Source organism: Pipistrellus kuhlii, unplaced genomic scaffold, assembly GCF_014108245.1.
Source record: "Pipistrellus kuhlii isolate mPipKuh1 unplaced genomic scaffold, mPipKuh1.p scaffold_m20_p_1, whole genome shotgun sequence".
Taxonomy (NCBI): Eukaryota; Metazoa; Chordata; class Mammalia; order Chiroptera; family Vespertilionidae; genus Pipistrellus; species Pipistrellus kuhlii.
This window is the reverse complement of record NW_023425404.1, coordinates 128,465,175-128,609,353: the sequence shown is the minus strand read 5'-3', so window position 1 is coordinate 128,609,353 and position 144,179 is coordinate 128,465,175. Positions and strand designations below refer to the sequence as shown.

Sequence of the window (144,179 nt, the reverse complement as noted above, 5' to 3'; positions counted from 1 at the left end):
CTGGGTCCCTCTGTGGCCGGGGACACCAAGAACGGCTTTTTTGTTTCTGTGGGTTCGTACATCTTGTCGCTACAGGCCCTTCCTTGTTCTCCCATGCCTCCCGCTTTGAGTCCAGAAACACTTCATTATTTCTGCTTGGTTGGTTGCTGTGGTTAGGCTGCGCAAACTGCCGTGTCTGCCCCTGCCTGTGTTCCACCTGCCTTTGCTTCCCACTGGGCCCTGCCCTGTCTGCCTGCGCTTCAAGTTAACCCTCACAGTAGTAGGTGTTTAGTACTTAGCAATGAAAGTGGAACATAATGACCCGTTAATGTTAGCCATTGGTATTCTATGGTCCATTGAAACCAACGTTTCATTATAATTAGGTTTAGCTACAAGTAACAGGTAACACTCAGATAATATTAGCTTAGAGTCTAAGGACAAAGGAAAAGTTTAATTCTCATGTGAACGTGCAGTTTTATTATCTGTGCCTAACTGGTAGCTCTTCTCTATGAAGTTGTTCTTCTAATTTTTTCTCTGCTACTTGCCATCACTTAGTTCAACCTCGATTTCTTTATTGCATATCTTTATTTTATTTTATATTTATTTGTTTATTTATTTATTTATTTAAATATTTATTGCTCAGATTATTACAATTGTTTCTCCTTCCCCCCCCCCATAGCTCCCTTCCACCCAGTTCCCGCCCTACCCTCTGCACTTACCTCCCTCTCCTCCCCATTGTCCTCATCCATAGGTATACAAATTTAATCCAATCTTCCTGCACCTCTCAAACCCCTTTCCCCCTGATAATTATCAATCCACTCTCTTTCTTTGCCCCTTATTCTATTATATTCACCAGTTAAATCTGTTCCTCAGATTTTTAATTCACTTGATTTTTAGATTCACTTATTGATATATATGTATTTGTTCATCATAATTTTTACCTTTTTTCTTCTTCTTCCTCTTCTTAAAGAATACCTTTCAGCATTTCATATAATACTGGTTTGGTGGTGATGAACTCCTTTAGCTTTTTCTTATCTGCGAAGCTCTTTATCTGCCCTTCAATTCTGAATGATAACTTTGCTGGATACAGTAATCTTGATTGTAGGTTCTTGCTATTCATCACTTTGAATATTTCTTGCCACTCCCTTCTGGCCTGCATAGTTTCTCTTGAGAAATCAACTGATAGTCGTATGGTGCTCCCTTATAAATAACCAATTGCTTTTCTCTTGCTGCTTGTAAAATTCTCTTTGTCTTTTGCCTTGGGCATTTTAATTATGATGTGTCTTGGTGTGGTCCTCTTTGGATTCCTCTTGTTTGGGGTTCTGTGCACTTCCTGTACTTGTAAGTCTATTTCTTTCACCAGGTGGGGGAAGTTTTCTGACATTATTTCTTCAAATAGGTTTTTAGTGTCTTGCACTCTCTCTTCTTCTGGCACCCCTATAATTCTGATGTTGGTTCACTTGAAGTTGAACTAGAGGCTCCTTACACTCTCTTCAACTTTCTGGATTCTCTCTTTTTTTTTTTTTTTTGCTTCTCTAGAGGAGTGCCCTTTGGCTCTTTGTATTCCAAATCTTTGACTTGATTGTTGTGTTCCTCCAGTCTGCTGTTGGATCTCTGTATAATATTTTTTAGTTTAGTTAGTGTTTGTTTAATTTCTAGTTGGGTCTCATTAAATTTATCGGCCTTTTCTAGGAAATTCTTGAAAAACCTTATAACCGTGTTTTTGAACTCTATATCCAGTCTTTTGTTCTCCTCCATCTCTTTCTTTTGAGGTCTATTTCCTTGTCTTGGCATTTTTGCTGCTTCCCAGAGTTGATAGGATTGCTTTGTGTGTTTGGTGTCCTATTGCTTGATTGCATATGTTAAGTAACTTTAAATATCAAAGTTATTGATATTAGATGACAAAGAACAATGTCCAAGTACATTAGCAAGTCAGATGATGTGCTGAGATGTGGGAGAGATTATAAATATATACATGGCATTCTCAGAATGGAGGTGAGAGGTGAAGGCTCTGAAGTTTGATACCTGAGAGCATCAAGTCTGTCAGGCAGTCTCTAGGCAGAAAAGCATACAGTGGATTCCCGCTTGGAGATACCATTGTTAGGGGGTGAGAGGAGAAAAATGAGGTGAAAAAATGAAGGAATGAAAAGTGAACACTCTTTATATTCCATAAATGAGTGAGATCATGTGATATTTATCTTTCTCTGACTGGCTTATTTTACATAAACTGATGAACAAAAATAGATCCAGAGACAGAGGAACATCAATCAGACCATCAAACCTCAGAGGGAAGGTAGGGGAGGGAAGGGGTCAGAGGGAGAGATCAACCAAAAGACTTGTATGTATGCATATAAGCCTATTCAATGGACACAGACAACAGGGCGCGGGTATGAGGCATGAGTCGGGGAGCTGGTGAGGGTAATGGGGGAATAAGGACACATATACAACACCTTAATCAATAAAGAAAAAAAAAAAAGTAAACACTCTTAACCCAAATGGCTTATTTACACACACACACACACACACACACACACACACACACACACACACATTTTAGGAAAACATGTAGCTATAATAAACCCAAATATTGAGGAAAACAAGAAGGAAAGGTGAAGGCCGGATTCAGCATAATACTTACCTCGGGTTTGGTGAGGTTGGGCAATCAGGGGGAGAGGCCTCTGTGTGTATTTGTAGCAGGTGTTGGACAGGGCCCTAGCTTTTGGTCTGAGTGAGTGGCAGTTTTGAAACCAAAATGCGGTGGTCAGATCTTAGTTCTCTGTTTCGCAAAACCGAAGAATGAATTCACAGACAAAAATGGTTGTCAGAAACCAAGTTTATTGGGTGATAGACAAACTTCTTGCCACAAGAGGGCAGCAGGAAGGGGGCCCACAGCAGTTACCAATTAAACTCTTTGTTTAGGAATATTCACATACCCTGATAGCTTCTGATTGGTCCCTTCAAAGAATTCTGGCAATATCCAGTTATTTCAAAGTTCAAGTTCCTGTCTGCAGGAGGACCTGATTGAGGACTGCCACTTCAGGTCCGAGGTGACATCACTGTTCCTTTGTAGCTGGGTCAGTTCTAGATGCCCTGTTTGTCGCCCTCCAACCCCTCCCACCCATTCCCATCCCATGGTCCCTGTCCCTGACTGACTGCCTGGCTCTCTTTTTCTATATCCTCCATCTTGGATAATTGTCCAGAGCTTGAAAAACAAAAATTATTGCTTTTAAAACCAAACAGGAAGGATTGTTTAAGTTAGCTAGCATTTCCCTATCCCACTCTCTTCACCCTATTATGGTTGACAGAAGTGTGCTAAAGACCAGAAATGGGACAGGAACATCCAAGGACAGGAGAGGACATTATTAGTGAACTCCACAAACCAAAAAGACTGACTAAAGGCATTGTTGGTCACATTCTGAATACAGATCTTCATAGAATCTTAAAAGTGGTTGTTTAGGTCAAATAAAATACGATTTTTTACATAAAATAATTATATAAAAACTGCTAGCTACAGTCCCACCTACTATTGAAAGAAGTTTTTAGGGGTAAAATAGGCAAGTTTAGAGAGTTTTAGGAATTAGGGGTCAATGGGGGAGAACCACAGGGCTGCACAGCTGGGAGCTGCCAGAAGGCATACATTCACAGAATAAGGGGGCTGGGAGATGTCAAGAGATATACAGAATAAAGGGAGAGGAAACCACCCATTCACAGAGCAAAGAGGAAAGCCACAGGGAATAGAAAAACAAAAGAGAGAAAAAGAGGAGAACCCCCAGTGTGGGGTTTGAGCTCTGAAGCTGTTCTAGTGACCAATCAGAGGGGAAACCAGGACACAAAGAACTGCAGCCTTTATAAACCTTAGAAAAGAGGGACTGGGTGGGTCTCTCTCGCACTCCCCATGTGGGAGTCTGTGCTTGTTTCCCAATAAATTCCCACCTTTTCCTATACCACCTTTTGTCTGCGGCTTCATTCTTTGAATCCACCGGGACAAGAAACCTGGAAATCACCTTTGCATCCTGCCCAGAGGAAAAACCACGAGTTCTAGTTTCATTTTCGCATTTCACTATCTAGGTGGGACAGGCAAAGCAAGGTTTCCTAGGAATGTGGCCTTAAATTTCCAAATGAAATAAATGTGTGGAGACCTGTCTGGTTTGTCTCAGTGGATAGAGCATCAGCCTGTGGACTGAAGAGTCTGAGAGAGCAGGGAGGGGTGAGGGGGCAGGGCGGGGTGAGAGGGCAGGGGAGTGAGGGGGTAGGGGGGAGGTGAGAGGGCAGACGAGGTGAGAGGGCAGGGTGGGGTGGGTCCAGCTCCTGGTAACTGGACCCTAGGCCTAACCCAACCAATCAGGTCAGCCAAGGTAGCTGCACCACCCTCCCTATAAAACCCATTGATATGTTAAGTTCTTCCTCTTTCTCACCATGCCCTCCCTGGTGTAAGTGGGACTGAGCGCAGACTAGTCCGAAATAAATACAGGCTTTCTGCAATTGCATCGGATTCGGCTCCCTGGTAGTCTTTGGGGTTTATGACACTTGGGCATTACATATGAAGCCTTGTCCGCGATCTCCAAGACTGAGGGACTCTGAATCTGGAGAGCCTGTCTGGTCGCAGTAGAAGTGTGTGAAGGGATCCCTGTGGGAAGTGCATGAGAGGTCTAGCGGATGCGCTATTGAAGGCTACGGGCCGGGAGATCAAAAGACGTTTTGATCCTCCTTTAGGAGGGACATAGAATTCCCTATCAGGACGAGGTAGTCGGCGTGAGGCCGTCGTTTAGTTTTAGGTGCTGCTTCCACGCAGTTGGAAGGCTGTCCTTGGGGGGGCCCCCCATCTGTTCCTGTGTTCTTTGTTTGTTTGTTTATTTGTATGTTTGTATAAGGGAAAGGTTTCAGTTTGCTCTTGTTTGTAAATTTGCTATAAAAACTTAAATCTGAATGTATTGAATTGTTATAATACTGAAAATGTTGATGTGGGGAGTTCTTCTCCTGGTGGCTGTTGTAATTTTATGTGTAATTTTATGGACTCACTGTATGAATGTTATGGGACAGACTCTGATTACTCCTTTGGGCATTGTGATTAATCATTTTCAGGAAGTAGAGGGAAGAGCTAACGATTTTAGTATGGAGGTCTGGAAGAACGAATGGCAGACTTGTTGTTCAAGTGAGTGGCCAGCTTTCAATGTCAGGAGGGAACTTTCGATCTCCCTACCATTTGCCGGGTTTGGAGTGTCGTCTCTCAACCCAAGACAGGTTACCGCGATCAGCTCCCATACATTATCATATGCAGGACCTTGTGGAGAACCCACCCTTTTGGCTTAAGCCCTTTGTGGCTCCGTGCCCCTGGGAGCCAGAACCTATTTTGCCTTACAGGGAACGGAGAGGACAGAGAAGAAAATCACCCTGCCATCAGCTCCCCCTACTCTGTCTTGCAGGGGGGAACTAAAGAAGAATTAATTTTTCCTCCCCCGTATCAGTTCCCTAGGGTGCCGGAGGAGGAAACTGACCCTCCCCCACTGAGGGAAGCAGATGCCATGAGGAGAGCGGGAAGCCTGCCATATACCAGACAAAGAGCCCAGAGGGAACAATCCGCCTTCGTCGCCAACTCCACTGTTAAGACTTTACCCCTGCGAGCCACTGGTCCCCCAGATGAGAGGGGCGATCAGCCCCATCACTACTGGCCTTTCGCCACTAGCGACCTTTATAATTGGAAAGCTCAAAATCCTGAGTTTTCTGAGAAGCCAGCGGGACTTATTAATCTGTTGGATTCTATCATTTTTACCCATCAGCCAACCTGGGACGACTGCCAGCAGCTCTTGCAGGTCCTGTTCACCACCGAGGAGAGGGAGAGGATCCTTAATGAGGCCCGGAAGCTGGTTCCAGGCGTGGATGGGAATCCTACCACCAACCAGGCTCAGATAGAAACCTCTTTTCCTCTTACTAGGCCTGAATGGGATGTCAGCACAGCAGAAGGTAAGGAGGGGCTCCGGGTCTACCGCCAGGCTCTAATGGGGGGTCTCCGGGCGGCTGCCAGAAAGCCAACTAATCTGGCTAAGGTAGGGAGCATACAGCAGGAGAAAGATGAATCTCCAGCAGCCTTTCTAGAGTGGATCATGGAGGCATTCCGCACCTATACCCCCATGAATCCAGAGGCTCCTGAGAGTAAGGCAGCTGTTATTGTAGCCTTTGTAAACCAGTCTGCTGCAGATATTAGGAGAAAACTGCAAAGAATAGATAGACTGAGAGAGAAGAGTCTGCAGGACTTGTTGGTGGTGGCTGAAAAGATGTACAATAACCGGGAGCCCCTGAAGATAAACAGGCTCACAGGCAGACCTGAGAACTGGCTAGGATCCTGTGGGCCACCACTACGACTCCCCTGAGAAACGGGACCTCCTCCTCTGACAGCTTGCAAATGATCGAAAGAAAGGTAAGGAGACCTCTGGGGAAGGGAAGTGGAAAATGCAAAAGGATCAATGTGCATACTGCAAGAAGATAGGGCATTGGGCTCAAGAATGTCCTAAGAGAGGCAGTGGGAAAGGGAGCAAGACAGACTTAGTAAAGGTCTTAGGACTTGATGAACTAAGTGATTAGGGGAGTCAGGGTTCGGACCCCCTCCCCGAGCCCAGGGTAACTCTTAGAGTGGAGGGGACCCCTGTGGACTTCCTTGTTGACACCGGAGCGCAGCATTCGGTCCTCTGCACTCCACAAGGAAAACTAACTAGCAAAAAATCCTGGGTGCAAGGGGCAACTGGTATGAACCAGTATTCATGGACTACCCGAAGAACAGTGGATTTAAGGATGGGCCAGGTAACCCACTCCTTCATGGTAATACCAGAATGCTCCTACCCACTGTTAGGACGGGACTTACTGACCAAGAGAGGAGCTCAGATAACTTTCAGACAAGGGGGGCCTCAGGTCACCGATGGCGAGGGCCACCCCATCCACGTTCTGACTCTGAGGCTAGAGGATGAGTATCGCCTCCACCAGGAGGCACTCCCAAGGGGGGATAACATGGATAGATGGCTACGAGAATTCCCCACAGCCTGGGCAAAGACAGGAGGGGTAGGACTAGCTGCTCACAGGACCCCAGTCCTAGTGGAGCTAAAGCCAGGAGAAGGTCCGGTAAGGATCAAACAGTACTCCATGTCTCAGGAGGCCCAGGAGGGAATTCAGCTACACATCCAGAGACTGCGGAGTCTAGGGGTGCTGGTTCCCTGCCAATCTGCTTGGAACACCCCCCTACTGCCGGTCAAGAAGCCTCACACAAATGATTACCGACCAGTGCAAGACCTCCGGGAAGTAAATAAAAGAGTCATGGACATACACCCAGTTATCCCCAATCCATACACTCTCTTGAGCTCCCTGGTGCCCACCAGAATCTGGTATACTGTATTAGATTTAAAGGACACCTTCTTCAGTCTGCCGCTAGCACCCAGGAGCCAACCCTTGTTTGCCTTCGAGTGGCATGATCCAGAGGAGGGCTACAGTGGACAACTCACCTGGACACGACTGCCTCAGGGGTTCAAGAATTCGCCCACCATCTTTAATGAGGCACTACACGAAGACCTGGGTGAGTACAGAAGGGAGCAACCCTGGCCTCACCCTCCTACAGTACATAGATGACATCCTGATTGCTGCCGACCCGGCAGAGGATTGTGAACAAGGAACCCAGGATTTGCTGGTCACCCTGGGGGCCTTGGGGTAATGGGCATCCGAGAAGAAGGCACAGATATGCAGAGAGAGGGTAAGTTATCTGGGGTACATCTTGGAGGGCGGACAGTGGCCATTATCAGATGCCAGAAAAGAAACTGTCCTAAAGATCCCCACACCCACCTCTCAAAGAGAAGTGAGAGAATTCTTAGGGTTGGCCGGCTACTGCTGTCTCTGGATTCTGGGTTTTGCTGAGATTGCCAGGCCCCTGTATGAAGCTACCAGAGAGGGGAAGACATTTGAATGGACAGAGAAAGAGGAGGCTGCCTTTAATCAGTTGAAAAAGGCCCTCCTACATGCCCCGGCTCTGGGACTGCCAGACATTACAAAGCCCTTTCACCTCTTTGTAGATGAGCGCAAAGGGGTAGCAAAGGGGATTTTAACTCAAGCCTTGGGCCCCTGGAGCCATCCAGTAGCTTACTTGTCTAAGAAACTAGACCCAGTGGCTGCCGGCTGGCCACCGTGCTTGAGGATTATTGCGGCAACAGCACTCCTAGTGAAGGATGCTGACAAGCTAACTCTAGGGCAAGAAATTTGGATTACAATCCCCCATGCAGTTGAGGGAGTTTTAAAACAGCCACCTGATAGATGGATGAGTAATGCACGCATGACTCACTACCAGTGCCGTCCCCTAAATCCTCCCAGAGTGCGGTTCTGCTCCAGTGCAGCCCTCAACCCTGCAACTCTCCTGCCTGACCCCGACCTAGATGCCCCGCTACATGACTGCGCCGAGATCTTGGAACAGGTGCATGGACTCCGGAAGGACCTGACGGACCAACCCCTCTCAGATGCAGAGGCCACATGGTTCACCGATGGAAGCAGCTTCATGAGAAACAGGCACAGGTACGCGGGCGCGGCAGTAGTAACTGAGACTGACACCTTATGGGCAGAGGCTCTGCCATCTGGAACGTCAGCCCAGCGGGCAGAACTCATCGCTCTGACAAAGGCATTGACACTAGGGGCCGGGAAACGACTCAATGTCTTTACAGATAGCCGATACGCGTTTGCCACAGCTCACATCCATGGGGCAATCTATCAGGAGAGAGGGCTGTTGACTGCAGAAGGAAAGACTATAAAAAATAAACAAGAAATACTCGACTTGCTAGCTGCCTTATGGCTCCCAGCCAAGTTAGCCATCATCCACTGCCCAGGACACCAGAAAGCCAACAATCCTGTAGCCAAAGGCAACCAGAAGGCTGATCAGGTGGCCAAAGAAGTAGCCCTCACTGCAGTCCCTGCACTGGCCCTGCAATTGCCAGAGCCAGGAAACCCAGTTCTGCTGGATCAGCCCGGATACTCCCAGGAACAATGAGAGCGAATCAAAAGCCACCCCACAAACAAGGAAGTCAGAGGCTGGTGGTGTGCTCCAGATGGGAAGCTCCTGCTACCAGACCAGCTTGGGATCCCAATGTTGAAACACATACACCAATCCACTCACCTAGGGTCCCGGAAACTAAAGGATTTGGTCCGGCATGCTAAGATCAAAATTCACCAACTGGACACCAGAATAGATCAAATTATATCAGCCTGTAAAACTTGCCAGCTTACAAATGCAAGGGCCGGGTCAAGTGGAAAAGGAACCCGGCTCAGAGGAACAAAGCCCGGGGTGCACTGGAGATTGACTTCACTGAGGTAAGGCCGGGAAAGTATGGCTATAAATATCTTCTAGTTTTTGTAGATACCTTTTCTGGATGGGTAGAAGCATACCCAACTAAGCATGAAACAGCCCAGATGGTTGCTAAGAAGCTACTGGAAGACATTCTATCCAGGTACGGTTTCCCAGCTGTGATAGGATCGGACAACGGCCCAGCTTTCATCTCACAAGTAACACAGGCAGTAGCCAAGGCTATAGGGGCAAATTGGAAATTACATTGTGCGTATAGGCCCCAGAGCTCAGGACAAGTAGAAAGAATGAATAGAACACTAAAAGAGACCCTTTCTAAACTAACCATGGAGACTGGCGGGGACTGGGTGGCTCTCCTTCCCTATGCTCTTTACCGGGTGAGGAACTCACCCTATACCCTAGGCTTCACTCCCTATGAAATTAGGTTTGGTAGGCCCCCACCTATCATTCCCAATCTTAAGGCAGAACTGCTAACTGAATTTGACAACCAAGAAATATCTTTTTCTTTAAGAAGGCTCCAGAGGGTGCATGAGGACATTTGGCCACGCCTACAAGCCATCTACGAGGCTGGCCCGATCCCAACACCCCACCAGTACCGGCCGGGAGACTGGGTCTTTGTCAAAAGACACTGCCGGGAGACGCTTGAACCACGTTGGAAAGGACCATACATCGTGGTGCTGACGATGCCCACCGCCCTCAAAGTGGACAGCATTGCGACCTGGGTCCACCACACTCATGTTCGGCCAGCTGACTCCTCTGCGATCCGGGAAGACTTCGCCAACCGATGGAGCATCGACCGAGACCAAGACAACCCCCTCAAGCTCAAGTTATGGCATACTCAACCTGCCTGATACTGGAAATTTTGTTTGCGGCCACTCCGGCTGCAGGAGCCCCCACACCCCATACACTGGTTCGGGGGGAAAGACTCACTTCTGCCCTGGACACTCCTGACGCCTCTGTGTAGTCTTGTGTCTCCACTGGACACATCTCGTGGACTCCCCCAAAATGTCAGATCAGGACACCGGGAAGGAGAAACTTTATACACCCTTTAGAAGTGCAAACGGTCCCATGATTGGGCCTGTTAAGTCTCAAGACAAGGGGGGAATGAGAGGGCAGGGCGGGGTGAGAGGGCAGGGCGGGGTGAGAGAGCAGGGTGGGGTGGATCCAGCTCCTGGTAACTGGACCCTAGGCCTAACCCAACCAATCAGGTCAGCCAAGGTAGTGGCACCACCCTCCCTATAAAACCCATTGATATGTTAAGTTCTTCCTCTTTCTCACCATGCCCTCGCTGGTGTAAGTGGACTAGTCCGAAATAAATACAGGCTTTCTGCAATTGCATCGGATTCGGCTCCCTGGTAGTCTTTGGGGTTTATGACACTTGGGCATTACAAGTCCCAGGATCAATTCCAATGAAGGACCTATGTCTGGGTTGTGGGCTCAATCCCTAGTAGGGGGCATTCAGAAGGCAGTCGATCAATAATTCTTTCTCTTCATTGATCTTTCTGTTTCTCTCCCTCTCCCTTCCTCTCTGAAATAAAATAATTAAAAAAAGAAAGAAAGAAAAGAAATGGGTGGAGAACATTGTGACACAAAATCTAAGAAAAAGAGATACCTTCATTTCTAGGCCAATTGAGAGTCAATATCAGAAAAGTTTATCAAAGGTAATAAGGTTGAACTTACTGAGCTGTGGTTCAAAGGCAAACTCCAAGTCGCTCATTCATCCTCTAAATGCCTTTATTGAAGTTTATAGACAACCCTCCAGACCATCTCCTACTTGCAATGCTACAAGCAGAAATTCCCTTTTTATTAAAGAGCCAGCCCTATGTGCACTTAGTGATTATCTCGATGCTGGCCTTGAAAACAATACAGTTCTATCCAATTAAAAAATGCACCTGGCATGGCATTGAGATTATGGGCATATCTAGTCTCTGGCCTACAAGGTCATACAGCTAAGTTTATCTTCATTATTCTTCAAACAGGTATTAACGAAAAAAAACCATTGAACCTGTAAAGAATTTTTTTTAAGAGTTTATTTGAGCCAAAACTGTCGACAAATGCTGGGAAGCAGAACCTCAACGGATTGAGATAATGCTCCGAAGAATGGTGGGTTACATTTCTCTATTTATACACCGAAATCAAAGGAGGGACATAGGTGGGTTACATGAAATTCATTGGTGATGGAGTAAGGAGGCGGGAGAAAGCAAAGTGGTGGGAAAGTCCTGGGATTGGATAAAAAGTAAAATGATGAACGTGTACTCAGGTGAGTGCAGGAACAATTAACATGATAACGAAGGAATTTGAGGCATCTGTCCTGGCGCCCACCACATTTGGTTGTGCCCCAGGGGCTCTGGAAAAAGGGAAGTTACAAGTTACCCAGACATCTCATAGATATGTTATAATATCTTAGAGGCAAAAAGACAAATGGGCTCAGTAAAAAGATCAAAGTTGATCTTTGTCTGGGAAAATATCTGGGACATGACTACCTACTATAACCTGTTAGATATTTAATTTTCAAACCATCTTTTGTGGTTATCTTAGGTCTCTGGGTTTGCAAGACTGCCACGCAGGCCTTCCCTGAGCTTGTCAGGTTAGCATGTGGCTTTTTTCTTTCACACAGGCTAATGCAGACTAGAAAGCAACATTTTAGGATAAGGGACCATTTAAGAGCAGAAAAGTCCAAACAGCAGTTTGTTACAAATACGGTTTTCCTTCTCACACTGATTTCCTGCACTTGGACTTTGTGCCTTGTTCTCCTTCACTTGGGCTGGTTTGTTCCTTAACAACCTCCTGGCTTTGACTTTGACCTTAAGTTTGCTCTCCATTCTCTGTCTCCCAAGTCACTGTGGCCTGGACACTTCACTAAGCACACTCTGCCCTAGAGCCTGAATGGAGGGAAATTAGGTAAGGAGCTAAACCAGCTGTAGGGATGCGGTTCCCACATACTGACCCTCAGGGCTCGTCCTCGACAGTTGCTGTGCAGAAAAACAGCAGAGGCTGGGAACTGGCCAAGGCATGACACTCAGAATGAATAGCTCCAAAGCTACCAGGCTATGCCCCAGGATGAGTCCTTCAACCTGATTTATTGTTTTATTTGCCCTTCTCTGACTTGCCTGTTTTCACGATATCATTCCTGGAGTGTGGCAATCACAAGTTCACATAGTAATTGAGGTGCAAATTAGCCCTGCTTGTGAACAAACTATGATAAAGTTTTGCTGGGAGTTTTCCCACATGCTTATTTAGTCGCAATAAAAGAGTGGAATATCTGAGGAGAGAGAATAGAGTACTTCCTAATTTTTATTTTAAGAAGTCTTATTCTTATGAGATTATCTTATTTGAAAAATCAGTTTATATTCCTCTAAGTTTTTCTTCAGGTTTAAAAGGTTTTAATTTGCATAATACATTTCATTTAAATAATTAAAATAATTTTATTTTGCATAATAACTTGCATTTTAATAAATAAAATAATGGAAACCCCCCTCCCCACAATGGCACTCTGATGAAATTGTATTTGCCAGCCTGCAGGACACCTTGAACCAGCTTGGTTTTCACTCTAGATTCCACTGTCATCCCACCCAGCTTCCTCCTTCACCAACAAGGAAGTTCTTTCCTTCCCTGCCAGCCAGACAGGCCGCTGGACTAGGCAGGGGTGGCCTGCATTGTCAGTGGGTCTCTGATGTGAAAAGGGGCAGCACAGGCATTTAAATAGATCCAACCTCTTTGCATCTTAAAAAAAAAAAAATTAAACCGTTAAAAGATGTAAAATAAGAAGGCAGTGACAGTTCCTGTCAGCGGTACATGCCTCATTATCATTCGCCTGCTTGCTTCTCCTGCTCAACCATTTCTTCTTTTAAAAACTATATTTTTACTGATTTCAGAGAAGAAGGGAGAGGAGAGAGAGATATAAACATCAATGAAGAGAGAGAATCATCGATCAGCTGCCTCCTGCCTGCCCCTCCCTGGGGATTGAGCCGGCAACCCAGGCATGTGCCCTTGATCAGAATTGGACCTGGAGCCCTTCAATCCTCAGGCTGACACTATTCTCTGAGCAAAACCAGCTAGGTGGAGTCCTCTTTTTTTTCACCATTACTATGCCTATCCTAATTTCCCAGGTGAGGGACTGAGAAATCAAGTCTGGCCAGTGCCTGGAAGGAACAGAAAGTGGAATATTTGTGAGTAGCCTCAATAGCAAAGAAACCACTTACTAGTAAGTGCCATCAGGTAAGTCATTTAATCCTTCCAGGACTCATTTTTTTTTCTGAATGTAAAAGTACAATAGTAGTGAAAGGAGTTTTAGGGATAAAATAGGCAGGTTTAGGGAGTTTGGGGAATAAAGAGGATCTATGGGGAGGAATGCATAGGGGAGGGTTTGGAACCTTTAGAGGGCATGCATTCACAGGAGACAGGGAAAAGCCACAGGGTTTGGGGAGAAAGAAAGCAAACTTCCATGGAGGATAGAGAAATGCCAACAAATGGTAGGAAAAGGAAAACAGATTTTCACAAGAGACAGAAACATGTTACAAGATAAGGGGGAGAGAAAAGGAGGGGCGCCGCGTTGGGTTTGGGCTTTGAAGCTGATATTCTGTAAGAAGAGTGACCAATCAGAGGGGAGCATGAAGAGAGAGAGAACTACAGCATTTATAAACCTTAGAAAAAGGGGTGCAGTGGGTTACCGCCTGCATGGAGTCTGTATTTGCTTCCAATAAATTTTTACTCTTTTCATCTCCCACCTTTTGTCTGTAGCTTCATTCTAATCCATCTGGACAAGGACCCAGGAAAGAAATCACCCTTGCATCCTGTTCAGGAAAACAACCCAAATCAATAGCAATATTGAAACATATCACATAAAGTTTTTGTGAAGATTAGATAATGAAAATAATGCACTTAGATAGTACTTGGAAAAGGTTTATATGCTCAATATATGTTAGATATTATTATTATTATTAATTATTACTGTAAATAGGATTAGAAATTTCCTCAGATGGAAGCAATGTAGAGATCTAGTCAACTTTTTTTTTAATTTATTTAATAAATGTGGAAACTGGGGTCCAGAGTGAATAAGTGACTTTCAGATGAAATAGAACGCAAGTGTGAAAATTTGTAACTTTAGCCCATCATTCTCTATACTGTGTTGAGTTTCACAGTCTTTTCTAAGCAAATAGATTATAATGGTAATTTATAGTCTGCCTTGGAGGGGTCTGCTCTTTCCTGCATCTTGCAAAATGCCAAGGAGAGGTGCCAATTCTTCCCTGTTTCTTCCAATTCCTGGAGAACATTAGATTATCATTTAGGAATGCAGTCTATTGAAAGATGTTCTGGCTTTAAAAAAAAAAAAATTAACAATGCTGCAAACCAGAATTTCTGGCCCTGGCTGGTTTGGCTCAGCAGATAGAGTGAAGGCCTGTGGACTGAAAAGTTCTTGGTTCGATTCCAGTTAGGGGCTCATGCCTGGGTTATGGGCTCAATCCCCAGTGGGGGGAGGAGGAGAGTGCAGGAGGCAGCTGATTAATGATTCTCTCTCATCATTGATGTTTCTATCTCTCCCTCTCTCTCCTCTCTGAAATAAATTATATATATAATTTAACAAAACAGAATTTCTGAGAGAGCCAGAATTATGTGGAATCAATTTGTCCCAGGCATATATTTGAGAACACAGAATTTGGAATTTGGCCAAGTAACCTGGATTATAACTCTAACTCCAGTCATTTTAATTATGTGACTTGTATAGGTTAATGTCCATAAACCTCCATTTCCCTGTCAATAAAACAAAGATAATAATTGTATGCACATATCTCCTAGAGTTGCTGTGAAGATTAAATAACACCCATCATCAAGAAATGTTAGCTTCTGCCCAGTCAGAGTAGCTCAGCGGTTGAATGTCAACCTATGAACCAGGAGGTCACAATTCGATTCCCAGCCAGGCTACATGCCAGGTGGGCAGCTCAATCCCCAATGTAAACTGTGTAGGAGGCAGTCAATTAATGATTCTCTTTCATCATTGATGTTTCTCTCTCTCTCTCCCTCACTGAAATAATTAAAAAAACCAAACCCACAACAACCTACGGGTCTAGTAATAATTAATGTCGTTTTTAAACATTTGTTTAAAATCTTGCTTGGCGTTGACTTGAATTGACATAACCTTCAAACACGTGGTATCTACAGAACGTGTGAAGTGCAATTAACAAGTTTTGCTTGAAAAAGTTTGTGTTTGGTTTGGTTTTTGTTGCAAAACTAGGGCTAAGAAGATGGCGGATGAAGAGCATATTCGGCACTGCATGCTTTACGAGTTCCAATTAGGAAGAAAAGCAAGTGAGGCTGCAAAAAACATCTGTAGTGCTCTTGGTCAAGATGCAGTTAGCGCCAGAAAATGCCAGCGTTGGTTTGAGAAATTTCGCGAGGGAAATTTTTCGTTAGATGACAAGAGTGGTCGAGGCCGTGTGTCCAATTTTGATCAAGAAGCTCTTCAAGCTCTTTTGGTGCAAAATCCTCAAATTACCCAACAAGAGCTTGCGACAACTTTAAATTGTTCACAAAAAACAATTTCCAATCAATTGCGTGCACTTGGCAAAGTCCAAAAGTTTGGAAAATGGGTTCCTCATGAGTTGACCAACAACAACCGTAATCAAAGAGTCACAATTTGCAGTTCACTCCTCTCTCGTCAAAACTGTTTGCCGTTTTTGGAGCAAATTGTTACCGGAGATGAAGAATGGGTGCTGTATGTTAATTTGAAAAGGCGGCCTCAATGATTGGACAAAAATGAGGCTCCGCAGCCCACGCCAAAACCTGACTTGCATGCGAAAAAAGTGATGTGTGTTTGGTGGAATTTTAAAGGAATTCTTCATTATGAACTTTTACCATCTAACCAAACCATTACAAGTGCAGTGTATAGTGCCCATTGGAAAGGTTAGCCCAAGCTTTAAGAGAAAAAGAACCCGCGCTGATTAATCAAAAGGGGGTAATTCTTCACCACGATCACGCACGACCGCATACTGCAAGAATCACTGCTGAAAAACTGCGCCAGTTGGAATGGGAAGTTCTCCCTCAACCTGCATATTCTCCTGATACTGCCCCTTCTGATTACCATTTGTTTTGTTCTTTGCAAAACTTTCTTCTTGGAAAAAAATTTAATAATGAAGAATGCCTCAAAAATGCATTGACCGAATTTTTTGCATCAAAATCACAAGAATTTTACAACAGAGGGATTAAAATGCTTCCTGAGCGTTGGGCACAAGTAGTAGAAAACAACGGCAACTATATTGTTGATTAAATTTTGTTGTATTGTTTAAATAAATTCGATTTTAAAAAAAAGTATTAGAAAACGACATTAATTATTACTAGACCTAATATATTTAAAATAAAGAAATGTTAGTTGCAATAATTATCCTCATCATCACACTAACATAGTTTCTTCAGACACAAATCAAACAGTTTCAGAATGAATTTTTAAAATAAAACCTATCTTTCCTTTGTAAATCTGATAGTGAAGATAAAGCTTTTTAGCTTAATTCTCATTTATTTTTTTGTTAATGGAATTAACTTTCAGCATCCTAAATTTATGCTTATATTCCTGAAAATATTGCTTACTGAATTTTCTTGGGTTAAAAATCTGTGCATAAATGTAATAAATTCTCTCAATGTGAAGGGAGCCCAATTTGGTGAAAAGAATACTAAATTTGACCATCAAGAAACTTATATTTTTATGCAAGAACATAGTCAGTCACCAGCTAGATGGCCTTAGACTATTACTTTAACCCTTTGCTTCCTTATTCATCAAATTTATCTAATGAGGTCTTACCGGGTAAGCAAAGAGGATTCACAAGAAATCCAAAGTCTCAATTTGAACAATTGTAAGAATAATCATGCCTCCATAGTCTGTTTGTACATGAACATAAACTTGCTTTTAAACATGTCGAGTTTGAGAACGATGGTGTCTAGACAGCAGTTGGAAATCTATAAGTGGTTTTCAGCAACAATGTTAAGGCAGAAAAATGTCAATGTTAGGAACATTACATAGAATACTTGACGTCATTAAAGTGAATGATAATGTTTATGATAAATATGCAGATATGAAAAGAGCTAGATGGCTAACAAATTATATTTGGGAAAAGCAGTGGGAATTAGAGAAGTCAGTGGGAAATTACAACAGTGTGGTGCCACAGGTATCAATATGCACTTCTTTGTGGTCAGAAGTGATGCGTGAAGGGGTAGGTAAGGACGGTGTGAATTGACTACCCCCCCACTCTCACCACTCCCATGCTGGAAAACACACACACACACACACACACACACACACACACGGTCCTTGAGCTTAATAGTCAATATCAGAACTTCTAACTCCTGACATCAAGAGAAGAGAATGTCAAGAAAAATTCTGAAACAAAATGTCAGTTATAGAAGAAAATCCAAATCATGAAACTGGAGAGTAAAGGTCCATTGAGTTTAACTTTGAGAAATTGTCTATGGCTTTGAACAGTGCTTGTTCCTCAGTGGAGTGGACTGGCGAGAAGACATATTAGTTGCAAATGGACTGAAAAGTGATTGATAAAGAAGTGGAGAGAACTCCCAGTTCAGGAGTGAAAAGGAGACTTGGTGTGAGAGTCAAAAGGAAAAAGGGGTGAGGAAAGAGAAGCATGCTATGTTTGGGGGCAGAGGGAAGAAAGGCCATTTTGAGGAAACTAACAGTTGAGGTGACATCCCAGAGCACCCATGTAACCAAGCAGAGGGAAGCTTTGAAACAATCATCTAACATACTTATAGTTCTTTTTCTTTTTCTTTTTTTTTTTAAAATATATATTTTATTGATTTTACACAGAGAGGAATTGAGAGGGATAGAGAGTTAGAAACGTCGATGAGAGAGAAACATTGACCAGCTGCCTCCTGCACACCCCCCACTGGGGATGTGCCCGCAACCAATGTACATGCCCTTGACTGGAATCGAACCCGGGACCCTTCAGTCCCCAGGCCGACGCTCTTCCACTGAGACAAACTGGCTTCAGCCATACTTATAGTTCTTTAAATATTTACTCATTGAGAACTCTGTTAAAAGCAGCTTCTGTTTCTAGAACTCATCCTTATTTTAAGTAAAGGTATAGACTCTACGTAGACGAATTTACAAGCATGTTGATGTTAACATGTGATTAACTTAGCAATTTGAATGAGTGACCCCTCCTTCCAATTTTTCTTTTTCTTTATCTGATTATAATAATCCCCAAGGAGCCTTGTTTTGCTCAAACGCTGCATTTAATGTTGGCCCTGAGTGACTCCTTCCAGACCTTCTGCACCCAACGTTTATAAGAAGGGGGAGCTAACCAACTAATTAGACCGGTAGTTTAAGAAAATAGAAATTGTGGTACAGGCCCACACCAAAAAGGCTTACATGCACAGAAATCAAGCCTTAGGGCTTGCCAGCCATCCAAAACTGCTAGCCTCAGACTTTATCTCACACTTGGAAAATTGGTATTGTTTTGCTTTGTTTTGTACTTTAGCACACTACATGGAATTATAATAACTGCTTTTCAAATGATGAGATCTACATTGGGAAAGGTATGTATAAGAAAATTTGGGACTACAACCCGACCATTAGCAAAAATATGCAAATTGGAGAAATAACAAAATCTACTTTAGCTGTTAAAATTTTGAGGATGGCTATAAATTGGTTAATTTTTTGTGTCAAATAAAAAAGCAACAAACATATTGTCTCCGCCAAATACCTATCTCAGTTGATATTCTGCTGCCTCCATATAATCATTAAGTGAAAGGAAAATTTTTACAAAAAGTTATGTTGACATGCTCATATTCCTGTATAATGAATATTTATATGTGCATCTTGAAATTAAAAGACTTGGATGAAAAGGTAAAGATAAAAATAAGCATTATAGCCAAAACCGGTTTGGCTCTGTGGATAAAGCGCCAGCCTGTGGACTGAAAGGTCCCAGGTTCAATTCCAGTCAAGGGCATGTACCTTAGTTGCGGGCACATCCCCAATGGGGGGGTGTGCAAGAGGCAGCTGATTGATGATTCTTTCTCATCGATGTTTCTAACTCTCTATCCCTCTCTCTTTCTCTGTAAAAAATCAATAAAATATATAAAAAATAAAAATTAAAATAAAAAAAAAGAATAGGCATTATAAGTGCGTGCATCAAATTGAAGATGCTGGGCTCATGGAAGTAGGATCATGGAAGCTTTCTATTTCTCCTTTTGCTCATCTACAATTGCTTTTATTGTTGTTCTTATAAAAACCAACCAAGAAACAAAAACAAAGATGAGCAAGATGTGACCATGCCTCACATTAAATATAGTAAAGTATGTGCTTTTATAAGAGTGGTCTTTTTTAAAATATATTTCATTGATTTTTTTACAGAGAGGAAGAGAAGAATAGAGAGTTAGAAACATCTATGAGAGAGAATCATCAATCAGCTGCCTCCTGCACACCCCCTACTGGGGATGTGTCCGCAACTAAGGTACATGCCTTTGACCGGAATCCAACCTGGGACGTTTCAGTCTGCAGGCCGATGCTCTATCCACTGAGCCAAACCGGTTTCAGCAAGAGTGGACTCTTAAAAAAAAAATTAAAAAAAAAATTATATATATATATATATATATATATATATATATATATATATATAGAGAGAGAGAGAGAGAGAGAGAGAGAGAGAGAGAGATGTGTGTGTGTGTGTGTGTGTGTGTGTGTGTGTGTGTGTATATATATATATATATATATATATATATATATATTTTTTTTTTTTTTTTTTATTGACTTCAGAGAGGAAGGGAGAGGGATAGAGAAACAGAAACATCAATGATGAGAGAGAATCATTGATCGGCTGCCTCCTGAACGACCTCTACTGGGTATCAAGCCCACAACCCAGGCATGTGCCCTTGGCCAGAATCAAACCAGGAACCCTTCAGTCAGCAATCTGACGACACTCTGTGCCGTATTGGCTAGGGCTGTAAGAGTGGTTTTTTAGGTATATATATATATATATATAGACTAAGTTATAACCTTATAACCAGTAAAGAGGAAAAATCACATACTCCAGCATTCTCCTTCCTTCACAGTACTCTACTATGTTTCTCAGGCTCCTTTTTCACGAGTATAAGTGACTTTTTTTCTTTATTAGCAATTTTGTTTTCTATACAATCTTTTTCTCCCCCACAAGTGATAAGATTCCCCTTTCTAAACAAATAATGCTCTTTCCCTCATCTGTAAACCTAAATGTGATACCTTTATTTAGTAAGTTAACCTGGGGCGTTTAGGGCATTTAGGGAGAACTGAATTACATGCATTGATCAACCAATCAATCAGTTGTGATTCAGTCCATGGTGACAAAATTTTCAAGGACCTCAAGGTGAATGCCACACCAAACTCTTTGCCACATTAATGTTGAATTAACTGAATATTATAATTAAAGCATTTCTTGAACTTATTTTACTTTAGTACAAGTAGGTATAACTGATGTTCTCTTTATTTTATAAATGCCATTATTCTTTAAGAAGAATCTGATAGTGATGATGATGATCAGCTTGCTTTCTGTTTTTAATTCTGAATTGTTATATGTTTTGCTGGTAATCTATTGATATTTAATGAACATATTGTTTTTAAATGTGAAAAATATTTTATGCACCCAAAATTTACTGTCAAGTTACATCATCTTTTAAAAAAATTGGAGTAAATGGACACACAAAATAGATTTGGAGCCATCATAGTAAAACAATATGTACTTGTGAATAACAATCTGTCATTTCTGAGGATGTTTAAAGTGACATTTTTGTGTCTCAGCAAACATCCAATTTGAACAGAAATGGGAGTTAAAAAAATAACATATCCAACTGTGTCATAATTTTTTATTTGCAAATATAAAAACTCTGCCTTTTGAAATAAAACTTATTTTTATTATTTCAAGAAGTGCCCTTACTTATCCAAAAGTAGTACAGAGAATAAATAACCAAGGCCACAAAAAAAATCCCTATGGGATTGCTAATTTTGTAACAAACTGTTAAATATTAACTTCTAAACATTAATTCTCTTTTTGAATGTTTCTCAAATTCATTGTGTTATTACATATTTTTCTACCATCATAATTTGTATATTGTATCTTCATGTTTAAACCAAACGCATAACTCCATTTTATTGTTGAACATAGAAATACATTTATGGTATGACTATAATGATTATAAGCACACATAATTGCATTCACTAAAGCATTCTGTATATTTTGCAATGAACAATAAATCTTTGAAAAATATTTCAAGTAGATGTGCTTAAGATCAAAGTCTTCAGCATTTCCATAATGTCATGAAATAGTTATTGGATAAGCTCCAAAAAGATCTCAACAGATATTGATGGGCAATTAAATCATAACTCATAAAGTATATTTCTTGGTCTTTTATTGTACAAATTCCTTTTTTTTTCTTTTTAGATATATTGTATAAATCAATGTTACCTCAAATTTCATATATTTTTTAAAAATTCTTTATAACTTTGTCATTTCACACCATGAAAAATGCTCATTCTTAGCAGCTTATAAGTATGTGCTATCTAAATAATTGAAGAACAATTGATTCAGATATTTTAATCAATTCCATTAGTTATACAATAGGTAGTCCATTCAGTAGAGTAATTGAGAGAAAACTTCAGATTTGTTGCTCTAGAAAGGAAAAACTACCCTGCAAAACTTTGACTAATGTTGATGTCCAGTGGTTCTTGAAATTGTTTGTGATTATTCAGAAAGACATTCTCCAAGCTGACATACTCTAAAGCAACACTGTAGAGTGAAAAGAACACTGCTTGTGAATCAGAGTATCTGTATGACTCTCTTATTGCCATGTCCTCATAGATAAAATGATGACAATAATAATGATCCCTTGGGATTATTGTAGGTGGTAAATAAAGCACTGGAAACTCCCCGCCACATAATCAACTCATAATATATGTTAGTTCCCCCCCCTCCCCATTGAACAATAAATATCTACTGGTTTTTAGTGTAATAGTGTGCCACACTCAGAACTGCCAGGGGTGAACCTGAGGGTGGTGGTGAAGAATTAAAGAAGACAGACAAGAGAATAAAGCTGGGGCTAGGTGGGACACTGCTCTATGATGGAAAGACAGTGCCACGGCTTCCAAGCCAAGTCTTTATTTTATAGTTAGCTCCCACAAGGCCAAGTAAGGGCATGCTCAAGATGTTTACAATGTTCTCATGAGTTTTGAATTTACTCAATTACATGCACCTGAACTTTATCAAGCTTTGTTTTGGCAACTTATATCACTTAGCCACCTGGGACCATAGTTTTGGACCATAAGGTCAAGCTTACTATAGTCTTTGGCTATAATTGTGCTTGGAGGGCTTTGTCCTCCAAGCTGGGACTTGCACGTGGCTTTGCCACGAGAGGACCATGCCCTCTCATTAGTCCAAGGCTTGAACCTGTCCAAAATGCTGTAGCCACACTCCACATAATAGAACTGTTTTCCTTTCATTCTGCAAATATTTCTTGAACCCGTCAGTCAGTGTTTGGGCATGAAAACAGATACCATTTAATATATTTCCAGTATTAATGCCAGCAATTAGAGGCTTGCAAAATGGTGGGAAGTATAGGGAAAACTGCCAGCTTCCCTATACAAGGCCAGGGAGTCTGCCAGCAACGATCAGGCTGTAGCACCAAAAGATTCTCAAGAGCTTGTGCAAGATACTCCTTAATATCAAGTACCTCTGCGAGGTTCCCTGTGACCCCCCAGGCTGCAGAACTACTGCAGATGATTTTCAGGGAGGTTGCCTGGAAGCTGCTTGGAACCTCACAGCTGTACCCTCACCTGCCTGCAACTGCCTCCAGAAAATAATGGCTCCCTTCTGTTCTAAAACTTGTGATGCCTCTAGTTGCAACAGGATTCTGGGAAATGTAGTTCTCAGATTTTCCTGCAATGGAGACCATGGGAGAGGTGGGGTGGGAGTGATTCCAAATTGACTTCAGATAATCTAGCACACCTAAGTGCAAGGCTCAGTGCTGTGTAGCGGGGAATACAATGATGATTTAAATGTGGATCTTGTTCTCATTTCACTCCTAACCTGCCAAAGATGGTAAGCTATGTGAATAAAAACAGTAATTCAAGTCTTGGATAGAACCAGAAGCAAGGCCAATGCTGGCAATTCAGAGAAAAAGATGGTTTCCAGCTGGGGGAGAGAGAACCAGAAAAGCCTCATGGAATACGTGGGCTTTGAATTGAGCTAAGAAGAACCAGTAAGTCAGAAGTATAAGTGAATATGGAAAAGCAAGGACCATGAAAATGGCATGAAGAGAGGCACAGAAATAGAAGAAAATATGTTGAATACTAGGAATGCTAAGTGATTTTTTATTAAGCTGAAGAGAAGTGTTCTTGAAAGGGAACAAGACAGAGGGGAAATCCCAGAAAGTAGTTTTTATTTAATCTTAGGACATTATTACCAAATACAAGTTTGACATTTATTAGAAAGTGGGAAGGAATGTAAGGTTTTGAGAATATCATGATTGGATTGCCCTGGAGGGTGAACCTGCACCACAACTCTGTTATGCAGTACTAGAGGCCCAATGCACAAAGATTTGTGCAAGAATAGGCCTTCCTTCCCCTGACTGCTGGCCCAGCCTTCACTCCAGCTGGAGCCACCTTTCTGCCTTCCCATGCTTCCCAGAGGCCCGGAGAGGCTGGGGCAGTCCAGAATGCCTGCATCCCACCCATGGCTGGTTGGCGCACGCATATGCAAATTAACCTGCCATATTTGTTGGGTTAATTTGCATAATCACTCCTTAATGGCTTGTGGGCATCATGAAGGTATGGTCAATTTGCATCTTACTCTTTTATTTGTGTAGATATCTCCATAGGACCTCTGCTAGCCCAGGTGAGCTCTGCCTCCCAGAGGTATGCAGGATTCAGTGTGCACAGGGAGACAGAGATGTGGGCATGAATACAGATATGTGTATATAGTCAAAAGTATACATTTAGATAATTTTTTATCCCTACCAAAATAATTAATGAAAAGCAAATAGACTCCAGACATGTTAACAAAGAGACAGAGTAAAAGGAATCACTGGAAACAAAGCTTCTACAGGCAAAGCCTTTGCAATGCCCCAATTAAAGTAAATGTAAGTCAAATAGCTTAAGAAAAAATAATGTGTGCTTATGAAGGGATATCAATGATGAAAATTTTATATTCTGAATCACTAGCGCAGTTGGCAACTTAAGTACAGTCTTAATGAAGCAAAATTGTGAAACAGTTTCCTGTTCAGAAAGAAAAGATTCTTTCATCCTCTTAATGAGAGCCAGATGAGGTAAATACAGCTAATGAAGAAATTGAGAAATTAAGTTGCCGGCACAGCTGACAAGTAGTGGAGTCAGGACTTAAATCCAGACGGTCTGTTTCCACAGTCTGTGCTGCATCTCCCAGTGCCCCCCTCACCACTACTGTTAGGGTTTTACTTAATGGCTGAAAAGATCCATCATGACATATATATATATATATTTAAAAAATTTTTTTGTTGTTGCTCAAACCCTCCAGGCCCTTTCAAAGTCCTCTAGATAGCCTTAGCCAGTTTGGTTCAGTGGATAGAGCATCAGCCTGCAGACTGAAGGGTCCTGGATTCAATTCCGGTCAAGGATTTAAAAAAAAGTCCTCTGGTGATACCAAGGATTTTGCAGGATCAGTTACGTTCCATGTACATAACACGTTTAGCTGCTCTGTTATATCCATCTTTTTCTGTAATATCCCTGCTCTGGTCATAACGTTCCCCGTGACGTTATGACCTCTGAGTCAGCCAAGCCTTGTGAAGGCACTGGCTGTGGACAGTGCTGCTACTCCACAGCTGGCCTGGCCCACCCAGGTCCCTCCCTGCTGTGCTGCGGCTGTCAGCCCAGATGTGTTCACTGGCACCCACCAGGGCCAGTGCTGCCAGTGCTGGCAAACTCTTGCGTTGCCAGCGGATGTCACAGCTGCCAGCAGGAGCACTGAGCTGAGCCAGGCCTCTCTGTCTCTCCCTCACCCCACAGCCTCCGGCAAAGGTCCAGGCAGGCCAGCTGAGCAGAGTGACAGACACTGCTGTCTTCAGAGGGCCTCCTCCACCTACTGCTGCTGAGCACTGGTCCAGAACATACTCAAGTTTCCTACTGGCTTCCCTTAGGATGAAGTGTTCTTCAAGAGGTAACTCAATCCAGATGTAAACAGACTCCTGGCACATCTGCCCTACTGGTGCTTAGTCTCCTGACTCCCTGAGATTAGTTCAAAAGCTTTAAGTTCCATTACATTTAAGCTGAGATCCTCACAATAATAATTTTAGAACCCATCAGTGTTTGGCATACACATGTCTCTGTAAGCTGGGTCAATACATTGGTACCAAACTCCCAGGTAACTAACATTATTATTCGTATTATCCAAATAGCAGCAGTTTTTAAAAGTATTTTTTTTTCCTAATGATCCTCATTCTGATAAATGATATTGTCATATACAGGAGAAAGAATTACTTTTATGAAAAACATTACACTGACTTTTACCTTGGTATTCCAAAAAAAAATTCTTTTTATATTAACTTGGAATACTTCATTTTGGGGAACTGCCTTTTTAGTACAATTTTGCTGCTTCAGTGTGATTTTCAATATGTTGTTTTTCCCTGGAGGTTAAAGCATAACCTCTTGGTATAGTTTGTATTTATATTTTAAAAGTAAAGATGTTTGTCAAGTATAATTATGAATTTTTTTTTTCTTGGTCATATTTTCATGAGTGAATAGGCCACTTCTCGGGACAAAGTTAGCTTTTTAATTTTCCCTAATGTTGCACACACTTTTCAGAATAGGCTTACTGATTACATTAGGGTTGACTCTTAGTAAGTGAACTAAAGGAGTGAATAAACCTCAGATCATGATTTATCTTTTACCCATTAAGTAATCCCCCCCCCTTTTATTGAATTTATTGGTGTGACCCTGGTTGACAAAATTATACAGGTTTCAGGTGCACAATTCCACAACACATCATCTGTATACTGAACTGTGTGTTCTCCACCTCAAGTCAAGTTAAGTAGCTTTCTAACTGATGGGTTCTGGCTCTGATGAGGACCGTAAGAAAAGCACGCAGAATTGAATACTTAAGTTTTCCCTTGAGTGTTTTTTATTATTATCATTGTGTGTTCACCACCCTAAGTCAAGTCTCCTTCCATTATCATTTGTCTCCCTGTACCTTCTTCTACCTTACCTCCCCCACTCCCTGCCACCGTCACCACACTGCTGTTCATGTCCATAAGTTGTCGCTCTTCTTTTCTTTTTTTCTTCTTTTTTTTTCTCAAACCCTCAGACAAATTCAACCCAACCCCACAACCACCCCCCTCGTTAGCTGTCAGCCTGCTCTATTTTCCTGCTTCTTTGCATGCCTGGTAATCTTTGATTGGATGCCAGACATTGTAAATGTTATGATTTTGAGTGCTGGATATTTTTGTATTCCTGTCAATATTCTTGAGCTTTGTTCTGGGATACAATTTAAGCTTATAAAAAAAAAGAGTTTGATCCTTTTGTGTTTGTGTTTTAATTAGGTGGGACCAGAGCCGTGTTTAGTCTTTGGTTAATTGTTCCCCATTGCTGAGGCTAAACCCTTCTGAACAACCAAGTCAATGCCCTGTGAATACTGAGATTTTCTAATGTGGTGGGTAGGAGCAGGAACTTATACCTAGCACTCTGTGAGTTCTCAGATTGTTTCCTGTAATCCTTCTGAGTGGTTTTATCCCTTTGTCTCTGATACTTTCCTCACATATAAGCACTGGTGAGTCCTCCACTGCATAGTTAGGGGATACTTTAGACTCGCCCAGGCCATGGTATTTTGTGGAAGAGCCACACTCAAGGGGCCAAAGAGCTGCATGTGGCTCACGAGCTGCAGTTTGCCGACCACGGTTCTAGGCAACAGGAACAAAAGAAAAAGTTCCTGTTTGGTAGAGCTTACATTCTAGCTGGGAGACAGTTAATATGCATTAATGAACAACTAAGGGAAATAACTTCAGATGGAGAGAAGGCTGCAAGAACTGAAATGGTGTAATGGACTAGAAAATGCGAAGGAGGAGGAAGAAGGGCTGTAACAATGTACCTAGGTAGTTGTTGAGGTCTGCTCTGAGATCAGGGTGAGATGTGAATTTCGAAAAGGAGACAGAATTATAAAGGTGTTGAGAAAATGTGTTTTAATAGCCCAGAAATGGGACTCTAGAGTGTCCAAAGAACAGAAAGAAAGCACATAAGGATGGAGACTATGAGGTAAAAAGAAAAGACATTTTGCAGGTTCTGGCAGGTCATAGAAAAGAGTTTCAATATTGTTTTAATTGAGAATTTCAAGGAGGGAAGTAATACTATTTATCTGTTTAAAAAATTGCTATGAGCCCTAACTGGTTCAGCTCAGTGGATAGAGTGTCAGTCTGCGGACTAAAGGGTCCCAGGTTCCATTCCAGTCAAGGGCATGTACTTTGGTTGTGGGCACATTGACAGTAGGGGGTGTGCAGGAGGCAGCTGATGGATGTTTCTCTTTCATCAATGTTTCTAACTCTCTATCCCACTCCCTTTCTCTCTGTAAAAAAATCAATAAAAATATTTTTTAAAAATAAATAAAATAAAAAAATGCTATGGCTGCTGTGTATATTGTATTGTTTGGGAATGAGAAAGGAAAAAGTAAACTTCATATTGAAAAATTTTGCCAAGTTTTCTTTAATAAAAAAATAAAATCAGGTTTTAAAACATGAAACATTTGCTTTATCCTCCTCATGTGTATCTGAATGTCAGATGTCTTTAATAAAGACTTAACACAGTGTATCTGTTATTTGACTGTTCTTTAATTCGTGTTGTGAAAATATCTCTGAGGGAAGGAGTAAGGTTTAATAAAGCCTGAGCGAGGGCCTCAGCATGGGCAGGGTGGATGGGAAGATGGGAGGGGAGTGGATAACACATGGAATGTAAATATCAGCACAAATCAGAGGTCAGCAATGAAAAGATGATTTATGAAAAAGTGTTTAAAGGGGGGCTCAGATAAATAATTAAACTTATCCTAATAAAACTACAATTATGAAATGATGACAGGAAATAGGTTTGTATTTTTTAGAGATGGTATAAACATCTTGTCTTGATTTATTTAATTTAATAGGTCAAGATTTAGAAAGGGATGGTCACTTAAATACTGCAAAGTAACAGATGCAAATAAGCATCTAGATTTTTTTTTAAATGAAGAATTTGACCTGGTATGACATATATGTGTGTGTTTATTTTTCATTAAATACTACAACAACATATCTTTCAGAAAATACTCTACACAGGCCTGACCAGGCATGGTTGAGCATCGACCTATGAACCAGGAGGTCACAGTCTGATTCCCAGTCAGGGCACATGCCCGGGTTGCAGGCTAGATCTCCAGTGGGGGTGTGCAGGAGGCAGCCGATCAATGAATCTCTCTCACTGTTGATGTTTCTATCTTTCTCTCCTTCTCCTTTCCTCTCTGAAATCAAAAACAATATATTAAAAAATGAAAATACACAAAGCAAAATATGAACAATACAAAAGGACAAAAATCATTTTCTCTATCCTATGTATTACCAAAGAAACTGCTGTTTTTAACATTCTGATTTATATTTTTCAGTCTTTGGGGGAGTTTTATATTGTCCCTGTCATCTTGTTGACTGCTTTTATTGCATAATGTATATTCACATATATTACTTTATGTGCATTTTCTTATTTTTCTACAATAAGCCTATATTAGTAATTAAAACAGTTAAATGCAGTGGCAAAATGGAATTGATTACTATTCTACAATGAAAACCTGGTAAAATGCTATTTTCTAAAATTAGTTAAACATAAATTTCTAAGTAAAAGAGTAAACAAGTTTTTCTTTCAGCGTAAGTGTTATCCGAGCACCATTTTATCCTCATTCTATGAATTTGGCACCATGCAATGCAATGTGGCAGACACAAAGGGAGTAGAACACACTATGGTGGCCTTGAATCTCAAGAGAAAATTGGTTACTGATGAAATTTGAGAGTTATCAGAAAAAAATAACTCCATTGGTTGAGTTATCCAATGGAGGAAGAGAAAGTGTCTGCCTTTGGAAGAATTACATTTCGAGGACAAGAGGATGTGGCGTCACAGAAGCTAAGGGAAAGGACAGTCAGGGCAAGGAGTAACTCTTTTCTTCCCTTTCTGCTTTTATTTACTTCATTCCGTCTTTGCTCATGGAACATTTGTCAAACACCTACTCTCTGCCAGCTGTTGCTGGGGACATAGCAGTAAGAATTGTGTAAGGGAGGACGGGGTGAGAGGGCTATGGAGATTACATTGCTTTGCACAAATGACAATTAGTGATCAATTGCTATCAGGATCAGGAGATTACTAAGTTAGGTATTGTAAATATTTCTCTCTTCTTCCTGTCCAGGAAGGCTCGAGAGTGGTCTAGTTCCTGAATAGGACTGCTGGGGATTGAGAAAATAAGAGAAAGATACAGACCCAGAGATGGAAGGAAAAAGTTGGGGCCAGGTGGGACCACTGTCCTCTGTTGGAGAGACCAGGACCCAGAGCCAATACAGAGTGTTTATTTTATACAACAAAACCCAGAAGTTTTACTAAAGGTCAAGACACAGGAGATTATGCGCATTCTTGGGTGGGCCTGTGTCATATTCATTCCTGGTGCTTGGCTGGATTTAGATAATGAAACCCACCCCCTGGCACCTAGGTTGAAGGTCAAGCTGACAACACTCCTGCCTTTGGCAAAGCATGTTTCCAGGACATTGGATTCAGCTGACAATAATTAAAGAAACGCCCGTGTGCCTTCTCAGATGCTCTCTACAAGGCATTTGATAAAACTAATCAAATATTTAATGATACTTATATTTGCCATGTGGATATAGCCTACAGCAGGGTTGGTCAACCTCAGTATGACTGGCATTTGGACTAGGTGATATATGGGGAGCTATCCTGTGCACTGTGGGTGCTTGGTAGCATCTTAGATCTCTACCCTCGAGAAGCCAATAGCAAGTGTCAGTATTGGCTTTTGTTCCCCAAGTCCTGACAATCAAAGATGTTGCCACATACTGGAAGGTGTGCCCCGAAGGAGAGCCAAAATTGTCCCTGATGAACAACTACTGGCTTGAAGTAAACATTCAGCAATTAAATAAAACTAATATGTATGGTAAATAATATTAGAGCCATGCTAGAGGAGAACTCTTCCATCTTTTGATAAATAAAATCTATCTTGTTCACATAAGAATCCATTGGTGGTGTAGCGTTAGGGAGGGGATATAGTCATTGGAAGCCCAGACTCCTGCCACCTTTTCCATCTTCAATGTGCGCCTTTCCAGATTTCCCTTGATGTCAACATCTTGCTGGCAGGCACAGAAAGAGAGAGTATAGGATCACACAGGTGGTTTTTGTGGACAAGGTCCGAAGAGAAAATAGCACTTCTTTTCACATTCTGTGAGCCAAAATGGACTCACATGTCCCACTGCCAAGCAGGCTGAAAAACATTGGCCAGCTGTGAGTCTAGGAGGAAAAAGAAATATGCTTTCCGAGCAATTAGCCTGTCACTGCCAGTAAGCCAACAGTTACCTTGGACTTCAAATGTAACTTTGTCCTTAATTACCAGGTTTGCATATCTACATGAGTCAAGTTGATAAAACTGTTATTTGAATCTCCACATATCTTATTGCCATGTAAACCGCTGCTTTAGAGGCAGTGGCATTGAGTTTCAGTTGCTAAAAGAAAGCAACAAAATGAATAAGGGATTCTGTGCTGAGAGACACATACTTATTATGCAAATAACTTTATAAGCAGTTGCTGGGAACGAACAATGTTGGCCTTCAGAGAGACGCAGAACAGAATGCTGAGTGTTAGGACTGAGGTCACAGATTGGTCTGGACTGTGCTGCCCGGTTTTTCTCAGACTGACGTGGGTGACTTTGAGTGTGGATGTGGGTGCAGTTACTTCATATCTATGTTGTAGTTGAGACACACAAAACATCAGTCATCAAGAGTGATCCCACCGCTAGGAATATATCCCAAGAAACTAGAAACACCAATCAGAAAGGACATATGCACCCCTATGTTCATAGCAGCACAATTTACTGTAGCTAAGATTTGGAAACAGCCTAAATGCCCATCAGCAGATGAGTGGATTTAAAAACTGTGACACACCTACACAATGGAATATTAAGCTGCTGTAAAAAAAAAAAAAAAAAAAAAAAGGATGTCCTACCATTTGCAACAGCATGGATGGACCTGGAGAACATTACGCTCAGGGAAATAAGTCAGTCAGAGAAAAATAAATATCACATGATCTCACTCATCTGTGAAATACAATGAACAACATAAATGATGAACAAAAACAGATCCAGGGTTAGAGAAGCAGCGATCAGATGCTCAAACCTCAGAGGGAAGATAGGGGAGGGGAGGGAGAAGGGGGAGAGATCAACCAAAGGACTTGTATGCATGCATATAAGCCTAACCAATGGACTCAGACAACAGGGGGGTGAGGGCATGGGGTGGGGACAAGGACACATATGTAATATCCTAATCAATAAAGAAAGAAAAACATATATTGCCTAAACCAGTTTGGCTCAGTGGATAGAGCATCAGCCTGTGGACTGAAAGGTCCCAGGTTTGATTCCGGTCAAGGGCATGTACCTTGGGTGTGGGCACATCCCCAGTAGGGGGTGTGCAAGAGGCAGCTGATTGGTGATTCTCTCTCATCGATGTTTCTAACTCTCTATGCCTCTCTCTTCCTCTCTGTAAAAAATCAATAAAATATATTTTTTTAAAAAGAAAGAAAAAACATATATATCCTATATAATAAAAGAGTAATATATAAATTAACCATCACTCTGCTATACCCACAAACCATGCCCACTAGCCAATCAGAGTGAATATGCAAATTAACCCAGCCAAGATGGCTGTGGCCACAGAGAAAGCAGGAGGGAGGCTTGGGTTTCCAAGGTGATAGAGGAAGCCAAGCTTTTCACACATCCTGACAGGCCCAGGCCTCCACTTAAGGCTACGAAGTTCCAATTATAGAAGGTAAATAAATCCCCTGCCACCAAGAGCCAGCAGAAGGCTTGGCTCTGCTCCAGGCTACAAAGTTTCAATTGTAGAAGATAAATTCCAGAAACCAGGGCCTCCACTTGGGTTGCTAAGCGGTGTGGCTGGCCTGCAGACCACTACAGGCCACCCCACACCCCAAGGGAACTCCCACCCTGATTTGGGACACCCTTCAGGGCAAACCAGCTGGCCCCTACCCATGCACCAGACCTCTATCCTATCTAATAAAAGAGTAATATGCAGATTGACCATCACTCCAACACACAAGATGGCTGCCCCCATGTGGTCAAAGATCCTGTCCCCATGTGGACACAAGATGGCCACCACAAGATGGCCAGCAGAGGAGGGCAATTGTGAGACACCAGGCCTGCAAGGAAGGGCAGTTGGAGGCAATCAGCTCTTCATGGGAGGGCAGGTAGGGGTGACCAGGCCGGCAGAGGAGAGAGGTTGGGAGCAAACAGGATGGCAGGGTAGCAGTTAGGCATCAATCAGGCTGGCATGGGAGTGGTTAGGGGATGATCAGGCTGGCAGGCAGAAGTGGTTAATGATACTTATATTTGTATCATTGTTACTGATGAAATTTGTAACTCCTTGCCTTGACTGTCCTTTCCCTTAGCTTCTGTGATGCCACATTGCTTTGGTGCTCCTCTCCTGTGTCTCCTCTTGTCCTTTAAATGTAATTCTTCCACAAGACAGACACTTTCTCTTCCTCCACTGGAGAACTCAACCATCACAAATTCCATCAGCAACAATAATACAAATATAATTTACTCTTTTATATAAACATAAATGGGATAGTCAGGAAGGCAGGCAGGTAAGCAGTTGGGAGCCAGCAGTCCTGGATTCTGAGAGGGATGTCAGACTGCTCCTTTAGGGCCGATCCTGGTAGGACATCCCTCGAGGGGTCCCAGATTGGAGAGGGTGCAGGCTGGGCTGAGGGACACAACTCCCCCTGCATGAATTTTGTGCATTGGGTGTGTCTAGTATATATATATAAAATCTTATAAGCTAAAGGGAAAATACTCAAAAAAGAAAATGAAAGAGCCTTCATTAAAATCATCTGAAATGATAACTCAGTTTCTAAAATCTATGATTTACTTTTAAAAAATAGAACAACAATCAGTTTTTTAAACAGCATTAGTGCATTACACTTCCTGTTCTTTTTTTGTGGTTGTTATTTTGTTATTTGCATTTTTATCATCATTTACCAAATAAGCTAGGCAGTACTTACACTGCGTAGATTATAGGACCAATTTCTGCACACCACAAGCAAACAGGAACACCCTCCAAAAAGTAATGCAATAGCCCCCCAGCTCAGAGCATGTTGGAAAGGGGCCTCTCCCAGGTCACTGAGAGAACTGATGACCAGATAGATAGTAAGTATTATATTTGGATCTTCTAGCACATTCTTGCTTGGAAACAACATTATAAATGTGATTTGTTGTCTTGCCTGATGCAAAGATCTATGTAGCTTGTAATGCAACTAACATACAAAATCATTCATGGAGAAGTCTGGATTAGCCCATAAAATATTGCTAAATTCCTTCTATTAAATTTGGAGGCAGAAAGACATGATTGAATAGCAACCTGGGTTCATAATAATAAACTCGGAGCATCGCTGAATGAATCAAAAGGGAGCAGATGGAAGACATCTAGCACCAAGTATGACTAGGGAGGTTGGTTCTGTCACTCGGTTTCCTTCCCTTTCCTTCCAGCTCAATGCAACTACCTTTACTTACATGTGTTTCTATGTGCTGCAGTACAAATACAATGGCATTTTGCAAAATAAAATAGAGTTGCTGTATCTAAGCCATTCCAGAAGCATTGTGGGACCTGGAAAAATTCTTTTACGAGTATTCCCCTTTCAGTATGACATGACTGTTCAGAGAAAACTAAGTCAAAATAAATTTTGGGTCAGCCATGATGGGAAATAAACATTAGTGTATTGATCATGTAGTTGAATAGTTTTTTTTTTTTAAATAAATCTTTATTGTTCAGATTATTACAAATGTGATCCTCTTCCCCCCCCTCAATTGCTCCCCTTCACCAGGTTCCCACCCCACCCTCTGTCCTTTCCCCATCCCCCATTGTCCTCATCCATAGGTGCACAGTTTTTGTTCAGTCTCTTCCCGCACCCCCACTCCCCTTTTCCCTGAGAATCGTCAGTCCACTCCCCTTCCATACCTCTGATTCTATTATATTCACCAGTTAATATTGTTCATCAGATTTTTAAATTCCCTTGGTTTTTAGATTCACTTGTTGATAGCTACCTATTTGTTGATCATAATTTTTATCTTTATCTTCTTCCTCTTCCTAAATAACATCCTTCAGCAATTCATATAATTCTGGTTTGGTGGTGATGAACTCTTTTAGCTTTTTTTTATTTGTGAAGCTCTTTATCTGTCCTTTGATTCTGAGTGATAGCTTTGCTGGGTAGATTATTTTTGGCTGTAGGTTCTTTTATTCATCACCTTGAATATTTCTTGCCATTCCCGTCTGGCCTGCATGGTTTCTGTTGAGAAATCAGCTGACAATCTTATGGGTGCTCCTTTATAGGTCACTACCTGCTTTTCTCTTGCTGTTTTTAATATTCTCTCTTTGTCTTTTGCTCTTGGAATTTTAATTATGATATGTCTTGGTGTGGTCCTCCTTGGATTCCTTTTGTTTGGGGTCTGCGGGCTTCCTGGACTTGTAAGTCTATTTCTTTCCCCAGGTGGGGGAAGTTTTCTGTCACTATTTCTTCTAGTACTCTTTCGGTATCTTGCTCTCTCTCTTCTGGAATCCCCATAATTCTGATGTTGGTTCGCTTGAAATTGTCCCAGAGGTTTCTTACACTATCTTGAACTTTCTGGATTCTTTTATCTTCTCCCTTCTGCAGAGGAGTGTCCTCTGGCTCTTTGTGTTCTAAATCTTTGTCTTGATTCTTGTGATCTACCAGTCTGTTTTTAGGACTTTGTATAATATTTTTTTATTTCAGACAATGTTTTCTTCATTTCTTGTTGATCCCTTATTATTTCTAGTTGCTCCCTTTTCATATCCTCATAGGTCTCATTTATTTTATCGGCTTTTTTTAGGATATTGTTGAATAACCTTATAACTGTAGTTTTGAACTCAATGTCCAATCTTTTCTTTTCCTCCATCTCCTTCCTTTGTGTCCTTCTTCTTGTCTGCATTTTAGTTGTTTCCCTGATTTGATGGAATAGCTTTGTGTGCTAGGTGTTCTGGTAGAGCCCAGAAGCACAGCCTTCTCAGTTACCTGCAGTGGACAGTCTTGGTGTAGCCCTTTGTGGGCTGTGTGTGCAGTCTTGTTGTTAAGCCTTGCTTATTATTGGAATCACTGGGAAGCGTTGATCTCCAAGCCAATTGGCTGTGAGGATCAGCAGTGTCTCAGCTAGGAGGGTTTCCGTACTCTGCTTGAATAGGGCGGGGTCTCAGGGTGGCACAGACAATCTTTGGTTCCCTGTCAGTCTCACCTTAGAAAAGTCCTGTTCGTGGAGAGTTTTGGAAGATTGGTTGCAGGCGCGCGCGCACCTCTTTGGTAAAGGCGCAGACAAGCTTTGGATTCCTGCAAGTCCCTCCTTAGAGAAAGCCAGCCTCTGGGAGAGCTTCTGTGCTCAGCCACAGGTAGGGTGGAGTCTCGGGTTGGTGCAGACAAACTTTGTTTTCCCTTCGGCTCCTCCCCAAGTCCCGCAGTAATGGCCTCTGGCTTCACACACCTCCAAGAGATCTCTGCCCACTGCCTGATAGTCTGGCCTCTCCCTGTCTGGGGCCACTTATCAGAGCAATAGGGTGATTCTGTTTTCCTCTCGGACAAGAAAGCCAGCCGTGTTAGCTGTTCGCCCTCTCCGCGCCAGGAGTAAGCCAGTAGCGAACTCAGCCCTGCCCGCCCTCTCTGAATGCAGGGAGTAAGCCAGCAGCAATCTCGGTTCAGCCCTTCCTCTCCACACCGGGATTAAGCCAGCGCCTTTTCGAGCACACAGTTCTCCGTACCTTCACAGTTCCTGAGGTTCAGCGTGCCTTCTCTCTCCTTCCCAGATGGCAGAGCCTCCTCTCAGCCAGCCGTCTGGCACTTCAGGGCAATGCCTCCCCTGTTTTTCAGTTCTAAATTCAAATTTGTTGTGGTAGGCTGCATTCGGGTGTCTACCCTATGCCGCCATCTTGGTTTCTCCTGAATAGTTTTTACACATGTGTGAGAAGACCACTTTGCCTTGGGTATATAGCCTTAGGCCTCTATAAAAGTTTTAACAGCATTTCTTTTTTTTTTTTTTTAAACATTGACTTTTATTTATTTACTAGAGACCTGATAAATTTGTGCAAGAGTAGGCCTTCCTCCCTTACCCCCCCCCCCCCCTGTCAGCCCTGGCTTCCCTCTGGCACCTGGGACCCAAGCTTCCCTCGCAGCTCTAGCTTCATCCAGAAGGTCGTCTGGAAGGATGCCCGGTCTAATCAGCATATTGGGCTTTTATTATTATAGATTTCAAAAGTATTTTTATTGATTTCAGAGAGGAAGGGAGAGGGAGATAAAGATAGAAACATCAATGATGAGAATTATTGCTTGGCTGCCTCCTGCATGCCCCCTACTGGGGGTGGAGCCAGCAACCCAGGCATGTGCCCTTTACCTGAATCAAATCTGGGACCCTTCTATCCACAGGCTGAGGCTCTATCCACTGAACCAAACCAGCTTGAGTTCTTTTTCTACTTATAACCTTCTTTTTCTGACTCACTGCCCTACACCAGCAAAATAAATCCTAAGGTGAGGGAAGGCCAGCCTGGGCAGACATGGCTAACTGACCAGCAAAGACACGGCAGAGCTGTTGTGGTCTACATATTCCAACCCCTTTGCTTTTAAGAAGACTCCTGTGACTGGTTCTGGACACTGGTTGTGAGTGAAAGTAACGTGAGTGACTTCAGGCCAATGTGATTAGAAATCCAGTGTGAGTCCTTCATGCTACCTTCTCTTTCTGGAGCCATATATTGAAGAGGGCAGCACCACAAGCCAGACGAAGCCTCAGTCTGTGTCACTCCTTGGAGGAGTGCTACCTAGGAAAGTTCTTTAACTAACTAACACATTCACTTTAGATGCTGCCTGATTGGCAAATAAATAATATAGTACAAAAATATTGATACAGCTAGTTTGGGTTGTTAGTATACCCTTACTGATACACAGCATAATTGGCCAGATTGGGGCTGGTCTGAAGATGACTGGCAAATAAATAATATCACGTATAAATGTTTATGGAGGATTAATCATTGTAGTTTGGATTAGTGAAGGTTTACTTGAGAAGATGGCTTAGCTGGCTCCTGAGAATAAAGAAGAAGAAGAAGAGAAGAAGAAGAAAGAAGAAGAAGAAGAAGAAGAAGAAGAAGAAGAAGAAGAAGAAGAAGAAGAAGAAGAAGAAGAAGGGGAAGGGGAAGGGGAAGGGGAAGGGGAAGGGGAAGGGGCAGGGAAGGGGGCAGGGGAAGGGGAGGAGGAGGAAAAGGAGGAGGAGGAGGAGGAGGAGGAGGAGGAGGAGGAGAAGGAGGAGGAAGAAGAAAAGGAGACCTGAGCAGGAGCATTAGCACAAACATTGTGTTCGAACTGTGTAATGTATGTCTGCGATATAACCAGCTGACCTGTTTGGCTTGGGGGTAAATTTGAGAAATGATTTTGAGAGGTTAGGAACTTTCTTGAGAGAATGGAAGTGGGGCTTTGAATACTATGGCAAGAACCTAATTCAACGGGTGAATGAAACTCGTTGGAGACTTTTACACGATACTATGGCAACACGAACAATGACTTTAGGAAAAAGTGAGGAGACAGGTAAGGTGCTGGGAGGATGGGCAGCGGTGGAAAACAGTAGGGAGCACAGACTCTCTGCTGCTCTCGGATTTGTTCTCTCCACTGAAAGGATGTGCCGTGGCTGGCTTGTGCTCTTTGATAGGTGCCCTAGTCTTTCTTGTCTAGCCAGTGGCCTTTGCTGCCTTCTTACTTGGTAATAAATATCTGAGTTTGTTAATGGCAGGAATGTGTGTTGCTCTGGAGATGAGTTGGAGTTGTTTCAAGTCAGTCATTTCCACCACATTCCTCTGTAACTATGAAGGTGACATTTCAGAGGGACTGTGAGTCAGGACTACAATGCCAGGAAAGCCTGCTGGGAACTTCTTTCCTTCACTGATAAAAGGAAAGAAATCTTAAGGAAAAAATCTTTACTCTTCCTCACTCCCTTCTCTTCTTTCTTTTTAAAAGTCTTGCTTTATAGCCAAGTGCAAACATTTTACAGTTTAATAAAATATTTGTGAAGCATTTTTACATGTCTCTTCTCAAATTTGGTACTCACAGAAGTAGATATATAGGAGACTCCGAAATCCTATTTTTTTTTTTTCATTAGCCAGAAAACGGAGATTTATTGACTATATTCCCTGTGCTGAACTTTACTTGATGACATTATGGAGAGGCCAAACCATGCTGATACTCCCTATCTCCAGATTTGTTGTTATCAGAGGTAATTAGATGTCTTTATAGATTAAGTCACAGTTAGCTAAGTTTTCTTTACTTGGAACTAAAAGCATATCTGACATAAATTCCAAAATAATTTCTTTCTCAAAGGGCATTGAAAATTTTCATATGCTCCAACCCTGTAAGCTGTACCTGATGATTTCACACATGAAGAAATGACTGAATCCTGAGAAAAGAGATTTTAAGCAATCAAGCTAAAACCCTTGTAAGATATGCATGTAATTATTTTAGGCCCAAATTAAAGAGATATCAGACAAATCAAGATTAAAAGAGTCACCTGAAAACCCTTTAAAAGCTAATAGAATAATCAGCCGAAACCGGTTTGGCTCAGTGGATAGAGTATCAGCCTGCGAACTGAAGGGTCCCGGGTTCCATTCCCGTTAAGGGCATGTACCTTGGCTGCACATCTCCAGTAGGGGGTGTGCAAGAGGCAGCTGATCAACAATTCTCTCTCATCGATGTTTCTAATTCTCTATCTCTCCCTCTTCTTCTCTGTAAAAAGTCAATAAAATATTTAAAAAAAAAGCTAATATAAATCAAGTTATCAAAGAAACATTTCTAGCCTCAGCCAGTTTGGCTCAGTGGATAGAGCTTTGGCCTACAGACTGAAGGGTTCTGGGTTTGATTCTGGTCAAGAGTATGTACCGTGGTTGCAGGCTCCTTCCCTGGCCTGAGCCCCAGTCAGGGCATGTGCAGGAGGCAACCAATCAATGTGTTTTTCTCACATTAATATCTCTGTCTTTCCCTCTCTTTGACTCTCTCTAAAAAAATCAATGGAAAAATGTCCTTGGGTGAGGATATTTATCATCATTGACAAGAGAAGAAATAAATGAGGCAAAGTATTCAGAGGATAGAAAGAAATCACTATATCCCTAAGAAATAATATTATTTTGCCAAATATTTGTAGCATCATTAGCTTATTCTATCACATTTCTTAAGTCCACAAGTCCAAAATCAATATCACTGTGCCACAATCAGGTGTCAGCAGGCCACACTTTTTTTCAGAAACTGTAGGGGAGAATCTCTTCCTTGCTTCTTCCACCTTCTGGTGGCTGCCAGCATTCCTAGGTTTGTGGATGCATCACTCCAATCTTTAAGACATTCATCTTCAAATCTCTCTCTGCTTTCCTTTTATAACAACTCAGGAGGTTGTGTTTAGGACCCACTCTGATACCAGATAATTCCACTACAGTATCCCCATTTCAGGATTCTTCTTCTTATTCTTCTTATTATTTTTTAAAATATATTTTATTGGTTTTTCATAGAGAGGAAGAGAGAAGGAAGAGAGTTAGAAACATCGATGAGAAAGAAACATTGATCAGCTGCCTCCTGAACACCCCCCACTAGGGATGTGCCCACAACTGAGGTACATGCCCTTGACCAGAATCGAACCCGGGACCTTCCAGTCCACAGGCCGACGCTCTATCCACTGAGCAAAACCAGTTTCAGCTATTATTATTTTTTTTAATGTTTACCCAAGGGCATGCTTCCCCTGTTTTTTAGAGAAAGAGGAAAGAAGGGAGAGAGAAACATCAATTGATTGCCTCTTGCATACACCCCAACCTGGGATCGAACCTGTAACCCGGGCATATGCCCCAATCAGGAACTGAGCCCTGTACCCTTTGGTGTATGGGACATCGCTCCAACCAATTGAGCTGAACTGGCTAGAGCTCAAGATTATTAATTTAATCTGCAAAGACCTTTTTTAAACAAAACAAAACAAAACAAAACAAAACATGTAAAGTAACATTTACAGATTCTAGATATTAGGATGTGAATGTCTTTGATGAGGGAACCATTTTTCACAATGAGACAAGAACATACTAAAAACTGATAAATGAAAAATGGAAGAGGTGCCAAGAAAAGAGTACACCAACAGAAGAATGACATTCCTAATACTCCCATGGAAGACTTTTATCATCATATTACAGTTAACATCTTTATTACCAAGGAAAACAAAAATTAAAGACAACTTTATTTGTTAAGATTAATGTGGCAATAAAGACATTTTCAAATAAAACAGCCAGTGCTAATAAATGAAGATTGGAAAATTATAGGCCTTTCCTCTGAAAGAAATACTATCAATTAATGTGGGTAATACTAGAAATTTTGTGGGAAACATGATCCAAAATCATCATTGCTAGTATAATGCTCTTGAGCTCCTTATGGGATAAAAGAACACTGGGTGAGTTATTTTCCTCACACCAACAATACATTTGCAAACTGTTGCAGATAGGAGAAGAGAGAAAAGCAATATTGCCAAGAATTTTGATACTACAAAGGCTGAGAGAAAATGTTGAGTGAATTAAGCATTTTAGAAAATTTTATAACTCAGAATATAGAGCACTGATAAAATTTCTAAATATAATTTTGAAAAAAAAAAGATACATTTTACATTCTTTAGAATTATGGAAACGTAGACTACATTCTCACTACTATTTTTCTCCTGCTGTTTCTCTATCCTGCCATTCTCTCCACTGTATTATTGCACATTAGAGAACCCAATAGAGAAGCAATTAAAAATTATAGGAAAATAAATCCTTTCATTTTATTTTCCTTGCTTTTCTGAATATTTCAAAACCTCTACTTACGAGGAGCAAAGCAGAGATTTACATACATGCATGTCAGAGCATTTATTAACATTTCCTTAAATGTCCACATTTTAGTTTATCTTATAATTTTTTTTGTCATATATATTAGGCTTCTGCTTTCTTCTCCTCCTACAACTACACCAAAATTGCAACTGAATTATAGAACAACCATCATTGAGAACCACCTATAACTGAATTCCTATAACTAAGGATATAAAGAAGAAGCCTCCTGGAGACTAATAAGGTGGTAAAGACAGGAGCAGACAGGTTTCCCATTCACAGTTTGGTGGTTAAGAAACAGGAGGGGTGTCTCTGCTGAGAAGGTTTCCCCTAAGAAGTGAGGGAAACCCACTCCATTTTGGTGTCCCCTGCCTGAGGCATCAGTGCTGGGATGAAAATTCCTGATGACATCTGACTGTGAAAACCAGTGTGGATTGAATCTGAGTGAGATGGAGGACTGCTGGATACCTGGGCACTGCAGGTATTAAAGGGCCTAAGCGCAGACTCACTCACTCTGAGCTCCGATGCTGGGGCCATAGTTTGAAAAGCCGCAGGGACATATGGGAAGGAAATGAATTGACTGTATTTAGTGCAAGACCTGGAAGGGAAAGGTCAGGACACCTCTCTCTGGGGACAGAAGAGCCAGCAGGTGCCATTGTACTTTTGCTGAGCCTTCTCTCAACCCAGCCCATAGGGACACCAAATTTGAGCTCTCCATTAACTTGGCTGTCACTGTTGGCTACACCCTGATGATTCCCTGAGACCCTGCCCCACTTAACTTGCATGCCCAAACTGAACTACTTCCAGCAGCTATTCCACTCAAGTGACAGACTTTCCTAAAATCCATTCAAGATGCAAACTTTCCTAAAATCTCTCAAAGGTCCCCAAACACCAAACAAGCAAAGGCTGCCCTGTGCGGGGTGGGAAGGGGGAGGGAGGGGCTGTTTCTCTGTTTTTCGTGTCCATCACGGAAAACGACAGGTTCCTGAGTGGAGGAGCTGGGGATTAAGAAAGAAAGAGACCAGGGGCAGAAAAAGACTCATCAAGCTGGGCGCTAGGTGGGCGCCATCTCTCTGGAGAAGCAGCAAGGTGACCAAGCCATGCAGCAGGTTTTCTTATAGGGTCAAAGGAGCTTATTTGCATTCTTAACTAGCATTACTGGATTTACATATCTAGACTTGCTCCTGCTGACACCTGGACAAAGGTATTCTGCCAGTGCCTCAGGCTCAGCTGACAATTTAAAGAATGTCCATGTGCCTTCTCAGGCGGCCCTCTACACTCCCCTAAGTGTGCCCCATACTAATTGCAAAGAGGCACCAAACTTTGACACTAACCCAACGCAGGTGGAAACCAAGCACAGATTACTATGTAGCTCATACTAGGTGGCCCTGAGGGGGGGCACGGACTGGCTGGACTGGGCCTGCACAAGAGACACTCCCAAGAAGCCCCAGAACCAATACACGTAGTGGCCAGCTTCAGACCACATCAGAGCACAAGCCAACCAGCTCCACAAAGGAAGCACCCCCAGGGCAGACTCAGCAGGCACCAGAAGCCCTCTGAGGTGAATCCTACTTTGTCGGTCAGTCCCTGTAAAAAAGCTCATCCACTGGAGTCAAGACCATTTCTCCCAGCCAGGAAACCTGAGGGTCAATCCCACCTATTAACATGCCAACAGCAATCAAAGCTCAACTACAACATGATGGAACACGGGACCCCCACACAAGGGACACTCCTGGAACACCTGGCTCAGGTGACCAAAGAGACTGCACCAATTGACCTCATAGGACACCTACTACATAAGGCCACACTGCCAAGATGAAGAGATGTGGCAGATCTACCCAATACACAAAAACAATCACACGGAGTCAACCGAATGGAGGAGACAAAGAAACATGTCCCAAATTAAAAACAAGTCAAAATTCCAGAAAAAGAACTAACTGAAATGGAGCCAAGCAATATTCTACTGGAAGCAGAGTTTAAAATACTTATAAAGATACTTAGTGAATTGAGGAGAAGAAAAATGAACACATTGATGATTTTAACAAAGAAATAGAAAACATAAAAATGGAGATAGAAAACAAAAAAGAATCAGTCAAAAATGAAGAATACAATAATGATGATGAATACATTGGAGGGAATCAATAACTGATTCAATGATCAGAACAAAGCAATCATGGTTAACAGAACATGGATTAATAGTTCTTATAACTATAGTTAGTTCCCAATATTCTATTTCTGCCCATAACATTTTCCCTCAGTCATTTTCCATCCACTGCCCCTACCCTGATCCTTGGCTATCCATCTCCTCTTAACCTTATTGCATTTGGGGTTGAACCTGATTGGTCTCCCCTACTGCAAATCCTCACTGTTCATCTCTCTTGAATAAAGTCTTTACCATCTTAGGAGAAGAATAAGAATAAGAATAAGAATAAGAATAAGAATAAGAATAAGAATAAGAATAAGAATAAGAATAAGAATAAGAATAAGAATAAGAATAAGAATAAGAATAGGAGGAAGAGGAGAAGAAGAAGAAGAAAAAGATGATGACAATAATATAAATGTGGATGGGATAAGAGTCTAGATATTTTAGAAAGTGTTCAAACTTAAGTGACCATTAACTAGATAGATAGATAGATAGATGATAGATAGATAGATAGATAGATAGATAGATAGATAGATAGATAGATATAAACTTATATTGGTATATAGGAAGTACAAACCAAAATCTACAAAAGATATTACAGAAATGAAGAAAAAGGATCCAGACACAGTGCTATAGAAAGTCATCAATATGAGAGAAAGGAGCAAGAGAATAAGAAAGGAACAGAGAAAAACTACAAAAACAATCATAAAATAATTAATAATAGGCAATAACTAAATACCTATCAATAATTACTATATATGTAAATGGAGTAAATGCTTTTATAAAAAGACATACAGTGGGCCCTAGCCAGTTTCGCTCAATGGGTAGAGTGTCAGCCCTGAAGGGGTCCCCTGGTTTGATTCCAGTCAAGGGCATGTACTTCTGTTGTAAGCTCCATCTCTCACCCTGGGAGGGGCAAATGGAGGAGGCAACTGAATGATGTGTCCCTCACACGTCAATGTTTCTCTGTCTCTCTCCCTCCCTTGTACTCTCTGAAAATTAGTGGGAAATATCCTCAGGTGAGGATTAACAACAACAAAAAGACATAAGGTGGTTGAATGGGCAAAGAAAACAAGACTTGAACATCTGCCGACAAGAGACCCACTTCAGATGAAAAGACACACAGACTGAAAGTAAAGGGTTTGAAAAGAGATATCATTTTAATTGAAAGGGGGGAAAAAGCTGAGGTAGCAATATTTATATAAAACAAAATAGACTTTAAAACAAGGGCTCCAACAAGAGACAAAGAAAGGCGGTTCAAAATGATAAAGGAATAAATTAAACAAGAGGATGTCAATATCATAAACATTCATGCACCCAACATGGGAGCATCTATATATATAAAGCAAATTATGACAGCCATAAAGGGAGGGAAGGACAGTAATGGAGTTACAGTTTAGGATTTTGATACCCTATTGATATCAATGGATAGATCATCCAGACAGAAAATCAGCAAGGCAACAGGGCCTTAAATAACACATTTAGGCCACAGGAACTTAGTTGATATTTTAAGACATTTCACACCAAAGTAGCAAATATACATTATTTTCAAGAACATTTTCAAGGATAGACCACATGTTAGGCCACAAAATAAGTCTCAATAAATTTAAGAAGACAAATCCTATAAAGCATCTTTTCTGATCACAATAATATAAATTTAGAAATCAATGACAAGAAAACTGAAAAATGCACAAACATGTGGAAGCTAAATAACATACTACTAAACAATGGGTTAGCAACAAGATCAAGAAAGAAATCAAAGGATGCCCTGAGACAAATGAAAATAAAAACACAGTGACCCAAACTCTATGGGATTCAGCTAGAGCGGTTCTAAGAGTGAAATTCATAACATTACCAGCTACATTGAGAATTTAGAAAAATCTCAAGGAAACAATCTAAACTTACACTTAATTGTCTAAAAAAGAAAAAAGAAAACAATAGAAACAATCAATAAACCCTAGCCGGTTTGGCTCAGTGGATAGAGCGTTGGTCTGTGGACTGAATGATTCCAGCTTTGATACCAGTCAAGGGCACATGCCTGGGTTTCAGTCTCTATCCCCCAGTAGGGGGCGTGCAGGAGGCAGCTGATCAATGATTCTCTTTCACCATTGATGTTTCTATCTCTCTGTCCCTCTCCCTTCCTTTCTGAAATCAATAAAAATATATTTTAAAAAAAGAAAGAAACAATCAATGAAACCAAGAGCTGGTTCTTTGAGTAAACACAAAACAGACTCAACAAGAAAAAAAAAGAAAAAAAAGAGAAAAAAAAGAGGGAGGGCCCAAATAAAATCAGAAAGGGGAGCCAAAACAGGTTTGGCTCAGTGGATAGAGCATTGGCCTGTGGACTGAGGGGTCCCAGGTTTGATTCCGGTCAAGGGCATGTATCTGGGTTGCAGGCACATCCCTAGTGGGGGGTGTGCAAGAGGTTTCTCTCTCATCGATGTTTCTAACTCTATCCCTCTCTCTTCCTCTCTGTAAAAAAATCAATAAAATATATTAAAAAAGAAAGGATTATAAGGAAACACTATAATTATATACCAACAAATTAGACATCCTGGAAAAAAAAATGGATAAATTCCTAGAAACATAGATTCTTCCAAGGCTGAATTAGAAACAGAAATTCTGAACAGACTTATTACTGTTAATGTAAAAAGATTCAAACCTGTAAAAGAATTTTTGTGAGTTTGAGTCAAACTGTTGATAATTGCTGGGAAGCAGAATCTCAATGGATTGGAATAATGCTTCAGAGAATGGCGGTTTTTCATCTATTTTTATACATTGCTATCAAAGGAGGAGCTGTAAGTGGGTTACATGAAATCAATTGGTAATAGATTAGAGAGGCGGGAGAAAGCAAAGCGAGGAAACCTCTGGGATTGGATAAAGAGTAAAATGATAAGATACATACTTCTTTTACTGGAGTGAGTACAGGATACTAACAGACAACAATTAACAATAATGAAGGAATTTGTGGTATTTGTTTGGTTGTGCTCTGAGGAGACCAGAAAAAAGGAAAGTTGTTACCCCCACATTTCAATGATATGTTATCATAGATGCAAAAAGACAGTAAGCTCAGTTAAGGTAAAGGTTGACCTTGTCAGGGACAAGGTGACTACCCACAATAACTGCTTTAGTTAGGTTTAATTTCAGATCATCCTTTGTGATTGATTACTTTAGGTTTTTGAGTTTGCAATGTTGTGGGGTCGAACCCTGGGTTCAAAATAAGACCACCGGAGGCTGATTAATTAATTTAAAAAAGCAGGCAAGGATTTATTGACTGGCCAGGACAGCCACAAGAGCACTACTTGCAGGTGGACTCCAAATGACTGCACCGTTTCAGGGGTAGGCAATTCCTTTTAAAGGTTCAAACCACAGGAATTTTCATTTGTTCTAAATTCTAAATCCTAAAGACTAAATTCTAAAGACTGGGGACAGCTCGCAGGGTCAGTTCCCAGTCACATCCTGCTGGACATTGGAATGTGGCCCTATCTTGCAATAGCGATAACACAGAAACAGAGCTCAAGGCTATCTACAGTTTCTATCCCCAAAGCTACTGAGTCAGTGGGAATCATTCTCTTGTGGTCCTGGTCCCAGGCAAGGGAAAATTGCCTTAGCCTCCAGGTCTTCACCTGGAAGCTGAGGTAAGTACCCAGTGTTTAATCAGATGCAGGAGCCAGACTTAGCAGGGTTAAAATTCAAACAGCAGTTTTTACCAAAGTATGGTTGCCACTATATTTCAGCAAGACTGCCATGCAGACCTCCCCTGAGCTTGTCAGGTCAGCATGTGGCCCCTTTTGTCCATGTAACTGCTAATGAAATGGAACTGGTAAACAAAACAAAACAAAAAAACCCTCCAAGAAACAAAAGTTATGGAGTTGATGGTGTCATAGATGAATTTTACCAAATATTCCAACAATTAATATCTATACTTCTCAAACTATTCAAAAAAATTGAAGAAGGGAGATGGCTACCAAACACATTTAATGAGGCTAGCATTACTATATGCCAAAACCAGAAAAAAGACACTAAAAAAAAGAGATAGGCCAATATCCCTGATGCAAAAATTCTCAACAAACTATTAGCCAAATTCAATAATACATTTAAAAAGACCTATGGCACAATCAAGCGGGATTTATTCTTGGGATGCGAAGTTGGAACAATATTTGCAAATCAATTGTTGTGACACATCACATTATAAAAATAAAAAATATAAATCATATTATCCTATCAATAGATATAGAAAAAACACTGACAAGTGTTTCTACTAAGTGTAGAAACTACTCAATAGTATATCCTGCCTGGGACATTCATAGTATGTGTAATACCATTGGGAGGCTCTGAGAGAATGGAAGGTAATGAAAGAACTTTACTTTCCTAACCCAGCATTGCTTGCTCTGTAAGTGAAACCGCACAATCAGTGGTCTGTGCTGCCTGTTGAAAAATAATGGCAACCATACTTTGGTAAAAACTGCTATTTGAGTTTTAACCTTGCTATCTGACTCCGACCTTCGATTACTTGCTTAAACAATAGGGTAGTTACAGGAGATTGACTCCCACTGACTCAGTAGCTTCAGGGGTAGAAACTGTAGATAACCTTTAGTTCTGCTTTTGTATTATGGGCAAGATAGGGCCACATTCCAATGTCTAGCAGGATGTGACTGGGAGCCGACCCTGCGGGCTGTCCCCAGTCTTTAGAATTTAGTCTTTAGGATTTAGAATTTAGAACAAAGGAAAATTCCTGTGGTTTGAACCTTTAAAAGGAATTGGCTACCCCTGAAACAGGGCAGTCATTTGGAATCCACCTGCAAGTGGTGCTCTTGTGGCTGTCCTGGCCAGTCAATAAATCCTTGCCTGCTTTTTTAAATTAATTAATCAGCCTTCCAGTGGTCTTATTTTGAATCCAGGGTTCGACCCCACAACACCTGTCACTACTTGAGCCAATTAAGCAGAGTCAGGGTTGAATCATATATGAACTTTTATTCCAAAAATGCCTGCAGTATGGGAAAGCGGCAGGTCAGCCACAAAAATCTTCTCTTCAGCCCTCCATAAGCCAGCTGCTTATATTGGGTAAAACAAAGGTTACATGGGGAAGTAGGGATTACAGGTATGGGGAAGTAGGAGGGTGGGGTGAGCAACAGGGTTGTTAATCTTTCATGGCAATAGGTAGTTCTTGAATGAGAATGGTTTCAAGGTTGACTCCAGGTCCAAGGTTGACTCCCAGGTCCTAGGGACTTACAACTTCCAATCAAGTTAAAATGTCCTTTCTTTAAAAATAAATAAATAAATAAATAAATAAATAAATAAATAAAATAAAAACAAGTATTTTTATTGATTTCAGAGAGGAAGGGAGAGGGAGAGATAGAAACATCAATAATGAGAATCACTGATTGGCTGCCTCCTGCATATCCCCTAGTGGAGGTCAAGCCAGCAACCTGGGTATGTGCTCTTGGCTGAAATAGAACCCAGGACCCTTCAGTCCGCAGGCTGATGCTCTATCCACTGAGCCAAACCAGCTAGGGTTAGAATGTCCTTTCTTTTACGAGAACAAGGCAATCATGGTTAATAGAGCATGATTAATCTTTCTTATAAACATAACTAATCCCCAATATTTTATTTTTACCCTTAACATAAGTATATCTATTAACATCCACAGATTGCACTTTGGGAAATACTGATCAAGCTTTTTTTTATAGTTAGTTATCCTTTAAACATTTCTCCTCTTCAGAGAATGGAGGCAGAGAGTTAGATATATGGACTTTGGATTCAGACAGCCTGGGTTCCAAACTTAATTCTGCTATTTATCAGTTTTGTGACCTTAAGCAAATGACTTAACCTTTTTAAATATCAATCTTCCCATTTTTAAAATGAGCATCATAATAGCACCACTCTTATAGAGTTGTTGGAAAGATTTAAATAACTTTGATGAAGTTCTTAGTACCTGGCATATAGAAAGTTTTCAAAATTTTTATAATTATTACCAGGGGCCCAGAGCACGAAATTAATGCACTGGGGAGCGATCCTTCAGTCCAGCCTTCCCCCTCTCACATACTGGGAGCCCTCAGGGGATGTCCTATGGATGCCTTAAGCCTGCTCCCCATTGGGAGCGGACCTAAGCCACAGTCTGGCCTCCCTTTGCTTGAGGCAACCAGGCTGATCAGGGGAAAGTGCCAGCCCCATCACCCAGCTGCTGCAGCCACTGCCAGTCACCGCAGCCACCAAGCTGTAGGTGTTTTCATCAACACAGACTCTAGTCCCTTCACCATGAAAAAATGACAACCTTCTTTAAGCATTTTCAAGATGTCTTTCATAGGATATGACATTTCTTTTTTTATTTTTCTCTTTATCCTCACCTGAGGATGTCTTCATTGATATTTTACCCTTCCCTCTGATCCCAAGCTCAGCCCCTTTCCAAGCCAAAAGCATCCCCGCCCAGGTTTAGGCTTGGGAAGGGGTCACCCCCACACACCTCCAATCAAAAGCTTGGCCCCCTTCCCAAGCCTTTAGCCTCCTCCCCAGGCATTAGGCTTAGGAAGGGGTTCCCCCCAGCACTTCTGATCACAGGCTCGGCCCCTTCCCAAGCCTAAAGCCTTTGCCTGATGGCTGGCTGGGAGTGACCTAGGTGCCCAAGAGGTTCCCCGACCCAGGTATGTATGAAAATTAACCGCCATCTTTGTTGGGTTAATTTGCATACTTACTCTGATTGTCTGTGGGCATAGCGAAAGTACCGTCAATTTACATGTTTCTTTATTATCAGGTAAGACTGTATTGCTACTAATGGAGAAGGCTCAGGTGCCTACATTTTAACAAGGGGGTCATTCTTATGATTTCTCCCTTTGACCTTATCATTCAGAAGCAATGATGAATCTCCCAACAGGCCTCCTTTCCTATCAGAATCTGTTCCAAATGAGATCTATCACATCAAAATCTATAGAAAATCTCCCTTGCAGGCAAAGTGCAGAGATAAATTTGTCTAATCCAGTTCAAGTATCCAACCTAACAAGTATATCTAACAAGTTTACCGTCCTTATAATAGTTCTGATTTTTCAATCCTTTCCCCTTTCTGTCTCTTGGGCTTTTCAGGTCCAGTGCTATATTTGGCTAATTTCTTTGTGTTTCCCCTTCTCTTTCATCCAGCATCCACTGTATTCCTTTAGGGTCACCTGGCTCTGCTTTACGAACTCCCCAGCGTTCAACACATTCTCACTGCCTACCTCAGTGGTCCCTGAATGTATGCATCCCTCTGAGCCTCCACTTCCAGGACGTGACTCTGGCAGAAGGCAGGGTCTGATGTTTACCTAGCTCGAGGAGAAGAATGAAAAGAAAACACTTGGCTTCTTTGGCAAGCTACCTGATAAAACAGCTGAAATCCAAGAAGCCCTTTGTGGAGACGAGAGAGGCTGCGAGCCCAGCAGGAAGAAGGCAGAGAGACCCAGTGACAAAGGTTGAGTTTTTCTACGGCAAGCACACACACCCCTTTTCCCCAAACGTTCTCCAGAAAGCTGCTGACGGGGCTTTGGCAAAGGACCATCCTCCCGCTGGCTTGATAAGCTCAGCCTGTTTTATATTTAACTCCCTCCAGCGCCCGAGGGGCGGGGTGGGGATGCACTGCTTATAAGGGAGCTGGGGAACAGTTTTCTCTGGACAGTCCTCTTCCTCTCGCTCAGCTCCTCGCATGCATCCTGGAGTTGGCTGGGACAAACGTGCAGGGAGAGAAGAAGTCAGAGAGAGAGGAGAGAAAGAGAGAGGGGTGGGGGGAAGAAAGTGAAAACAGGCTTCCCAAACCAGGGCATTCCTTCCCACTTAACAAAGGAAGTCTGCCGACCACGGCCGCCTGCTCGTTCTAACATCCTCTCCCAGGGCAGCCTCCGACTTTGGGAACAGCCATGAACTTTGCGGAGGCAGAAGACTCCAAGAGATACTGCATTCGAGGCAAACATGCGGCCGCGATCTGCGCCACGGTGGTGGCTGTGGGGTTGATCGTGGGACTCTCCGTCGGCCTGACCAGGTCGTCGTGCGGCCCCGCGGACAGCGCCCCCACCTCCACCCCCACCTCCACCTCCACCTCCACCTCCGGCCCCCCCACCGCTGGCCCCCCCGAGGAGCAGGGGGTCTGCCCGGCCAGCGAGGACGAGAGCGGCGGCTGGAGGGAGTTCAGGCTGCCCGCCTGGGTGAGCCCGGTGCACTACGACCTGGAGGTGCAGCCGCTGCTGGAGGCGGACACGTACACCGGCTCCGTGGCCATCGCCGTGAACCTGAGCGCGCCCACGCGCCACCTGTGGCTGCACCTGCGCGAGACCCGGGTCAGCCGGCCCCCTGCGCTGGCGGCGCCCTTGGGGGCGGCGGTGCGGCTGCGGCGCTGCTTCGAGTACCGGCGGCAGGAGTACCTGGTGCTGGAGGCCGAGGAGGAGCTGCCCGCCAACGCCGCCCAGGGCCCCTTCTACACCCTCACCCTGCACTTCGCCGGCCAGCTCAACGGCTCGCTCGTGGGCTTCTACAGGACCACGTACGTGGAGAACGGGCAGACCAAGTAAGTACTGATTTTTTCCCCCCACGTCTATTTCTCCTAAACGCAGATGCCTGCTTTTTCTTTCTTTTTCGATTTCCACCCTTGAATGAGTGGTTGGTCTGATATGTATTCTTGACGTCAATGCTGCCTGTGTTTCTGGGAAGCAGAAAAGTCTTGCCCCGGGGTAAGTTCCTAATCATCATAACATTTGAAAGTGTTGAGTGAACTGCACAGAATGAAGAGAGAGAGAGAGAGAGAGAGAGAGAGAGAGAGAGAGAGAGAGAGAGAGAGAGAGAGAGAGAGAGAGAGAGAGAGAGAGAGAGAGAGAGAGAGAGAGAGAGAGAGAAAGCAAGCAGTGTAAGTCTTTTGTTCCTTTGGGAAAAAATCATTCCATTAGAAACCGTATCCTTTTTATTTGTATTTATTTATTTTTTAATACATTTTATTTATTTTTTACAGATAGGAAGGGAGAGAGATAGAGAGTTAGAAACAGCGATCAGCCACCTCCTGCACACCTCCTACTGGGGATGTGCCCACAACCAAGGTACATGCCCTTGACCAGAATCGAACCCAGGACCCTTCCGTCTTCAGGCTGATGCTCTCTATCCACTGAGCCAAACCGGTTTCGGCTATTTGTATTTATTTTTATTAAACCTCCCTGGAGGATTCCCCCCCCCCCCTTCCCCATTGATTTTAGAGAAACTGGAAGGGAGGCGGGGAGGAGAGAAGAGAGAGAAACATCGATGTGAGAGCCGCCACATGAATAAAGTGCCTCCTGCACGTGCCCCATTCTAGGAGGGGAACCCCAAACTCGGGTACCTGCTCTTGACCTGAATCGAGCCCACAGCCCTTGTTCTCCCGCCGAAGCTTTAATCACTGAGCCACGCCGGCCAGGGCCGTATCCTTAATATTTATTATATACTAACTCATACTTTTGAAATACATGCACTTGGCACATTTCACTGGTGGTATTCTTGGGCCCCATGTTGACTGATTTTTAAACTGAACCTTTAAAATGCTATTACACTCAACTTAAGTGAAATTCTGTACATGTCCATTATAATTTTGACTATTTTACTAGGAAAAGGCATTGAGAGAGTATGTAAAATTCATGGAATTGTCTTTGTGACTTCATCTAGGAATGAAGGCAGGACTGTGTCTTTTATCTCATTTAGCCAGAATAATTTACAGATAAATTTTCAATAAAGACTGAGTCCACACTTCAGTGGTAGCACATATATAAATCTTTGGTCTTATTGCCCATAATGCAATATGCATGGTAATGCCTTATAAGCTTTTTACAACATTAAAGATATATAATTAAGAACATGAAGACATTTTTTCCCCCATAGTCTTCCAAGTGTGTGTGTGTGTATACACAATTTCATTTCCTGAGTCCAATAAAGACGTTATTTTTTAAAATATATTTTTATTGATTTTTTTTACAGAGAGGAAGGAAGAGAGATAGAGCTAGAAATGTCAATGAGAGAGAAACACTGACCAGCTGCTTCTTGCACAACCCCTACTGGGGTTATGCCTACAACCAAGGTACAAGCCTGCAACCAAGGTACATGCCCTTGACTGGATTGAACCTGGGACCTTTCAGTCCACAGGCTGACGCTCTATCTATTGAGCCAAACTGGCCAGGGCCAAAGATGTTACTTGCCTTGACAATTAATCAGAGGCTGCCACTAGAATTGTACTAAAGGTATAAACTTAATGATCTTAAAAAACCTTTACACTGAGGGTGTGGCCCTTGTATCAAGGAGGAAGGCTACACCTGAAGTGTCACTGAACTTGAAATTGCGTTGACCTTTGTTTACTTAGATTCTGAACAGGTAAATGATTAAGAAACTGTAGTATCAAGTTCAGAAATGTGAATCTGGGGCCAGCTCACTGTACATCCCTTTCCCATGTTGTTTTAAGCATCTTATAGAACAAAGTGAACATTTTGCCCCAAATTCTGTTTGTCAGAAAGACCCAAGTACTAAAATAAAATATTTAAATATTCCTATCTCACTGTGTAGTACACTGCTACATTGAGTAGAAATGCCAGTGTGAAGGGATCATGCTCCTAAAGATGATGTATCTTAATATCAATAGTAACCAAACATCTTCATTGTTTACATTTTTCTGTTTAGAAAAATTACAAATGTTGAGTGCATAGAAAATTATTAAAAAGGAAAATTAAAAGAACCAATAAGCACTTTCACCATTCAGTGGTAACCCCATTAACATGTTTCTAGGCAAACAAAATGGCAATCCATATACCTTTTTAACTTAACATATTATAAGCATTTCCCATTCATTCTTAAATAGTTTTAAGAGTCAGATTTTTAAAATTGTATAATATTCCCCTGCACAAATGCACTATTTTTTAAAGCCAATTCCCTGATGGATATTTGAGTTGTTTCCAGAATTTTATTACTATAAAAAGTCAGAAAAGAAAATAGGTTTTAAGTACACATCACCACAGAAAACTTGGAAGACAGAGAACATTTTATAGGAAAATATAAACCATTTATAAGTCCATCACTCAAGTATAGTCATTGTTAACATTTAGGCAAACATTCTTTTAGCATTTTTCTCTGGACACATAAACATGGCATCATTATGCTGTGCATAGTGTTGTGCAATGTGCATTTAGAATATATCAACACTTTAACATGTCATTTGCTATCCTTCCATATGATTTAATAGATACATGATAGTTCATTGTATAAATATAATTTATTCAATTGTTCCATTAAAACTGAGCATTTAAGTTGCTCCTATGTTTTACCTATAAATACCTATAAAAATGTACTGAACATCTCTATAATAATGCATAACATTTTCTAAGATTTCTTTAGGAAAATGGTCTAACCTACATATGTATAAATGCATGCACATGTGTATTCTAGAGGCCCTATGCATGAGGATTTGTGCAAGAATGGGCCTTCCTTCCCCTGGATGCTGGCACCGCTTCACTCTGGCCAGAGCTGCCTTTCCACCTTCCTACGCTGCCCAGAGGCCTGGAGCAGCTGGGGTGGTGCAGAATGCCTGAGTGGCTGCCATGGCAACGATGCAAGTGTCCCGCCCCATCCCCAGCCACTCCCACTCGCTGCCTGTGTATACAAATTAACCCCACCATCTTTGTTGAGTTAATTTGCATACTCATGCCTGATTGGCTGGTGGGCATCACAGAGTTCTGGTAATTAGCATATTACTCTTTTATTGTGTAGATATCTCACACACACACATGCACACGCACACACACACACACACACACACGACATGTGCATGCACATGTGTATGTATGTGTGTCTTCAAACGTAATTTAAAAAAGTTTGTCCCAAATTACATTTCCACCAACAATGCATGAAAGTACCTACTTTTCTGAATCACACTAACAGTAACATAATTTTCTAAAGTGTTTGCACTTTGGTAAAGGAAAAGGCATACTATTCTGAAGGACATCACCTTCAAGATATTCTAAAAATTCATCAGTGTTAAGTGAGTCAAAGCTTTAAAATTACTATTTCTCAGACTTTAAAACTGCTTCTTAGGTTGTGAAAATAAATAGAAATTTCATCCAAGTAAAGCCATCAAAATATTTCATTAAAATTCTATATACTATAGAAAGGCCAAAAATATGAAACAAGGTTCTGTTAATAAATTTCTGTTACATATTTCATAAGTTTAAAAAACAAACAAAAAACGCACTGTGAATAGAGAGTTGCCCTGCAGACTGAGGGTTCCCAGGTTCAATTCTGATCAGGGGCACATGCCTGGGTTGTGGGCTTAATCTCCAGTAGGGGGGCGTGCAGGAGGTAGCTGATCAATGATTCTCATCATTGGTGTTTCTCTCCCTTCCTCTCTGAAATCAATATAAATATATATTTTAAAAAAAACAAAACTATATACTAAAATATATATTACTTACTCTGATTCTTTGGATTATGTTGTCACACCAGTTAATTTTACCATAAAATACATGTGTGAGAGCTGACATTCGGAAACTCGGCTATCTTAATTGTTGGGCAGCAAATCCAAACAACAAGCAAGATTGGTGAGGGAGGCTTGTGCTGCTAGGTTCTCAGGAAAGATTGGTCTTCCTGAGTTTGTTTTCATTGGTAGCTTTTGAGGCTCTCATATTACACAGGATGCTGCCAGTTGTGCACTGCATCCACGCTTTGGAATAGTCCTGGCACATACTCAATAACTTCACTTAGGCTCAATGGAATACTTTTGGTTTGGCTTCTTAGGAAATATCTCAGACATCTGAGAAAAAAAATGCATTTCTTTCAAGCCACTGGACAATGCAGGCCTCTAGGGTTTCCCATGACTGTCCGTGTAAGGATGGCAAGAGTGAATTCACTGGAGCAACACCGTGCTTTCACATTACAGAGTGAGCTTTGTAATATTTGAAGCTCGTGACATTTAAAGTACCACTGTAGTAGTACCCTTGATGCAATCAAAATCATATTCTCTGACTTTTTTGCCTCAGCGTAAAATTTAACTCCAGGATTGAGTATTAGCAGCAGTTGGGGAGATTATTGTTGCAGCCATGACGCAAGCTAAACATGAATGAACTCAGTGACTTCTTTCCCTCAAAATGCTACGGTAAAGGAGAGTTGTAGGAGAAGGGTGAGCCAGCTGAGAGTTCCCTATGTCAAGCTGTCACCTTGCTGGGGACAGACTTATAGGAGGCTTAGAAGGAGAAAGTGAAAATTTAAAAGTCTCTTTTCCTACTACTCTCTTAAGGTCTGAGAAAAAGCACATAAAAGGATTGAAACTTTTGAAATGTTTGCCTTCCCACACCACCCAAACCCCCACACCCTTTTTTTTTTTTTTTTTTTTTTTAACACAAATCTGGGGGGAAAAAATTAATGACATTGTAGAATAATATCATGTAAGGATTTTCTTTGCTCTAGGCCCTGGCAATTCCATTTCAAACTGGCTGTCCATTTCTTTTTCTATGGACCAGGTCTTAGTTACATTTTCTGCACCTCTCCCAGGGGCTAGTAGTGATAGTAGTGACACTCTTTCTTTGATGTCCACACAAGCCAGAAGCCTCTCTTTAATTTTGCACACAAAGGGGCAGTGTTTTGATTTTGTGTCATACAGAAGGGAAGCTGGGTGGAGACCCCTGTGTAATTATACTTTCTTGCCCCACCCATGGACCTCCTGGATGACCAAGACCCCACACTCTTTTCAGTTGTTCTTTTCCCAGACAGTCCCCTCTACTCAAATCTCCAGAGTGTATAATATTTTTTTTCTCTCCCAAGTTGAGCATTTCTTTCTCGGCATTTCAGCTAATCTTACACAGCATTTCCCAAAGTGTGTTGCACAGAGCTCTAGCTGCATGGGATAGCAATAGATTTTGCCAGGACAAAAGTAGGGGAGTGGTACTGTGACCAAATTAGTTTGGGCAATAACATTAAATACAATATGATATCTTGTGTGATCTGACAGTGTCCATGATGAATTTCCAGAGACTGCCGATGTAGTTTCCCTACCGTATGTGACTGTGGACTCTCTGTGGGTCTCTGAGAATAAGCCAAGTCTCTCTTGTTCCCTGTCTGGCATACACTGAGCATTCAAATATTACTGACTGCATCTATGGCTTTCCCATTCCTAGTGTCCTCTGGCACACGCTGGGCCTGGCTGCATGGCTACAGCGCCTTTCCCAGGAAGGAGTCCGGCTTCCACCAATGACATCTCTACCTTCCAAGTCATTGTGGAAAACTTCCCTTGTTTCTTTCCTGCCCATCTTGTTGAAGGGAAGTGGAATTGGTATATATTTTCTTTTTAAATTTAGGAACACAGTCCTTATACTTTAAGGACTGAGATTATTGGAATTGCTAGAATTTACAAGACTTTAAAAGGAGAATAGATGGTTTCTAGTTTGAGTTTTCTGGATCATCTTCATCACATTGGTAGGACTGATACTGACTTTAATATTATGGTGGGATTTTAATAGGCAAACTGAGAAGGTAAAAGCAAGTAAAAAGGAAAGGCAACAAGTCAGAAGAGCAGAGTGGGGAAAAAATTAGTTAGTGAGAGAGGTTTGTAGGAGGAGATTAGCTAGAGGTAACTCTGGAAAACCCATGATAAAGAAAAGGAAGGGTAGCTAATGAAAGGCATTATGAAGGAAAAATTGGCTGGTGACCATTTAGAAGTGGTTGGTGAAGGAAAAGAGCCAAGTCCATACATGGGTATATGGGAGACAGTGCAATGACCCAGGAAAGAGATGAAGGTCAGATAAGACAATGGCTTCAAGACAGACAGAAGCTGACACAATAGAGAAGGCAGTTTGGAGGGAAGAAATCAGGATTTGCAAACTGACTATGCAGAGGGGTAAGGTAAACTTATGGGCCTAGGAAGCCCCAGATACCTGATAGCCACACTTCAACTGGAAATAGAAGAGAAGAACCAGATTGAGAAGGGAAGGTCTTAAGTTCAGTGTCAGATGTGTTGAATGCCTGTCAGACATCTAGGAAGACATGTCGAGGAGCCACTTGGATAAATATGTCTGCAGCACAAGGTGAAGGCTTGTGATAAAGATTTAGGAGTTAAGTGGAAATGAGGTAAAGAAGGAAATCAGTGGGGTGGTCCTAGGTCAGTGTGTGTGGATGTGTGTGTGTCAGTTTATTCATTATATTCTTAGATTGATATGTCGAGCTATCGGCATATCCCTTATCAATAAAGAATTGATTTTTTTTGGTCTTGTTTACTTGTTGCAGGAAGCTTAGTAATTTATTTTAGGAGCAAGGAAACAAAAAAGATTTCACTTTGACCTTGCATGTCTTCTACATAGGGAGAGATAATTGGAAGATAAAGGTAAATAATTAATGCTTTCATTCAAACCACCAAAAGCGTGTTGGAATCTGGGTAAGTGGGATGGGCTGTCTGGCACCGATCAGCTTCCCTTCTTCCATGAAGAACACTCGCTTTGGTCTGCACGGACACGTAGCAACTGCGGCTGCCCCATTTGTGTCAGTAGCCTTTTGTTTAAGGTTTTTACCTAGACCTTACTATTTATTTTGCTAGATTAAGTTATCAGATTGCTGAATATAGCCTGAGAGTCTTCATTAGAAATAGTCTGCCAGATGATTTATGGGATAGTGGTGGGTTTTGTGTGTTTTTAAAGTTGATTCATAGCGAATTGCATCATCTTCACCCCCTCTTCTCTCCCTGGAGTAACAAGTTATTCTCCAGCTTTCTCTAAAGTCACCGTGATGTGACTTACTCAGAGAAGTCAGAGGGGTATTCTGCTCTTTTATAAATTAATAAGTTACATAGAATTATGTTTTTAATGTGCTAGGCCTAGAAAGGGGCTTATTAGCATAGTACAGCAAGGCCCCCAAGGGAAAGTGGTTTACTTCAGCGCCTTTGCCTGGCATGGTAATTATTCGGAACAGACCCAGCAGTCACTTTTGAACGTACTGTGCTATTAGCCAGGCTTTCCACATTAATTTGCAACACAATTCAGCTGATTTTAAAAAGGAAAAGTTTAAACACTGAATAAAACCTCCCCAAAGAAGTTGTGACCTAAAGTTGTTTTGTACTGCTCTCTCAGATACCTCCTTTTCAAATTTGCATATATATATATATATACACAAAACTTTAGTAACTTTGGATGGAATTTAACATATATATAATTGATTTCAGAGGGGAAGGGAGAGGGAGAGAGATAGAAATATCAATGTTGAGAGAGAATTATTGATTGGCTGCCTCCTGCATGGTCCACAATGCAGGCATATACTCTGACAGGGAATTGAACCGTGACCTCCTGGTTCATAGGTTAACACCAAGCCATACCAGCCAGGTGAATTTAGCATATTTAAATAGCAGCTATTGAGTCATACAGGAGTTCATGAGAAAACAGTTATTTTTAAAAACTGTTATATCACCTATAATATTTACACACACATTTTAAAAAATTAATTGTGTTCTAGTACAAATATTTGTGTCTGAATGAATTTTGAAGTCTATTGGTTGTGGAAGGTGCTATATCATAAAGCATAGTCAGGCTCACATAAGCCTGGACCTATGATGGCACCTCTGTTGGGACTCTGCTTCCTGATCTTGGGTTGGATTACAGGCCTTGACTTTGGAGCACTCAGTGCACAGTTGTTTTGGGGGCCTAGGCATCTGGTATGGTCACAGGGTGGAAGGATCTTAACCAATCGAGTGGAGCCTACATGGTCTGAATGCTGGATTCACAGTGTTGTCAATCCTAGAAGGTCCTTTTTTGCAAGATATGTGAATGAAGTGTTGGTGTCTCCACCAAGAAGTGACAGATACATTGGGGACTTTGTCTTTTGGTTGATTAAAGTTTCATATGCTCTATGAGAAAGGAAGAAAAGAAGGAAAAAAGGGAGGGAAGAAGGGAGGGAAGAAAAGAAAGAAAAAAGAAAAGAAAAGAAAAGAAAAAAGAAAAGAAAAGAAAAGAGAATAGCTATTTTTCCAGAATTTAAGAAAATGGAATAAGGTGTATCCTAATCCCATTATGTAAATTTCAAGGCAGTTTCAAATATATTACTACACATGACCTAGCCCTACGGTCTCCTCCCAGCCCCCTGAAGAGGCCTGATGTGCTTTGGTAACCAGCTTTCATAGATGAGGGCCCCGAGAATGGTAGGTTTTGTAATTCATTCAAATACACATAAGGGGCTAAAGACTAATTAGAATCTAGGAAGTTTTACTCTTAGAAGAGAATTTCCCCCATAAAATCATATTGGTTCTACAATTTAGAAATAACAGTGTGCATTCTGTAACTCTTCTTGTTAATTCCTGTCGCTTGACCTGCACCAAATGTATGTCTAGATTACTGTAGCTGCATGGGTTTCCCGTGATTAACATTCACTGACAGGACCAGCAAGCACACCACACAGAGCCATTTCCGCCACTGTTATGTTCCGTTTTTAAAGTACAGGATATCTGAATTTTCAAGCACAATCTCTTTTAAAGAGAAATGGGGACAGGATTGAGAATTGTTTGCTCTCTTGGGTGCTGGGGCACAGAGCAGAGAGTGGTAAAGTGTTTGAAAACCTACCCAGCTACTACTTAGGAACATGTAATTCAACTCCCTCCTCATCCTCACCCTCCACACACACACACACACACACACACACACTCCCAGATTAGTTAGCTGGCTTATTTCTGAGGTGATACTAAGCTGAAAACATCCTTGTAGAGTGACTTTTCCCTTTCTTCTGCTTCTGGAAGAAATCAGAAGCCAGAAGAATCCAGAAGAAAGGGTCAGCTGACAAAACATGGTATTGGAGCTTGGTGCAGCTTACTAGAAAACCTTAGTACCCCAGCAAGGTGTACAGGTTTCTTTAATCCTGGTGTATTTGCAATTCCCTGCAATCTGCACGGTGTTAGAAACTCCAATGCATTAGTTAAATTATGATCATGGAAAATCATCAGTAATTACTTATTGAAGAATAAATCCTTGGCTGAGACTGTTTTGAGTAACTTTTTATTTTGAAATAATTTCAAACTTACAGAAAGGTTACATGAATAGTACAATGATCTCCTAGAAACACTTTACCCAGACTCACCAATAGTTTACATTTTGTCCTATTTCCTCTCTCCTTTTCCCCTTCAATGCCTCTCTCTCTCTCTCTCTCTCTCTCTCTCTCTCTCTCTCTCTCTCTCTCTCTCTCATATATTGAGACACTTTCCCTTTGCCTCAACAATCAGTATATATTTCTTAAGTACATGAACATTCTCCAACAACCACAATGCAGTTATCAAAACCAGGAAATTTAATATTGATATAATTACCTAATCTACAGTCATAATCAAATTCATCAATTAATCACAAAATGTCTTTTAAAAAAATAAAATAAATATTTATTGTTCAGATTATTAAAATTGTTCCTCTTTTTTGCCCCCATAGCTTCATTCTCCCGGTCCCACCTCAACCTCTGCCCTAACCACCTTCCCATTCTGTCCTCATCTATAGGTATACAACTTTTGACCAGTTTCTTTCTGCACACCCCACACCCCTTTCCCCCAAGAATTCCATTCCCTTTTTATGCCCCTGATTCTATTATATTCACCAGTTCATTCTATTCATCAGATTTTTTAATTCACTTGATTTTTAGATTCACTTGTTGATAGATATGTATTTGTTGTTCTTAAGTTTTATTTTTACCTTTTTCTTCTTCCTCCTCTTCTTAAAGAATACCCTTCAGCAGTTCATATAATACTGGTATGGCAGTGATGAACTCCTTTAGCTTTTTCTTATCTGTAAGCTCTTTATCTGATCTTCAATTCTGAATGACAGCTTTGCTGGGTAGAGTAATTTTGGTTGTAAGTACTTGCTATTCATCACTTTGAATATTTCTTGCCACTCCCTTCTGGCCTGCATAGTTTCTGTTGAGAAATCAGCTGACAATTGAATGGGTGCTCCCTTTTATGTAACTAACTGTTTTTCTCTTGCTGCTTTTAAGATTCTTTGTCTTTTGCTTTTGGCATTTTAATTATGATGTGTCTTGGTGTGGTCCACTTTGGATTTCTTTGCACTTCCTGGACTTGTAAGTCTATTTCTTTCACCAGTTGGGGGAAGTTTTCTGTCATTATTTCTTCCAAGAGAGAGCAGTATCTTGCTCTCTCTTTTCTTCTGGCACCTCCATAATTCTGATGTTGGTACACTTGAAGTTGTCCCAGAAACACTTTATACCATCTTCAACTTTTTGGATTTTTTTTCCTTTTCAGGTTCAACATTTTTTGCTTCTTTGTATTCCAAATTTTTGACTTAATTCTTGTGATCCTCTAGTCTGCTGTTGGATCTCTGTATATTATTTTTTTATTTCAGTCAGTGTATGCTTAATTTCTAGTTGGTCCTTTTTCATATCCTTGAGGGTCTCACAAAATTTACCACCCTTTTCTAGAAAATTCTTGAAAAACTTATAACTGTGATTTTGAACTCTACATCCAGTAGTTTGCTTTCCTCCATTTCTTTCATTTGTGACCTATTTCTTTGTCTCTGCATTTTGGCTGCTTCCCTGAATTGATAGAGTGGCTTTGTGTGCTAGGTGTCTTATAGGGCCCAGTGGCTCAGCCTTCCCAGTTACCTGAGGTGGATAGTCTTGGTGCACCTCTTTGGGAGTTGTGTGCACAGTCTTGTTGTAGTTAAGCCTTGATTGTTGTTGGTATCATTGGGAGGAATTGACCTCCAGGCCAATTGGCTGTGAGGATCAGCTGTGTCTATGCTGGGAGAACTTATGTGCTGGAGACACCCTTATGAGACAAGGCTTGCAAAAGCCTCTGCTCAGCTTGGATGGGGCAGAGTCTCAAGGCAGAGCCAACAGCCATGGCTTCCCATCAGCCCTGCTTTTAAGAGACCCCATGTCTCAGTCTCCCATGGTAATCGCTGCAAGCACCTCTGAGAAAAAGCCACCCTCAAGTTTTGCCCGCTGCCAGACAGTCCAGTTTCTCCCCCAATGAGTCTGCATCCCCAGAGTCTCACCCAGAACTGGATTTCAGAGCTTTTGGGATCTTTTGTCTCCTTCCCACTTGAAAAAACCAGCCTTCTCTGTGTGTGCCTCCATACCTCTGCCTTCTGCAGCTTCCATGAGACTCTGTGCTTTTCTCTTTCCTTCTAGTTGTAGAATTTCCATTCAGCCAGCCTTCCATGGTTCTGGATGATGCTCATCTTGTCTTTTAGTTGTAGTTTTAAAATTGTTGTGTGAGGCAGCAGTTTAGGTATTTACCTATGCAACCATCTTGGTTTTCTCCACAAAATGTCCTTTTAGCTATTTTTTCAGTCTACATCTATTATTGCTTTTAGTGTCATGCCTCTTTAGACTCCCTTGAACAGTCCCTTAGTCTTTCTTTGTCTTTTACAATCTAATATATATACTAAAAGGCCAGTGGACGAATTTGTGCACAGGTGGGGTCCCTCTGAGTGGCCTCCAGGGATTGGGCTGAAACCCGCAGTCCAATGCTGCCTGCAGCTCCTACCTGCAACTCCCACTCATCCTGGCCCCACTACGCCTGCTGCAGGCTCATGCCCAATCAGTCCAGATAGGGAGAGGCTTGTGCTGCCATAGCAGTGCTTACCAGCCTTGAGCCCTGTGTCTGGTGCCTTCCCAAGGGGAGTTGTCTATGGGATCAAGATGAAACCAGCTCTCTTACATCCCCCAAGGAGTCCTGAATTGCAAGAGGGAAGGCCAGGCTTAGGGGCCCCACCAGTGCATTATTGGCCCAGGGAGGGACTGCAGGAGGGTTCCAGGTTATGTCTGTCCTATCTTGCTCATTCCCAATTGGCCGGACCCCAGCAGCAAGCTAACCAAATTGTCTCTCTATAGTCGGAGCATCTTCCCCTGGTGGTCAGTGCACATCATAGTAAGCAGTTGAGTACCCTTAGCATAACATTAGTATATTAGGCTTTGATTGGTTGTTTGGTTGTTCTGCCCTTCAGTCTATTTGCATATTACCCTCTTATTATATAGGATATTTGTATTTATTTTTGGTTACTTCTCACCTGAGGATATTTTTCTATTGATTTCTAGAGAGGGTGGGAGGGAGGGGGGAGAGTTAGAGAGAAACATCGATGTGAGAGAGACACATAGATTGGTTGCCTTCTGCAGGAGCCCTGACAGGGAACTGGGCAGTGCATAGAGCCTAACACCTAGGCACATGCTCTTGACCAGAATCAAACCCATGACCCTTCAGTCAGTTGCCCAACACTATCCACTGAGCCAAACCGGCTAGAGCTATTCATTCATTTTTATTAGGTTAAGGATTCATGGATTTTTATTTCATTCAATGAGTTATAATTCCATTGTTTATTTTTGATATTCCAAATCTCCCAGATTTGGCTAGTGATAGTCTCCTCAATCAGACTCTAGTGTTTTTGTGACTTGTTCAAATGATTCTTTGAGAACTTTCTTACTTTTTGGCAAACTGAGATGTTCCAGGATTATTTTGGACTTTTCATGACCCCGCATTGGAATCAGCCATTTCTCTAAGGAGTCCTGGTTTTTTTTTTTGAGTGGGGAGTGATATTTAAAAATGATCATCTGGGAACTATCATAGTTTTCCGTGTATAAGATGTTATTTTTTCTAAAACAATTAGACTGAAAATCGAGGGGCATCTTATACACAGAAGTCAGCCAAAGAGGAGCCAAGGGAGTGCATAGCTGCCCATACCTTGTCAGACAGCCTTCCTCCAATCATGAGCCTTATTGTTACTGATATCAGCTGGTGCCATAATTGGAAGTGGAGGAGGAGAGTGTGCAGGTGGAACAAGGACCCGAGCTTTCTAAGTCCATAAAAATGTCAAAAAATAAAAAGATAAGTACCAATAAATGATTGTCTTACTCTGAAAAATTCAAACTAAATGTAATCAGCTATGCAAAAGAGAATGCAAATAGAACTATAGAGAGACAATTTGGATGTCCTCCCACTGAGTGTTTGATCAGACAGTGGGGAAAACAGAAAGAACAACTCCTTAAGATGCCAAAAAAGAAGAAGGCCTTAAGAGGGAAGCCAGAAAAAATGTTTAAAATATTGATTTCTTAATTTTGGGGGGCATCTTATACACGGGGGCATTTATACATGGAAAAATATGATAATTGTGTTCAATGCTACATGTTTGTCATTGCAACCAGTCCTATTCAGTAGACAAAGCTAGGAAACATATGTCTCTGAGTATTTTTATATCTATCTTCCTTATCTATCAATAGATGAAAATCATTGAATTTATTCTAAACCTGCATTTATATGTTCTAAACTTCCCCTTTACAAATTTAGAATTTTCTTCCCCAACAGTGAGAAAGCTGCTTTTCACTTTCTTTTTTATTGGTTCAAGCAAGCATATAGAGAAGGTTGTTCCCGAATTGCTAACCTATACCTAGCAACAACACAAAACTACTTACTAGAGCTCAATATTGATTAACAGATATTTTTAGAAAAATTTGTATACAGCAAATGCACAAACCTAATAGGCACAATTCAGTGAATTATGATCTTTGTTATCCACACTTCTATGAAGATAAAGATTTTTTTAAATCATCCCAGAAAGTTCCCTCCCCGAGTCAATAGCCTCTTCAGACAGACACTTTTTCTGGTTGTATTTTTTACATAGAAATAGTGTTACTGTTAGGGTTAGGGTTAGGGTTACTTTGCTTACCCTAACCCTAACCCTAACACTTTTTCTGGTTGTATTTCTGGTTGTATTTCTTGGCTGCATTTTTATCAAGTAATTTTTGCATGCTGGGAGATTTTTAAAAGAAATTCAAAAATATTTTAATTTCTTATAGATGGATGTTGAGCTATGACATAGTATTTTTAAAAAATATATTTTCATTGATTTCAGAGAGGAAGGGAGAGGGAGAAAGATTGAAACATCAGTAACGAGAGAGAATTATTGACTGGCTGCCTCCTTCACTCCCCCCTACTGGGATTGAGCCCGCAGCCAGACATGTGCTCTTGACCAGAATAGAACCTAGGACTCTTCAGTCTGCAGGCCGACTGCTCTATCCACTAATCCAAACCAGCGAGGGCTAAGACACAGTATTTTTAAAGTAAATTAATGTATATTATACACCCTTGCCCAGCCTGCGTGCATCAGTGGTTGAGCTTGGACTTATGAACTAGGAGGTCATGGTTTAATTCCCTGTTAGGGCATATGCCCAGGTTGTGGGCTCAATCCCCCACAGTGTGGGGTGTGCAGAGGCAACCAATCAATGATTCTCATCATTGATGTTTCTATCTCTCCCTCCCTCTCCTTTCCTCTCTGAAATCAATAAAAATATATTTGAAAAAAATACACCCTTGAACCCAAATGAAATCCAGATCCTTATTCTGGTCTCTGCTCTTGAAAATCCTTTTCCCAGTCTCTCTGGTTCACTAGACTTCAGTCACACTGGACACCTTTCAGGTTCTCGACCACATCAAGTTATTCTCCACCTCAGAGGTTGGGCACCCTCTGCTAGAACACATTTTCCTTAATCTTCACCTGTCTTGGTTTTTCCTCATCATGTAGATTTCAGCAAATCACCTCCTCTAAGAGATTGTCCTTGACTGCTATACTTAATGTTGCTCACCACTTTTCTAGAATCATTCTCTGTCACTCCCTGTTTTATTTTGTACAGAGCTTCCATCATACTCCTAATTTATTTATTTACTTATTCTGTTATCTATTTGTATATCTATTTTTTTAATTTTGTCATTGTTATTTTCTCAGCACATAGAATAATGCCTAGCAAGTGTGTGTGTGTGTGTGTGTGTGTGTGTGTGTGTGTGTATATTTGTTGGATGAATAAATGATCTAATAATTTAGCTTGGTGATCTTTATGATATGCCTTCCTTAATCCCTAGGGATCTCAAAGAACAAAATATTTTTCTTACACAAATTATTAATGAATATAAGCCAACATTTTTGTCCTTTCTTTTATTTTTTTACTTTGCTTACTCTTCCTATCAGCAATACAATAAAACTGTCTTATTGTGATATGACTAGACATAAAAGTTATATATTCATTGTTTTTTGTTCTTTTTTTTGAGCAACTACTCAGAAAAAGTACTTCCACTTTGAAGTGATGGAAATATTAAATGTAAACATTTTTGCTTACATAAGCATGTTAAGTTAGAACCATAAAAAATGGGCTTTAAACTTGGCCAAAGGTTGCTTCACCTGGCAGATTGCTCAGAGCCTTCCTTTGCCTGGAAATGAAACTGGGTTTTGTCCCTGGAGTAACATAAATACGAAAGAATGTGCCATCAGGGATAGGAGCTAGGCCCTGGGACATGCTCCTCTGCTCTGTGACGGAACACAGCTGCTCCACTCACAGGGCAGCTCCCGACAAACCCAGAGATGATTTTGTGATTATTGACTTGTTGCTCGACCACTTTGTGGTGAAGAGAGTGATAGCTCATAAATGGGTTTATTTTTGCTCATCCACAATTCACGTATTTTTAATTATGGCACCTGAGTGTGGATGTAGACTCATTTTAAGAAATGTAATGGATATAATTACACAGTTGATTGTTTTCTGTGGGAGTAGAAACATAAGGGCTGTCAGAAGAGACAACATGGATTTTGTTTGTGTGTGTTTGTTTCCAAGGAGCATAGCAGCCACTGATCATGAACCAACAGATGCCAGGAAATCCTTCCCTTGTTTTGATGAGCCCAACAAAAAGGCAACTTATACAATTTCTATTGTCCACCCCAAAGACTATAAGGCACTTTCAAATATGCCGGTAGAGGTGAGTATTTTTGAAAAATTGTTTGTTTATGAATATAGTTAGTTTAAAATATCAGGTAAATTATCTGATTTGCTATGAAAGAACACCACTGAATTTTAAAATTAAATGTGCTCTAATAGCTTATTTAAAGGTTTCAGAATACATTTCCTTTGAACTCCTAGAGTCTTTATCCATCTTTATTATAAATACTAGAGGCCTGGTGCATGAAATTCATGCAGGGAGTGGGGAGTATCCCTCAGCTCAGCCTGCACCCTCTCCAATCTGGGACCTCTCAAAGATGTCTGACTGCCCGTTTAGGTCTGATCCCATCAGGCACTCGGACATCCCTCTCACAATCCAGGACTGCTGGCTCCCAAATGCTCACCTGCCTGCCTGATTGCCCCTAACCACTTCTGCCTGCCAGCCTGATCACCCTCTAACCACTCCCTGCCAGCCTGATCAACACCTAACTGCTCCCCTACCAGCCCAACAGCCCATAACTACCCTTACCTGCTGGCTTAGTCACCCCTAACTGCCCTCCCCTGCAGGCCTGGTTGTTCCTAATTGCTCTCCCCTGCTGGCCTGGCAGCCCCCAACTGCTCCACCCTACTGACCTGGTCCCCCCCCCCCAACTTCCCTTCCCTACAGGCCTGGGTCCCCCTCAACTGTCCTCCACTGCAGGCCTGATTGCCCACAACTACTCTTCCCTGCCGGCCATCTTATGATGGCCACCTTTGACCACATGAGGGCAGTCATTTTATATGTTGGAGTGATGGTCAATTTGCATATTACTTCTTTATTATATAGGATTCCTCAAAAAAAAAAAAAAAACCCACAAGAACAAACTAAAACAAACAATATCTTAAGAGGATTAAAAGTGAACTGCCACCAGTTATCTATGCCCGAGTGTGAATTAGTTTGTCAACTTTTCTTCCAGTGTCAGGCACCTGAGCAATTGAGTTTTGATTGGAGAAGAAAGTTGACAGGATAAACTTAACATATGAAGCACCAATAAAGAAGACTAAATCAGAGTAAAATGTTATTAGAATGTCTTAGCATGGAAGGGGAAGGGGAAGGTGGGAGGTAAAAGAATTCCAACTTTAGTAACTTCTGCTGAAGACCTCCCCATGCAACCTTTAACTTTTGCAGAATATACTTCTGGAAATCCTGGAAAGGAGAGACTATTCTGAATCATTAGGAGATCAAAACTAACGCCAGTAGGTTTTTATTGCAGAGCATATTACTCCCCTGGAGCTCCAGTGCTCCCATACAAGCACATGTGTACACACCCTTGCTTTGTGAACGACACATCATTTCTACTTCAGCCTCCCTTGTTTAATCCTTTTTAAAGCTTCTCACTGGCCTGTGACTTACTGTGTGGCTGCAGGGCAAGTGGGAATGTTTAAATAATGGGTAGTAGGAGTTGGGCAAGTATTCATAGAGGGAGTATTAGGAGGGAAACAAAGCTGGCGTAGAGAGAAAACCAGACAGATGGGATCAGTAGTTGCACCAAGCAATGGAATCCTCTCTTCCCACAGTGGGGCAGTGACTTTAGTGACCATCTCTTGGGTCTGTGTTGTAGACAACCAGACAAAGAGAGCCCAACATCCTGCTATGCCTAGTACAGCTATTGCCCTCCTGCACATGCTCAAATCAGCTAATACCTATTTAGTTCTTTCTCTGTGCAAGGGTTTGAACTCTAGCCTTGTCTTCTTTAGGAAACCACAGTATCTCCTCAAATATTATGGTGAATGGGGGGGGGGGGGGGGGGAAAGGGGGACATATGAATACTTTCAACAATAAAGATTTTTAAAAATATTATGGTCAAGATTGTGTGCTTTATGTTGAAAGATAACTAACTCCTGTCCAGTTTATATCACAGTCAAAATTGTATTTCCCTGAGAAGCTTTATACAGTGTATAGTTCAATCACTCTTTCACAGTAATGAAAATAAAATAAAATAAAATTTCTTATAACCTTTTCAACAACATCATTTTACCCCTAAAGAGATTATTTTACCCCTAAGCTTTGACAAAGGACTTCTGAGTAGGAAGTCAAGTTCGGAGTAGTCATTTGTCTTTTGACATGGTTGACCTTTTGATAAATAAAATATTATATTTTGTTTTCAACAGAAAGAAGAGTCAGTGGATGACAAATGGCAACGAACAGTTTTCCAGAAGTCTGTTCCCATGAGCACTTACCTGGTGTGCTTTGCTGTGCATCAATTTCACCCCATAACGAGAACCTCAAAGAGGGGAGTACCTGTGAGTCAAATTATAGTTTTCAAAAATTTTATCACTTGTGCATTTGTAATTCATTTTCTACTTTTTTGAGTGTTTCTCTCCCCCCACCCTTACCCCATGGGGCAGACTAGAAAAGTTACCCAGGTCTGTGAGATTGATGGTACCCTGAACAACATAGAAAAATGTAAGCTAAAAGGATATGGATGAATAATAGACAAACACAACAGACATAGAAATGGGTAGCCTCAGTTTATTAGGACATGCCAAATTTAGTAAAATGGTTGCGTATCTGTGTGTGGTGGGGCACCAGATGGTCCAGAGAGGGAGGAGAAAGCCAGAGGTGGACCAAAATCCTTTGAGTGACAAACAGTGAGAGGTGGGCGGTGCCATTTCTGCAAGCATAAGTGTCAATAAGCATTTTATTAAAGTTTAAGAAAATATAAATACTAAGTTTATTTATAATCAAGATAACTATTCAATATTTTCTTTTAAAAAACCAAATAGTTTTACCTAATCATTTTTCTCATTTTGGAGGCCCCCATTTTGCTTCTCTCCTAAACACTAGGCCTACCATTCCATGTCTGTGTTTTTGTGCTGCATAATAATATATATCCTCATAGTTTTTTCAATATCATTTTATAAGAAATTATCACCCCATTTTAAAAATGAGAGAATTAAAATTTAATAATTTTAAGTAATTTGTTCAAGAATACTCAAAACACAAGTGGTGGAGACTCAAAATCCTCAAATCTTCCCAGACACTGTGGCCTGCTATGCCTTTTGAAATATGATATTCTGAAAATATCTTTATCCTGCCTGGCCATCACTTGAAGAAAGGAGTGGATTTCTCTATTTACTGTAAAACTAGCTCCAAGGGAAATTTACCTTAATGTTGGTACAATAAGGGTTGATATTGAGATATCCTAAACCTAGGTTTTTAGTATGCTGCCTATACTGTATCTGAATTATAGCAAATGGAGGAATACTCATTTTTCAAAGGGACTTTGAAAGGCCTTTTCAAAGGGGTTGTCTACATCCAACTTTTGTCTTTCCTTTATCACATATGTTGCTTTGATGCTCCCATTGGCTAAGAGATAATATTACTGTGTAGCTATATATACTGGCTGGGGGAGCCATTGGAACCTGTATAAGTTAGCTGAGCTCTAAGGATGGGTTTCACTATATAGAGAATTTGGAAGTATGTAATGGAAAAATCTAATTTGGAAAAGATCCCCAAATATCTTTCAAGTGGTAAATAGTTCTTAAATGGGTCTTCTATCAGAGCTGAGTGCATAACATTCTATTTTAAACCAGTGAAATTTTCCTCTTTTGGTTGGGAAATGAAGATAATACTGTTGGATTGTATTACTTTCTAGTCATCTGTTTGATAAGAGAGGAACAGAAAGCCAGACTCACTTTGGATACTTACCAGAGACTCAAGTCAGGAGAACTCAGTGAAAGTGAGATGTGGAGCTGAGAAGAGTAGATGCCTCCTCCCTCTGCCCCATGTAGAGGAGACAAAGTTTTTCCTCCTGCAAAAACCTGTGCTCTTTTTAATTATTTACTTGGACAGAGCATAGCCAATAGTAGTAGTTGAACCATTCATTATGTTAAAACTAGAAGTCCAGTGCATGAAATTCGTGCATAGGGCAGGGTCCTTCAGCCTGGTCTGCACCCTCCAATCTGGGACCACTTGGGGGATGTCTGACTGCCGGTTTAGGCTCAATGCCTGTGGGATCATGCCAAAACCAGTAGTCAGACATCCCTCTCACAATCCAGGAATGCTGGCTCCTAACTGCTCACCTGCCTGTCTGCCTGATCACCCTAACCACTCTGCCTGCCTGCCTGATGCCCCTAACTGCTCCCCTGCCTGATCCCATCTAACCACCTTTGCCTGACTGCCTGATCACCCCTAACTGCTCCTAACTGCTCTCCCCTGCCAGCCCAATCCCCCTAACTGCTCTCCCTTGATGTACTGATCCCCCTAACTGCTCTCCCCTGCCAGCCTGATCACCTTAACTGCTCTCCCCTGCTGGCCTGATCCCCCTAACTGCTCTTCCCTGCTGGTCTGATCCTCCTAACTGCTCTCCCCTGCCAGCCTGATAGCCCCTAATTGCCTCTGCCATGGCCCTGCCATCGCGGCTTTGTCTAGAAGGACATCCAGAAGGTCATCTGGAAGATGTTCACTCTAATTAGCATATTACACTTTTATTAGTATAGATATCCTTGTTGCTCATGAGAAAAAATTATATTGGAGGACCTTGTCCTAAAAAATGTTAAGAAAAAAGGTAACTGAGTTGGAAAGTAGCTCAGAGGTATTTTAAATCTGCATATTTCCTTTTGTGAATGTTAGATGTATTGCATTTTTATTAAATCCTTAAAAAGAAAAAAACAGAATAACTTGAAGAATAATTTACAGTAATTTAACAACAGTGGAGGCCAGCCATTGGTGGATTTTTCTACAGCTTTGTTGGCAAGAAATCTATGCCTGAGGTCTTTTTCAAGGTTAGTTGAAGGAAATAAAGGTTTTAAAGTAAATAAAAGCACTGAATACTATGCCCCAAAACAAAGTTATGTGAATTAACTCTTGAGCTAAAATGTGCTTCTCTTGCTCTTGCAGGAGTCATATCATGGGAAAGAATATCCCCAATAGGCATGTTATTAACTTTATAGTTCAGCTCTAAGTCTCTTATTGGGATATACTGCAATCCATTTTCAAATCCAGAATAATGTGAGTTATTAATATATTTTTAAGTTTTTGGAAGAAATAAAGCAAGTAGGAAAAAGGAAGAGTCCCATATTACCATATGTAAAATTATTTTAAACTAGAGGCCTGGTGCACAAAATTCATGTATGGGTAGGGTCCCTAGGCCTGGCTGGCAATCAGGGCTGATCTAGGCCTTCTGGCTGCCAGCCAGGGACTTCCTTCTGGCTGCCAGCTGGGATCTTCTTTCATTCTGTGTCACACCTGGTGGTCAGAACATGTCATAGTGGGGTGATAGAACTTCCAGTCTCCTGGTTGAACTTCCGTGGGAACACTTTTCATATTAGCCTTATATATATATAATCTTAATATATATATATTAGATTAATAGGCTTGTGATGCTATCTGAGGTACATTTGAACTACATCCTCAGCAACTTTGCCAGTGAAACTAGCTCCCAGGGAAATTTACCTTAATGTTGATATAGTAGGGACTGCTACTGAGATATCCTAAACCAAGGTTTTTAGTATGCTGCCTATGCTGTATCCAAATTATAGCAAATGGAGGAATATTCATTTTTCAAAGGGAATTTGAATTTTAAGCTTTGCACTAGTCTCCAAAGAACCATTCAGGACATGTTAAATGGCAAGGGCAATCCTTGAAAAACAGTGAGTTCTAATTAAGTCTTGAATTTCTTTGGGCATTTGACCTTTGTCTTCTAAAAGAACGGTGTGCTAAAAAGAGCAGTTACCTGGCAGATTATCCAACTCTTGGCTTTCATGAGAAGAGGAAGTTGGGAAGTATTGTTCACTAAGAGAATGCTGGTTGAAACTATCCATTTAAATAGGTTTATGCTATAACCATATGAATTATAGTAATTCAGTGAAAGATTATATTGTACCTTCTTCCAAAAGGTCTCACAGGATGGTTTCTGAATAGTTACACCTAGAATTATACCTGTGAATGAATCCCTCCAACTTGCCTAGGTCTTCTTTCTTGCTTCCCTCTCATAGCCATTTTCACTCAGGCTGTGTGTGTGTGTGTGTGTGTGTGTGTGTGTTTTGGTTTGCTAAAGTTTTCCGAAGGATTTTGATTTTATAACATTTTATTGAGTACTTAAATTCTTTCATTTTTTTTTATTGGTTTATTCTAAATTAAGGGCTCTAATTTTCTCCAAAGGAATATATTTAATTTAGGAAGCCATAGAAGATTGCTAGTGATTCTTATTCTCTATTTAAATTTTAAAAGCACACCTGAAAATAAAATCTTAGTAAAACAATAAGTTCTATGAGTAAGTTATATTTTAAGTGTTATTTTTTGTTTTTAAAAATGTCTACTACAGTAATAATAATCAGCAAGCATCAAACAAATTTTGACTTGAATGGAAAGTGAGCTGCCAAGAAATGCTTTGTGTATCCTAAATGCCAGCGTTGGGTTTCTTCTCAAACAGTGTTTCATAGCAGCTGAGTACTGAACTCAAAGTTCTGAACATGTTTTCAACATTTATAGTCACAGCAGAAAAATAGTTCTCAGTCACCCAAACCTCAAGCCAAGGTTGTGCATATTTATAATTTATGGGTCCGGAGCAAATTAAAATTTAGAAAAAATGTATCACAACCCTGTGATTAAGGCAGTCACCAACAAAACCTGAAAATAATGTATCACAATTCCTTTCTACCAAGTTTTATCCCCCTTCACTTCCTGCCCACTACTGAAAACCATTTTGAAAAACAAAAACTTTGTAAAGTTAAACAAATATATATTGCATTCAGTAACTATGTACCTTCAATATGCATTTATAGAATTAAAAGCAATATAAAATTATGTTTTCTTTCCAATCCTTCTACCTCAGCATTGATAATGAAACAGATGGTTCCTTCAACCAGATTGTTTTATCAGTCTTTATTGAGTGCCTACTATGTGCAGAAGGAAGATACTAAGCCCTAAAGGGAGTAAAATATGCTAAGATATCAGTACCTCAACAAAGTTGTGAAAGAAACGTAGCTGTCTGGTTTCACTCAAATATGCTTTCAGGTCTTTGTTGGTCATACCATCCCTTTGACTACTAAAGCCCTCACCTGCGATTTTAGGGGCCCTGCAATAAATATCCTAGGCCAGTGGTCGGCAAACTCATTAGTCAACAGAGCCAAATATCAACGGTACAATGACTGAAATTTCTTTTGAGAGCCAAATTTTTTAAACTTAAACTTCTTCTAATGCCACTTCTTCAAAATAGACTCTCCCAGGCCGTGGTATTTTTGTGGAAGAGCCACACTCAAGGGGCCAAAGAGCCACATGTGGCTCGTGAACCGCAGTTTGCCGACCACTGTCCTAGGCCATTTAAAGAGATGTGTGAGCAGCTCAGATGAAACTCTGCAAAACCTCAACAAGATGGACAGGTGCTAATTCTGCTGGATGAGAGGCAGTAGAAGGGCAAGTTGTTGTCAATAGGTAAAGTGTGACCATACATGTTATCATCTATAAAATATAAATAATGAGGTGTTAGTAATTGTTAAATATGAGAAGAGGAGGAAACAGGCAAGCGACAGACTTGGGGCATTCCTAGGCAAACCTGGATGGGTGATTGCCTTTATCAGTCGGAGATGCTCAGCAGATGAGTGCAGTGAGGACATGGAGTCAGCACTCAGCTCACCTGCAGTGCTCCCCAGGGATGGTGGGAACCCTGCAGGCCCCGGCCCACTTCTGACCAGGAGGAACAGCAGCACTGGGGCTGGCAGTCTGTTCTCACTCATTTCTGTCTGTTCACATGGTCTTTCCAAGTTCAGTGCCACCTTCATCTCATACCCTAACATACCCTTCCAGATTCTTGCCTCATCCCCCTTATTAACCCCCCGCCTGCCAAGGTGACTGTCATCAAGTTTTTTGAGACAAAGCCATCTAGACTTTCCTCTGTTCTCTTTCCACTCTATCTTTACAACATACATTCCGTGGTTTGCTTTTGCTTTTTCTTGGTCTTCTGTTTTTATTGCTAAGAGCCTTTCCAAACAGGCTCTTGCAAATCGAATGGTTTTGGTTTTTAAATGTATTGTGGTCATGAAAAGCGTAGTTTGGAAGAAACTTAGTTTTTCTCCCCCCTGCATTCCCCTCATGTTTCTCATGGTAATGTGAATACCACAACTTGGAAGTCAGTAGCCTATGGGGAAGGGCGGACAGGGAAAATTGCGGAGGTTAATAGTTCTACGGATTATCTCTATTGATACCAGTGCTCTTGATTGTTTTATTGAGTGCCTGCTATGTGCAGAAGGAAGATACTAAGCCCTAAAGGAACTAAAATATGCTAAAGATGTAAAATTATATCTTAGCCATATAAAACTCTTAGTTAATGCTCACAAGAATTTTATGAGATAGTTGTTATCTCTATTTTGCAGCTAGAGAAAGTCAGGTTTCAGTGGCAGCTGTAGAGAAAAGAGGCAGTGTATGGCCCAGCCTGCGTGGTTCATGGTTAAGCTTCAATCTATGAACCAAGAGGTCATGGGTCAATGCTGGGTCAAGGCACATACTCATATTGTGGGCTCGACCCCCAATGTGGGGCCTGCAGGAGGCAGCTGATTCATGGTTCTCTGTTATTAGTGATGTTTCAATCTCTCCCCATCTCCATTTCTCTATTTGAAATAAATAAAAATATGTATTTTTTAAAAGAAGCAGTATGATATAGTAAAAACAAGCTTTGTACTGAATTCTAGTGTCAGTTCTGCCTTAAGACTTCATTTTTTTCTCATGTATACAAATAGGGAATTTATTTTTAAAACTAAGATTTTCATTAGGGGTCCACAGCCTTATTTAAAACCCTGTAGCTAGTTGAATGTTGGAATTCATATTTGTGCAATGTAATAGAGTAAAAACATTTTGTATTATTAACTGCAGTGGGTTCTGGGCCTCAAATGCTAATCAAACTAATACTTCTGCACAGTATTTGCACACAGAGAAAAAGAAAGATTATTTTAAAAACCTCCTATCAGATGGTAATGTTAACTTCGTTTATTTTTAACATGTAAAAAGTTTTTATTTTTCAGAGCCCTTTCAATTTTATAATTGTGGGAGCTGGACTAGTGAAAGGATTGGGGTAAAGTTATCATCAGTGATGCAAAATATTCTATTCTATTATTAATAATAATGTCAGGTTTGTAGAATTGATGTGTAGAGTGAGACATTACCTGAGAAAAGCTATATTCCAAAAAAAATTTTTAAGTACTCCATAAGGCTAATAATTATTCGTAATGATTACAATACCGGGTTTTCTACTTGGTTTTGGTTTTAGCGACCTAGTAATCATTGAACGTACAGAAGGCACATGGCTTCATTAGGTTGTTCTGAGAGACGGGGAGCTAGTGGGTCTAACCATTGTCCAAGGGTCACATAATGGTTTTGGAATTCTTAATAGTCTCCCTTCCATTTGAGTATCTCCAGGAATCTGAAAAATGGACCTAAGGCCTGACTCATGATTGGCCACGGTCACTCCCTTTATGTGACCCTTTGTCGTGGACTGACAGCGGTGCTGAGGCTTAGCAGATGATGGAGGTGTTAGCCTCTGTGTACAGCCCAAAGAGGAAAGGGGGTGCAGATGGGCCTGGCTGAAGATGAGGCCAGAGAGCAGAAAGGCTGGGCGGAGGGGGATACTTTTTAAAATCTCCAAATCTAAACACCACAGAGTTTTGCTGTTGCCAGGTTGGCATCTTTAAAGTAAAAATAGGGTTGTGATATTATTACACCCAGACTTCGTGATCCCCAAGGACCACCAGAGAGCCGAGTCCCATGCAATAAACAAGAGTCTCTTCCATGCCAGCATGGGCCTGTCCCACTCACGCCCACAGCATGGCGGAAGAGAGCTCGAATTTCGCCGGCCAGGGGTTTTACTCCGGTGGTGATGTCACTGTTTTGGCTGACCCTGATTGGTTGGGTGAGGGCTAGGGTCCAGTTGCACAAAATGGAGGATAACTCCGCCCTGCCCCACAGTGGAGTCAGGGTTCTAGTCAGGAGTTCGCCCGCCCTGCCCTGCTCTCTCATTATACGGCACATAGGACCGACACACGGATATGCTTTGGCTCTGGACGCTTAGGAGGTTAATATCCTGTGATTGCTTAGCTCAGTTGATAAAAGCAATGGTCATAAAATATGATCCCAGATCCTTCAAGGTGAGAGTAGATAAGAGTCGTAGCTCACAGGTGACATGCAGATTGGCCTGACCTTAAGAACAGAACGTAACTCCTGTGGGGTGGTGTTTCTCAGAACAAAAGAGGAAGGGATTGGTTTTATCTGGGCTGAATTTACATTAATATCAGTCCTAGTCAAGGACACTGCATTCCTGGTGCTGAATTACGACTTGGCAGAATTAGGAGAGTAAGAATACCTGATTATATGGCCTCAGCAGCCTTCTGCTGCAGGAAGTGAGCCTCCTGGCCTGGGAAAGGAGAAGACTGTGTAGAAAGAGCCACTGTCTTTCTCCCCTGCATTGCTCCACGTGGGGTAGGAGGCCTCACTGTTATCTCCCCTTCCCCTTCCTCAATCTCCCCGCCCCCCACACACACACATTCTGTGCAGCGCTGAGTCCAGAGGAGCTGCGCTTCCTGAAGTTTTTAATGGCGGCGAACCAACCTGGTGGAAATTCTGAGGGAGTGTTGACACACTAATTAGCTCCCAGATGAAACATTCCAAGAGGCTCCATTTGCAACCTAGGAGTCCTGCACGCACGGGAGGCTCTGGGTTTCATACGGAGCAATCATTTTGGCTCCGTTCAGCGGCCCCCAGCTGGTTCCTTAGCTTCACTTAACCTCCTGGAGAATGCGCGTCATTCCACAGGAGGGCAGAGGGGAAATGTATCTCCACTTATGGCAAGTAAAAAAAATAAATAAAAAAATTAGAGAGCAAAAACCTCCGAGAATGTTGGGATGGTCATTGAGTGAGTTGTGTTGCCTTTGGAGACAAAAGTGGTCACATTTTCACGTAAGCAGATAAAACAAGAATGTCAAGTACCCAGTGGGAGTGGGCGCAGAGAGCCAGCACTGGCCATTTAAGGGGTGTGCCCTCTCCGAACTTGTCTTTTAAATTCCTGGTCTCTCTACTGTTCTGCTAAGCAAAGATGGCCCAGATGTGTGCCTCAGTAAAAACCAAAACTAGCAATGCAGTTGAAATAATAAAGAAGGAAAATAGGCATAATTTTTTCCTTTAACGATGAGGCAGCCGTTCTGGTTAGGTATATGGGCTGGAACTAACGAGATGACTGCATCTTTGGTTTTGCTTGATGGTTTTGAATTATTTTCTTAAAATTCCACAAGCATATTTTATTCGAAGTCTTTAAAACCTTGTTTCTTTCAAGATATTTTTAGAACAGTTTTTTTAAGTATAGTTTACAACCAAATTAAGGGAAGGTACCAAGATTTCACATATACCCCTGCTCCCATATATACACCATTTCTCCCATTACCAATACCACTGCCCCAAATAATACCTTAAAAAAAAAAAAAAAAAAAAATCCATGGATGAACTTACATTGACACACCATGATACCCAAGGTCCGTAGTTTACCTTAGTAAACTTAGGGTTAATTTTTGGTTGTACTTTCTATTTACAAAGCATTTCCAAGGCTCTCAAAATCCTCTGAGCTTCACTTGCTCATCTCTTCCTCCTCCCCACCCCCCACCTCAAGCAACCACTGATCTCCTTATTGTCTCTATAATTTTGCCTCTTCCAAAATGTCACATAATTGGAATTCCTAGTATACAGGATATAGCCTTTTTCAGATTGGCTTCTCTCATTTAGTATTATGCATTTATGTTTCCTCCCTATCTTTTCATAGCTCCATTGCTGATTCCTTTTTAGAACTAAATAATTTCCCAGAGGTACCACAATTTATCCGTTCACTCACTGGAGGACATCTTGGGGAATTATGAATAAAGCTGGTGTAAACATCTGTGCACAATTTGTGTGGACATGTTTTAAACTCCTTAGGTTGAATGCCAAGGAGAGTGATTGCTGGATCATATGGTCAGAGAATGTTTTATAAGAACTACCAAGCTGTCCTCCAAAGCGGTTTTACGTTCCCCATCGCAATGATGACAGCTCCTATGGCTCCTCATCCTCACCATCATTTGGTGTTGTCGGTGGTCCAGATTTTGGCAGTTGTAGGTGTCTAGTGGTATCTCCTTCTAATTTGCATCTCATTGGTAATACATGATGTAGAGCATCTTTTCATATATTATTTCCCATCTGATATATTATTTGGTGAGGTATCTGTTAAGGTCTTTGGTCCATTTTTTAATCTGATTGTTTTCTTGTGTTTTCAGGGTTTTGTATATGTTGGATAATATACCTTTGTCAGAGATGTCTTTTGCAAATATTTGTTCTCAGTTGTGGCTTGTCTCCTCACGTGGCACTGTCTTTCACAGGGCAGAAGTTTTTAGTGAAGTCCATGTTGTCAATTATTTCTTTCATGGACCATGCCTTTGGTGTTGTATCTAAGAAGTCACTTTCACATCCAAGATCATCTAAGTTTTGTTCTATTTTATCTTCTAGGAGTTTTATAGTTACATATTTTACATTTTAGTCTAGTTTCAAGTTCTGTGAATGGTATAGGGTTTGTGTCCAGATTTTATTACTTTTTACATGTGGATATTCAGTTGTTCCAGCACTATTTTGTTTTAAACACACACACACACACACACGCACACACACACACAACTGTCTTGCTCCATTGTATTGCCTTTGCTTCTTTATCAAAGATCGGTTAATTATATTTATGTGGATCTATTTCTGGACTAGCATGTTATATTGATCTATGTGTGTATTTTTATTTTTTTGCTATACTGTCTTGATTACTGGTGCTTTTTAGTAAATCTTGGAATCAGGTAATATCAGTACTCCAACTTTGTTTTTCCTCTTTCAACATTGTGTTGACAATTGTGGGCCATAGATGCTTAGAAATAGTGGTGGTGGTGGTGGCGGCGGCGGTGGTGGTGTAATCAGTACGTGGTTGGTTTATAAATGATGTCACAATATAATATTCTAGAGACCTATAGAATGCTATAGCTTATCAAGAGGCCTCCCATTCAGGAAAATCTTAAATCATTTTATTTTAGAATCTTCGAATAGAATAGTTAAAATATCAAAACAGTCATTGGCATATGGATAGAATAGTGGTAAACATGTACCCAAGAGCTCTTTAGATGAGAAAAATCACATGATTGATTTTCCAAAGACAAATTACACATAGATGATACATAGATGATAGATCGATAGATGACAGAGCAGAAGGAAGGTGGGTAGGTTGCTTTATACTAGTACATCGATACATAGATATTAAAATGTCAATAAGTTTGAAGTAGAAAAGTGTAAGAACATTTTAAAAATGTGTTAAACAGTATGCCAAGCATTATCTTAAATTATTTCTAATCATTGACATCACTCAGCGAGCCATGCTTTACACATGAGTTTCAGAGATGTGACATGACTTGTCCATGCAGAACTGAGATTCAAATTGGGCTTATTTGGCTCTAAAGCCCACCTTCTTTCCACTGCTTCAAAAGTTTTATCAAATAGAGAATCATTTTCACTGAATGTTTGTGTTTTGTTTAATAGCTCACTGTATATGTCCAGCCAGAGCAAAAGCACACAGGTGAATATGCTGCCAACATAACTCAAATTGTGTTTGATTATTATGAAGAATACTTTTCTATGAATTATTCACTTCCTAAATTAGGTAAGAATCATTTATTTTCTTATTTTTAATATTGTTTTTGTTTTCACTTAAGTTAGTTAACTTCCTCCAGGTTTATCATACTTAGTTAATACCTATCCCTAAATCTTTTTGTTGTGTGCCTACAGTATGTGTTTAATACTTAGTAGATGTGGAAGGATCTATTCTGGATTCCTCCAAGAATATCTATACTCTGTTCTTTCCTGATAATATATAGTCTTTTCTCTCCAAATAAAAATTAAAGTATTTTACTACACAAAACTACAGATGTTGATAATGAAGGACCAGAAATTGCAACCTACATCAATGGGTTTCAATAGCGTACTCTGCTTCCTTACCATCAATGAGCTGAGAAATAAGAATAAATGATGCTGTCAAAGTCCCATGTGCATCTAGTCTTTCTATTGTTACACAGGACTAATTCTAGATTTTTCAACAGTTAAAACAATGGTGCTCCTTCACTAAATATTTTTTTTTTTCTGATGGAGCAGTTTTATTTTTTAAATAAAAATAGAGCTATCAATAAATCAAAATGATACTGATATGATACTTCTATCAATAGCAGAAATTCTTTATTGTAACCTCAATGGTATTAACAAAGACTTTAAATGGAACACCAATATCGATGTCTGATAACATTCTTGATGCAAAGCAACTGGAATGCCAAATTCTCTACATGGGAATGGCTGTGGCTCTAAACAGTGTATAGATTTTCTCTTCAATGGCAGTAGATGCAGTTTCTTTTTTGATTGCTAAGCAACTATTACCAATAGAGGAGACAGGAAGAGAAACAACTTTTCATCAAAATCTGAATGTTTAATAAAATGTTCCGCATATCAATTTAAAGGACTTTTTTTTCTCTTTATCTCACTTGTACCACCCAAGAAATCCTAGGAAGTGGAAATCTCACATATTTATTTCTCTCTTCTCTTTGCTTTGTTCCTTTCTCTCCACAAATACTGCTGCCACTACTACTACTACTACTACCACCACCACCACCACAGCCACTACTCTTACTACTTCTACTTCTACTACTACAACTGCTACAATTACTATTACTGTCACAACTACTATGACTACCACGTCACCACTACTACTTCTACTACAACTGCAACAATTACTACTACTGCCGCAATTATTTTTACTACTATAACTACTACAACTGGTATAAGAACTATCACTGTAACAGTTACTACTACAACCTATACTACAACTTCTTTTCTTCCTTGTTTTCATCCTCCTATTCCTCCTCCTCCGTATTTCTACATGCATTTCAACTCTTTAAGTTTTTCCCCAATCTTTTCAGTATTGACTCAATCTTAGACTTCCCTTAGAAATGACTTTTGTGTTTATTAATCCCCTCCCCAAAAAATTAAATTCTTCATAACACTATGGAAAATATTGGCCCTTGTGGGGAATACTTCTCTACCTTTTAAGTGGTATTCTTGTGAAAAAGACAAACAAACAAAAACCAAACATAAGAATGAAGATAATATGAAAAGTAAACTATAGGCATAATCTTGACCTCCGCTTAAGATCTATCTATTTTTATTCTTTTATAAAAAGCTTTAAGAATCTCTATTTTAACCGGGAAATGCCTTTCTTATATATTCAATGGAATTTTAATTATTTTCACTTATGTGCCTCATTTAAATTCTATGTAATGATAAAGAAATTCTTATTATAGTTCACTAACTGGATGGTAATCTGTGCAGTAATCAAACAAAATATTTTCTGTTTTAAGATTACAAAATTGATCACATGCATAGTTGCTAATGAAGAGCTCTTGGGACGAATGGTTCTTCCGTCAGGCATGTACCTGTTGCGGCTATCCCCAGTAGGGTTCGCAGCTGAGATACTCTCTCGATGTTCTAACCTCTATCCGCTCCTTCCTTTCGTAAATCATAAAACATACAAAAAAAATATCATCTGGGAATAGTAAGATAAAACCGTCAAAATAAATAGGAATTGATAAAATTCAACATTTTAGACCTGGAAATGAATTTAGAGAGAATTGAGTCAATTCCATCTTTTTAAAGAAATATATTTTTATTGATTTCAGAGAGGAAGAAAGAGGAAGGGAGAGGAAGAGAGAGAAACATCAATGATGAGAGAGAATCATTGACAGCTGCCTCCTGCATGCCCCCTACTGGGGATGGAGCCTGCAACCCAGGCATGTGCCCTTGACCAGAATCAAATCTGGGACCCTTCAGTCTGCAGGCTGATACTCTATCCACTGAGCCAAACCAGCTAGGGTGTCAATTCGATGTTGATCCAGCTACTTTAATACATACAAGTGGATGGTAAATTATTCATTCATAGGGAGTCAGGTTGACCTCAAATTATACAGAGTTATGGAAAAAGTAGAATTTATATTTCTCATATTCTGTAACCTTCGATAGAAGTATATTTTTGTGCACTTGGAAGCTCTGTACTTCTAAGTCCTCCTTTGAAAACATCATTCTCTTAATTTTTCACAGCTTGTCTCCAAAACAGATACTCTGTGTTATCTAAGTGAAAATTATTTAAAAAGCTAATTAAAGTGAAGTCCAGAGAGGGACAAAAGACACAAAATTACAGAGGTCTCGCGAAGAGTAGCCATTAGTAAACATGTATAATTAGTAAAATCGTTACTAAAACTCATGATGACACATTGCTATCTGGAGCCAACAGGAAAAGGGCCATGGAAATTTTGAGTGCATGAAGACTGAGAAGTTATTTTTAGATTTTTTAAAATACCTTCATCCAAAGAACTTTTAAGTTTTATGCACAAATGGAAAGAATGTATTTCTCACTGGACTCTTCCTTTTTCCATAGATAAGATCGCTATTCCAGACTTTGGCACCGGGGCCATGGAGAACTGGGGACTCATCACGTACCGGGAAACGAACCTGCTGTATGACCCCCAGCAATCGGCCTCCTCCAACAAGCAGAGGGTTGCCGCTGTGGTTGCCCATGAACTTGTGCATCAGGTATGGAATCTTAGCATCAAATTAGCTCATTTTGAAATGGAAATAAGTTATACTTTAGCAAATTAAAAATAAGCCTACTCAAACAATCCTGCTTGAAAGTCTTTCTTAGTGCTGATAAACATTGTACTATACAGAGAAACTTTTTTTAAAATTTTGTATTTAATTCTTTATTGTTGAAACTTGTTTTTTTAAAAATATATTTTATTGATTTTATACAGAGAGGAAGGGAGAGAGATAGAGAGTTAGAAACATCGATGAGAGAGAGTCATCGACCAGCTGCCTCTTGCACACCCCCTACTGGGGATATGCCCGCAACCAAGGTACATGCCCTTGACCGGAATTGAACCCGGGACCCTTCAGTCCCCAAGCCGACGCTCTATTCATTGAGCCAAACCGGTCCTGGCTATTGTTGAAACTTTTAAGACACATTGTTTTGCCTTTAGTAAATGCACTTCCTATGACTTTAAATATTCCCAGGAATGCCTAAAGAAAGGCAAGACACGAAGGAAAACTTAAGATCATTTTAAAATCACGAGATAAAGGCTAGAATGCCTGCCACTTCCGTGTCAAGTGGTAAAATTTACACGAACAAACGAACGTACTGAGATTTTCTATCAAAGGCACAAGACTTTAACTATGACTCTATTGCTTATATTTCAGTGGTTTGGAAATACTGTGACCATGGATTGGTGGGAAGACTTGTGGCTGAATGAAGGCTTCGCGTCCTTCTTTGAGTTTTTGGGAGTAAACCACGCAGAAAGAGACTGGCAAATGGTGAGTCCTAAGCATACAAGCTCCAAATCTCTATTTTTCTCATGCAGAGCAGATGGAAGCATTTGGACTATGACCCAGAATCTGGGGCCACAGGAAGTGGTGAATTGGGAATTCCACTGTGAGAATGGGGTGGAGCCAGCTGGCTCTACCGCACCGGACCTTACTTAGAGCCCAGGCCCAGGTCCCAGAGGGCAACTGACACCAGGATCTGAGGATGTCCTCAATAGAGTCACTCAAGAACATGTGCCAAGGCAGGGAAAAAATAGCTGCCTTCAACAATGCCATCTCTGTGTTCAAGAAAGTATCTGTAGTGCTAACCCTCTGAAAAATGTCTAAGCCTAATTTTGTGAATGACATACCTTACACAGGTTGCTGAAAGAGTATGGTAGAGAGATAAGAGCATAAACTTAAGTAGTTCAACTCAAGTTCAAATCCTAGATGCTTAGGTGCTTTACAGGGAATGTGACCTTGAGCAAGTTACATATTCTCTCTGAGTCAGTCCCATCTTCTATGAAAAAACATGGTTCTCTATCTTGTAAGCTTAAAAGCTCCCAAAATGCACATGCAATTACTACTATCATATGAGGGGCCTGGAACAGAGGCTTCTGTGAACTCTCCAGACATGTCTTTCCAAAAAGCTAGGTCTGTTTGTATTTCTATTTAGACAGTGAGAATATTCTTATTTGTTTGTATATATGAAAGCGGGTGTAGATGTAGAATTAGAGAATTACAGTTGTGTACTGTATGGACTACTGCCCTCTAGTGGATAGAATAAAAAGACAATATTATTAATAAATGCTTGAAGCCCTAGTTTCCACAATCTACTTTAAAAAATGAAAAAGTTAATTTGTAACAATTGTTTCTTTACAAATCTAATATGCATCAGTGTCTTTTTTTTTACCTAGGAAACTTGACATTTTGGACACAATAATTCTTCATTGTGGGCTGTTCTTCTGTGTCTTGTAAAATATTTAGCAATGTCTTGGGCTTATATCTACTATATCTACTAGATGCCAGTTATCCTTCCATTCCAGTTGTAAAACCAAAAATGCCTTCCTATATTCCTAGATGTCTCCTGGGGACAAAAATATAATCTACTAGTTGAGAACTACTCATCTATGCTGAAAATTGCTGGTTTCATACTTTATTGAAATTAAGCTATATAGAAAAAAAAAGTCTTTTCTATAAAATAACCTGATGTCCTTCTTACATCAAGATATAATAAATTATAACATTTTAATATTGTTAAATATAATCCAGTATACTTTAACATTACAATTTCAGTATTTCAAAAACACCAATTAAATCCCAGAAGAATTTAGTATGCAATTCTTAAGTAAAATCTAATCACACAGTTGAACTCAATCATTCTTTATTCATTCATTCGTCTCTCACTACAAAGAACCTAAAACTGAATAAATAATATCTGTCATTAAGAAGTTCCCAAATAGGTGTCTTGTGGGTGGAAAAGGCAGGTAAAGATGAATCATACGAGGGCTTGGTAAGTACCACAATAGCGGAGCCTTATTTCACAGGTGAAAATGTGATGCTAGGGGTAATATAACTTTCCATTGTCACAACTAAGACTAGAGTAAAACTTCCTGACACTGAGAACAGGATTCTGTCTACTTACCTAAAGATTGTACTGGAGCAAAAAAAATTGAAGGCCAAGTCAAAATTACCTTGATTGCAGCCATCACTCTAATATTCTGTAACTTTGCATATAAATACATTTCTAGGTATTTGGAAGTTCTGTACTTCTGAATCCTCATTTGAAAACTTTATGCTCTTAATTCCTCACAGTTTTTACCTTGATTGACAATAGGACCTTGACTATTATAAAAGGAAATCATAAAATCTGAAAATGTAAAATGATATTTTTAATTCAATAAGACCAATAAAGCTTTTGATTTTTTTTATTAATAGTGATTTAACAAGTTAGGTTTTAGAATATATATATATATATATATATATATATATATATATATATATAATTGATTAAGAATCAACATTAAGTAATAGATGCGTTAGGTTTTTCCCTTTATGCCAGGCACTGCCAATTGCTTACCATGCACTATTAGCTCATTGAATCAGCTGCACAATTCTAAAAAGTAGATGCCATCATTACCCTATTTCAGTGTTTCCCAAACTTTTGACATGTGTACGCCTTCTATAATTTTCGTAACACTGAGTACCCCTTGTACTCATGAGAATGTAGAATTAGGCACAGCTAAGCACGGTGCAGTGCATATCCCCACCAAACTCCGGTGCAACATGTACCCCCACCAAACTCTTCCTGTACCCCTGCGGGTACGCGTACCACACTTTGGGAAACACTGACCTATTTAACAGGCAAGGGAACTTGTTTGAACTTACATATCGAGGAAATGGAAGGAATGATCTTTGAATCAAGAAAGACTATGAGGCTGGACAGCTCAACACTCAATTTTGGTGAAAAAATAGGACTGGAATGAGACGATGATTATTAATTGAACTAAAGCTAAAGTAAATGTGTTCTTCAACTAATTATATATCGCCCAAATTCCAATGATTAATTGACAAAAAAAAACCACACCAAAAACCTCAAACATCAACTTTTGCTAAGTCAACATGCTTACTCACGTAATTCTCAGAACAAATCCGGGAGCCAATGGTATCATCATCCCCTCGCACAGATATGGAAACAGGGACTCAAACATCTGGCACACATCTGAAAGCCGCAGAGGTTAGCAGACGGAATCCACAGATGCTGTGTCTTCTTGGCCTGTAATATAGAGGCAACGTCAAAGGACGTATAAATAGAAGAAGGTAATGGAATCAGGGTTAGGCCAATTAGCGTCAGATGGGATTGACTTGAACACTGAATGCTTGCTTCAAATAATTGGGATAATTTATATATTTATTTCCCTCAATTTGTGTTATGTACATGCTGTGTTGACATCTGAACCAGTGTAAGGGCAGTACTATATTTCTTTGGCTCATTCTGTCATTTTAGCGGGACCAGATGCTACTTGAAGATGTCCTACCTGTACAAGAGGATGATTCTTTGATGTCTTCACACCCCATTGTCATCACAGTGTCAAATCCAGCTGAAATAACATCTGCTTTCGATGGAATATCCTACAGCAAGGTGGGTGGGGACACTCGGGCATTATTCTTACACCTTCCTGCTCAGGGGCTTTTCTTTTAGTAAATGCCACAAAATGGTGGTCATGTGGTTCATCGATGTTGATAGGCTTTAGAAACAGTGCAGAACCTATTCTGAGTGAATAGTCAAAAGCTCGTACTCTTCAGTGAAACTGGTCAATGTGATCAATGCCTCAGGATTTTGAATCAGATTTTTTAAAAGTTCGCGTTTGTACTTTTGTTTATAACGGTACTCATTCTGATAATTGGACATTTAAACTTTGAGGCATCAAATTTTAAAATTGCTTTATTTGGTTTTTAGTTAACCCTCACCCAAGGATATATGTTTTTTAAGAGAGAGTGGAAGGGAGTGGGGAGAGAGAGAGAGAGAGAGAGAGAGAGAGAGAGAGAGAGAAAGAAAGAAAGAAAGAAACATGGATGATCTATGTGAGAGAGACACATTGATTGGTTGTCTTCCTAACACACCCGGACTGGGGCTGGGATCAAACCTGCAGCCCTGATGTGTCGTGCCCTTGAATGGGGATCAAACCTGAGATCCTTCTGTGTGTGGGCGGATGCTCTAACCTCTGGGAAACACCAGTCAGGGTTTTATTTTTTATTTTTTTAAAAGCAGTAAGTTTTGCCCATGTGGTCAACAAGAAATGCCATACATGTGGACACCTTTTCTAGTAGAATCATTTAGTGCTTCTATAATGAGTATTTAAACTCAACTCAGTTTGGAGGAATTACCTTTATTCATTTTTAGGTAAGATTTAATGATGACTTTGTTAACATGTTGTAAAAGGGCAGTTTTACCCATTATTATTTTATGAAAAGTGGCAGAAAAGTCTACAGTGACCTAAAGTTATCTTACCCGTTTTCTTCCACAACATATCCTATAGCTTCTCTAGACATATCCATACCTGAATGCAGCACAGTTTTGTCATTTTCCACTCAGCTTCTTAAGACTTTACCCACTATGTTAAGTTGCTCAAAAGCCACCAACAACTAATACATTTTGTTAGTCTGAGTGATACCTAATGTTTCATTGAAGACAAAATATCATAATTATTAAAGTGTATTATATATTAGATAAATTGACTTGAGTGAAAGAAACAGCCTTCTACATACTAGTCTTTGAAATGTATAGCATTATCTTTTTTTGTGATTTTATCTCATATGATTCCTATGGTACTTTTCAGGCTTCTTTCATTTATTTTTCTTTCACACTGTCAGTGGTTCCTTTTAATTCTTCTGTTAAAACAAAAGTTTAGAATCCAGAATATTCTAATAACTCAGAAGAGGAAGTTTATATTTATTGAATCAGTTTTTCCCCCCTGAGTCCTGGGTACTCCATGGGTTTAAGATATTAGGTCAAAAATAGAAATTTCTAATTGTTCTATGCACAAAAATAATTTATAGTACTCAATTTATAGGGAAATTACCAAATTATATATTTTTCTGGTTAGTTGCTTGAAAATTGATTTAAAATTTTATTAACAGGGAAGGTTAGTGCTAATATTTTAACATGTGAAAAAGAATGTAAAGAGCAGGGGTATTTATCAAATTCTTCAGACTAAAGAAAACCCCCCAAAAAGGATTTTATGGCTAAATTACATATCTATATTAAATTACTTTATCAAGTAATTTGATACAATTTATCAAATATATGCTTCCCTCTGTTAAATATAATTCTTTTTCAAGTATTTTAATATAAATTATGAATAGCCAAAATTGTATCCTGAAAGGCTTTCCTTATTCATGAAAGAATAGTATTTATAAGCTGTTCTCTCCTTCTCTTTCATTAAAAAAGGCCCCCTCTGCTGGTTCATTTTGTGAACTACAATAATTACTTGAACCTCAAGCCACTGAAATGCTAGCTATTTATTTCGATTTCTCTTTATCCATAAGTTATTTCAGAAGCACCAATACAAGTGTGTGCAAAGTGGTATTTTTACCCCAAAGTAACAAAGCTATACCTAGTAATTTAGCAGAATCATCTTCAAGAAATCTCACAAATATGACCATGAAATGAGTCACAATAATAATTACTGGTATTTGTCCCTTACATATCTCTTATCAGCTTAATTTCTAATTCTTTTCCATTATAGGGAGCTTCCATTCTGAGAATGATTGAAGACTGGATAACACCACAGAATTTTCAAAGAGGATGTCAGGTATGATTTATTATTTTTAATGATATTAAAAGCAAACTATACTATGTGGCTGATGAATGTTAAGATATGTAATTAAGGGAAAATCTTTTTTATTGTAACTTTCTTTACTCAGGGATAGGCAACATAGCAAAACATTAAAAAGTTATTTCACATCCACTTAAGTGCCTACTGTACATTGTATCAATAATTATCCTGTGGCAAAAGTTTCACAGAGTATTCTAAACAAATTATGTGGTTGGTTTTGTGTGTGCATGTGTGTGTGTGTGTGTGTGTGTGTGTGTGTCCCATGTGAATGAGTCTGCCAGGAACACTGAGTAGCTTAAACAACAGGCACTTACTTTCTCACAGTTCTGGAGGCTCTGGAGTGGGAGGTGAAGAGGGACGTTTCCCATCTAAACCTAAATATCTCCCAAGACCTCCTCTCCAAACGCCATTACATTGGCTTGAGGGTTAGGGTGTCCATGGGTGAATGTCTGGGAAGATGATTTAGTCTTTTATAGCAACATGATATAAAAATACAGACCTATCTGATAAAGTCTTCTCTTGCAGATTTTATTTTTATTTAATTAATTCATTTTTAAAATATATTTTATTGATTTTTTACAGAGAGGAAGAGAGAGGAATAGAGAGTTAGAAACATCAATGAGAGAGAAACATTGATCAGCTGCCTCTTGCACACCCCCTACTGGGGATGTGCCCGCAACCAAGGTACATGCCCTTGACCGGAATCGAACCTGGGACCCTTCAGTTCGCAGGCTGACGCACTATCCACTGAGCCAAACTGGTTTCGGCCTCTTGCAGATTTTAGAAAGACCATTTCCTTATTAGTGGGTTTATGTAAACATGGTTAATGTAAACTGGTTAATGTAAACATTCCTATTATGTGGTGTCAGTGAATAAACAAGGCCTGTTCCTCTTTAGAAATGGAAATGACAATAAACTTTCTAAATCATTTCACATATCCCACTCAAGCTTATTACTCCTGTTTGGTTTTGTGCTCCTAGCCTACTCTAAGCTAATTCTCTCAGGGTCTTTGATAATCAAAATAGTGACAATGTGTCCCTCACCAGCCTGCAGGCAGGCCCCATTGCAGCCTGGAGATGGTCCATCTTCCTGGTGTTTGCCTTCCATCTCCATCCTCCCTGCTCCGACACCCCAGGCAGCTAGGCAGAGCAGTGCTGATGGGTGCCCCGCCCATAAAGTGGAACACAGGTCAGAGCAGCGGCCCTGCTAGCCTTCCTGCAGAGCACCGAGCAGTGACTTCCCAGGGCAGTGCCTGTCCCCCACGCCTGTAGCTCTCAGTACCACCATGTCTGCTTGTGTGGCATTAGTATTTTCTCGACTGCCCTGAAAGGAGATGGTCCCTTTCAACCCAATATTAAAATTCCCAGGTGACTATGAAAGTAGTCAGAGCAGCATTTAGGATATATTCAGACAGTACCCGAGTACCTCTTCCTCCTTTTGTCCATTAATAAAGTGTTCTGTTTGGACATTAGGTGGTAAGGGGAAGCTACCACTTATGCTTGTGCTTATATGTGCCCTAGGACATTGTGTAAGTTTCCCATTGGCTTCAAACTCAGATTTCATATCTCCTCTCACTATAAAGCACTTTTAGTGAGGAACTCTGTCATCGTATCTTTGCGTAGACACCAGTGCCATATGTTAGGAGATCTCAAAAATGTTTCTTTTTTTAAGTTTTATTTTTAAATATATTTTTATTGATTTCAGAGAGGAAGGAAGAGGGAGAGATAGAATCATCAATGATGAGAGAGAATCATTGATCGGTTGTCTCCTATACACCCCACACTAGGGATTTGAGCCCACAACCGAGGCATGTGCCCTCGACCAGAATCGAATCTGGGACCCTTCAGTCCACAGGCCAATGCTCTATCCACCAAGTCAAACTGAGTAGGGCAGTAGTTTAAATCAATGGGAACTTTGCAAGGTTTGCTGGAGAACCACCAGTGGTGCTCACTTATGAGATTAGAGGAAGACTGGGAATTTCTCTAGGGATAAGTCACATATCTGAAAACTCAGATAGAGAGATTTTGTAAATAGAGTTGCCAAAAGGGGAAGTCTTCTAATTAAAATTTTGTATTTTAAAAATATATGAAGACTTATTCTTTAAAGTGAATGATTTCCCCAATTTATCTACCACCACCGCGACCACCACCACTGCATCATCATCACCATCATTCAAAAGGCTGTATATTTATTTAAATTTATAATCTGGCCTACCACTTATTTTTGTAAGGCCTGCAAACAAAATTATTTCTAAATTTTTAAATGGCTGAAAAAATCTAGAGAAGATTAATTCATGACACGAAAGTTATGTGCCACTCATATATCAGTGTGCATAAATAAGGGTTCATTGGAAGGCAGCTCATTCACTTAGATGTTATTTATAGCTGCTTTTCTGCTACAGAAGTGGAGTTGAGTAGTTGCAACAGAGATTTTATGGCCCACAATGCTTAAAACCCTCACTATATAGCTTTTTACAGCAGAAGTTTTTTTCAGCCATTTAAAAATTTAGAAACAATTTTGTTTGCAGAGCCCTGGCTTACAGCCAATTTCATTTGTTTTATGATTGATTATCACCTTAATCACCTATGTGTACAATGGGGTCATGTAGTGTCTGAGATGAGAAAACACCACTACATATGAAGATACAGGATGCAGCAGGCAGTGGATAAGTTAACACCACTAAATAAAGAACACAGAATTATGGCTCTCTGTTCAGAATGGATCAGAAATGTTATGAACTACTGACTGTTTGCTGAACACTTCACTCCCCTTATATATTTCACTAGAGGCTCAGTGCACGAATTCATGCATGGGTGGGGTCCGGCCAGCTTTTCCACAATGGGGGCAGATTGAGGCTGGGCCTGTCAGGAGGAGGAGATGGTGGGAAGTTGGCTGGCTGGCCCACCCCAAACGGGGCCCAATCAGGGCTGGGCTGGTTAGGGGAAGGGGCCATGGGCAATGGGCCAGCCAGCCCTGCCCCTGATGGAATGGGGGTGCTGATCTGGGGTAGGGCTGGGCAGGGGAAGGGCCTGCAGGAGGTTGGTGGGCTGACCCTGCCTCTTATGGGGTGGGAGAGGCTTAGGGGGAGGGGCTGCAGGAGGTTGGTCACTCAGCCCTGCCCTCTATTGGGCTGGGGGAGGTGTGATCAGGGACAGGCTGGCCGAGAGATGGGCTACGGGCCTATCATGGTGGGGAGGGTTGATAGGGGGTGGGGCTGGCCGGGGGGAAGGGAGAGGGCATTTGGCTAGTGGCTCACTCTTGATTGTGGTGGGAGAGTCCAATCTGGGGCAGGCTGCCAGCCCCACCCCCAGATCAGACCAGTTCGCTGGCCATAGTGGGTGTCATAGCAACTGTTGCTACAATCGTTATGGCAGTTACAGTCACTGGCTCTTTATATATATAGATATTGTTTGTCTTGAAAAAATGAAACTTGTTCACAATTGCAATCGATTAAAAAAAAAAAGAACAAACTCATTAATAAGAAAAAATATTTCTCACCCTTGCTGGTTTGGCTCAGTGGATTGAGCATCGGGGTCAAAGGGTCTTTGGTTTGGTTCCAGTCAAGGGCACATACCTTGGTAGCAGGGTCCTCCTCAGGCCCGAAGCCTGGTCAGAGCTCGTGCAGGAGGCAAGCAGTCAATGTGTTTCTCTCACATCGATGTTTCTCTCTGACTTTCCCTCTTTCTTCCACTCTTCCTAAAAATCAATGAAAAAATATCCTTGGGTAAGGATTTAAAAAAAAAAAAAAATTTCTTATGCTTTACAAATAAGTTATTGTTTGTATAGTGTTTTTTAGGTTAAGATGCTTTTTGTACAGTATATCACTTGATTCTTATTCCAGATACATTATATTATACATCCTAGTGAAATGTGGCTAAGGGTTCAGCTCATTTTGTGGAAATATAAGAAAATCAAACATTGACTCCTAAAGTATTTGTTTTCTTTCACTTACAGATTTATTTGGAAAGATACAAATTTAGGAATGCAAAAACTTCAGATTTTTGGGCAGCACTTGAAGAGGTAAGGAAGAGTATATCCCAAATACTTCTTTGTTTTATTAATAGTCTATTAATCATTGATTTATCTGATTATCCTTTTATTTCTCACTAGTTGTCCAGTGCACAAAATTCATGCACATTAAGAGGGAATTAATTAGAGGAAATATTTTAATATTGCTATTTGCCCTTTCTCTATAATAGAAGTGTCAGGGATGAAAGAAAATTAGTAAAATGTATATGAAAATAATATATAAATTTATTAATAAATAAACAATCACAACATGATATAACAACAAAGACATGGTATAAAAACAACAAAACGTGATGTAAAAACAACACTGGTGCAAACAATAATTTGTGGAAGGTTACCAATCATTTGTGAGACAGCCAGGAGGCTCCTCCTCCCTCCTCTCAGGGTCTGGGGTGAAAAGGAATGGGATTCCTGGCTGGGCAGGCCGCTGACAGCAAGCTGTCCAATGGCTGGTTCTGTGAGGAATGAGGCTCTCTCCTCCCTCCTCCCTCCTCCCTCCTGTCAGGGTCCGGTTTGAAGGCCTGCCCTGCCCCTGATCTCAGAAGACCCAGAGTCCCACCATGCCCCAGCTGGGGCCCAGAGCCACCTTCTGCCACACACCCAGGCCAGGGCTGGAAGGGAACCTGCTGCTCAGTTATCTGTCTGGTCGTTTAGGTCGTGATGGCCTCTGGCTTTTTATGTATTAGGATTTGTTAATTATTCTCTGGTTTTTTTTTAAACCTTAGGCAAGTAATCTGCCAGTGAAAGAAGTGATGGACACCTGGACCAAACAGATGGGTTATCCTGTCCTTAATGTGAATGATATGAACAACATCAAACAGAAACGCTTTCTATTGGACCCAAAAGCTAATCCTTCTCTGCCACCTTCAGAGTTTGGGTAAGGACCTATAATGCATTTCAAGAGAAAAGCAGAAATTTGATGGAAATATTGCTCATTTGCTTAGATCTTGCTGGTTGGTACAAGATTGATGGGTGATAATATAAAAAGCACTATAGGCCCAGTGCATGAATTTGTGCACCAGTGGGGTGCCTTGGCCTGGGAGTGGGCTGAAACAGGTTCTCCAACATCCCCTGAGGGGTCCTGGATTGTGTGAGGGTGCAGGCCAGGCAGAGGTACCCCACAGTGTGAGATAGGTACCAGGGAGGAATGTGGGAGTTTGGCCAGCTGGGAAGGGGCTGCTGGAGGACTCCAGGGTGTGTTCAGTTTGTCCTGCTCAGACCTGATTGGCCAAACCCCAGCAGCAAGCTTACTTACTGGTCTACTGTCTGCCCTCTGGTGGTCAGGGCACATCATAACAACTAGCTGATAGGTTAATTGGCTGTTCCCTGGTGGTCAGTGCATGTCATAGTGAGTGGTTGAACAACCTTAGCATATCATTAGCATATTACACTTTGATTGGTTGAATGGCCGACGACTGGACACTTAGCATATTAGGCTTTTATTATATAGGATGGTGTATTTAGGGAAGCAAAAGCATTTAAAAATAGCTCAGTGGTCTCTGGGTTCAAAATGCACCCACGTCCTATTCTTCCCAGGATTTATTGCTGAAAGAAATGAACTCATAAAAGTAAAGAAAATGGAGGGAAAGGGTTATATGTACCATAGAATTCTAGAAGACAAAAAGCAGGAGAAATATTGACAAAATACAAACTGAGGAAGATGCAGCCAATAAAAAGAGATTTGAGGTACAATGAAAGCATAAAAAATGGGGGCAAGAGAGGGGAAGCAGGAGTGACAAGTGAGATTGAAAATAGGGCAATTGATTTGAAATGAACTCAGGACATTGGGCCCTCAGACCTTCCCTTCCCCTTTCTCTTTGTCTGTGGCCATCCTTTCCTCTGTACAGAGCTCTCTGACGTCTGGCAATGACCCAAGGCAAAAAGCCAGAGGCCTTTTTCCCCCTAAAGAAATGGACTTAATCAGTGGAGAAAAGCTAAGGATTTCCCTTAGGCTGAGACATCTAGCGTCCAGTGTCCCCCATTATAGCATTTGCAGGATGGATGGGTGCAGCCACCTGCACCCCTCATTCATCCACAGAGCTCCCAGCCAAGCTTCTTATTCAGTAGAGAAGACTTTCAAAACTAATACTCTCTTCTCAACAGTAGAGGGATCACATACAAAACACCAAGAACAATCAATTTAGTCTTTTCTTAAATATGAGCAGACAATTAAACCTCAAAAACCACCAAAAAAAATCTAAAAGCATAAAAAGATAAAAATCCCACATGAACAAATAAAACACCTTTATCTCTAAGAAACATAGTTGAGGAAACAGAAAATAAACTTATAGAATAGAGAGAGCAAAGAAACTATTCTACCCATTAACCAAGAGCAGAATGTCTGTGAAAGGACAAACTGAGAACACAAAAGGTCTCTGGAAGATTAAATTTTTGGTTGTAGAAATTTATAGACTAACTAGATATAAATTTGGGGAATTCTCAAAAAAATATAAGACAGGCACACATAGAACTTGCAAATAGGAAAGAGAAGCTGTGAAAAATCTAGCACCCAACTAATAGAAGTCTCACAAAAAAGAAAACTGAGAAACTTGAGGAGCAAATTATATATTAAAAAAATAATAATAAAGGACATCAGGATCTTGATGAAAAGGCCCCTTTGAGTGCAGGCCTTTTTGTATTGAGTACACACATGCCTAGCTACAACTCCCCAAAATTTTGAAAACAAGTATACGCTAGTTAGTGTGGCATTAGTCTTTTTCACAGCAACCCTGAATGCAAGAAGAACATGGAGCAATCACCTAAAACGGTGAAGCAAGACGTGTTTTCAACCTCTCATTCTCCACCCAATGAAAGTAAACCAAATGCAAAAATGCACAGTGAAGACATTTCCAGAAAGTGTTTCCCACATATCACTTCTTTGAAAGTTACTAAGTCTGCACTCCAGGAGACTTGGAGGAAAGAGAGAGAGAAAAAAAATGAATCCAAATATTAAAGAGGAAGAAATGGGAGCCAGGACATGGTGCATCCAATCTAGGAATGCCATGAAAGGAAATGCAGGCCTACAGCTATCCAGGGGGCTCAGTGTCAAGAGTCAGAGCAGGTGACGGGGGTAAGGCCTGTGATCTCCAGGAACAAGAGTGAATGGGAAGATGGAAAAACTTGGAGACTTTGTGAAGGCCAATCAGTTAGATCAATACAAAGAGAAAAGTAGGTAGATAATAGATAGATAGATAGATAGATAGATAGATAGATAGATAGATATAGATGGCTATATGTATAGAAACATGGCTAGAAACAATATCCTAAGAGGAGACTGTCCTTTGCAAATTCATCCAACTCAATCCCCTGAACACTGTTTGCTCTTTACTTAGGAATTTTAGCTCAGCCTAATTTAAAAAAATATATATTTTATTGATTTTTTTTACAGAGAGAAAGGGAGAGAGATAGAGAGTTAGAAACATTGATGAGAGAGTAGCTGCCTCCTGCACACCTCCTACTCTGGGGATGTGCCCACAACCAAGGTACATGCCCTTGACAGGAATCAAAAAAAGTGCACCGAAACCAGTTTGGCTCAGTGGATAGAGCGTCGGCCTGCGGACTGAAGGGTCCCAGGTTCGATTCCAGTCAAGGGCATGTACCTTGGGGATTGAGTTGGATGAATTTGCAAAGGACAGTCTCCTCTTAGGATATTGTTTGTAGCCATGTTTCTAGAGAAATGCAGGCCCCTGTAGGCCCACTCTGTGCCATGTACTCCATTCTAGCAGAACCTGTGTTCTGGCTTCCAGTTCAGAGCTTTGGGAACGAAGTCACACTACCAGCACAGTTAGGTGTTTACAAACGTTCAAACAGCCAAAAAAGACTTTCTGTCCAAGGCCTGGAAGAAAACTGAGGATCGTTATTAAGTTAGCGGGTGGTGCTCACCTGTGGAGGCCCGTGCCCGGCCTCAGCTCCTGGAACTCTCAGACAGTCCCTTCTCCCAGAGTAAAGGGGACTCAGAGAAACTGGAGATCTGACTGTAATCCAAGTTTTGAAAAATAATATAATAGTTCTCACCAAGACAAAGGGAAATCTGACTTTCTAGACCAAATGAGATCAGTCAGGGTGTATCTGTATATACTTCTTTATCTTTTGTTTATTTTTGAAAGCCAAAAATTATGATGGCAAAAACTTCTCCTCCTCCCCCCCACCCTTTCCTCATCTTAATATATGAATACATTGAAACAAAGAGGTGACTTGTTACCAGGTGATAATTCAGTGACCAAAAAAATCAATATAATAAAGTCTGTGATTATGCTGTTAACTGTAAACTGTTTATTTTATAGTTACTGTTTTATATTCTAGCAAATTAGATTGAGATATTTAAATAAGTTTATTTAAATATCTCAATCTAATGTGGCTCAGTGGTTGACCACGGCTCCGTGGTTGAATGTTGACCTATAAACCAGGAGAGTTTTGTTTTTTTTTAATTGTAGTTGATTTTTAATTTCATGCTATTGTGATCTGAGAAGATGCTTTTAAAATTACGTTTACTTTGGGTATGTTTTTATTTTTTTAGTAATAAAAGTTATTTTTTTTCTTTTTAAATCACTTTAGTTACACATGGAATATTCCAGTTAGATGGAATGAAGATAAAGAGTCACATATTGCCTTCTACAATAGGTCAGAAACAGGAGGTAAATATCAATTGATTTATTTCTTCTTTGGATTAATGTAACACATTAAAGTAATATAAATGTAAAAAAATAACAGTAAAGATGGAATTTACGAAACAAATTTCAGCTAAGATAACTCTTAAATAATTTATTGATGAGTTCAAATTCTTATATACAACAATGAGAACTTTTTACCTTGAAATATTGTTTTTAATTGGAGGTCCGTTGTACGAAATTTGTGCATGGGGGGAGGGGTTCCTCAGCCCAGCCTGCACCCTCTCACAACCGGGAACTACCGGCTCCTAACCACTTGCCTGCCTGCCTGATCACCCTTAATCACTCTGCATGCCTGCCTCATTGCCCCTAACCACTCACTTGCCTGCCTCATCACCCCTAACCACTCTGCCTGCCTGCCTCATCAGCCCTAACCACTCTGCCTTGACCGCTACTGCCACGGCTTTGTCCAGAATGATGCCCAGAAGGTCATTCATCTGTCAGTCTAATTATCATATTACACTTTTATTATTATAGATGATTTATCATGACTGACACAATAATAAATACCCATATCCAAAGGAGAAAATTTTTTCCTTTCTTTCCTTCATTGCTCCCACCCACCTTTCCTTCCTTCTTTCCTCCTTTCCTTTTTTTTCCTTTATATCAGATTAGTAAGCCATTGAATTTCTTAAAATGTTATGCGACAAGCCTAGTTTTTAAAATGCTGTCATTAAATTAGACCTATAATTTTCCCAAATCAACATATTAGAATCTTTAATTACTTAAAATTATCTTTTATGAGCTGAGAATTGTCATCAGTAGTTTAAGTCACTCTTTATCCATCCATCCATTCATCCATCTCCCTAAATGAATTACTTGGCATTTGCCTGTGTTAAAATTCAATTGTGACTATTCTGCTCACTTGATTTAAAATTTATTTTTGTATTCTGTTTCCACTGATTTGTCTTCTTCTTTCTTGAAAGATTTTAGTTATATAAAAACAATGAAACTATCACATGTCCCTTCAAATCACTGAAAAAATAATAATAAGGCACGTTTTAGCACCCATCCCATAAGAATCCTGCTTTTTATACTTTTTCCCACTGTACTTATTTTGTGTTTTGAAACTATTTCTTATCTAGCACAAACCTGCAGGAGACTTAGAACAGGATATATAGACTGTTCTTCACATCATCTCACTGGGACTTGGTATCAGAATAGCATGTGGCTTCTTAAGCATAAAAGTAGACCACCTATTCTTTATTTCCATATGCCTATTTGCTTTTGCAAAATATTTTTAAAAAACTAATTAGGTATTATTTCCCCTGGTAAGTAATATTTTACCATATTTCCAGTAGATTATTTATAAAACAGCTTTATTGGTATACTAGAGGCCTGGTGCACAAAATCTATGCACAGGTGTGTCCCTCAGCCTGACCTGCACCCTCTCCAATCTGGGACCCCTTTTGGATGTCCTACTGATGGCTTAGGTGGGGAGCAGGCCTAAGTTGCAGTCTGGCCTCTTCCTGCAGGAGGTGACCAGGCTGCTGAAGTGAAGGCACCGCCCCATTACCCTGCTGCTGCAGCCACTGCTGGCTGCCGCAACCGCCAAGGTGTTTTCATCAACACAGACTCTAGTCCCTTCACCACAAAAAAATGACAACTTTCTTTAGGCATTTTCAAGATGTCTCTTTCATAGGATATGACATTTGTTTCTTTTTTTTTTTTATCCTCACCTGAGATTATTTTTCCCATTAATTTTTAGAGAACATAGAAGAGAGAGGGAAAGACAGAGAGAAACATCAATGTGAGAGGGACACTTTGATTAGTTTCCTTCTGCATGAGCCCTGACGTGGGCTCGGCCAGGGAGGAGCCTGCAACCTAGGTACATGCCCTTGGCCATAATCGAACCTGGTCCCTGCAGTTGGCAGGCTGAGGCTCTATCCACTGAGGCAATCCAGCTAGGGCAGGATATGACATTTCTTAGCCCCTCCAGCAGTGGACCTTCATATTTTCCTCCAGGAATGAGGTAGAAAAACCCTAGATCACCTTCTTGGATTCTTATTGCCCAGGTTACCAAGAACACTGCGAGTGGTGTACGGGAACTTAGCCAATGAGTGGTCAGAAAAGGTGTTTCCTCTGCAGCTCCCGTGCAGAGGTGGGACTGAGCCAAACCAGTTAGATGCCACAATTTACCCATTTAAAGGGTGCGTTCCAATGGTTTTCATTATATTCTTAGATACATGTAACCATAACCAGTCAATTTTAGAGCACTTCAATCATCTTAAAAAGAAATTCCATACTCTTTAGTTATTAACCTCTCTATCCTGCCATATCACTAACTCCAAGCAACCACTAACCTATTTTCTGTCTTCATATATTTTTGCATATTTTGGAGATTTCATATAAAAGGAATGACATATGTAATATTTTGTGATCCAGTCTCTCACTTAGCATAATGTTTTTGAGATTCATCCATCTCTTAGCATGTGTTAGTGTCATTCCTTTTTATTGCAAATTACATTCATGGCATATCACTATACCTTTTACATATCTATCCATCAATTGATGGGCATTTGGATTGTTGCTACCTTGAGCCATTGTGAACAATGCTGCTATAAACACTTGTGTACAAGTTTTTGAGTGGATCTGATAGGTTATTTTCAACTTTGGAGGTTTTTTTTTTTTCTTTCATTGTAAGTTCTTTTGTGATTTTTTTTACTTTTAGTATAATCTCTATCAGCTTTGCAATTGTTGAACTAAGATCCCTGTTGGTTGCTTTTACAATAAAATTTTTTCTTGGTCATTTATGCTAACAATTACTTCAGTTATTGTGGTCAGCAGTCCTCTTGAATTCCTCCAGAATTTCTAGATCAATGCCGCTTTGTGTTGGTATTTTATGATTATATTGTGTTTGAGTATCAAGGCTTATTTTTTCCTAAGTTGTCTTCTGACCATTTTCTTACTCATAAGCACATTTGCCAAAGGAAAATGAAGAATCAGAAATAAAGAGAGAGAAAAAAACCTTTAAAAATGTGTAATAGCACTGACTAAAGGCAGAGTGAGGCTAGGGTTCCATTGGGAAGTTTTCAAGGGATCTGGTTTAGCTATTGCTACATATTTTCCTCACCAATCACCATTGGTTAATTGAGTGTTGCAGAAATGTCTTGGAAGTTGCTTGATTACCTGTTGACAAATTTAATAGCATGAATAATTCACCTACAGTAACACAATTTACCCATCATGTTTATAGATTAAAGTTTTCACACAGGTAAATTTTTCAGATAACTACAGCTTACTCAAATGGTTCATAAAATTTCAAGAGTTGACAACAATAAACACTTTTCTGTATGTATTATATGCATATTAGACAGAATACTTGAATAATGAATTTTATCTTTAATTAGTTAGTTATTTCAAGCAAGTATTTACTGAGGACAACTTAGTCCCCGTCACAGGGGTAGACATGGAGATAGTACTGAAGGGGGAGAAAGCACAGTCCTCATCCTGTGGTACTTCCTGTCTAGGGAGGTAGTGGACGGGTCAGCAGGCAAATCAAATTTTGTGTCACAAGTGCCTCCTGCGGTAATAGCCAGGGGCACCCCCTGGAGAATCACTGGCCCAGATTTGGGGGTTCTGGAAAGGTTACTAAAGAAAAAGACATCTAGCCCTGCCAGCGTGGCTCAGTGATTGAGTGTCGACCTATGACCCAGGAGGTCATGGTTCGATTCCCTGTCAAGGCACATGCCTGGACTGTGGGCTCGATCCCAGTGTGGGGTGGCAGGAGGAAGCCAATCAATGATTCTCTCTAATGATGTTTCTATCTCTCTCTCTCCCCCTCCTTTCCTCTTTCTGAAATCAATAAAAATGTATTTAAAAAGAAAGACATCTAGGCTTAGAGTTAGGGGAGCTAACTGTAGAGTTTAACTAGGTGATAGGTTTGACCTAGGATGGACAGGAATTGTGCTCTGGACAGAGAATGCTAGTATAAAAGTGAGAGAGCAAAGAGGGCTCTCATAGCAATTCTATCCTTCTGTCATTACAGTTAGCACTTTTTTGTGTTGTTATTTTTTTATTTGTATTTTTTGTTTTGTTTTGTTTTGCTATAGCTATTGACTTATCTACATCTTCCCTTACCACAGAATATTCTTATAGGAAATGGAGCTTGTGTGTGTGTGTGTGTTGTGTTTGAGTACCAAAGCTTATTTTTTTCTAAGTTGTCTTCTGACCATGTGTGTGTTTTATATCTCCTGCAGGTACCTAGTATGGTTTATTGAGTGAATCAGTGAATCAATCAATGAATTAATAAGCTCTAATGTCAGCAGAGCTTTGATGACAAAACCTATTTTTATCTGAACTTCAGAATCATAACTGGTCACTTAGCCAGAAGCAAACTAGACATCTCTTCCTACTTCAAAGTGCCTGCTCCATTCTTAGGCTATGCACTAAGTTCCTGTTTCCTGTTTAGGGACCTGTTGGGCTCTTAGCTCAGAGCACAGAGGAGAGCAAGTCCTGAGTGTACTGAATGGGCAATCAGCTCAGGTTACCAGCCCTATCTCCCTCCTCTAGGTTTCTATGATGAGTCATCAGTCAGAAATTTCCCAGGCTAGAGTGGGACTTTCCCCAAAGTCTTTTATTTACATTTGCGTTTTACATAGTATTTTCAACATTAAAAATAAACATGCAATATGTAACAAAAGAAGAGAGCCTCTATCACAGAAGCTTCTCTGCTTACTCTAACTTGCCCTGAAAAATAATCTCTTCTTGCCATCTATAGTGTATTTTATGCTGTCAGTTTTATTAACCTTTATTCTTAGTCTTATTACTTTATATTTTAAATGGCATAACTGTTGTTCAAGTTTTATATGCTGTCTTTTCTTTTTTAAGTAAATTACAAGCTCCTTTATCATCCCAGTGTATTTTTTCCAGATTCCTGTTTATTATATAATAGATATTAATACTACACTTTTCTTTTCTGGGACATTCTCTAGGCCAGTGTTTTTCAACCTTTTTTGGGCAAAGGCACACTTGTTTCATGAAAAAAATCACGAGGCACACCACCATTAGAAAATGTTAAAAAATTTAACTCTGTGCCTATATTGACTATATATAAAGTAATTCTCTTGAATAGGAATCAAATAAACACAAAGAAAGTATTTTATAATTACTTTATTATGAAATATTAAGTAAACAAAATAGTGAAAAATTATAAAATTCTTGTCTTGTCTGCACCTACGGCACACCAGGCAACATCTCACGGCACACTAGTGTGCCGCGGAACAGCGGTTGAAAAACGCTGCTCTAGGCCATGTGCTGAAATTCAGAAGGGGCACAATCAATACTTTTTTTGATAAGTAACTTGTTGAAAGCATTACCACAAAGGGATAAGTAATCCATTGTACAATATTTTATGTTAGTCTTAGTTTCAGAGATTGATATTTTCTTTTTGACCCCAAATCCTGATAGTGCATTGTACTCGAACTTTTTAGCTTTCTAGTACAATTTGTGTGTCATTAGTTAAAAAGCACTACCCTTGTATCTTTCTGCTTTTTTACTATTAAGTGATACAGAAAATTTAATAGGATACACCGTCATTTTACACTAAAAAATAATTCACATAAGTATTGCAACACATCATTTTTATCACACACACACAAAATGTTTCTTTTCCTGGGATCTTAGGCTATCACAAGCTGTTAAGTTGTCTAAAGTTTATTATAATTATTCATATAAAATAGTCATGAAAAATTTTTTATGTGTGCTTTGTTATCAAAATCTATTTGGGTTGAAATTAAATAATCTCTGCATGAAATTTTGAAAAGATATATTATTCATCTTCTATACCATCTAGAAAAATAATAGAAGAAAAGAATAACAGTTTTATAGAAAGAACTCTTACCTAGAAATAATTCATTCAACCCTTTTGTGCATAAAATTAGCAAGAAACAAAACAAAGTGATTTATAAACTGAGCAGTAGAGTATGTGACCATTAAATTTACATTTTCATATATATATATATATATATATATATATATAAACAATTACAGATGTTTACAATATAATTTCTAATGAAAAAGGTTAGTAACCATAAAAACAGTAAGGTTCTATTATAATGTGTGTTGTGTGTTTATGTGCATGTATCTGGAAGATGCACACACACACACACACACACACACACACAGATAAAAGCATAATGTAATGTATTTGCCATCTGGAATAAAAATCAGTATTTTACTTCTAATTACTTCATTATGTAACTTAACAACCCAACAGCATTTTGCTGTTGACAACTTCTGCAAGAAGTATGAACTACTTGCTTCTTGCAGAAGTCTCTTAACTACTAATTTCTTGGATCTCAGCTTCCTTATCTCTAAAGCGAGAAAAATCACAGTAACTTTAGACAGGCTTAACTAGGTATATATAAAGCACGCTAAAATACTGCAGCATTTAGATGGATTGCCATGGAATGTCTCAATGTTATTTATATTTGCTTTGCTATTTATATAACTGGAAGCATATCCCCTTTCATAATAATGGGATAGCTACCATCTGCTGGACATATAACTATATGGCCAGCACTTTACTATGTTATCTTATTTAATCTTCACCACAGCCCTGTGAGGGAATTTTATCCCTATTTCCCTCGTCGTGAACTGGGGGACACAGAGAGGTCAAGTGATTTGGCCAAGATCAAACAGCCAGTAAGTCACAGAGTAAGGACTTTATCCTTGATCTGTCAAATTCGTAAGTCCATGCTCTTTCTCCCGCAACATATGGCTCTGTGCTTAGCAAGAGGCTCTCCTCCTGATACAAACATTCAAAGTGTACAGTTGCCAAAAGATTAACTTCCTTTTAACAACTTGTCCATGGGAGAATGACAAAGAAAGACAAATAGTGGAAGAGCGAGGTAAAAGTTTATAATTTGTCAAGCACCCACTCTGAAAGTTCCTAAAGAAACGTACTGTCATGTTGAAGAGGCTACAAATATATATTATGAAAATCTTCAGTGTCCTGGATATCTTCCAAACCTTTCAAACACTTCCAGAATTTAAGTTATCTTTCCTCCCAACCTGATTCCTTTCCCATTATTCCCTAATGGTGACATCATTATTCATTCAATCATGCAAGCCGTGTTCCCCTTCCACTAACTAGCCACATCAAGTCACAGGAAGAATTGTGTTGACTTTGCCTGTGGTGTGTCTCTTGAATATGTCATCTTTTTCGTATTTCATCATCTCCACTTGAGTGTAAGCCTTCATCCTCTCTTACCCTAGATCATTACAGCGGACTCTTGAGTTTCCTTCCAAGTTGTATGTCATGCCACTATCAAAGTTACCTTTCTAGAAAACAGACTTGAGCTTTTTGTTTCCCTGCTAAAAAAAAATCTTTCCCATCTCACCATTCTCAGCCAATGGATCCTTTAACACGGCTTCCCGCGGAAGCCTCAGTGCTATTTCCAGCCTCATCTCCTATTTTCCAGTCCTGCACCCTACATCACTACATCCAACTGTGCACAGTTCCTCAAACACACTAAGTGTTCCCACACCCTTATTTAGATTGTGCATTGCCCGTGCAAATATACACATATATTTAGTAGAGCCTCACAAATCTGGTCATGTCGGGGCATAGCTGCTATTTTAAGAGTGTATTTAAAACATGAGTCTCTGTTCATTCAATGTTGAGCTTCTAACATTTATTTACTAGAGCCTTATGTACATAGCGAATGCTACCTTAGAAAGTTAATTCAGAAAATCCATTGATGAAATGGCATTTAGGTAACCAGTTGGAATAAGGAAGTAGAAGACTTTACAAAGATAAATGAAATTGGAAGAGCAAGTATGAAATGGATTAAGAAATCAAGAATGTCATGTTTGGATTTCAGTTATATCGAAAGCCTTGAGCTTTTAAAGGAGTTACTGATTCAAATCATTATTCTGCTTAGCAGTAGCCATTTTCATCCATTTGAATGTTGATTTTTACGAAACAAAATATTATTTTAAATGTTTACATTTTTTAGCCGAAACCGGTTTGGCTCAATGGATAGAGCATCGGCTTGGGGACTGAAAGGTCCCAGGTTCGATTCCGGTCAAGGGCATGTACCTTGGTTGCGGGCATATCCCCAGTAGGGGGTGTGCAAGAGGCAGCTGATCGATGACTTTCTCTCATCGATGTTTCTAACTCTATCTCTCTCCCTTCCTCTCTGTACAAAATCAATAAAATATATTAAAAAATAAATAAATAAAATAAATGTTTACATTTTTGTCCCCTCCCCGGGTGTTCTAGTGAATATTCTTTGTGTAATTAATTAATCCATTATGATTTATTTGTTTTTAGGCATTTTCTTTTATTGAAGGATTGATAAGCATAAAATTATTTGGCAAGTTTCTGCCAATAAAAAGTATAAGTCACAAATTACAGGACACTTACTAACATTCCTCTTTTTTTCAGCTTATGCACTGCAGTGACATTCTAAAGTTGGGCAACTAAATTAGAATTAGGTTTTGGATCCAATTCAAACTCAACTTTTTTAACTATTTCTGTTCTCTTTACCTCCTGGGCTTAATTTCTCTGTGTTTACATTATATGTAAATGTGTTTATCATTACTGTTTATTGATTACCACAGGAATCAGTTTGAAGCCTCCTAATTCTGGTGGAAATGTTTTTCTCAAAATAAACCCAGATCATATTGGGTTTTATCGTGTAAATTATGAAGCATCAACTTGGGACCAGATCATTACCAATCTTTCCTCCAACCACATGGTAAGAATAGCAATGACTGGGATTGTTTTACTTTTGTTCTAAGAACAGCATCTTAACACTTTGCTTTAAGAATCACATTTCTTACCTCTTTTTCTCCCTCTTCCCAGGGTTTTTCTTCTGCTGACCGTGCAAGTTTTATTGATGATGCTTTTGCCTTGGCAAGGTGGGTTTTTTTGAATGAGGTAGATCATTTAAAATACTGTAGATTTTGTCACAAATTTTTTTTATATATTTAAATTTAAATAAATAAAGATCTCTCTCTCCATATATATATATATATATATATATATATATATATATATATATGTGTGTGTGTGTGTGTATGTCTTTATTGATTTCAAAAAGGAAGAGAGAGAGATAGAAGCATCAATGATGAAAGTCATTGATCAGCTGCCTCCTGCTTGCCCCACACTGGGCATGTGCTCTGACCAGGAACTGAACCATGACCTCCTGGTTCATATGTCGACACTCAACCGTTGAGCCATGCTGAGTGTCACAAAGTTTTTTAATGAGTAACAACAAAATTAAAGAATGAATTTTAGTTTAAAATATCCAAAGCCACTATTTATAACATTACTGTTTTCTTTAACTTTTTTTTTTTGTAAAGTTCATATGATCCTCATAGCCAAAATACTGTTATTAGCCCTTAACACTAATGATGACGGTTGCAATAAAAATTTTACAATGGGCTTCAGCTCACTTATGCTGTTGACTTCGAGCAGAGTTTGTCTATATCAGTTCTTGAGCTAATTAGGAGTGACATTTGCAAATGCTTAAAAGTACACCTTCATAATTTAATTTAGTAAAAAGGCAAACAGTGTGTTTCATAAATTCATTTCTGTGAGCTGAATCCCGTTGTAAAATTTTTATTGCTACAGTCATCAAATCTTGTTCAGGTCATTGAGATAAGAAGAAAGAGGCACTGTGCTCTAGCATTGATCAGAATTAAGATATCACTAGAAATTATGATTTTTTTTTTTTTTTATGGCCTGAAGGTAATCTACATTTAAAAAATAACACAGATTGCAGTAATGGAGGAGGAGTAACCATAGTGACTCTGAGTGTGTTTTTTTTTTTGTTTTGTTTTGTTTTGTTTTTTTCCAGGTAGCCTCATTCCATTAATTCAACAGGTATTTGTTGAATTTGTGACACGTGTAGGAGCCAGGGACACAGCCCCGTATTTTCCGGCGTATAGGACAACCCCTTAATTTTTAGTTAAAACATAGGTTTAGCCCTATATTCGCTGTATAAGACTACCCCCACTTCAAAGAAAAGACTTACTTTGCCGTCAAGATCTGCAGGTAATTTTTGTGCAGTTTTGGTCTTTTGCCCCCAATTTTCGGTTGACTTTTTTTCGTTTCAAGGGTCGTCTTATACGCCGGAAAATACGGTAACTTGTTCTGCTGGCTATGTAGTGGCTTCATGCTAGATATGAGCAATGTAGCGAGAAGGAAGCCTTCAATGGCCCGATATATGTTGTATTTCCCCACAACGTATATTGCCATTGCTTAGTAACTGACCGTCTCACTCACCAAACTGGAACTATCATGAGAGTAAGCATCCAGATTATGGTCCCATTTACTTTATCCCTAGCTCCTGACTGTGACACACCATAGTGAATGTTCATTAAATATGAGCTGACTACCTGGCTGGAAGGATACCATAATAACACTAAAGGCATAGGCGCGTATGCTTACAGACTTTCTTGGTAGACTACTGGAAATCAGAAAATGTTCTTGACATTTTTATTTTTAGGATGTTTTTATTGTTGGCACTATTATAGGTGTCCCTATTTCCATCTCCCTTTTGCCTGCCTTCACCAGCCCTTGTCCCCCTTCTATCCAGCCTTCACCACATTGTTGTCTGTGTCTGTGGGTTATGTATACACTGAGTGGCCAGATTATTATGATCTCTGAACACATAATAATCTGGCAACTCAGTATATAGATTTATATATATATACTGCCTGCTGGTCGAACTCCTGGTTAAGGGGACAATTTGCATATTAGCCTTTTATTATATAGGATATACACTGTGTGGCCAGATTATTATGCATTCAGATATCATAATAATCTGGCCACTCAGTGTATATGTTCTTTGCCTAATCCCTACACCTTCTTTTTTCCAGTTCTCTCCCCACTTTCCTCTGACAGCTGTCAGTATGTTCTATGTTCCCATGCCTCCATTTTTATTTTGTTCATTAGATTCTACATATAAGTGAGATCATGTGGTATTTGCCTTTCTCTGATAGGCTTAATTCACCTAGCATAATGTTCTCCAAGTCCATCTATGCTGTCTCAAAGAGATCATTTTTATAGCTGCATAGTATTCCATTGTGTAAATATACCACAGCTTTTTACTCATTTACTATACTCATCTACTACACTAATAAAAGAATAAGATTCAAATTAACCATACCTTTGTGATGCCCACCAGCCAATCAAAAGTGAGTATGTAAATTAACCCAACAGAGATGGTGGGTTAATTTGCATATGCAGGCACCAAGTAGCGGGGGCTGCTCTGGGCTTTGGTCAGAGTGGGAAGGTGAAAAGGTGGCTCCAGGCTCAAGTGAAAAGGTCGCTCCAGTGGAGTGAAGGTGGTGCCAGCAGCCAGGGGAATGAAGGCCCATTCTTGCATGAATTTTTGTGCATTGGGGTTCTTGTTGTAAATAATGCTGCTATAAACTTAGGGGTGCATATATTCTTTTGAATTGCTGTTTTGAGATTTTTTTTGACATATTCCCAGAAGTGGAATCTCTGGGCCAAAAGGCATTTCCATTTTTTATTTTTTTGAAGGAACTCTTACTATTTTCCACAGTGGCTACACTAGTCTGCTTTCCTATCAACAATGCACATCCTCACCAGCAGTGGTTTGCTGATTTATTGATGGTAGCCATTACGGTTGGTATGAAGTGATATCTCATTGTAGTTTTAATTTGCATCTCTCTGATGATTAGTGACATTGAGCATCTTTTCATATGTCTATTGGCCACCTGTCCTTTTTCTTGACATTTTTAAGGAGGAACATTATAGGGTTAAACAAGTTCTTGAGCCAGATTAAAATCCTGCTTCTATATAATCTTGAGTAAGTTTCTTAACCTCTCTCTGGCTCAATTCCCTTATTATCAAAATGAAGATGACTTTATAAAACTCTTAGGAATAAATAAGAAAATGCACATCAAGCAATGAAAACATTGCAGACCTTTAAGGCGTGTCACGAGTGCTCAATACATTGTAAAAATACATCCACCATTGATCAGTAGCAACCAAGAAGCATTTATTTAGAAAAGCTCTTTTGAATTTGTAGTGTAGATTCCTTTTGTAGGTAATAGACATTATAATCCCCTACAGTGAATCTCCAAGTTTAATCTCCTGAATGTATAACAAATTAATTACAGTAGTTGGCCCTTATTCAAGATGAGATTTTTGCTTTTCACAGTTTTAGTTACTTGTGATCAACTGGAGTCTGACACATAACTTTTATTACAGTATATTGTTATAATTTTTCTATTTTATTAGTAGTTGCTGTTAATCTCTTACTGTGCCTAATTTATAAATTAAACTTTATCACAGGCATGTGCATATAGGAAAATACAACATACACACATATAGAATATATCCTCTATGGAAAAGGGGGAACTATATTGTATATTCATTATAATACAATTTGTCAGTCACTCATTTAATAAATATCTATTGAGCACCTACTCTGTACCAAGCACTGAGTAGACCTGGGAAATTAAGTGATGAAAGAAGATGATCAATATTTTAAAACATAATAAAACTATTTAGATTTTTCCCCTCAGGAAAACTATCCAGTAATACATAATGATCTATTACAAAGCTTAGCATCTTTGCTGTTAAACAATACACAGAGATTGTACTGCCTTTATGGCTTAATTCCCATCACAACACAACACACACAGTTCTTTTAGCTTTAAGGAGCGAAAGCCTCTTGAGCAGTTTTTTCAACCGTGTGCAAAGCCGGTAACTCACACAAGTGAGAGACTTTCTCACGTTTGCTCAGCTCCTTTGCCATGCCCCATAACATTTTGAAGAGCTTCAGAAAGAAAGAGAGTGAAACACACTTGAAAAACAAAAACTATCAAGAATCACACAATAACCAGTCCAGAAAACACCTGAGTTATAACCTCAGCTATTGAACTATTGTCCAATTTCCTTCTGCAAAACAGGACTCAGAGAGGGACAGACTGCACCAGTTTTATTAGTGATGGCTCCAGACCAGTCTGAAATGTGAGGCAGGAAAATGAAGGAGAAATGTGTATTTAGACAGATAAGTGCCTGTGATGGGACTAGAATTTATGCAGATCTATTCAGATGTTCAAAAAGAAATCTAACTATCATGTTTCATAAGCAGGACTGAAAGGATGCTTCTAGCAAATACATGTATTCTTGATTCCCTTGTCTCCAGATTTGAGGAGCTAGTACTCTGACTGCCCTACATGGAATATCTAGCTGGACACATTAGTTGAGATAGGGAGTAAAAATTCATCCAGTCATTTTGAGTCTCCCAAACAGGCTCAGTTCATCATACCCCCAGCCCAATGAAAGCATCAACATTTTCAACTTCATCTAAAGTTATTTCCAGCTCCCCAGGAACAGTGTGCTTGATCTCCACTCCATTTTCCTGTGTGAAGTTCCTACTTCTCATTATGCTACCTCTGGTTCCTCCAGCATCGAGACAAGGAGAGCAGGTGAAGGGAGGAACACCCCTAACATGCAGCCTGCTTTTGCTCCTCTGAACCTTGTGGCATTTAACACTGACTCTTCTCCTTGCGGATTCACCCGTTCCATGGCCACGGGCGCTTCTCCTGCAGTTACCTTGAGGGGCAGGTGAACATCGCTGACCCACTCTGGTCCATAGCAAGTATTCATCCATCCTTTGCCCTGACAAAGTCTGAAAGTACAGGCCACCCGTGCAGTCCCATCTCTTCACTCTGAGATCAGTGTACTAGCCAGACACGGCCTCTCATCCTATAGATTTCTCGGGGTGTAAGACAGCAGACCACTATGCCTCCAAGCTTTAGGATACACCTATAAAATTATTCAGGTGTTCCCATTAAAGGCCCCATTTCCTAGGCTTGATGTGAAGGGACAGCCTCAGTACACTGACAGCACTCCCAAAAGCCCTCTTCTACAATGTCACTCTCTACCACTTAGCCACTCCAACCTCTTCATTAGGATGGTGGTGTGTTATTAGCAAAGGGTCCCAAAACCCATTCCTGGCCATTATAGCTCCAGTTTGGTGGACCTGCATCTTACTTTGGAGTATAGGCCAAAGGGCCTAGGTTTGGGGCCTTGCCAAAACTGAGACAGAAAAATATCCTTTGTTGTACAGCTGTTGCAGTAGGTTGTTGTTTTTTGTTTTTTGTTTTTCTTTTCAATAGCTTATGCTGTGCTCTGCAACCCACTGTGTGCTAAAGCCAGGGGATGGGTCAAGACTAACATAAAGGAAAGCAGGTGGTGGGCTAATAAACCCATAAGTGGGAGTAGGAGCTTCTGGGTGAGGAGAGAATGGCACAGAAGACAGCCTAACATAGCACCTAAACCACTGATGAGAAAGAAAGCAGCCATGACTGGAATTTAAGGACCAGTGGCTCCAATGATAGGGAAAGTGAAGGAAGGCCAGGTTAACAAATCAAAACCTCCAGGTGAACATCAACCATGTCAAGATGACCAGCTTTGCCATTTTATTTTAATTATTTTTAAAATATATTTTTATTGATTTCAGAGAGGAAGGGAGAGGAATAGAGAGAGAGAAACATCAATGAGATAGAAACAGTGATCTGCTACCTCCTGAATGCTCCACACTGGGGATTGCGCTTAAAACCTAGGGGTCTAGTTGATAGTAAACAGACTATTTTAAGCCAGAAATCTGAATTTAATTGGCAACTTAATGTCAAGAGACCAGATACATGGGAACTTTCCAAAACTCTCCACACCACCTGAAGGCTCATGAATGTGAGTCAGTTCCATCCACTGAGGCACCTCTCTCAATGGTTCTACTGCCTCAACAAGAGCCATGTTTACCAAGACACCATGCTACACTTTTTATTTAGCCTCATTATTGATAAATGTATATAAAAAAAGAGATGCCTTATGGAAGTATAAATGTACTTGAAATGTTTTAAGCATTCATGATTTGTTAGTACTATTATTCAGGTTTCCTCATCATTTCAAATTCAAATCATTTCAATAAGATACATTTATAATAGTGTATTAATATTTGGCTATTATATTTAGCTTCTGAAACTAAAATTTAAAAGTTTTTATTTACCAATATTAACCACATAGCTAAGTGGCTTTTGTTTTATCTGAAATTTTGCCACAGGGATTTTTTTTAAAATATATAATATGAATGTTCTATCTTCTCCTTTACTAGTGGGTGTTTGAAAATATATCACTGTGAGCAAATATCTTTGATTAGGCTTTAACCATACATGCATTTTATTAAACATGTAATAAGAAGATTCTCGTTCATATTGAATTCTATAGTTCCCATATTAGTTCTTTCAGTTAAACGGAAACTAATTTATCTTTTAATTAACCTTTTTGTTTTTCATTCCTTAGAGCTCAACTTCTAGATTATGGGGTGGCTCTGAACTTGACCAAGTATCTCAAAACGGAAAATGAATTTTTACCATGGCAGAGAGTTATTTCAGCTGTATCCTATATCATTAGCATGTTTGAAGATGATAAAGAGCTATACCCTGACATTGAGGTGATGTTAATGGCATTCCTTATGAAAGTAAATGTTTAGTCATTAGGTGACAAGAGCATATCTTTCTTGCCAAGTGAAATAAAAGGAAAGTACAATGACTTGACTAGTCAAAGCAAAAATATGCTGTTTACTTTTTCAACTTAAAATGTATCAATATTTCTGGTTCAATATACCCCTTAAAGGTATATTTTAGTGTTATAAGGAATTCAATAATTAATACTTCATTTAAAATAGGCAACATTTTAAACCATAGGTACTAACTAGATCCTATTTTTACTGTATTCATTTAGGTCAAAATGAATTCATTCTTCCCAAAATATAACATTATATTTCTGCTGTTATTTCTTTTTTTTTTTTAATATTATTTATTGATTTTGTACAGCGAGGAAGGGAGAGAGATAGAGAGTTAGAAACATCGATGAGAGAGAGTCATCGATCAGCTGCCTCCAGCACACCCCCCACCGGGGGTATGCCCGCAACCAAGGTACATGCCCTTGACCGGAATCGAACCCGGGACCTTTCAATCCCCAAGCCGACGCTCTATCCATTGAGCCAAACCGGTTTCGGCTCTGCTGTTATTTCCATATTGAGATTTTATTATGAGACTAGAGGCTCAGTGCATGAATTCATGCATGGATGGAATCCAGCCAGCCTGGCCCCAATCAGGGTGAATTAGGGTTGGGCCTGTCAGGAGGAAGAGATGGCGGGAGGAAGATATGGCGGAAAATTTGCTGGCCAGCCCACCGGATAGGGCTGACAGGGCCAGGTCAGCTGGGGGGAGGGGCGAAGGGCTATTGGCCAATTGGAGTGAGAGAAGCCAATGAGGGGTGGGGCCAACTGGGAGAAGGGGCATAGGAGATTGGCCAACTTGCCCCATCCTCCAATCAGGCCAGTTCACAGGCTGCAGTGGGTATCATAGTGACTGGTCATTCTAGTCATTCTGTGTTCTGGTCACTGACTTTTTACATATATAGATAGTCATCATTACAAATGATGTAGCACTTTGGCAAGACACTTGTAATTTTAAACAAATTCTGGATTTGAATGTCTGGTTCTTCCACTTAGTAAATAAAATAACTTGGACAAATGATTTAATATTTGAGTCTTAAATTTTCTTTGTACAGTAAGAATGTCAGCACTTGACTGCCTATGGTAATGGGATGAAGATTATGTTATATAAATGTCCTCTGTAAATCCAAAGGCAATATACAAATGTTGAAATAATTTTATTATTTCATCAGTACTTGAACAAGTATGTCAAGTGTTATTCTATTTCACAAGAAGTGGAAGCTAAGAGAGGCTTACCCAAAGTTGGATAAAACACTAGAGAATGTTTGGGATGTACTTTTCCTGAAGCAATATTGCAATGTGATAAAGAACGGAAAGCACCCCTTCCTAGTGACAGGCCCAATGTTCTCTGAACTAGTAGAAAAAAAGGTTATGATGGTGGTGTGTGTGGGGGGGGGGGGGGGGTGACTGTAGTTTATAATAGTTGAAAGACTGTTGATAAATAATGAATTGTTACTCATGGTACATGGTGCTTTTATTTCAGGAATACTTCCGAGGCCAAGTGAAGCCGGTTGCAGATCATCTGACATGGAATGACACTGGAGACCACCTCACAAAGTTATTTTTTACATTTTTTAAACTAACATCCATTCAGTATCTGTTTGCATGTTCTAAAATGTGTAGAAAAGTACTCAAGGCCCAGCTTTGTGTGTGTTTGTTTTCTAAGGTTACTCCGCACCTCTGTGTTAGGGTTCGCATGCAAGATGGGAGACCAAGAAGCCTTGGGCAACGCTTCCCAGTTATTTCAGCAGTGGCTCACTGGGACTGTGAGGTGACTATTCACCATGTGTTCATTTCCAGAAGACTTTAAACTTCACAATGAAAAATGGAAATTTCTGAAACACTGTTTATTCTTCTAGCATTCCTGTAAATCTCAGGCTTCTGGTCTATCGTTATGGGATGCAGAACTCTGGCAATGAGTCTTCATGGAACTACACACTTGAACAATATCAGAAAACTCCATTAGCTCAAGAAAAAGAAAAGCTGCTGTATGCATTAGCATCAATCAAGGATGTTACTATTCTGTCAAGGTAAATTAGAATTTTTTTTTATTTTTTTTTTTACTTTTAGGAATTGTGTTTTTTGGTTTATGCATCCCAGTCTCTTATAGATGCTATTAAAGTATGTTTCCAAGAAAATCTATCAACAGTCATTTTCCCTGCAAGAAATAAACTATTTGTGTAATAGTGGCTTACATAGTAAAGAAATGTCATCTCATATGAAAAAGTTCTAGAGGAAGACAGTTTTCACCGAGGACTTAGGCTCTTTCCCTTTTTGTTTTGTCATTCTCAACCTGTTGGATGTCTAACGACTTTCAGAGTTCCAAACATTTTGTCTTCATAGATATATGTTCAATGGAAGAAAGGAGCAAAAGAGTTTCCCCTGTCTTTTATATTAAGAGGTCTGTTATCTCCACTTCCCCCTCCTTATCCAGAACTGGGCCATTCTTGATCATTCTGAGTCATACTCTGGGTCTACCACATAATCATTTTGGAGTAGGATGAATTTGAATTTTTTAGACTGATTTGGGTCAATGGTGATACTCTGGGACTGGGGAAGGAATCTAGTTTGTCTATAGTCAAGAACAAGCCCAGAACAAAACCAGTTTCTATCAGCAGAGGAGGAGAGTCTGCCACAATATGCATATACACAAATAAAATATTTACATTTCACTCAAAATGTATAAAGATTTCTTGAAGCTTATCTATGAATCTTCTACTCCACACCTGTGCCACAAGCCAACTGACTTCTGCCTTAATTCATTTTTTTTGCTTAGTTATTATTTCTTAGTTACTTCATTCATTTAATTGAATCATTTTTTAATATATTTTTTTATTGATTTCAGAGAGGAAGGGAAAGGGAGAGAGATAGAAACATCAGTGATGAGAAAGAATCATTGATAGGCTGCTTCCTGCACACCCCCTACTGGGAATCAAGCCTGCAACCTGGGCATGTGCCCTTGACCGGAATCAAACCTGGGACTTTTCAGTCTGAAGTCTGACACTCTATAGAGCCAAATCAGCTAGAGTCGTTAAACCAAGTCTTTTGATGTCCTTTTTATGTATAGGTATATAGAGAGTGGGGCTAAAAATGAATAAGATTATATCTACCCTCGAGGTTTATGGGAGAGGCAGAATATAAGTGATAAATTACCACACAATAACCAATTTGTAAGAACTACCAGAAACTGTTTTTACCTGGCAGGACCAATCATACACATTCAACAATACGCTATTATAAAGCAGTCATTTCTCCTGCTCACTGCTCTAAATAGTCCACCAAGAACTTGATCATCTTGACAGTCAACAGAACATCATATTGATCCATTACTTGAATGTCATTGTACTGATTGTATCTGATGAGAAAATTAGCAAGTACTTAGATGCCTTACTAAGGGTCTTATGAATTAGAAGATAAAAGATATATTGCATAAACATTCAGGGGCCCTCGTCCAGTGCAGTTTCTGGAAGTTCAACGGTTTACAGCATGTTGAGATATTCCCTTTAGATACAACCATGACATAAATTTAATAAAAATCTATTGGTTTGGTCACTTAACCTATTGATTTGGACTTATTTGCATTATACTATAATTATAGCAAACCAATCTAACCACATAGGTTATATTAGGAATATGTTTCATACATTCTATAAAAGAACTAATAAGGCAACTTGTATCCCGCAGAGAATCCTATATAATGAAAAGCTAATATGCTAATTAGACCAAACAGCAGAACGACCTTCCAGACAAAGCTGGGCCTGTGAGGTCTGAGCCCTTTGCACGAATTTTGTGCATCAGGCCTCTGGTTAGACTATAAATCCTTTCTCTTAACTTACTGGCTTCTTTTTAATACTTGTAAGTGGATAAAGTGTTTCTATTCAATAGATCCAGTTATTGTTTTTTATTTTTGTTACTTATTTATTGGGTTGGCATTAGTTAATAAAATTATATAGGTTTCAAGTGTACATCATCTGTATATTTCATTGTGTACCCACCACCCAAAGTCCAATCTTCTTTTGTCACCATATATTTGGCCCACTTTACCTTTTACAACCCTTCCTCAGCCTGTTAGCCCTCTGGTCACCATCATACTGTTGTCTGTGTTTATGAGTTTTTGTCTGATTTGTTTGTTCATTTGTTGCTTTCAGTTTTATATCCAACATATAAGTGAAATCATATGGTTCTTGTTTTTTTCTATCTCAGTTATTTCACTTAGCATGATATTCTTAAAATTTTATTCATGATGCCAAGACCGGTTTGGTTCAGTGGATAGAGTGTCCACCTGTGGACAGGAAGGTCCCAGGTTTGATTCCAGTCAAGGGCATGTACATTGGTTGCAGGTAGCTGATCGATGATTCTCTCTCATCGATGTTTCTAACTTTCTATCCCTCTCTCTTTCTCTTTGTAAAAAATAAATAAAATATGTTTTTTAAAAAAAGAGTAGTAAAATAAATGATTTATTCATTTTGTCACAAATAATTAATAGTTAAAATTGTGTTTTTATATTGTTTTTAATACTTTCAAAATAATTCAAGTTTTAATGTTTCTGTAGCTTACATTTCACTAGTCCTCAAAAATCATGGGTTGGGTTGTGTTTGTTTTTTTTAAACAAACAGTTAAATATTTTAGAAAATTTTAAGTTGTGTTTTCTTATTTGTCATATTTAATTAAGTTTGTTGCTTAGTGCCTCAAGAATTGAATTACAGGAACGAACGCTATGTTCTATTGGAATTCAGCTAAGGGTGAACATTAAAAGTTCATTTTGAATTTTTGGCTTCTCTTAGGTATTTGGACTTGCTCAAGGACTCAAACCTTATTAAAAGTCAGGATGTGTTTACGGTCATCCGATATATCTCATATAACAGCTATGGGAAGAGCATGGCCTGGAATTGGATACAGCTCAACTGGGAATATCTAGTCAACAGGTGGGATGATCAGATAATGTTTTGTTGTTAGATACTACCTACAGTTCTTTTTCTCTTTACTGTACTTCCTCTGACAGCTATACAATATCTAAAATAGCATATCACCAGAGGTAATGGATCATGGATTTTTCTCCTTCCAGGGAAGCAATATACTAATTAATTTTCAGCATAATTTCTTTTGGAAAAATATTGTTTCCATTGGATCTATAGAATTCTAAAATCTGAAGAGAAGCCTAAATCACATTATTTTTAGTTTGGTAAAAACAAGTTAATATAATTCTGTCTGTTATGATAGCACTTAGCATAATGCCAGGCACATACTTAGTTCTCAATGAATATTTAATGAAAACTAAAAAAGAACTATTGGACCTGGGTTCACATTGAGCCCTATATCTTACTGAGCATATATTACTGATAGCTTTTATCTTCCTTGACCAGATAACTAAACTTTAGGTATTTTGAAAAGTTCTTAAGAAGAAACTGCTTCCCAGGCATTAGGAGTTTTAAAATGTAAAATAGCAAATTTACTAAAGAGATTTCCCCCCCAAAAGAAATATTACTATTCCTCTAAATGTAATGCTTATGTCCATTAAAAATATATTTCTTTTGCAGAGTATAAAATAGAATATAGATTATGTATCCCAAGCAAATATAAAAACATTGACCAAAAGAACTTCACTGTCTATAATTCCCACACCAGGAAATAGCCTCTCTTATCCCCTTCTAATCTCATCTGTCTTTCCCTCAGCACTGCCTAATTGACTGCCTTATCAGAAATATTAACTACGATGATAACTCGTATTTGTATTCTCTTTCCTACACTACAATTCACCAGAGTGCCATTAGAATGATTCAAATTTCTTATTCTTCTAAGATCCAGATTAAATCTCTAGCTCTCAACCAAGATAATATACATTGCTTTTTACCTATTTGTGATAATATTTTGCCTTTTCTATTGCAATGATTGATTGTGATAGTTCATCCATCTCTATGAAGATCGATTGATGCATGAGCATGCATACATGATGCTTTATCTGTTTATAATCCTATATAATAAAAGCCTAATATGCTAATAGTTCGTTCAACCATTTGACTGGTCACTATGATGTGCACTGACCACCAGGGGGCAGATGCTCTGACCAGTAGGTTAGCTTGCTGCTGGGTTCTGCTAATCGGGGACTGGGTGAAATGGGTGGGCCAGACACGTCCTGGAGCCCTCCTGTGGTCCCTTCCTGGCCCTGATCATGCACCAGTAGAGTCCCTTGGCCTGGCCTGTGCCCTCTTGCAACCCAGGATCCCTCAGAGGATGTCAGAGAGACAGTATCAGCCCAATCCCCACAGGCCAGGTTAAGGGACCCCACTGGTGCACAAATCTGTGTGCTGAGCCTCTAGTTGTTTCAATAAAATACTTGATTTAGAATTAATAAATCTATCTATTCAGAACATGTTACCTGGGGTATCATTTCATATTATGCAATATAATACCTTCCATTTTGGAAGGTATATGCCTACTGACAACTACTGTATATATTATTTTAATTGAAAGACCTATAAAACTTTTTTTTTGGTATATGCTGCAAGAAACCTATGTAGATAAAGAATAATGCTTACTTTTGAATTATTGTGAAAAAATAAGTAAATAATGTTCATTTTGCAAATTGTTCATTAAGTAAAGTATTTCTCAAGGCCTATTTAAACAGCTCTGTGTAATTTATTTCAAATAATGCATTTTTCATTTTTAAAAATTAGTTCATTGCTATTCCTCTTTAAAAATTGAGAAGTAGAAAAAAACAGGTGTTGTCCTAGCCAGTTTTGCTCAGTGGATAGAGCGTGGGTCTGCATATGTAAGGGTCCCGAGTTTCAATTCCAGTCAAGGGCACATGCCTGGGTTGTGGGCTCCATCCCTAGTAAGAAGCGTGCAGGAAGTAGTCAATCAATGATTCTCTCTCATCATTGATGGTTTTGTCTCTTTCTCCCTCTCCCTTCCTCTCTGAAAAAAAAAAAAAAAAAAAATTTAAAAAACAAAACACAACTCTTCAAAAGTGATAATACCATGAAAGCTGAAAAACAAACATCAAAAATAAAATAGATGAGAGAATCATTCATATTAAAAGGAAACTGAGTAATATGAAAAAAAACCCAAAAATAAAGTCAAGTATTACCTTGCAATAAAAGTCATAAACAAACAAACAAACAAACAAAATCCTACAGGCACAAGTCCAGAAAAAAAGGTCATAAACATCTGATCTTAAAAGAAATTTATGAGACATGATACTGAATTTTTTTCAAGAAAATTAATTGATAAACCATTTCTAGTGCTAGACCAAAAATCCTCACCTAAGGCTTTTTAGTATTTCCTCATAGTCTAGTGATCTAATTCTCATTGGGTATTATTTCAAATAGCCAATTGCATAAAATTATATAATAACCACATGCTGGACACACACAGAATGCCCAATATTAATTATGGCTAGTTTGAATAAATAAATATCCCATTAATACTGAATATGACAAATTAAACATAAATTAGCCAAGTTTTATCCAACTATTTCTAAACTCTTGAACATTTTTCAGACTTCAAAATGAGTGGATTTACTGCCTCCATTTTATGAGCAATTTATTGTCATTCTAAAATTAATAAGCTGGTTTTTTATAAATTTTTTGTCAGGTGATTTTTATGACAATTGATGGCCACACCACTAATGTTCTTTCCAGACTTAACCACAAAATTCCAAAGATTCTCAGAATTTATTCTTTGTTTTTTTTATTTATTTCACTAAACTCTTAGATGAAACTGTGAAGTTGGGTGAACGCAATAAATTAGTAGTTTAGTATGAAAAAGCATGGTTTTAATTTATGACTATAGCTGAAATGTTAAGTCAATGGAATATGACTAAAGCCACTTAAACACTATTTCACAAGCAAAATAATAATTTAATAAAAGTTTCGTGTGTATCAAAATCATTTATTTTGAGAAATAACAATACTTTGGTAAATATTAAGTCTAAGAAGATTATTTTTATATAATTATATTTCAAAATATTTAAGATATAATTAAATTCTTATTTTAGTTTTAAAAGTAATCAATATAATAAATATATAGCATATTTCTCCTTAAATGCTACACTTTATGTGGTACTGGTTTTGGGAATGAACATATTTTGTTCTTATACTTCTAATATTTATACAGGTAGTTAGTTTTTATTCAATCCATTCATTATTAATCCCCAAATATATCCTTTAATTTTTAGCTTTGAAGAACAAAATACAACAAATCTTACAGAAATTATGGAAGGTTACTAATAATATGTTTTCTTACCTGTAATTAGCAGACTTTCTTTTTATCTGTAGGATATCATGATAGCAACTTTCCTTTCTTAAATCTATTTATCTATTTATTTATTTATATTTATTATTTATTTATTTATTGTTGGCACTATTATAGATGCCCCCTATTTTTCTCCACATTATCCACCTCCACCCAGTCCCAGCCTCCCCCTCCCTCTATCCTTTACCACACTGGTGTCTGTGTCCATGGGCTATGTTTATATATTTTTGGTTTATATAATTTATATAATTATGCTTATATAATTTCTTCACCTTCTTTCATCCAGTACTCCATCTTCCTAAGTCCCTATTTTCTTGTTATGAGTATAAGTTGTTTTGTACAAGATACAGATAAGCAAAAACCTCCCATAATTCTACCACCCTGTTGTCACACTAAAATTTTACTAAGATTTTTTTCCTTGGGCCATTTTTTATGGCTGTTTGTTTATTTATTTATTTACAGAAATGGAATCGTATTATAGATACTAGAGACCCTGTGCATAAAATTCATGCACAAGGGAGAAGGGTGTCCCTCAGCCTGGCCTTCACTCTCTCCAATCTGGGACCCCTCAGGGGATGTCCGACTGCTGTATTAGGCCTGATCCCACAGGAATCAGGCCTAAACTAGTAGTTGGACATCCCTCTTGCAATCCAGGACCACTGGCTCCTAACCACTCACCTGCCTCCCTGCCTGATCACTCCTTGCTCCCCTGCCTGCCTGATCGCCCCTAACCACTCTGCCTGCCTGATCGCTCCTAACCATTTTGCCTGCCTGCCTAATCACCTCTAACCACCTCTGCCTGCCTACCTGATCATCCCTACTGCTTGCTGGGGCGGGGAGGGGGAGAGGGGGGCAGAACCAGCCTGGTGAGGGGCCATCTGCCTACCTGATTGCCCCTAACCACTTCTGCCTCAGCCCCCGCCACCATGGCTTTGTTCAGATGGATGTCAGGAGGAATGTCTGGAAGAAGTCCAGTCTAATTAGCATATCATCCTTTTATTAATATAGATAGCTTTATAAGATGTCTTTCCATGTCTTTAAGTATGATTTTTCAATGTTATTTTTAATATTCAATTATATTTTAAATAGAGGCCAGATGCATGAAATCCATGCAAGAGTAGGCATTCCTTCACCCAGCTGCTGACACCAGCTACCCTCTGGTGAACGGGATCCAGGCTTCCTTCGCAGCCCCAACTTTGTCCGGAAAGTCGTCTGGAAGGATGTCCGGTTTAGTTAGCATAATACACTTTTATTATTATGGATGTTCAGGTACATCTTATTAATAGTTTATTTAGCCCATCTCCAGCTGTTGGATAACAGGATGTTCTAAACTTTCCAGTATATAAATAACTAGAGGCCAGGTGCATGAAATTCATGCATGGAGGGGTATCCCTCAACCCAACCTGCACCTCACCTGCCTTCCTTCCTGATTGTCCCTAACAGCTTCTGCCTGCCAGCCTGATCATCCCCTGCCAGCCTGATTGATGCCAAACTGCTCCCCTGCCAGCCTGTTTTCCCCTAACTGTCCTCCCCTGCAGGCCTGGATTCCCCCCAACTGCCCTCACTTACAGGCCTGGTCCCTCCCAACTGCCCTCCCCTGCTGGCCATCTTGTGTGTTGTAGCCTTGAGTGGAGGCCTGGGCTGGCCAGGGTGTGCAGGAAGCTTGGCTTCCTCCTTTGCCTGGGAAAGCCAAGCCTCCTGTTCGCTCGGTGGCCACAGCCATTTTGGTTGGGTTAATTTGCATACTCGCTCCTGATTGGCTGGTGGGCGTGGCTTGTGGTTGTGGCTGAGGTATGATCAATTCGCCTATTACTCTTTTATTAAATAGGATATTTTGATGGACATCTTTGAAACGGAATCTTTTTAATTTTTAATGTTCTTGATATTTTCTTTAGGATACTGGAAGTAATTGTTACCCCCAAAAAAATTTACCAATAAATTGATCTATTTTTCTAATCCTAACCAATAACCAATGTTGTCATTTTAAAACATTTTTGCTATTAGAATACATGGTACCTGATATCTAATTTTTAATTATAATTCTCCCATCCAATAAACGTTATTAGACATTGTGCTTGGCATTAACATACAATGGTGAGGAAAAAACAATTCTGGTTCCTTGTTCTCATGGATCTTAGAGTCTAGTGATGGAGACCAATACTAAGTAAAGAATAACACAAATACATGTATGATTAAAATTGTAATAATTGCAAATAGAAGAGGTTCAAGCACATTAAGAGAGTATAAAGGGAAAACCAACCAAGCCTAGAGAAGTTGGTGATTAAGGGCTTCCCTAAAGAAGTGATGTTGCATTGAATTCCGAAGGAAGGGCAGGACTTTACTAGGGTGAAGCATTCCTGGCTGAATACTAGTACTTACTATCAGAAAAGAGGAACGATAAAGGCCAAGCTTTGCAGGGTTTTTATTCTAAGAGCAATAAGTTCAGTTTTTTTAAATATGATACTTAAAAAAACAAAAACAAAAAAACACATCAGCAACCTTTACCCAAGAATATGTTTTTATTGATTTTAGAGAGAGAGAGAGGAGAGAGAAAGAAACATCAGTGAGAGAAACATCGATGGGTTGCCTCTTGGGCGGCATCTGGGAATTGAGCTCAAAACTTGGGTATGAGTCCTGACTGGAACCCACAACCTTTTGACGTTTTGATGTACTGGACAATTCTCCAAGCAACTAAGCCACCCGGCCAGGGTATATGTGTGATGTTTTTGAGATGCTAGATTGTTACAAGGACTCTATAGTTCCTTGTCAAATGCTACTTAAGGTTTGAGTAAACTGAAGGCTAAAAAAAATGCTCATTAAATTTATTTGCATAAAAATCTCATAATAACTCTAGAAGGAGTTTTTCAATGGAATGATAGTGGAGGAATCTAAATTAAAGCCAATGAATGAGTGGTAAGGAGATGGAGACAAGGATTGTAGAGAAAGATTTGACTATAAATGAAGAGGTGAGAGAAAGGAAATTGAGAGAGACACCAGATCAAGGGAAAGGGTTTAATTTTTAGTGAAAATATTTGCTCTTTTTACAACAAAGTAATACATTTTTACTTTTATTTTTATGGCATTTTTAGTATAAAACTTTGAAAAACGTGTATGTAACAAAATGTGGTCAGTTTTCATCCTTTTAGTTTCTGCTTTTGCTATGTAATCATTTTTAACATAAAATTTCTCCTACTAATAGTTGACCTCTTTATCTATTAATATATTTTATTTTATCCTTTCCCAACATTTCAGTGGTTCACATTTTATTTGCTTTGTTGTGGCTGCTTTTCCTCTTGTACTGAGATTAATTGTGATGAGATGCTGACTTGCATCACAATCATTGTTGTTACGGTCTGTAAGAAAATTTGTGATTCTTGCTCTTTAAAAAGAAAAAATGAAAGGTACAAGAATAGAAATAACATTCTATTTTTGCACTTAGCTTTGAGTTTCTTTCCTTTGCCAGGCTGATACAGATACTAACCAAAATATGCAAGTATTATAGTTAATAAAGCTTTTCTAAAGAAAAAAAAGAAGAAAAAATAAAGCCTACATGCAAATGCCTGTAACTGCAGGAAGATGCATAGGGTGGTAGTTAATGTAAAGGTGGTAGAGCTTTCCTGCTGTAATAGAACATAGAGATTCAGCAGCTGGAATGATACAAGCAGTTCTTTCTCATTCAGGCTAGTCTCCTGAAGTGAGCATTCCAAGTTGGTAGGTGGTTTTGCCCCTTGAATCCTAGGGCCTTATCCTTACTGTGTGGTTGAAACTTGGAGAAAGAGGAGGTGGGGAAAAACCAAGAGCTCTAAGACAAGCAATTTCTTTCACTTAAGCAAGGAGATGAAAGTTGAACATATCACTTCCGCTTGTGTCCCATTGATAATAATTGGTTCACCTGTTTACACCTGGCTACGAGGGAAGCTGAGAAATGTCATCTCTAGCTGGGTTCTCGTGTGACCAGCAGAAAGGAGAGCTGGTTTGGGTAATACCACATGCAGTCTACCACCTCTGGGGAAAGTTGTTGTGAATCTACCTACACAAAGAAGTGCGGAGTTTACAAAGGATTTCTCCTGAATGGAGTTATCTTAAATTAAATGTTTTGCTCACTTTGAAAACTGCTTTTACAACAACCCATACAATGAAAAGCCAATGTTTGCATCCAGAGGAAAAAATGTAAGGTTCTGTGTACTGATATTCTCTTTTACTCCCCTAAATTTCTCTTCAGATTCACACTCAATGACAGGACCCTTGGCCGGGTTGTCTCAATAACAGAGTCCTTCAACACGGAGCTCCAGCTCTGGGAGGTATGGCCACAGATTCGTCTAGACTCGTCTCAGAAATGACAAACGTAGCTTTTCTAAAAATCAGAGATGGTATTTTCTCTATTAAGATCAGAGAAGACAAGGATAAAGAAGTAATCCCTATATCTAATTAAATGTATACCTATTTCTTCTAAACTGAAAAAAAAAATCAAATAAGCGAGAAACACACTAAGTTTGAAATCTGAGAAAGGTGAAATCTGAGAAAGGTGAGACATATGAACAGCAGCATGTCTCTCCTCTCCTGGCAAACGTCACCCTGGAATAAATTGGTCGAAATGTGATTTCCCCCCCAGAATTCATCATTTTGGAATTTCAAAACTTAACCCAAAGCTTTGAGGTTTCAAACATGTCAGTTCCCAGAGTGAACACAATGTATATTCATGTTGGACACATTGTATGGATTTTCTGTGTATTAGATATTGGAATGTTAACAGTCTTCTCTGTTGTTAAGAAACAAAGTAGTTCTGATTCTTGCAAATAATAAATAATACTAGAGTTGAGTTTTGGAGGAAATCGGAAAGATAGAACCAGGTTTGACCAAGATTTTTTCCCCCCAGCCCTAACAGGTTTGGCTAAGTAGATAGAGTCCCAGCCTGTGGACTGAAAGGTCCCGGATTCAATTCCCAGTCAGGGCACATGCCTGGGGTTGCAGGCTCAGTCCCCAGTAGGGGGCATGCAGGAGGCAGTCAATCAATGATTCTCTCTCATCATTGATGTTTCTAGCTCTCTCTTCCTTTCCCTTCCTCTCTGAAATCAATTAAAAATATATATATTTTTTAATTTGTTTAGTTCACTTAACAAGTGAACTGGAAGTATGTTAAAATGCTCCTGCCCCTTAGAATGGAAGGCTAAGCAAAGTCATCATTCCATACACCAAATCTTCCAAGGAGGCCCCGAGGCATGTACAGAAAATAAAGAAACCAGCAGAAGCAGGAATGGGCATGCCGACTGCCATTATGCTGCCCTTCCCCTCCGAAACCCCACCTCTCCCCCAACCCAGTATGTTGGCGTCTCTAGAGGCTTGACGTGCTGCCAGGCGTCCAAAAGCCATGGACAATCATGGCTGTTCTGAGAGGCAGGCTCCATCTAAATGATGGGCCAAAAGGTGCGTCTTTTTTTTTTTTTAATATATTTTATTGATTTTTCACAGAGAGGAAGGGAGAGAGATAGAGGGCTAGAAACATCAATGAGAGAGAAACATCGCCCAGCTGCCTCTTGCACACCCCCCACCGGAGATGTGCCTGAAACCAAGGTACATGCCCTTGACCGGAATCAAACCCGGGACCTTTCAGTCCGCAGACTGATGGTCTGCCACTGAGCCAAACCGGTTTCGGCAAAAGGTGCATCTTAGTGTTGGGCAGTGATACTGAATTTCCAGGGAAGAAGCAAACAAATTCATTTTGTGAATAAAATTCTAGAAGAATAATTGTGCTTAAAATGATTTCCTTCATTATTTCCCCCTCTTTTGTAGATGGAGAGTTTCTTCAAAAAATATCCGGAAGCTGGAGCAGGAGAGAAACCTAGGGAGCAAGCGCTGGAAACAGTGAAAAACAATATTGAATGGCTAAAGCAAAATAGAAAGAGTATAAGCGGATGGTTTTCAGGATTACCCAAGAGTGGATAAGGTGTTCAAACATCATTTTAATTTTGTAAATGTCTCGTTTCTACTCTAGTAAGCATTTGGTGACCCAATTTACAAGCACCGTGGAGGGAACCTTATACACAGATCCTGCTTTCGCTAAGCAATGTACTCAGGGATTTCTTCTAAGTGTACTTCATAGGAGATTCTTTACCGATGAAAGAGAATTTAATAGCCATTTTAATGTCTTTAAATATCATTCTTTGTATCTTAACTCTGTGAAAATAGAACAATTTGGTCTTAGCTTTACATTTTTAGTGCCAAAGAAACACCACTAATCTTTTCTCTTGATTGATTTTTAAAGTTTGAATACCAGTGTTTGAGGGACCAATATTACCTTCTTAAACTTAATTTTATGATTCAGAATTATACAGATCTAATATCATTTTTTTCACATATGTCTTATTCCTTTAAATCCTACCAAAGTAACTGGGCTTAAATTTTACTTAAGAATTGTATGAATTAGCCAAAGAAATGGCTGACTGTTGCCATTGCTCTTATAAAATCAATGAGAACCTTCCTCTCATTTTAAAAATAAATCTGAATGATTACCTTGAAAAAAATATATGTTGTTTTCCCGTGTCACTTTACTCTTGAATAATGACAGTTGCATTGCTCCCCAAATAATTTAGCACAATGCAACTATGATTCAAGAACTCAGCCTTTTTCATGCTTGCTACTGTATCAGCTTGTTCCATTCTCTGCAAAGCTCCCTCAAATATGCTATGAAATTAGAGGGAAGATAGTGCTTAACTCTGCTCCATGGATTTTAGAGGAAAAGGGTAAAATAATTGGAAACTGGTCAGGAAGAAGCAAAGGCTGGTTGTTCTATAAAACTAAATGGAATTAGAATTTAGTTTCAACCTAACCTAACAATCTAAGTGTGAAAATGAGGAAACTCATGGATATTTCCAGCATGACTCTGCATATCGGAAGATACATCTTCTTATAGTAACATTTATGTATAAACCCCTATCCTAATCCATACAGAATAGCATGGATCAAATTTATATCCGTAACATGATTAAAGACATCAGTTATGTTTAATATGGTACTTGATGCCTCGTTGATCCACAATTTAAGTCCAATAAGCAGAAAAGATGGTTAAATTACTATGATCCAATCTGCTATCTCTAGAAAATCTAAATTTATTGGGTCCTTCAGAAGTATAAGATAATCAAAGATTGGCTTGATGGTAATTGAAGCACAGGAAAACCATCAAAATCTTAGTTTTGACTTTACTTACATAATAATATGCCATAATGGAGTTCTCTCAAACTTTCTTACTACTGCCTCTTATCATTCCTCCATCCACACAGCTAAATTGAAATATTCAAATATAGACTGGGGAGAAATGAAAAAATAAAAATAAAAAGGAAGAGATTTCCAGACCAAAACTTTAAAAATATTATTTTAAATTACTTCAGAAGAAAAAAACACATCCACACCAGAAATCCTCAGTGTGCTCATGGGGATTTGCACTCTAACTTCAAATTAACCACAATCCAAACCAGCACTTGAAGTCTGTGTATTGTTTCAAGTATCCAAATAGACAAGTAGGATGGCTTATCTTTCTACTTTATGTAAGAAATTAATTTTTAAAAGAAAAAAATATAACATGGTAAGTAAAAAAGATTTCAACTTGTCTACAAGTCAATCTGCTTCATTTTATCTTAAGCACTAAAACGGAGAAGGAACTGGCTACTTCTCTTTACCGATGGGAAGAGCTCTGCACACTTTGCCATAAGTACTCCACCGGCCAGCAGGCCCTTCTCAAACGGTATCTGGTTTTCAAAGTGTTTATGACCAGCCCTGGCCGGTGTGGTTCAGTTGACTGGGTGTCTTCCTGGGCACCAAAAGGTTGCCAGTTCAATTCCCTGTCAGGGTACATACCCAGGACTCTATCACTGGCAGCAGGTGTGCAGGAGGCAGTTTGACCAATGTTCTGCTCTCACATCAATGTTTCTCACTCTCCCTCTTCTTTCTTCTCTCTCTAAAAAAAATACTTTAAAAAATATATTTTTTATTGATTTATTTTATTTTATTTTATTTTATTTTATTTTTATTTTTATTTTTTTTTACAGAGAGGAAGGGAGAGGGATAGAGAGTTAGAAACATCGATGAGAGAGAATCATCGATCAGCTGCCTCCTACACACGCCCTACTGGGGATGTGCCCGCAACCAAGATACATGTCCTTGGCCAGAATCAAACCTAGGACCCTTCAGTCCACAGGCTGACACTCTATCCACTGAACCAAACCAGTTAGGGCTAAAAAAATTAATTTAAAAAATTTTAGAAAATAAAATACAAGGCCGATGACCAATAGACCTGTGCCAAGCACAACTTGCTACTATACTAACTTGGTTTTGCCACAATTTTCACAGGGGGAAAAATTAGTATGTTGTTTCCAAAATTAAACTATAGTAAAACCATCAACTTTAAAAATGTAACTGGAAAAATTGATTAGCAAGAAGCAGGGCCATTGATACTACCTCCACCCGAGGCAGCCTACTCCCGTGTTTCAGATCATTGCTGTGCACCCACATAAAACAAGCCAGAACTTTATATGCTAAATGATGAATGTAAATATAACAAGCAAGGAAGGTCGCGGAAACTGAGATATACAGTGGGGTTGAAGGCAATGGCATTCCTACAGTTCACCTTCCATGCTGGTGAAGTATTAGTCCAGAAATAGATAACTATCCAGAACAGTAATTCTCAAAGGAAGGAATTGGGAATTTTCTCAAAGGAAAGTTAGGAATAAGGAAGAAACATATGGGAGGGTTTGCCCTAACTGGTTTGGCTCAGTGGATACAGCACCGGCCTGTGGACTGAAGGGTCCCAGGTTCGATTCCGGTCAAGGGCATGTACCTTGGTTGCAGGCACATCCCTGTTAGTGGGTGTACAGGAGGCAGCTGATCGAATGTTTCAAACTCTCTATCCCTCTCTCTTTCTCTCTGAAAAAATCATATATATATGATTTTTTAAAAGGAAGGGGAGTAGAATTATCAATGGAGTTTTCCAAAACATTGCTAAGTAACAATACTAACAAGTTCTTCTTCTTCTTCTTCTTCTTCTTCTTCTTCTTCTTCTTCTTCTTCTTCTTCTTCTTCTTCTTCTTCTTCTAATTGATTTCAGAGAGGAATGGAGAGGGAAAGAGATAGAAACATTAATGATGAGAGAGAATCATTGATCGGCTGCCTCCTGTATTGCCTCTACTGGGGATCGAGCCTGCAACCTTGGCATGTGCCCTTGACGGTAATCGAACCTGGGACCTTTCAGTCTGCAGGCGGATGGCTTAACCACTGAGCAAACCAGCTAGGGCGCAAGCACTACTTTTAATTTACCAGGTTCTGTTCTAAACACTAGCACTCTACATGCATTAATTTTTATATTTAAACTTTACAAAAAAACCATGAGGTGGTCCTGTTACTACCTCTAATTTACAGATGCAGAAACAGAGAGAAGTTTCAGAATTTGCCCAAGGTCATAAAAGTAGTTACCGGCACCAGCCAGGATTTGAGCATAGGGAGTTTATATAAGAACCAGAGCCTATGTTCCTAACCACTATGTTAGAGTAGAAACAAAAACCTTAAAATGATAATGATTGCCCTAGCTGGTTTGGCTCAGTGGATAGAGCATCGGACTGTGGACCTTAGGGTCCCAGGTTCAGTTCCAGTCAAGGGCACATGCCTGGGTTGTGGGCTTAATCCCCAGTTGGGGGCATGCAGGAGGCAGCCGATCAATGATTCTCTCTCATCACTGATGTCTCTCTCTCTCTCTCTCTCTCTCTCTCTCTCTCTCTCTCTCTCTCTCTCTCTCTCTCTCTCTGTCTCTTCTTTTCCCTTCCTCCCTGAAATCAATAAAAACATATTTAAAAAGTAAAACGAGAGTGATTTGGGTTTGAATTTCAGCTATTTGGCAGTCCAGTGCCCTTAATCTCTTTATTCAGTTTCCTCATCTGTAAAGTGGAGATAGAGATAATAACTGTCCAATGAGTTACTCTGAGAATCAAATGCAAAGTGCATGGAGCGGATGCATGCATGGAAAACTGCCACTCAATGAACATTAAATATTTTAACATAAAAAACAGAGGCCAGCCTTGAAAGCTCCGAGCAGACGAAACCAGGTTAGTCATATGAACAAAGCTTCATTTACCTTTGTTTGCAAGACTAACTTGACCTGGGTCATTGCTTGTTTATGCCTCTGGGAATCATAAACTAAACAGTGTTTCCCAAGGTTGGTCAGAGGTAACCGCTAACCAACTCCCTATCATGTAAGAAAATCCTAATATAACCCATCCCTCTGAAAGACAGACACTGCCTTCCCACGGAATAAGCTGCTTTATAACAATAAACCCCTAAACCTCATTCCATGTTTGGGTTTGAGTGCTCCCAGTTCTTGAACTATCTTTTTGGTGTGTGCACAGTACATTTTTCACTAATTACTGCTTTGGTGGTTCATTGGTTCTACTCCGGCAGTTTCTGAACTTTTGACAGACGTTATTATTGTCACCATTATGATGTCCCCCAGCCCCCACTTCAGACACTCGTTTGGAGAATATCCTAAACTTGGTTCAGGAATAACCAAGCCTAAGCAACTGCAGGCACTTAGGAGAGGCAATGTGTCAGACTGTTATTGTTCACAAATCATCACTCGGCTCACGAGGCCCTGGTGGAAGGCCAGCGTGGGTGTGTGACGTGCTCTGGCTAGTGAAATAGGAGCGAAAGCGAAAGATGTCGATTTCAGGCAGGAAAGTTCAGAGCCAGCACCTGGCTTGCCACGTTCTACGTTTTCCTTCTGCCTCAAGATCCAGCAGTGCTCCAGAAAGAGGCTGCTCGATTAGCCTGAATTCAGAATGAAAACAGCATGGAACAGGGCTTCACCAGCGCAGTGCGCGGGCATGGCGACGGGGAGGTAGCTCTGTCATCGCAACTCCCTGAAATGTTGAGGTTGCCTGGTACCTCAGCAGCATCTAGCCTCACCGCCTAATACAATTACCAGAGTTATTCATTTCCAGTTCTTACTCCTCCTTCCTCCTCTACCAGGGGTTCAAAAACGGTGCATGCTTATCTTTGTAAGACCTGCGAGCTAAAGTAGTTTTTACATTTTAAAATGTTTAAAACACAATCGAGAGAAAAATAATAACTCACAGCACGCGAAAATTATACAAAATTCAAATGTCAGTGTCCTCCAGTTTATTGGAACACAGCCACGTGCACTCATTTATGTGTTGCCCCTGGCTAGTTTCCTGCTACAACAGCAGTGCTGGTCACAGTAGAAATCTTCTGGTCTGCAAAGCCTAACATATCTACCCTCTGGGTCTTTTACAGAAAAAGCTTGCGATCTCTGCTGGATCTCATCTTTGCTCCTCTCCTTCTGCACCCATATTTTTTCCTCCCGTCCCCCCTTCTTCTTCCACACTCTAAATAAGGGTTCCTCGCTATTGACTGTTGGGGCCTGTTCATTCTTTGTTGGGGAGGGCGAGCCTGCGAATGGAGGAGGACTGCCCTCCCACACCCCTGGCCCCTATGCTCTAGCTGCCACTATCACCTCCGCCAACCAAAACTGTCTCAGACATTGCTTTATGTCCTCCAGTAGGATGCCAAGTCACCCCAGGTGAAAATCACCGCCCAATCTTAAACTTGTGACTAGAAGCTGCAAGCATTTAGCCATGCTATGCGACAGGTAAGGAGAATGCTGCTGACTGAGAACAATTCTGCCTGGAGTTTTTGTTGTTGTTGTTGTTTTGTTTTGTTTTGTTTTTGTTCGTGTGTGTGTGTGTGTGTGTGTGTGTGTGTGTGTGTTTTCGAAATACATTTTTAATGATTTCCATGAGGAAAGGAGGAGAAAGAGATAGAATTAATGATGAGAGAGAATCATTGGTCAGATGCCTCCTGCATGGCTCCCACTGGCCCTAATCGGGAATCAAACTGGTTCATTGGTGAGTGCTCAGCAACTGAGCACATTGACCCGGCCTGTCTGGAGCTATATTAACAGAAGAATCAGCTCTAGCCGGTTTGGCTCAGTGGATAAAGCATCAGCCTGCGGACTGAGGGTTCCTGGGTTCAATTCCAGTCAGAGGCACATGCCCGGGTTGCAGGCTCAGTCTCCAGTATGGGGTGTGCAGAAGGCGGCGGATCAATGATCCTCTCTCATCATTGATGCTTCTGTCCCTCTCTCTTTCCCCCTTCCTCTCTAAAATTAATAAAAATATATTTTAAAAAACAACAACAGAAGAACCAGTGAGAGAGAAAGAAGCTTGGTGAAAAGAATGATAATGAAGAGAATACTGGATAAGTGACTCATTCAAAGAATGAAAATGTATAAAGTATCTGTTATATTGCAAGCCTTGTTTTAGGTACTGGTTGTCCTAGATTTAGGAGTGAATTTAGAAGACAATCGAAAGAAAAATTGGAAAAATTGAGTCAGGGAAGTAATGGAGTAGGATGAGACAAATGGGGCAAGGAGAATGCAGGAAGGCAGTGACTAACTCCAGCAACTGACAACATTTTGTCCTGATACTCCACTGGAGAGTCCGTAAGTATTCATATTTGCCACCTACATAAATAAAACATTTATAATCTGATGACAATTTAGATAGATTTAAAGACATGCACAATATTGTCTACTGTCACAGAACCACCATTTCTATCACCTATGTCCCTATCCTCCTGTCTTACCAGACTGGGTTTATGTTTTGCCAATGTATGCACTTGTGTGAGGTTTGGAAGGAAAGAAGAGAAGGATATGAGAATACTTTCAAGGACAGTGCAGGGGAAAGCAGTCTCTGGGGTAGACATGCGTTGGCAGCCTCTGAATTCTTTTTTTTTTTTTTAATATATATATTTTATTGATTTTTTACAGAGAGGAAGGGAGAGGGATAGAGAGCTAGAAAAATGGATGAGAGAGAAACATCGACCAGCTGCCTCCTGCACACCCCCCCACTGGGGATGTGCCTGCAATCAAGGTACATGCCCTTGACTGGAATCGAACCTGGGACCCTTCAGTCCGCAGGTCGATGCTCTATTCCTCTGAGCCAAACCGGTTTCGGCCCGAATTCTGTGTTCTTACATAGCCACCATCTGCAGTGCAGGGTGCTCTGATGTGACCAGTAGTCTCCTCACCCCTGGATAGCATGAGGTGTTTCTGGGTCAGAAAAGTGGCGATATGCAGTCTTGAAACCAGAAGCTTGACACTGACCCAGAAACTTCTATTTCTCCAGACTTTTCAATGATACGTAAGTGTCTAATTACCTGAATAATTCACTGATACCCTAGAATCTATGTGTCAAACACAAGGCCCGCAGGCCAAATCTGTCCCGCCAGGCCTTGCAATGTGGCCCGCACCGCGCTGTCATCACTGCACTCCGCTGCGTTTCCATCACAATGACAGTTTATGACTGTTCAGTAAACCATTCGGCCCGCGATTTAGGCTGGATTTTAGATTTTGGCCCCTTCTCTGATTGAGTTCGACACCCCTACCCTAGATATTCCCTTTTCTGCTTGGAATATTTAGTGTACTTCCTGAACTGACCCCTGGAGGATACGAGTGGATTACAGATTTTGTTGTGCTTTATTGCTTTCCTGGTGACCTGATGCATGGATTCGTACACATTGAAATTAATTAGAAGATGGCCAGCAAGGGGTCCCTTGGGCTGGCCTGTGGGGATAGGACTGAAGCTGGCTCTCCAACATTCCCCAAGGGGTACTGGATTGCAAGACTGCAGTTCTTGGGTGACACACCCTGGAATCGGGCTCCCTCCTCTCTGGTTCCGGGGGCATCACCCAAGAACCACCACTATCAAGTCACTGCAGCTCAGCAGCTCCTGTGTTGAGCGTTTGCCCCCTGGTGGTCAGTGCACATCATAGCTACCTATCAGACAGTTGCTTAGCCATATATATATTGATATATATCTTTTCCTCAGGGCTCCTTTCCTGCCCATTGTCCTGAGCACAGAAAAAGCTGCAAGCTGGATCCTTTGTTTGGAACAGACAGAGGACTGGACTGACCTTCAGAGAATTCACTCAGGACCTGACAATATTTAGAATATGGAAGAAGTTATGGCAGGCACCATTGGAACATGTTATTCCCTGCAGTGAAGGAAAAGGAGCTGGAGCAGTGTGTTCCCTTTGGTGTTGGAATACAGGGGCACAGTAGACTGTACCACCAATAAAACTTCAAAGTTGACCTCCCCATTCCCTCAATTCTTAAATGTAGTCCTGGCCAGTGCTGCTAAGTGGTTAGAGTATGAGCCAAACATCAAGGGGTATTGGGTTCAATTCTCAGTCAAGGGCATATACCTGGGTTGCAGTTTCTATCCCAGTACCAGTCAGGGCTCATGCAAGAAGCAAGTAGTCAGTGTTTCTTTCTCTCTCTCTCTCTTTCTCTCTCTCTCTTTCTTTCTCCCTCTCTCCCTTTTCCCTCCCTCCCATCTTTTCTAAAAGGCAATGGTAAAATATAATCAAGTGCCCTAGCCGGTTTAGCTCAGTGGATAGAGTGTCATCCTGCAAACTAAAGGGTCCCAGGTTCAATTCCAGTCAAGGGCACATCCCCAGGTTTCAAGCTTAATCCCATTGTGGGGCGTATGGGAGGCAGCCAATCAATGATTCTCTCTCATTGTTGATACTTCTTTTTTTTTTTTAAATATATTTTATTGATTTTTTTACAGAGAGGAAGAGAGAGGGATAGAGAGTTAGAAACATCAATGAGAGAGAATCATCGATCAGCTGCCTCTTGCACACAACCCCACTGGGGATGTGCCCGCAACCAAGGTACATGCCCTTGACCAGAATCGAACCTGGGACCTTTCAGTCCACAAGTCGACGCTCTATCCACTGAGCCAAATCGGCCCTGGCTCATCATTGATACTTCTATCTCTCTCTCCTTCTCCCTTTCTCTCTGAAATCAATAAAAACATATTTTAAAAAAAGAAAAGAAAAGTATATTCAGGTGGATATGAATATCCTGAATAGGCAAACGTATAGAGATAGAAAGTGGGCAAGTGGTTTCCGGGGGCTTGGGGAAGGGATGTGTAAGGTGACTGCAATGCTGCCTTTTTGAGGTGATGAAAACGTTCTAATATTAGACCATGGTGATGGTTTCACAGCCCTATAAATATACAAAACAGCAACAACACTGTACTGCAATGCTTTAAAGGGGTGAGCTTTAAGATGTAGGAGCTAGAGCTCAATAAAGCTATTAAAGAGCCGTCTTCCTTCATGAAAGCCTCACTAAACAAAATCACAGGGCAGTGCTGGCTCATGGGAAGGCTTATACCCTCTGCAATAGATGGTGACAATTTTCATTTTGCCAAGATGCAGAGTTTTGTCCCTTTAAAATTGTTTCTACTTCCAGATCCAAGAGTTTGCCTTCTTAATTCAAAAGGCCCTTACAGCTCAGCTGGTGTGGCTCTGTGGTTGAGCATCAACCTATGAACCAGGAGATCTTGGTTCAATTCCCAGTCAGGGCACTTGCCTGAGTGTGCGTTCAATCCCCAGTAGAAGGCATGCAGGGGACAGCTAATCAATGATTCTCTCTCATCATTGATCTTTCTCTCCCTTCCTTTCTAAAATCAATAACATGTACATTTACTTTCAAAGATGAAGCTGATTCTTAAGTTAAATTTTTCTTCATCAGGACTCCATGTGATAGTGACTGGATTAAAAGGCGCAATGCTTCCTTTCCCCACCTTCCATCCCTCCCACCATAGAACCCACCCCTTCCCCAGGAGCACAGTGGGCAGCTCTAGTGGCCACTCAATCCAAACAGAGCAAGTTAATGTGTTCTCGGGTTCTGACACATGGGCATTAAAGAAGAGGTTGCTTTCTGCCGGGGTTGCTAAGCTAGTAGATTTTTGGGGCTGATTTCTGCACATGGAGAAGCCAAGTAGAAATAAGCAGAATTAAGAGAGGAAGCATAGAGTCTGGACTACATGGTTTGAGCCCCTGAATCTAGCTGCCTTTGAAATACACTAGATCTTTGAAATACACGAATCTATAAATCTCCTCTACATCTAAATTGGTTTAAATTGAGTTTCTCTTACATACAATGAAAAGAACACCGTGTTTCTTCACACTCTCCCCTTCTCCCCAAGTTATGTAGCTGGGGTAGAATGTTATGGAAAATAAGTTGTCAAGGCTAATTGAAAGGCTCAACAATTATTATTGGATAGAAGAAAGGAAGAAAACAATTAGGGAAGAAAAGAGGTAAGAGAAAGAAAAGGAAGAAGGAAGGAGAGGAAAAGGGGGCTCTTTAGTTGAAAAGAAATGAAAGATAAGAGACATAATTTTATCACATTATCAACATGTGAAGGAAAGGAATCTTCTAGTTTGTCTTCCAATATTTGCATGGACAATTTTTTCCCCCTCCACTTTAAAATGGAGAGATAAAAAAATAAATAATGGCCCTAGTTACTGAGATCAACGTAAAAGCCATTATCATGCAAACAAAGGCCATCAGTCATTGATGCTCCAGGGCCAGATGAAAAACAAGTGGACCTGCTCCTGCCCTAGTGAGAACCGGGGTCAGAACATAGGATGGCAATGGTGAAAAGCAAACCCCAGCTTATGAAGGAGGGTCCAGATTACACGAAATCTTGAAAGTTAACCTGGGGGAATATAGACAGTTAAGAAAAGTGTCTAGAGTGGTTAGCTAAGTTAGTTACTCCAAAATATTGCTGCCTCGGCCTCCATTAGGTTTGGCTGAATGGCCTATGGGAGCCTTAATCTGACACTAGCTCCCTCATGCTAGTGCACACCCTGGACAGCAGCCTGCAGGGTCACAAGAAATGCCAGTCCCCAATATGTCTTCCCCAAAGCCTTGTGCTCAGCACTCTCCCCTGCCTCCCAGGACTTTCCCCTTGTGTGATAAGACCCCTGTGGGGCTTACCTAAACCCTGCCCTTTAGTTTGAATCGGCTGATTCCACCTCAGCCCAGGATACTAACAAACCTAACAGAGCATGTTCCCCAGGTGTTGCATCTCTGTCTTTGCCTTGATCTCCCCTCTTGGCCCCTCAAAGCATGTGGTGTGCCTCTGTGAGTAACAAAGTTTTCTATTTCAATTTTTCTTCTGGTCTGTTGTTGAACTGCACCTCATTATCCGGCACCTTGTGCTCCACAGAGCAAATTTAATTTAACAAAGTCATAAAAGAACAACTAAAATCTTTGAATAGAGAAATGATATACTTAAAAAAAAGACTTTGAAATATTAATTTGATTTTTTTAATGAAAGGTGGATAGAAATAGCAATAGAAGCAAGTAGGTTTTCTTTCTAACTGCAAAAAAAGGAAGGAAGGAAGGAAGGAAGGAAGCAAGCAACTTGATAACAACAATGAAAAACACCCCAGGCTTACACCCAGTGCTGAAATACAAAAGCCTAAGTCAAAAGTAAGTGTACCTTCATCTTCTATTTAGATACCATCAATAAACCATAAAACAGATATAAACCAAAAATAATAATATTTTGAAATAAAGAAATGGGGGAGGGGAAATCAAAATGTAAATAGCAAAGCAAAGCAATTTCCAAAGTAATTTGCAGCTCCTTACTGACTGTGGAAAAAGCTCTTTCACTAGATTAGCCTTCACATATTAAGAATTAAGAGCAGGCCATCGAGGTGCGTGCGCTCACATCGCCTTCACCATGTCTTCCCACAAGACTTTGAGGATCAAGAGGTTCCTGGCCAAGAGACAAAAGCAGAATTGGCCCATTCCCCAATGGATTCGGATGAAAACTGGTAATAAAATCAGGTACAACTCGAAGAGGAGACATTGGAGAAGAACCAAACTGGGCCTATGAGAACTCACTCATGAGAGATGACTCACATATTTATGCTGTATCCAGGTTGCCTACACCGTTAAATGATTGAAAAGATGTTACTGTCTGGACAGTTGGCGCATTTTAATTGGAGAATTAATAGACTTGTGATTTTGCTCTGTTGATTTTTTTCCCCTCCTGCAATAGTAGGATGGTTCAGTAATAAATGTGTGAAATCTTAAAAAAAAAAAAAACACAAAAAAACAAAAAAAAAACTTAAGAGCAGCCCAGCTGGTGTGGCTCAGTGACTGAGCCTCTTCCTATGAGCCAGGAGGTCACCGTTAGATTCCTGGCCAGAGCACACGCCCATTTGGGGGCTCAATTCCGGTGCGGGGCATGAAGGAGGCAGCTGATCTTCTCTTATTGATGCTTCTATCTCTCCATCTCCCTTCTTCTCTGAAATAAGTAAAAATATATTTTAAAAATAATAAATACATATTAAAAAAAAAAAGAAAAAAAAGAATTAAGAACAGAAATATGGCGGAGGCACCTCGCGTGGGGACGGGCGGCTGGAGCAAGGCTGTGCGCTGGGGGAGAGGTCTGGGTGTCAGGGGATGTAGCCAGCGGGTGTCCAGTCCCCAGCGCCGCATGGGAGCGCAGCGCCAGCGAGGAAAGCTGACGGCCAGAGAGCACGTCGTCTCTTGCTGGACCCTGACAGTTTTGTTGGGAGCGACATGTTTGTGGAACACATATGTGCAGATTTGGGAATGGCTGCTAATGAGAATAAGTTTCCTGGAGACAAGGTTGTCACTACACAGGGCCGAATCAACAGAAGACTGGTTTAGGTCTTGAATCAGGGTTTTACCGTTTTTTTTTTTTTGGAGGCAGTCTGTCAGGAGCACATGTCCAAAAGTTCTGCAAAAGCATCCATCAGGCAGTGACATGGGGCTCCAGGGATTGGACTGGATGACTCTGGGGGAGCACTGGCCCAAGAGGGAGTAGAGTCTTTGGCCTACTACCCAGACATCTTTCTGAGGAACGTCACGGTATTGGGAGTCACCCCTCTGGTTTCTCCGATCATGGGCCCATGAGCTGGTGGGGCTGTCTACTCCTCAGCCCTATCACACTCACGTTCATGGCAAAGGACACCTCCTACCTGTTCATCACTGGCCCTGATGTTGTGACGGCTGTCACCAGTGAGGACGTGAGGCAGGAGGAGCTTGGTAGTGCCAGGACCCACCCCACCCTGTCAGGTGGGCCCAAGGAGCTTTTGAAAATGATGCGGACACCTGTGCAACCTCCCGGAGTTCTTCCATTACCTGCCCCTCAGCAGCCAGAACCCGGTTCCTATTCGTGAGTGCCATGACCCTAGCGACTGTCTGTTCCTAAGCTCAACACAATTGTCCCTTTGGGACCTACCGCAGCCTTCACCATAGTGAATATCACACATTCTGTTGTTGATGGGAGAGAATTTTTTAAGATCGTGCCCAATTATGCCAAGAACATCATTGCTGGTTTTGCAAGAAGGAATAGGAAGATGGTTGGAATTGTTGGCAACCAACCTAAGGTGGCTTCAGGATGCTTGGATAGTAATTCTTCAGTGAAAGGGGATTGTTTTGTTTGATTCTGTGATGCATTCATCATTCCAGGCCTGGCTGGCGTGACTCTGTGGTTGAGCATTGACCTATAAACCAGGAGGTCATGGTTTGATTCCCACTCAGGGCACATGCCTAGATTGTGGGCTCGATCCCCAGTGGAGGGAGGGGGGCTTGCAATGGTCCTGTCTCATCATTGATGTTTATCTCGCTCTCTCTCCCTTCCTTTCTGAAATCAATAAAAAATACATTTTAAAAGAAAAAGAAACAAACAAAATGACATTCCATTCATCACTTCTGTTGATGTCCCTGGCTTTCTGCCTGGCACAGCAAGGAGTACAGAGGCACCATCCAGCATGGTGCCAACTTCTCAGCATTTGCTGAGGCAACTGTGCCCAAAGTCACAGTCATCACCAGGGAGGCCTATGGTGGTGCCTATGATGTCATGAGCTCCAGGCACCTATGTGGTGACACCAGCTGTACCAGGCCCACAGCGGAGATTGCAGTCATGGGAGCAAAGGGTTCTATGGAGACCACTTTCAAAAGGCGTGAGAATGTGGAAGATGCTCAAGCAGAATATATCAACAAGTTTGCTGTCCTTTCCCTGCAGCAGTGAGAGGATTTGTGGATGACATCACTCAGCCTACCTTGACACGTGCCTGAGTTTGCTGTGACCTGGATGTTTTAGCCAGCAAGAAGATACAACATCCTTGGAGGAAGCATGCAAATATTCCATTGTAAACCCATCAAAGGAAAATAAACCAAGAGCTGATTACTTCCTGGCCATTTGAACTCATCCCTTCCTTTTTTGCAATCATGAAACCACTGGATCTAAATAACAGTAATTACTTGGAATGCCAAGTTTACTAAATTCTAGAAAGATTTCATTTGTGCCATACTACAAAATTATTTGCTTTGTTAAAAATGTTAATCAATTTTAAAAAAGAATTAAGAGCAGCCTCTAGTGGCAGGATAGGGATTTTACAAAGTGACCTTACAGAAACCAAAATGCCTCTTATTTTTTTACTATAATTATGTGCCCTATTTTGACTGCATATATGATGGTAATCCCGTAAGATTATAATGGAGCTGAGTATTTCCTATGGCCTAATGATGGCATAGCTGTATTTTTAAAAAATATATATTTTATTGATTTTCTACAGAGAGGAAGGGAGAAGGATAGAGAGTTAGAAACATCAATCAGCTACCTCCTGCACACTCCCCACTGGGTATCTGCCCGTAACCAAGGTACATGCTCTTGACCAGAACCAAACCTGGGACCCTTGAGTCCACAGGCTGACGCTCTATCTACTGAGCCAAACCATCCAGGCAATGCCATAACTGTCTTAAAGTCATAATGCAACATATTATTCACATGTTTGTGATGATGCTG

General features: G+C 40.2%; 3 protein-coding genes across 3 annotated transcripts; all 3 read left to right on the top strand.

Annotated features, from left to right (window-relative positions):
• The first annotated feature begins 5,486 nt into the window (after window positions 1-5,486).
• LOC118720662 lies at window positions 5,487-10,193 on the top strand. The gene is given in 4 exon segments (XM_036440866.2): window positions 5,487-6,321; window positions 6,416-7,554; window positions 7,556-9,290; window positions 9,293-10,193. Coding segments are annotated over 4 exon segments (4,554 nt in total). The 5' UTR covers window positions 5,487-5,501; the 3' UTR covers window positions 10,153-10,193.
• Window positions 10,194-51,310: 41,117 nt separating this feature from the next.
• On the top strand, window positions 51,311-129,998 carry LOC118702706 (glutamyl aminopeptidase). The gene is made up of 20 exons (XM_036408940.2): window positions 51,311-52,110; window positions 68,163-68,304; window positions 70,416-70,547; window positions 81,823-81,943; window positions 84,758-84,912; window positions 85,573-85,686; window positions 88,682-88,816; window positions 90,924-90,989; window positions 94,968-95,033; window positions 95,768-95,919; window positions 99,597-99,676; window positions 108,278-108,414; window positions 108,522-108,577; window positions 115,005-115,155; window positions 116,708-116,781; window positions 116,891-116,995; window positions 117,084-117,254; window positions 120,009-120,149; window positions 127,700-127,778; window positions 129,268-129,998. The coding sequence occupies exons 1-20, from the start codon at window positions 51,467-51,469 to the stop codon at window positions 129,418-129,420; spliced, it is 2,874 nt and encodes a 957-aa protein (XP_036264833.1). The 5' UTR covers window positions 51,311-51,466; the 3' UTR covers window positions 129,421-129,998.
• An 11,054-nt stretch (window positions 129,999-141,052) lies between these two features.
• Window positions 141,053-141,301, top strand: LOC118702696 (60S ribosomal protein L39-like). Its single transcript, XM_036408918.2, has one exon. The coding sequence runs from the start codon at window positions 141,078-141,080 to the stop codon at window positions 141,231-141,233; it is 156 nt and encodes a 51-aa protein (XP_036264811.1). The 5' UTR covers window positions 141,053-141,077; the 3' UTR covers window positions 141,234-141,301.
• The last annotated feature ends 2,878 nt before the right edge of the window (window positions 141,302-144,179 follow it).

Excerpts from the sequence above, each read along its gene's own strand:
- LOC118702696 (XM_036408918.2), top strand. The coding sequence starts at position 141,078 with ATGTCTTCCCACAAGACTTTGAGGATCAAGAGGTTCCTGGCCAAGAGA.
- LOC118702706 (XM_036408940.2), top strand. The coding sequence starts at position 51,467 with ATGAACTTTGCGGAGGCAGAAGACTCCAAGAGATACTGCATTCGAGGC. Across the intron at positions 84,913-85,572 it reads CCCATGAACTTGTGCATCAG|TGGTTTGGAAATACTGTGAC; the intron begins GTATGGAATCTT and ends CTTATATTTCAG. Across the intron at positions 88,817-90,923 it reads ATGGAATATCCTACAGCAAG|GGAGCTTCCATTCTGAGAAT; the intron begins GTGGGTGGGGAC and ends TTTCCATTATAG.